Here is a 123,291-nt window from a genome sequence, read left to right on the forward strand (position 1 = left end):
GGGTGTGACAACCAGCACCCAGGCGCTGCTGGGCCGTCACGACCAAGTTGGCCACGTCGTCCAGCCATCGCTGAGCTGGAGACTCAGGGTCATGGACGACGGGTGGGTGACGTAGGAGCGCGCTAGCAGCCTGAAGCGCACCCTGAGGCGTGCTGCCGTCGCCGTAGACGAGGAGGCGACGCTCCCCATCTCGCCGTTCTCCTGCATCACCTGCGACTGGTGATGCCACGGATTTGTCGACCCTCTCAAGCGCCTCCCCCTGCTTAGGGCTTTGGCGCGGAGGAGGTGGGGGAGTACGAGCTCGACGGCGTGGATTCGGCTCCCCGTCGTCGCCGCTCACACTCGGAGAGAGATCGTGCGCTTTTCCTTGCTCGGCCATTAGGCTGAACAAGAAAAACTTGGCGCACACGGAAGAGTCTGAGAGCTCAGAAAACACACACTGAGCCCCCTACCTGGCGCGCCAGATGACGGAGCTCGTGGCTCCTCACCGGGAGACCGCGCGGGCCCCCCTTTGCCGGTTCGGCCGGGGGCTTAGGGTGAGATCTCAAGCTCTCTCTGTTTGTGGAAAGATTGTCTGCTAGCAAGAGAACGCGAGACACCGGCGATGTATACAGGTTCGGGCCGCTGAGAAGCGTAATACCCTACTCCTGTGTTTTGGTGGATCTGTGTATGAAGGAGCTACAAAGTGTGAGCCGACTTCTCCCCCGTTCTAGGCTCTCAATCTCGAAAAGAATCAACCCCTTCTCTATGGGCAAGGTCCTCCTTTTATACTTCAAGGGGATACCACATGCACCCTTCCCTTTCCAAACTGGACTTTTCTTCTCTTTATGGACGGAGATTGGTATGGTCGCTGTCCGAATGACACTTCGATGGGACAGCCCACACCTACCTCCACTCCCGGCGGAGACAGGCGCAACGTGGGATCGTGGCTGCCCGTTGCTGACGCGACCAGCGTCTGACTGGTCATTCTTGTCCACCACGCGTCAGTTTAACAACGTGCATGTTTGCCCTTCTTCGTGTAACACCTTGCCTGTAATGGTTAGGATGAAGCCTGGTATAAATCTGACCAGGGCTAACGTGCCATCTCTAAGAGATAACACGCTAGCTCCGGCTTGAGACGAGTGCCTAGAGGCTTTCGTCTTGACGGGATGGGGCAAGGCGTGCGTCAGACCGCCAGTCGCCACCTAACCCGTGATCTGACCGGTCTGTGACTGGTCACAGACCGGATAAAGGAACGCGCTGTACTGCGTCGCATGCAGCGTGACACGCTTGACCAGACTGCAATAAATGCTGTTAGGTGAGCACAGCTGTGCTCACTTATCCCATATATGTGTCGCAGACTTCCTTAAGGGGTCGGGGTGCCTCGGCCCTCGGGGCCGGGGCAAGCGCAACCCCCCCCCCCCCTCGGGGGAAATCAGGAGGAGGGCGGACACCTCACCCTCGGGCCCGACGTCCCCGAAGGTGCCAGGCCACGTGGGCAATTGCGTCTGCCTCAAGCCTCTGGTCATGATACTCCCGGTCCCATATCACCGACATATGTATATTATAAAAAATATATACACATATATTAAGTTTATATACGTAGTATACAAAGTTTGTATATGTATGTATACAAAATATGCCAACTTTATATACGTATATATACAAAGTTTATACATGTACATATAAAAATACACATATACAAACTTTGTATATGTATATGTACGTATTAAAAAATAAAACAATAAAAAATATACGGAAAGAAAAGTAAAAAAAGAAACCGTGCGGCAAAAAAACAAACAAAAAAACCGCGGAAAGAAAAAAACAAAAAAAACTAAAAGAGAGGAAACCGTGCGGAATTGTGGGAAAAAAAGAAGAAAAACCGTGCGCTGTGCCGCCGCCCGCGCGCCCCCTCTCCGCATGCGACACGCGTCCAGTCGCGCAGGGGAGGGGGCGCGCGACTGTTCGCCCATTCGCAATCTCGTTGGGCTTCCACATCAAAGATTCCCTGCCAGATTCCCTGCCACGTATGCTCCGCCCGCTACCAAGTGAAGAACGCGGAGCCAAACAAAGCACCCTCGTTAGTGTGTCGGAGCTTTGCGTTATCTCTGAGGCTATGTGTGTGTCAGATGAGAAGGAAGGAAGGGAAGATGGCGACGGTCGAGCTGCTATGCTGCCGAGACGCCGTATTCGGGCTGCCACCGACGATGTGCCGCCACCGCTGCCGAGATGTCACCTCCGTCCAAGGCCAGAGCCGACGGATATGGCGAGAGCTCAGCGGCGCCATCGTTTGGTACGGGAGCTTCATCCGCAACTCCGAGGTCGGTCCGTCGTTGACAAGCTCGATGCGCCGCTTTAAATCGTAACCATTCATTCTCCCTTTTCCATTTAATACTAACCCTTCATTCATTTCCAAATCACAACCCCACCCCCCATTTCCCATTATCTAAACACACCCTAAATTAAGTGCCAGATTTGTCTGCATAATAAAAATAAATAAAATCTTGCTAAGAAAAAGAGGCCAAGTTGCAATTTTGTCCGATTATCAGTTCAATGTAAATGCGTGAATAGATATTAACAGTGAGGGGGCTAATCGCATGAGAGCACATAATAGACCCTTCTCAATCACTAAGTAGATATTAACGGAAATATGTCTTTTTTTTAAAGTAGTAGAGAGATAGGAAATTTTATACTAACTCCGTGCATCACCATAACTAAGTTCAAAAAAACAAATCATATTAATATTTTTTTAAAAAAATTAGCTAATATTTAATTAATCATACACCAATAATCCATTTCGTTTTGTGTACGAGGAAAAGCAAATTCCAATTGCTCATCTAAACACACCCATGGAGCAAGTTTAATAGTAGAGCTAAATGCTGGCTATAAGCCCATATATAAAAGCTAACATTGTAATATATGAACTATAATATTTTCTCTATAGTTTTTCTCTTTTCTTTTTTCTCACTTTTATACTCTCTATTTTGCTTTGTCCTATTTTTCAGCAACTACTTATATGCCCGTGCATTATAATTATTTTATTCAGTTTGAAATTCTTAGGAATGGACTATTATACGGAAATTTTGTAGGAAAATTAGTATGAGGTCTTACCTCATGTTTTCTGGTCTTGAATTCCTAGGTTTTTCGGTGTGATTATCAAACAACATTTTTGAAACTTTTCTATGTTTCTAAATTTCATAAAAATCCAATAAACATGGCATCTATTTTAACGTTTTTTTTCTTTTCCGGGTATTGACGATTCTGCATTTCCAAGAGCCTTGCTCCCTTCGTCCCATAAAAAACTAACCTAGTAGTGAATATAAAAAATCAACCTAGTAATAGATATGACACATCTAGTATAACGAATCTGAATATATATCTGTCCAGATTTTTTTTTTACGGAGGGAGTATGTTTCATCAGTCATCACCATCACTAAGAGCATCTCCAACAGCCTCTCCAATTTTGACTCTCCAAATGTCTATTTGGCCAACTCTCCATCTAATTTGGCAAGTCAAACTCTTGTTTACTCGAACAGCCTCTCCATCTATCATTTCCATTACAAGTCAATGACAAATAAAACCCATATGTCAGCCTCAACATACCTTCTTCCATCTTTTTTTTCCCCACCCATGGCCATATTACATCTCCCTTCTCCCTCCAGTACTACTTCCCCTTCCCCACTGGCGCACCTATCTCGGTGCGGCGACGGCGGACGGCAACGGCGACGACGACTTGCGTGCCGACGGGCGGAGGCGGGGCGACGGGCAGTGCCTCAGCGAGCGGCGGGGCGAGCTGAGGCGGGGCGACGACTGCGGCGACCGGCGGGGCAGGCGAAGGCGAGCGAAGGCCGGCGGCTGTGGCGAGCAAAGGCCACGGCGGGGCGGGCGGAGGCGGGGCGACGGCCACGGCGAGCGAATGCCGCGGTTGCGACGAGCGGAGGCGCCGGGCTGCGGCGGGCCGGGCGGAGGCTGCGCGACGGCTGCAGCGAGCGAAGGCCGCGGCTGCGGCGAACGACGGGGTGGGCGGAGGGCGACGGCTGCGCGACGGGGCAGGCGCCGTCTAAGCCTCCCGTAGCGGCGAGCGGCGGTGGGACGGCGCGCGGCGGAGGCGGCGCAGAGGGCGGCGGCGGCGGCCTGGGGGCGACGGCGGCCGGCGCGGCGGCGGTCTGGGGGCGGCGGCTTGGGGGCGGGAGAAAATTGACATTGTGCCATTCTCAAAAGTGGGTTTCGTCCAAATGCCACGCTGGGAGTGGGCTTTATTAAAATGCCATTTTCAATCGAAGACTACACGCTATAATGCCCGAACGGACAAAAATACCCCTGTTACTACCTTCTTCCACCTCTGACAAGGGATGCCGAGCCGGCTCGCCTCTGCCACGCCCACCTCATCCGCCTCTACCTCCGCTCCCCTTCCTCCCCGACAACCCCCGCCTCGTCCGCCTCCATCTCCGCACCACTTCCTCCCCGCCTCGACCGTCCCCAACCGACGACCCCGTGGTCACGCTCCACGCCATCCGCGCCACCGACGCCGACGTCGGCGGTCTCTGTCTTTCATGCCAACCCGCCGTCCTAGCCACTCCCGTTCTTCCAGGCGGCGGAGGCGCACCCGCACGGCGGAGTCGTTGGTGGGCATGGCCATGGCGAAGGGGCGGCGCGGTGGTCATCGGAGGTGCAGGCGACGGCGGCGGTGGCCGGGACGGGTGCGGGGGCTCGCGGAGGGCGGGGCTGGGATGGTGGCGGATGGGAGGGGGCACGGGGAGGGGAGCCATGGGAGGGGTCCCCGCAGGGCCTGTGGCCTGTGGTTCTCCATGGAGGAGAGCTCGCGCGAAGGCAGATGGTGGCCGCCGGCGAGAGCTGATGGTGATGGAGGGAGGAAGAAGATGAGAGGAGGGTAATTTGGTCCGAGATAGTATTTTAGCGTGTAACCATGTGTTGAAAGTGGCATTTTAACGAAGCCCACTTCCAGCATGGCATTTGGGCGAAACCCACTTTTTGAGGATGGCACAATGTCAATTTTCTCCGGGTGAGAGAGGAGAGAGATGGTGGGGCCCACATTTGGCTATTCTGATTGGATGGCTAAATTTGGGGGGAGGAGTTTGGGCAGGCATTTAACTTGGCCATTTGAGTAGAGAGTCTGTTGGACTGCTATTTTGTGCTGAAGTTGTTAAAATTTAACTTGTAGAGTTTGACGGAGAACTGTTGGAGATGCTCTAACATATTCCTCCGGTTCCTAATTGCCTATCACGCACGCCCCAATGCGGCGATTCTGTCACGTTCCGCTCTGCCGGCGAGTGGCCGCCGCTTCCCACGGCGGCCACCCCCACCAGCCGCCGCTCCCGCCGCCGGAGTGGATCGAGCCGTACACCGACCTCTCGGACCCCCGCCCGTACGCCGCCTCCTCCGCCTCCTCGTCCCCCACCCCGTCGCCGTGGCTCGCCCGCGTCGTCTCCCTCATCCTCCGCTCCCCTCCCGCCACGCTCGCCGCCGACCTCCGTGCCTTCTGCGCGACCTTCCTCCTCCGCCTCTCCCCGGCCTTCGTCGCCGCCGCGCTCCGCTCGCCGCACCTCCTCCCCAACCCGCTCCCCTCGCTCCACTTCTACCGCTCCCTCCCCAGCGCCGTCGCCGCCGACCTCCTCTCCCACCCGCACCATCTCGTGAGCTGCTACGTCTCGCTGCTCCGCTCCTTCGCCCACTCCTCCTCCTCCTCCTCCAGGGAGGCCACCCCCGACGCCGCCGCCGCGGCGGCGCACGCGCGGCAGCTCGTCGCCGAGCTGCGCGCGCACGGGGACACCGCCTTGCGGCACCTCACGCCGTCGTCTTCGGCGTCTCTGATCCGCAGCCTCGCGGCTCTCGGCCTCGCCGAGGAGCTCCTGTGGGCGTGGAAGGCCATGCGCCTCGCAGGCGTCGAGCCTTCCAGGCTGATCTACAACTGCCTTCTCGACGGCCTCGTTAACGCTGGCCTTCTTGATACCGCCGTCAACGTGTTCGACGCAATGTCCACGGAGGATCAAGTGCGTCCTGACGTGGTCTCCTACAACATTCTCATCAAGGGGTACTGCCGCGCCGGGAGGGCGCATGATGCGATGGCGCGGCTCAGCGAGATGCAGGAACAGGCGAAGCTCACACCGGACAAGGTGACGTACCTTACACTGATGCAGTGCCATTACAGTGAAGGCACGTTTCCGGTGTGCATTGGTTTGTTCCAAGAAATGGAGGAGAGGGGAATGGGGAACGACATACCACAACATGCTTATGTTTTGGTGATTGGAGCACTCTGCAAGGATGGGAAGCCATTCGAGGGAATGGCTGTGTTTGAAAGGATGCTGAAGCGAGGTTGCGCAGCCAATGCAGCTATATACACTGCACTCATTGACTCGATGGGTAAATTTGGAAGAGAGAAGGAGGCAATGGCACTCTTTGAGAGGATGAAAGATAGTGGGCTTAAGCTCGACTCAGTCACATATGGAGTGATCGTTAACTGCTTGTGCCGCTTTGGTAAACTAGATGAGGCAGTTGCATGCTTCAGAAGTTGTCAAGAGAAGGGGATTGCAGTGAATGCCATCTTCTATACAAGTTTGATAGATGGTTTTGGAAAAGCTGGAATGGTCGACCAATCAAAGGAGCTATTTGAGGAGATGATTGCTAAAGGTTTTGTGCCTGATTCATACTGCTACAATGTGCTGATTGATGGATTAGCCAAATCAGGAAGAATGGATGATGCATGTGCCTTGTATAAACGGATGGAAGATGATGGCTGTGATCAAACAGTGTATACTTATACCATTCTCATTGATGGTTTGTTCAAGGAACACAAGAATGAAGAGGCACTGAAGTTTTGGGACGCGATGATCGACAAGGGAATTACTCCCACAGCTGCAGCTTTCAGGACCCTTGCCAGTGGGCTCTGTCTTTCTGGTAAATTCAGCCGGGCATGCAGGATATTGGATGAACTTGCTCCAATGGGGGTGATTCCAGAGACGGCCCATGAGGATATGATCAATGTGCTGTGTAAGGCTGGCAGATTCAAGCAGGCCTGCAAATTAGCAGATGGCATTGTACAGAAAGGACGTGAAATACCTGGGAGAGTTCGTACGATGATGATCAATGCACTTCGAAAAGCAGGAAATACTGATCTGGCTGTCAAACTAGTGCACAGTAAGATAGGCATTGGATATGAAAGATCTGGCAGCATCAAAAGAAGAGTGAAGTTTCAGACCCTGTTTCAGTGAGTTGCAGATGATTGTTCTTGAAAGTGAGAAGACATTCAGAGTTACTGATGAATTTTTACATGCTTTTCCCCCCACAGAAATTGGGAAAAGTCCTCACATCTGAAACAAGGTTTGAGTAGAGATGCCATCGACAACCCCTATCTATTGCATTGATGTGCAGGAGAAAGAATCTCCTGCTACAAATATTTTTGAAAGTCTCGCAGATTTCAGGGTTCAAGAAGATTGAAACATGCTAATTTTGAACAACTAAACGAAATGCTATTACCCTTGTTTACTTAGAGCAATGTTCCACCTGCAACCAGAGAAAAAGAAAGTTAGTCCATGAGTATCCCAGAACATGAGAAGTCAAAGCATAGATGTCATCTAAGGAAAAGAAAATAACTCACTCCAAGAAAGTTAGTCATAAGGATCCCAGAATATGGGAAGTCAAAGCACGATAGATGACACCTAAGTATAGAATAACTCAGTCCCTGGATATTCTGCAACTTATATGAGGTATGACCTTTGAGTAATGCTTGAGACACGAAAGAATACAGTTCATGTATTTGCTGGAGATTAAGCACAATAGAGCGTGAAAACACATCAATAATAATATTAGCATGTCAGAGCAAACAATTGCTTTTCAGTTTTGTTCATAACTTCATATGAGGAACTAAAGTTGCTCCAATCTCTTGTATTTCTCTTCTATTATATCATGAAGGTGCATAGTTAGGATTAACCATTCCTTTCAGGGTGAAACACACTTATCAAAGGTTGTTTCTAAGATCATTTAGCGACTCTTTTTGCACCCTTGTATCAAGTGCCATCAGAGGATTTTTAGTCTGGGAAAAGGTGACTCTTCACATAAGGGCCACAGGATCATCCCCCTTGGTGACTCTTTGAGTTTGACAATGACATCACTCAGTAATCTGATGTCACGTCAAAGTATCGTCCTATTTCTAGTACTGGGGAGAAGAAAAGATGAACTCTTTTTTGTTCTCCCACCACAGTTTTTTTGCTCTCCTGCCATGGGTGAAATGTTGGCCGCCATAATCCCTGGGAGAGGAGGGGCCTCTCCCGCTCTGGTCATTTGGGGCCTCTGGGAGAACAGGAAAAAGAAAGCAAAACTGAGAGGAGATGGTGAAGAAACTAGGTGAAACTTGCCATCCATTACTTTTGTTACTTAATAATAATGTATGTTCTAATAATTTGATTCGCTATATATACTTTCAGCAGTGTTTGTGTTTTTCTTTTGGATTGGCTTAATCATGTGTCATTCTGACAATTGCCTACATGATGCCCTATTTTCTAAGTTATGCAACACGTGTAAGGATTATATTGAATATAATTGAGCTTGCACAGAGCATCATATGTGAACCTTTGGTTGCATACAATCAAAGATTGAACTGAGTAAAGTGTTGCTGAGTTGGAATACATTTCTGATATCTCTGGGACAATAAAATGAAAGATACCATGGAGAATTCCATATGAAACATCACTAAGTACAGTTCTTTGAATACATTGCACCACAAATAGAATGCCTATATGTTCTTGGTTGGAAGCACTAAAATTTAAAGACATCAGGACTTAAGTCCTGGTGCATAAGACTCATCCCCATGACTCCATCATTTCAATGTGAACAGCTAACTGATGTTTTTTTTATCGCGAAGAAACATCTAACCGATTAGCTAATGTTAACATATGCAATCAAAAGTTGTCTATAATCTGTGTTAGAAAAATAAATGTCGAGGGTCCTTTGGAATTTTACGTGACAATATTAATTAAAGGGAATTCGTATGAAAATAATGAAATTCCTCAGATATTTGTTAATTTGTCCCACGAGAAGCCTTACGAAGAATCTCCGTTACAAATCAACTTGTTCAAAGGTAAAATGGTCAAAAAGCGCCTAGTATAGTATAGGATGTATAATCAAGTAATCTTCTTTTTTTTTCGGGAGTATAATCAAGTAATCAACCAAAACAAATCAACTTGTTCAAGGTAAAATGACTAAAAAAACCCCTAGTCGAGTGGGGTGTATAATATACCAATACAAATCAACTTGTTCAGGGTAATGATGACAAAAAAATTCCTGATCGAGTGGGATGTATAATCTCGATCTAGATCCATATTGATAAATGTGTGGTATCAATTATTTTAAAACCTAAAAAGATGGTATGGATTGGCGATTGAGAAAAATACGACTGAGGGCCTGTTTAGATCATCCAAAATAACAAAAGTTTTACCGCTTTAAATCACTTTTTAGTAAAATGGATCTAAACACTAATAGCAAAAAGCAGACAAGTTGACATTTGTCATTTGAGAGTTAATAGTAGCAAATTTGGCCAAAAAGCATTGGACCCGCGTATGAGAGAGGCAGCAGCAATTAATAGCAAAATTTTACCATGCATTTAAACACCAACTTGTAAAATTATAATACCAAATCTTTTGCCACCAAACTTTAAAAAAAAAAATTACCGTAGCAAATTGATCTAAACAGGCTTTGAGTTTGACTCCGTTTTACATCCAATGACTTTTTGATAATCCCAAAAGTAAATGAAACGGAAGAGGTACAAATGTACAATGTGCATGTGTTTTGTAGGAGGACAAAGACGACGTAAAGGTCGGTCATACGCCTTCTGTTCTCTTTGGGCGAGTAGCGAGGGCCCACGGGACAGCCTCTCATTCTCGATCCGGTCGCTTTTAAGCCGGACCGACCGACCGGTCGGCCGGCCGTCGCGCTCGCGGCCACTGCCGCCCTGCCCTGGCCCCGCCGCTCCATGCGTTCCTTGGCGTGTCTCTCCTCTCCTCCAAAAAACCAAAAAAACGCCCAAACCGACACGTTTCGTCTTTGGTTGTCTTTCCGATCGCCGTAGCGTGCGGGCAGCTTAAGATACAGATATAATACTACATATTCAAATATAATAAATTTAGATAGAAGTTTGTTTAAATTTATTGTACTAGAATATGTCATATTTATATCTGGTTTATGTTTATTTTTTTGCAACCTGTTGATTGTTTACTGCTACCACATCACTATAGTCATCAGTATCATCATTCGTTAACTGTTTTCTAGTGCGACGTGATGTGTGATTAGGGGAGCATTTAATTAATTCTGATAATATATATTACGACCGTGCATGAACGCAACGCATGCGGATATAGAGTATTAGGGTGACCGGGCAAGATGGAAGTTTAATTGTCCTTTTTCATTTGTCAGTGGCGTGGTTGCTAGTGATATTCTATGCTGGTTTGAGGATTTGCCTGTCCGTGCTTTGATACTAATCTGACCATGAATGAAGCCTGCCTTATCTGTACTGTATGCTAAGGACATGTCCCTGTCCCAATTTTCTTTGCACGGCGATGCAGTGGTTGAGAACACATTGCGATAGCCGATAAGGCATTTATTAGCTGGTTGATAAAATATCCAGTTTGTTAGAAATGTATGTACTCCCTTTGGTTACATACTTTTGACGTTTAGAGTGTATAAGAAAAAAAAATTCTTACGTTTAGAACAATGGCACAATCACCAAAACAGATCTTAACTATAATTTTCTATTATTAATAATAAAATCTTTGATCTTAACCTTGTCTAAAATGTTAAGAACTACGGAACTGGAGGAAGTGATTTTTTTAAAAAAAACTCAACATAAATCCTGCAAGGTACAACTGAAATTGTGCAGCTGTAGCCTAGGTAAAAATAAAAAAAGAAAAGAGAAAACCATACACTCCATTGTGCATCTATAACAAATTATATTATAATCGGATAATTCGATCCCTGCCTAAAGGAAAAAAAAAATCTTTCACGTAGGGATAGTGAACGAGGTCCATGCTTGTCTGCATATATGATATTTCAATCCCTATACCTGAAAACAATGGTGACACCTGAAAACAATGGTGACATGGTAGTTATAATGGCTATGTGATGTTGATAATGAATCAGTGGAGGAACCAAAAAAGGCAGTGAACTTGCATGGGCTGCATATGTATTCTGAGTGAAGATAAATTAATAAAAAAGAATATTTATTTGCCTTTTAAAGTTGGCGGATTCTCTTATTTGCCCTCCTAAATAGCACTTCATTTATATCCTTCATTCTCAGCTTTTGTCTTTTATTTATTGGCTCTTTCTGTTAGTTCTCTGTCATCATTAGGAGATGGGTGGAAAGATGATTTTACCATAGTGTATTACTTTTGTATGTTCCAAGAAACTTGTTGATAATTATAAATAAATTACAAATTATTTTCACACTAAAGGTTAATATACATTATTGTAAAAGAAGTTATAAACGAATATACCATATCACTTTTTAAAAGTTGAATTAAAATATTTAAATAAAATCAATGGTCAAAGTTTATAGGGTTAATTAGTTTAAATGTGTTCATTTTACGCATCCAAAAATATCACTTATCTATGATTGGATGGAATATTAAAACATACTCTCTCCGTTTCTTAATAGATGACGCTGTTGACTTTTAGAACTCATCTTTGACCATTTATCTTGTTTAAACATTTTATACATTTTATATAAATATATAAGATATAAATCATGCTTACAATACTTTAAGTGATAAAACATCTCACAATAAAATAAATTATAATTACGTAAATTTTTTAAATAAGATGATTGATAAAAAGTCAACGGCGTCATCTTTCAAAAAAAAAAACAGAGGTAGTAGCATATGCATATGCCATTTAATATTTTCGTGTGGTATGTGACTACAGGGAGTACAAACTTAGTATTCATTTTAATGTTTCATGCCATATAAAAAATCAAAGAATGTTGCATTACGATATATTTAAATAATATATTCAATTGTTGGAGCATTAGAGTGTGATGATAGCAAAATGAGAGAATCGATCAAGTTCGAAGGGCAAACACTTATTTTCTCGTATAATAAACTTGACTCTTTGTTTAGTGCTGTAGGGAAATCCATAAAAAAATAATTTGTATCATCGGTGGGATACTGGGATTGTATCGACATTATATGGTACATAATCATGTTTTAATCTTACATAATCAGGTTTTATAGCAAGTAAGACGTTGGATATTATAGGGTGGCGTACTACATTGCATAAATAACAAAGCTCTTCTGTAATAGTACTCCCTCCGTCTCTAAATATTTAACGCCATTAATCTTTTAAAAAATATGTTTGACTGTTCGTCTTATTTAAAAAATTTAAGTAATTATTAATTCTTTTCCTATCAGTTGATTGATTGTTAAATATACTTTTATGTATACGTATAGTTTTACATATTTCAAAAAAGTTTTTAAATAAGACGAACGGTTAAATATGTTTAAAAAAGTCAACAACATTAAATATTAAATATTTAAGTACAGAGAGAGTATTATTATCTTGCCGTAATAATAGATTTTCTGCTATATACCACAAACAAACAAACAAATGGCAACATACATATAGTAGAAAGAACGAAAAAAAAAGAAGCATATAGAAGCTGCCGGTAGTATTTCACTTCCCCTTCCGTTCCGTCTTCCCCCCTCCCCTCCCCCTCCAAGTCGCCAGCGGCCGAACCCACCCAACCCGACCCGACGACGGAGCGCACACGCACCCCGACACGCCGGGTGCCCGGGTGGCTGCCCGCGAACACGTCACCGTCGCGGCGTTACTTCACACCGCCCTCGCTTTTATTTTTTCACATTAAAACCCCCCCCCCCCCCCCTCCTCTCTCTCTCTCTCCTCCTCCTCCCCCTTCACTCCACCTACTCTTCTCTTCCCCCCTCCTCCCCGGCGACCACCACCTCGCCGCCGCCGGCGTACGATTGCCTCCCCTCCCTCGTATCCCCCTCTCCCTCCCCCCCTCGGGGTGCGGGCATGGCGTCGCCGGCCGTCGCGTCCCCGAGCCGGACCCCCAGCAGGGGCCCCCCCGCCGCCGCCGCCGACACCACCGCGCCCTCCCCGGCTTCCCCGCCGCGGCGGCTCGCTTCGGCGCCGCCCGCGGTGGACGCGTCATCGCCGGAGTCCGCGCGGTCCGGGGAGCTCGCCGCCACGCCAGACCCCTCGGTGGGTGGGTCGGTTGCTTCCCGTGTCGGGGATTGCTGCCGGAATATCGCCTCGATTTTGGGTTTGGGTTTGGTTCTACGCTTCTACTACTGGTTGGTGGGGGTTTCTGACGCGGTGTGGGTTTGTTTGGTTCGTTGATGCAGAGCCCGTTGCTCGCGAGCAGGAGCGAGGAGTACAGGCTTTTGTTTCGCCTGCCACCCGACGAGGTAAAATTTTGATTTGATCGCTGCTTCTCGCTTCATCTATTCGATCGATCTGATCCTCGACGACCCTGGATTGACATACTTTTGTTGCGGGGAATTTTGAGTGCTCCAGTGGTTGAGCTGGGTGTTCGATTCGGTGAACTTTGACTTTTTGTGCCGTGGTCATTTTTCCTTGACAAATCGCATCATGACTTGTTCATTGCTTGTACTTGCTTTGGAACATGGCGCATCATGACAAATCGAGCCATTTTCTATTGAATAGTGGCATCAGGTTGTGGCGATTCGGTTCTGTCTATTGAATGTGTGGCGGAGTTGATGGTTGAACTGTGACTAAATTTTGTGGAAGCTTGCCGAAATTGTGGGATTTTGTAGCCAGCTTGTAGTTTCATGAACTTCTTTTTATGACTTCATTTGGTTGATGATAAATGAATTTGAGTGACTCTAATTGTGGGTCGACCTAGCATGCCATATCAAGATAATATGCCAAGTTCATTTTTTTATTGAACAGTAATTTGATGAACTATTATATCACTTATGATTATCCCTGATGGTAGTATTTGTGCATTGCAGGTTCTTGTGCAAGATTTTAATTGTGCGCTCCAAGAAAATATTCTTCTTCAGGTAGTTCTTATATGACATCATTCAGTGCTACTTCTTGTAACTTAAGTCTTGATTCGTAACACAGGTTTTCTAGACAATAAAAGTAGAGAATCACCTATGGCTTAAAAAGAATCTTTCCAAAATATGCAAAATTTAAACATCTATTTTACTTGTATCGTGACCCTGTGAATATTGACAAGCTGCTGGCATTTATGTTGACACTTTTGGCCAAAATACCTATTAACTCATACTTGTTACAAATACAACAATACATACTTCCCTTTTTGCCTGCATTTTATTATTCCACCCCATTGAGCACAGCAGCATCTAGAAAATTCTTTTGTGCATTGCTTGCCTGCAGAACTAAAGGACAGGGTTACCAAAGGCAACTTGTCACATTTTTAGAAATAAAATGATAACCTGGTTGTTCATACTGTGTTCACAGCTGTCAATCACTCACGAACAGAGTCAATTTGAGGTCAAGCACACATAAATCACCTATACCAAAGTTGATTTCGATATAATACACATGGCAAGTGTTGGCCCTGCAGTTTCGAGGGTAGATTCACTGTTTGGATTTGCTTTGTATTGATTTAAGACATGTGCACCACCAATTCTAATTCAAGTTTATGCCTTTGATGTAGAGAAGCATGTGCAAAGACATATGGAAAGGCTTAACACTAAGATCTAATCCATATTTTTCATAATACAATAATAGTGTAGATTGATTTCTAATCTAGGCACCGAACAAGTTTAGATGAATGTATCTAACTTGTTGCAATTAAGGGTGCTACTGTCCATCATCCTTGCTGTCTTGCAAATGACACTCCTTCTTTCATTACTTAGTTTCAGAGTTCAAACTACTGCATTATTAGACAATCTGGTTTCACTACTGTCCTTAGCCAGTGCTTTGCACCTAAAAAATCCATTGTTTGACCTGTGCAAATGATAGAGCTTGGTTATATTATTTTGCAGGGTAAATAAAAAAATAGGCTTTAGTTTCAGGCCTTCAACACTATCTACGATTTTCAGATTCTAACAAATATACATTATTCTGCAGGGTCATATGTATTTATTTCTACACCATATATGCTTCTACTCTAACATTTTTGGATATGAGACCAAGGTAATGAATGATCAGAAGGCAATCATCATATATGCTCCTTTAGCTTGTTCAGTCGCACTTGCACTTTAAGAAGTGTATTACCGAACATTTTTTTTTCGGATACACATTATTATCGAGGCATAGTGGATTCTGGTTGATGTCATATCTTCTGTGTTGTGTTGTATTGTTTGACACATTCTGTTGCAATAAATTGAGCTGAAGAAATGTTGTCCTTAAAATAGTTGCTCCTTTTTTTGGAACTGTGTTATCTAAATTGAAGTTTTCTTGCCTTGATATTTTGCGTTGCTGATGGACCATCATAAATGGCATTCTACTCTGTTATGCTTTGTCTTCATATAGTTTCTGTAGTAGGTTAAACACTTAGCATATGGAAGGCCACATGTCCATCAAAACCCTGTTACTCTGTTTGAAGCATGAGCTAGTGGTTGTTCCCACTAGTAATTTCCATTTTCTCTGTGCTGATTGTAATTAATGCCTAAATGTTGGCTTCCTGCAAGTGGAACATTGTTTATTAGCTGACTTGGTGAGCTAAATTGAACTGGAAATGAAGGATTGCTCTCCAACAAAATTGTTTTAATTATTGCTTTTGTCCTAATTGGCTGACCAATAAAGTTAATTTTGCTGCTACAATATGATTATCATCTGATTAATTTCATTAATTTGTCTGCAATAGTTTTATGCTGCTATTTCTCATTAAATATTTTATAGCGGCATATGTACAAAAATGTTATACTGATGCGTTGCTCGTACTGCTATAAAAGATTATTGACTACAACTCTCTTCTACTTTCATCTTTCCTTTTTTTTTCAGAAAACTATTCCGTTGCAGGAAGTGACTGATGTACGTAAAGCAAAAACAGCTGCTATTTTTCATAATGCCATCGAAATTATTGCCGGTACAAAAAGGGTGAGGAACCTATCACTGTCTTGATTCCTTATGTGGTTATGCCAGATCTATCTCACTCAAGGTGCATTGCTTGCAGCACTTCTTTGGATCTTTCTTGTCACGCGATGAAGCTTTTCGCATTATAGTAGAGGGCTGGGAACAGCATGTCAGTGATGCTAGATTGCTCCTTGAACGCCAGGTTATGAAGCATCTATAGTAACTTCTATTTGTTGACATTGAGTGCAGTGCAAGAGTTATCAATAAGCTCATATCTGAAAAGTTGTTTGTATTTGCTCTTCTACTGCACTATAGGATGCAAAGTCAGGAAACAGCAGTGATGAAAATGGTTATGTTTTGTTGGAAGGAGCAAAGGAAACTAAACAAGATGATGATTCATCACCATTAGACAGGTAGCTTTTGCCTTGAACAAAATTCTCTCCTTGATTAAGTTCCATCAAATGGACTTTTCTGTTTTTCTGTTGATTGTTTATGAATGTTGATTTGAGCTTGTTGGACTGTAGATCTGTTAATGGTACAGCTGTCACAAGTGGTAGTAATGATAGTGGTGACTCGGACGTCAATATTTCCAAGAGATCTTCAGAAGTGCTAGAAAATGAAAGTGAAGACAAATGTACTGCTGCTACTGCACTTAATCCATTCATCTTGGGGCCATTTGATGATGAAGCTCCTAATGGTTTGTTCGAATCATCCTTTTCTTTATCCCTTATGTTATCACAAATTATATTGCTGGGCTTGTCTTACATGATTGTTTTAATAATTGTTCATTGCACCTTTTATTTTCTGCAGTTCCCGAACCCTTTGCGTTGATCACCGAGTCAAAGTTTCAGGTTAGCTAGATTTAAATTTACTTTCGAGCGCTATTAAGTACTAATAATTAATAACAGAACATCACAATACAAATTCTTAATTAGCAGGTGCCTGTGGAGGTTCTCTTTAATATGTTACTGTCAGATAGTTCTTTTGGTTTTTTGGATGATTTCCACAAAAAATGTGGTGACAAAGGTTAGTTTTTGTTTAGTGTTACGCTTTTCAATCAGCACTTTCCGGTCAATAATATATTTTAGTGGGACCTAAGATGAGCTGCTGCAGAATTCCGTTGTTCCCCTTGGCGTTTAGATGAACAGGGAGGACTTATAAGGGATGTTTCATTCTTGCATCCAATTAAAATTTATCTTGGTATGTCAAGAGCTTTCTGCTACCATTTCTGAATGTAATAGTTTTCATCGAGTATGTCACGTGCTTTTATTTGTATTATCCTTTTGTAACATCTATTTTGTTTCTTCTATATTGTGCTTAGGTGCAAAATTTGGGTCTTGCCAGGAGGTTCAGAAACTTCGTGTGTACAAAAACAGGTTAGGTTCTTCCTCTATTTTTGCACGGTTACACCTAGTAATGGAGTTTTCTGAAAATGTTGAGGATTTTGAAGTCATTGAGATGCACTAACATTTGTTTCATTTTCGCCCTTTGTTGGTCACACTCAACTTGTTGGTGGATCATATCTGAGCCTCATAGCAAAATAATCGTGTGTGTTCTTATTTCTCATTTATATGTTAGCTTGATTAGCCATACCTTTATGGTTTATTGCAGTAAATGGCAATGTAAATGCCCAACCTTGGTGACTGTGTGCTAAAAGAAATTATATGTTCTCTGAAGAATAATTGATGCTAAACTCTCCTGATGTTTAATTTTCTTGTTTACCTTTTCAAAGGCATCTCATGATTCAGACATCTCAGCAAATTGGTGATGCGCCATATGGGGACCATTTTACTGTTGAGGTGAGGAACTCGGTTGTCAGTATTGGTTCATCTTGCTTGAAATCCACTTTCCCCAACAAACTACTGTTGACTGGATGTATTTGGGATTTTAAATCATATAGCACTACTAAACTTCAACTGGAAATATGGTACTTTGTATGGTGGCTTTTCTTTGTGGATGAGTATATGATCTGCTCTCCAAAATATTATTACTTCTTTTCAGACAATCATTCCTGTTATATCCATAGATGGATGGTTTAAATTCTCTAGAACTGGTTGTTCTCCTTATTTTCATATAAACTGGTTGTTCCCAACTAAGGGTCAATTTGTGGTGGGTTTGAATCAAAATTAAGCAAAATAAAAGCACAAATGTGCGCCTAGATCAAAATAATCAAACATCAGAAGTTACAGATTTAACGTAAAAGCTTGACCATATGAGAACTAGGCACGGGTTTTGTGACCAGCACTGCCATGGAAATGAATTCCAGCTTCCTTACATTTTACAATGGGAACATATCACTTTTTTTTATGAAACCATAAGATGATGTTGTAGAGATACTGAAATGATGTTTCTACTGTTCCTTATTCTTCAAACAGGGGATCTGGGATGTTGAACAAGACAGCCTGGATGAAAGCAGTTGCTACCTCAGGGTATATATTAATGTAGCCTTCTCAAAGAAAACCATATTTAGAGGTGATACACCCCATATATCCTGATTCCTGAACGCTCCAGCAGTTTGAGACGTTTAAATTCTTTATAGTGGCATTTTTAAATGTATATATGCAGATTTAGTGAACAACCATATTTTGCTTAGTTCTGACTCAAATTCATTCCATATTTAGAATTTTACTTATTTGTGTTATTTCTGAGCTATTCTTGCATGTCTGGGGGCAGTGTTATTTGTTTATTTCTACCCCCTTAAAAGATCAGTTTGTTTCATCTACCACAACTTAACTTGCTGCTGCTTTTTCATTTTTTAAATATCAAAATTACAGGGAAGATTGATCAATCAACAAAAGATGAATGCCGTGATGTTTTTGGGCTATGGGTCAAGCTCGTATGTGTTTTCTCATCACAGAACATTATTACTACAAAGCTATTTACAATTTGAATCTTAAGTGATCCTCCCTGTCATGTTTTTTAGGGTCATGATCTTTTGAAGCAGGATAGCAGCTGTCATTCGAGAGGTCTGTTAATTGAATGTCCACTTCACTGCATCAGTCCTTTGCTCTTTCCCTACAGTTCTAACTTGTTTGATCCAAATTACGTCCTCATTTGCATGAAATATTCGAAACTCTGAAACAGTAAATTGATCATTTTCTCTGTCCATTCTTTCAGGACCTTCCAGCTCAACTAATGTTGATGATCCATCAGGGACTACTCTCAGTAGTGAGAATCCTTTGGAAAACACAGATCCAGGCTCGAGTTCTGCACCTGATGAACCTGTTGTGAGAAGCATCGTTCCTTCTATTCATGATCACCAACAAAGTATAGTATGGGATTCCATAATATCCACATCACAAGAACTTTGGCGTTCACTCTTGTCATATATACAGTCAAGTCAGCTCGGGCCGGTGTTAGCACTGACACTGGTAGCCATCATCGTTCTATTGCAGGCAAGTACCTTTACCTATTTGATTACATACATATTATAGTTTAGATTCCCTGGTCCAAATGCTGTTAGTCTTGCTAGTTACTGCAGAACTCAATAGCCCGAACAAAAAAAGGTTTGAAATTAAAACAAAGTAGACTAATTCACAATATCCTTTGTTATCTTCTACCAAACTCATTTGGCGCTGTACATCTATTGCAGGTAACCATCATAGTTCTACTACTCAGATCCCCCAAGGTGTATATGGTTAACCAAGAGACCTCCCCAAGCGGCTTCTCCTATAGCAAAGAGAGCATAGAGTGGGTACAGAAGAGATTAAACCTATTAGGCGAGGAGATGCGGATGGCGGAGAGTCACCTGGAGATGATGCAACATGAGTTTGCCTGGCTCAAGTCTCATCTGGAAAGGCTGCAGAGACTGAGGAGCAGCAGCTCATGAGTCATGGACCCGGCAAATAGTGAGTACTTTACACAAAGCTGAGGGCAAAGTACGTACCTTAGTTTGGTTATTTCTTGTTGTTCGTTGTATTTAATAGTACAGTGATATTGCAAGCAATATCGATCCTGTGGGTGTGGATATGTTACGATCGAGGGCACACGTACGATACAGTGATAGACTGGTAGAGTGCACCATCATGGTGGTGTAGTAAGTAAATACATGATGAAACTACAGAACGTTGTGGAAAAATGTCCACTTGCAACGACAATGTATGCGGTAAACTTGCAAAGGTATAGATTCAGAATCTGTGAAAGTGGAAGATGTACATTTTACCTATCCTAGGACATTTGACCGGTAATCATTGGCTTTCTACCTTTATGTTATGTAATATTATGAAACAATCCATAATTATCCGAATGCATTTGCTGCAACATTGCGGCTGAGGTAAAATTTACCCTTTTTCGCAAAAACAAAAAAAAAGGTTAAAATTCGTCGAAGGTGCTGTGAATTTTTGAAGGTCTTAATGGCGAGCTTTATTAATATCATTCGGTAATTACATCGTCCAATAGTCCGCTTAAAATGAAGATAGGGGTTCATTGACATATGTTTGGTTGGGCTTTTTAACCTGCTTTTGCAAAAGTCAGAAACCAACCAAAGAGTCTAAAAGCCACAGCTACTTTTGCCCAAAGCTAGTTTTTGACGTAGTACAAATCAAAAGCACCTCTACCCCTATTTTTGGAGGAGAAAATTACCCACCTATACCATTATGAAAAAACGGTTCGCTAATCTATTCGTCTCCTCTCGCTTCTCACACGGGCGCAACAGTGGGGATCAAGCGGCGCTTCCCGGCGCCGTGGGCCGCCCCTGCCCTCCGGCCGGCTGGCCGCCGCCCTCCCCGCCCGACGCCGGCGCCGCCCCTTTTCCTCCCCGCCCGACGCCGACCCCGTCTAACGCCGCGCCGCCTCGATAAGCCGCCGCCGCCGCCCAGTCGCTCCGTCTCGGCACGCTCGCCCGCGAGTTCCCGCTCTCCACGCGGAGGAGCACGAGGCCGGCGGCGCGGCAAACGGCAAGGAGTACGCGAACGGTGCCAGCGACGAGCGGCGTTCCCCTGGCTTCCTGTGTCAAGACTCAAGAGAAAGAGAAAAATACCTGTGTGCATGACATGCGGGGTCTACTCGTTAGGAAGAAGCTTTTCCAAAAGCCATAGCTTTTGGCTTTCTCACAGCTACTTTTGCAAAGCTACTTTTTAAAAAGTCATAGCCCAGAGTTGCTTTATTAAAAACCATAGCCTAACCAAACACAACTGTTACTCCCTCCTTCCAAAAGTACCAGTCGTATTACGTTTGCACTGAGACCAAGGAACCCCTCCGATGCATTTAACCATCGCTGCATCTGCATGGATTTAGGGGGAAGCGACGCTTCGCTTGATTCGCGATACGTGCGTGCGCAACCGTCCATGCCCGCGCGCGAGCGCAACCGTTCGCGTCCTCCCTCGCCCGTCGCGCGCGTCCGTGCGTGCTCGCCCTCGCCAGCAGCCAAAATTGCGTGGAGCCTTCCCTCCCTCTCCCACTCGAACGAAATTGCATGCATGCAAATTGGATCCGCTATTTGCCATCATGCTCATCGTCGGCCTCGGCGGAATCCGGTGCCCAGCTCACGCAGTGCCCGAGCCTTTCTTCCATCCTTCCTATTGATCACTGCAGTGGATCGCTGCAAGCAGAGGCCATGTAGTGGATAGAACGACACAGGATGGATCGATCAATGGCAGCTGCATCAAGCTTTGCTTAAAAACAAAGAGGTGTAGCTGCAGTGCAAATAGGCAACGGATGGATTTGCATGCATGCATGTTTAACAAATCCATGCATGCATGTTTATACGCCAAATACGAACTGATCAACAGAAACTTCCAAAACTTTTGGAAGGAGGGAGTATTTTTAATAAAACAGTTTGTTATTATTGTAATTTTCACCTCTCTTCTCTCTCCTTTTATCCACCTATACTCTGTTTTCAATCTTGGTTCTGTTTTCAATCTTGGTTCTTGTGTAGAGATGATTTTTTTCATGAGAAATGGTTTCTTCATCTTTTTACCTCTCTCCTAATTAACTCTTAAGCCACATCAGATTTTTACTTATGCGGCAATATATTAAATGCTATAGACACTAGATGATGTTGTGGGTTGTGATGGCATATAAGTAGATGATACAAGTTGCGACCAAACAATTGCAGTTTTGTGATATTTTATTTCAAACACAAACATAAACAGAAACAGTGTCCTTTGTTTTTTCTGCCACGTGAGGTAGAAGTCGGTATTACTTTTTTTTTTTTACGAGGCAGAGAAATCCGTATTGGCTGCCGAGGAAGACCACAACCGAGCTGCTAAGGTCGTTTACGATGGAATATGTCTAAGTTTTAGGCTTAACAAGACAACTCATATTTACGATAAATTATTTTTATAATAATAACTAGACAATGATACAGGGATCCATAAAAACGTTTATGATAATTTTGTTAATTTTAAAATATGCAAGCTCAGTTTTCGATCATGAAAAGATATGCTCGTGTGTTCATACGGGCACAAACCATCACTATTCATGTGCACAGTGCTTGCTTTTCTGTGTGCGGCCAAATCTTAATAGTGATTAGATGACGCAATTGTGAACCTACGTGATTATAACCCTACATTGACAATAACTCAAGGACCACTCGTGACCATTAATTCCAGGCCACTCAGACCATATGTTTAGTGTTGCAAATAGACGTAGATGGATAACCTAGAAGATTCTAGTGTACATAAAGCGATTTTTGTTTTAGAAATAATACATTTTTAATAAAAAATTGTACAAATAAAGTTCGATCATTCAAAATCATAAGTTTAACATCCTATCGAACAACTATTCTTCGATAGATGACCCATCAAACAACGGTTGTTGGATAGAGGTTGTTTGACGAGACGGTAGGATTTTTTTGCAATTCTTTATGATGCATGTGTGTACGTGTGTGCATGGGCTAATGTGCATGAGGTACCTATAGAACGTTGAATGTTCGAGAGGCCTCCTGCGTGCGTGCATGCATGCCTGCACCTTTTACTATTTTTTTCTCGGACCAATGATCTTATCAAACAATTATGGTCCGAACCAATGTTATTCGATAGGCTATCTGATATATATCCTGTCACACTTCAGTTGTTTGATATGATGCTAAACTTATAATTTTATCTGGTATACCTATATTTTTTTCATTTTTCCATTAAAATCGTATTATTTCTAAAAAAATGTTGACATATAGCTATAAAGTGGTAACGGTGATGAGCAGTGAATTTATCTCACTAATTGACATGTGGGACCATAGAGATTGTTAAATTTGGTACCAACTACTCCTAACGTAAGGTGACATTTAGGAGCCACTAAACAATAGTCCACCCATTAGGCATTAGCTATGGAGGATGGGATAAATTATATTCAACCTGCTCCTTACAACGCATTGATATTTAGCTAGTACTCCCCCGTTTCACAATGTAAATTATTCTAACATTTTTCACATTCATATTGATGTTAATGAATCTAGATAAATATACAGGAAATGCTAGAATGATTTACATTGTGAAACGGAGGAAGTATGATTTATAATTGTAAGGATAAGGCTGCAATGGTAAAAATACACCCCTTCCTTTCCTTTTTATTTTAACCAGTGTAATTTTATCTTTGGCCAATAAAAACTTTTAAATTATTATGTTTTGATAAATGAAAGTACTATAATTATATTTTGCAAGAAAAATACATGAAAATATGACATATTTTCAAAAAAAAAATTAAAAAGGATAAGATGTCAAAGTTTGTACACGAGATTAGTATATATTTGGTTCTACGCGGTGTGAAATATGTTTATAAATAAACAATCGGATTTGTTAGAAAACTTTCACAAGATTTTTACCCTCGAAACTTTTAGATTTGTGGCCATTGGATCGCCTTGAGATTTGTATATGAAGCGAAAAATGATAGAAATAAATTTTCACACATGTCAACATTAGATTCCATTGCTAGTTACCCAAACCATAGTTGAATGCAAGTTTTATATAACTTATATTGTAGTTTCAATACAATTATAGTGCAGTTACAATTATAATTCAATTATAGTTACATCTGAATCTTTTATACTCAAAAAAAATTTATAGTAGTTTTTTAGATACTCCCATAAACATTTTTATTTGTCAAAGTTACTACTCCCTCTGTCCTACTCACTAAGACGCGCACGTTTTAAGAGTCAACTTTTAAATATTTGACCAATAAATAGTTTATATATTATTAATTTAATTTTATTTGATAAAAATAGTGTTATTGGATTGTCATTTAAATTTATTTTCCTATAATTATGATTTTATTTCTACAAACATTATAGCATATGAGAAATTTAAAATCAAATATTAGTTTTGAAGACTTTATCAAGTTTGACCGTACCTTAGTGAGTGAGACAGTGAGACAGAGGGAGTACCAACTAAAGCCTTGTTCAGTTTAGAGGGGCTTGAATGTGAATAATTCTATACCATGGGAAGTACGCAAACTGATCCTACGAGTTACTCACGCTCTTATAAATGAAGTTCGCTCGATATCTCTTTGGTCAAGTCTCATTCCAATTAAGCTTTAGCTTCACAGGCTCACAGCTACACTCTTTTTGGCTATTGTTGCAATGGCAGTCGTCGCCGTCGCCGTCGTCATCGCGCTCCTCGCCGCCTTCCTGACGCCGCTGGCCGTGTACCTGGCGAGGAGGGCGTCGCCGCCGCCGCCGCCGCGGCGCAACCTGCCGCCGGGCTCCCTCGGCCTGCCGCTCATCGGGCAGAGCCTTTCCCTGCTGCGCGCCATGCGGCGCAACACCGCCGACCGGTGGCTGCAGGACAGGATCGACAGGTACGGCCCGGTGTCCAAGCTGTCGCTGTTCGGCGCGCCGACGGTGCTCGTCGCCGGCCCGGCGGCGAACAAGGTGGTGTTCCACCACGAGGCGCTGGCGCCCAAGCAGCCCCGGAGCCTGGCGGCGATCATCGGGAGGAGGAACATACTGGAGCTCGTCGGCGACGACCACCGGCGCGTCCGCGGCGCCATCCTGCAGTTCCTCAGGCCGGACATGGTGCGGCGGTACGTCGGCAAGATCGACAGCGAGGTGAGGCGCCACCTCGCCGCCAGGTGGGCCGGCCGCCGCACCGTCGCCGTGTTCCCGCTGATGAAGACGCTGGCGTTCGACGTCATCGCCACCCTGCTGTTCGGCCTCGACCGCGGCGCCATCCGGGAGCAGCTCGCCGACGCGTTCGACGGCATGCACGAGGGCTTGTGGACGGTGCCGGTGGACCTGCCGTTCACCCCGTTCCGCAGAGGCCTCATGGCGAGCGCGAGGGCTCGCCGGCTGGTCGAGGCGACCGTGAGAGAGAAGGCGGCGAAGCTGGAGCACGGCGAGTCTTCCCCATCCGACGATCTCATCAGCTGCCTCCTCAGCCTCCGAGACGGCGGCCGGCAGCTGCTCACCGAGGAGGAGATCGTCGACAACTCCGTGCTCGCCCTCGTTGCCGGCCACGACACCTCCGCCGTCCTCCTCACCTTCATGCTCCGCCACCTCGCCAACGACCCGGCCACCCTCGCCGCCATGGCCCAAGGCAAGTAGTAGTAGCACTAACTTTCCTCTCCTCTCGCCCAAGAAACCCAACTCTCCCCTCCCCTGACGAACACTCAGAGCATGAGGAGATCGCCAGGGGCAAGCGAGACGGCGAGGCGCTGACATGCGAGGACGTTGCCAAGATGAAGCTGTCGTGGCGCGTCGCGCAGGAGACGCTGCGCATGGTGCCTCCGGTGTTGGGCAGCTTCAGGAGAGCGCCCGTCGACGTCGAGTTCGAGGGCTACACGATCCCGAGAGGGTGGCAGATCTTCTGGTCGCCGAGCGTGACGCACATGGATCCGGCCATCTTCCACGAGCCGACCAAGTTCGAGCCGTCGCGGTTCGACGGCGCGGCGGCGGCGGCGGCGTACTCGTTCGTGCCGTTCGGCGGCGGGCCGCGGATCTGCCCCGGGATGGAGCTCGCGAGGGTGGAGACGCTGGTGACGGCGCACTACCTGGTGAGGCATTTCAGGTGGAAGCTCTGCCTCGGGGAGGAGAAGAACACGTTTCTCAGGGACCCGATGCCGACGCCGCACGACGGCCTCCCCGTCGAGCTCGACCACATCGCTCCTCTCTGCTAAGCCGCACCATCCGTTATCACGCTTCCTCTTCCTCCGTATCTGTTATGGTGCTTCCCCCAAGTTTTTTTTTCTTTTTTTTTCAGATTTAGTTATAGTATAATTACGACGCTTCCCGCAAGTTTTCTTAATATAACTATAATATAATTGAGATGTAAATGTATTATAGTTGTACTGTAACTGCATTGTAACTTATAGCAAAACTGTACAAATTTGTTTCTAGAAATTTTTCTTTCTTTCATGTACACTTAAACGATGCGATGGCCACAAATCCGAAAATTTGGACGGCAAAAAACTTGCGAAAGCTTTCTAGCAGTTCCATTTAAAAAAAAGCTCTATTCTATATGAAAGTTTATTGAAAGAATTAAAAATAATTAAATTATATATATATATTTATCATAACTAATACTCGATATTTTTTCTTGTTTCGCGTGTCACCCAAAATCCCCCTGAAGGAACTTAGCTGGCTGGGTTTAATTGGTGACGCCAACACGTTGAGCCCAACCTCGTGCATATCAGCGTCTGGCCCGCCACGAGATGTTGCCCCCACAAAGTTTAAGTTTATACGTTTCCTATTACCATGCGCTAAAATATCTATGACTCTACAGGGATAAGCCTATTTTACAACCCTCTCAACTCTTAGCTTTGTCCAAAAGTAAATTTTACTACAAAACACCCAAAATAAGTGTAATTTATTAGTAGACATTAAAAAACGTGTCACGGCTAAAATATATTTTAAAATATTGGTAAAATCTCTCCTTTGAAACTCTGCGCTCTTGTTGCATGTGTTCCGCTACTCTCGTAGTTTTCGTTTCGGCCTCCACCACTGCTGGCTGCTCCGTGACGTTGGACATGTCCTACCACAGCCATCACCGTCATTCCCTCCCCGGAGCGCCGACGTATAAACCCTCCTCCCTCCTTTGTTGCTCAGTCTTTATAGAGGAAGAAGAGGAAGGAGAGAAAAGATAGAGAAAAAGAAGAGGGTGACCCCTGACATGTGGGGTCTACTAATTTTTTGAAATATTTTTATAAGTAGCATCTTATATGGCTTCCAATTGTACTAAATCTGACTTTAATGGTTATATGTTTCGGGTATTCATAATTTGGAGCGTATAATATCTGGTTTTGAAGTTGGAGAATGTATTTTAGATAAAGCAAAGAGTTGAGCAGTAGATAGTCCTTAAACATCATTAGTATATGGGGTTACGTTCAATTTATATATTGATTCATTCGTATCAATTGCAAAATTTTGGTAATGTCTTTTCTCACATTATTGCAAATGTTTGTCTAACAATAGTTAGAAAATGCTAGCATTGAAATTTGTATCCACTATCCAATACAGTAGTTACATTGAAGCGAGAGAGTGAGTGTGGGAGAAAGCTGCAGTTGCGCCACTGTTCAGACAACAGCTTTGGCTCTGTCATGGCGACGGTGCCGCCGCCGCCGCCGACGGCTCGAGCAGGCCACAGTCGAAGTTGGTGTGCTCGAGGAAGGGGCCGAGCCTGACCAGCCTCGGGATCACCACGCCGTCGCGCGCCGCGCACACCGCCGGGTTCCCCCACTGCACCAGCGCGCCGACGAGCCCCGCCCTCGCCGTCAGCGGGAACACCCGCCCCCACCGCTCTCGCTCGTACGCCCGCATAGCCTCGCCGTACGAGCTCGCCTCGCCGCCCTCGCTCGCGGCGGCGGTGGCGAGGCGGCGCGCCAGGACGACGGCGTCCTCGAGCGCGCAACAGGCGCCCTGGCCGAGGTTGGGCGTCATGGGGTGCCACGCGTCTCCGGCCAGCACCACGCCGCCCCTCGACGCCGGTGGGGCAAGGACCGGCCACAGCCACCGGTCCACCAGCGGCGTCCTCACCACGGCGTCGTCCGGGGTGTCGCGCATCACGGCGAGGAGGTCCTCCGGCCACCCGCGGACGAGCTCCAGCGCCTCCCTCTTGAGCGCCGCCGGGTCCGTGATCTTTGGCCCTAAGTTAGTAGAGTCAAAGATTATTCAAACACATCAGCTACGAAAAATGCTAAGATTTCAAGCAAGAATAACTAACAAATTTAGAGAGTGCTATACAACATTGAACAGTTTTTTTCTTAAAAAAAACTTTCAAATGTAAAATTTCACTTGTTTCCCTTGTTAATCTGTTTGGTCGTAAATGCGCGATGTTTAGGATAACATTTGGTTAAACTTTTGAAACTTGAATCCTAAGTCAATGATGTTAATCGATTTTATATCAAAATAAGTTCATAAAATCTAATAATTAATTTCATGAAACTCCTAGGAGTCTTCCGGCTAACTTCACAAGGTGGTGGGCTAGATGATCTGGATTCGAAGCCTTGCCCTTTCTAATTATTTGATATTAGTTCTTCCCTAACATTCGTGTTTTAATTTCATGGTATTATGATAATACTTTCGAAAGCAAATCTACATATGATATTTATTTGTTTTTATAAACTAAGCAAATTTCGCGAACCTGGGCTTGGTCGATTGAAGCAGATGAACCAGTAGACACGGGTGGGTGAGACGGGGACGAAACCGGCGCGCATGCCGCGGCCGTAGATGTAGTTCACCTTCGCCTCGAACGGCTGCCCGCCGTCGCCGTCGTAGCGCGCGAGCCCGCGGAACGCCATGTGGCCGACGTACCTCGGCTCGGAGAAGCCCATCCACCGCGCGATCGGCGAGTTCACGCCGTCGCAGCCGACCACCACCTTGGCGACGATCCGCCTCCCGTCCTCGAGCTCCAGCTCGGTGGCGCCGCCGGGCCCCTGCTGCTGCCCGGCGACGGCGACGCGCCGCACCTTCGACGAGAAGGAGATGGCGCCCGGCGGCAGCTTGGACGCCAGCGCCTCGAGGAGCGCGCGCCGCTCCACCGCGCGGACCTCCTGACCCGGGGCCTCCTCCTCGAAGGAGAACTCGCGGAGGACGCCGCCCGCCGCCGACGCCGGAGACGACGCCGACCGCATCTTCATCCTGCGGCCGGTCAGCTGGAACGTCACCAACGGAGCTCAGAACGCGACGGGAGAAGCTCGGAGATCATCCATGGAGATACAGGGGAGGGAGCGAGAGAGACGTACCCTTGGATGCGGAGGTGCTTGGCGCGGAGCTCGTCGGCGACGCCGATGGCGTCGAGCACGCGCCACCCGTTCTTGAAAAGCGTCAGCGACGTGCCCCCGGCGCGCAGCGACGCGCCCTGCTCAAGCACGGTGGCGCCCACGCCGAGCCGGCGCAGCGAGGCTGCCGTGGCGAGGCCCGCCACGCCGGCGCCCACGATGACGATCTCCACCTCCTCCTTCCTCCGGGCACCGCCGCCCTCAGACCGCGGCGACACGGCGACATTGCCGCGGCGGCGCCGTCGGGGATGCAGGTAGCAGCTGAGCGCGTGAGAGGAGGTGGTGGCGAGCGCCATGGCGATGGCAGCCGGAAGCGTTTCTTGGACACGACACGAGATGGAGAGCTGGGCGCCATGCGCGGACAGTGTGGTGGTGGTTTTTGTGCGATGGATGGTTTGGAGAGGTGGACGATCGGGAGCCACACTTACCTTGAAGATGATGCACAGGACACGTCCGCACCTGGTTGAGAGTCACTCACCAAAGCAGACAGTGTGAGTGGATTCTCGTTGTTTACATATGGTTATAAAAAAAATTAAGAATATATATTAACATTTAATATATCACTATACAAACATGTGTAAGTTTAAATTCAACTTCTACATCTTGCAACGATTAATTGTTTTTTCGTTGCAAGATGTAGAAATTGATTTTGAGCTTGTATGTTTGTGTAATAATATATCACATGTTAATACATCTTCTCAATTTTTTTTAAATTTTTTTCGTAACAATTTTAGTGACATGCAAATAAGAGAAAACATCCCCTCAATGCATCAAAATAATTTCCCACAGAAAAAGTTTTCAAATTTATTTCGAAAGTTTTAAGAATGGTTCTGTTTTATGTTTTTTTAATTGAAAAAACAATCCTGCTAGACAGGCTGAAACTCTCCTGTCATTTCAGAAACTTCACGACTAGAAATTCTTCAGGAAACTTGTGAATCAACTCATCAATGCCAATCAGAGTACCAGACTTCATTTGCAATATTCATTTTCTCCCCAATTCTAAGCAAAATCATCTGTACATTTGAATAGATAAGGTTCTCATGTAAGAATCAGCTGTGTTATTTTGCCATTTTAAACTTGAAGCATTCAACATTATCTATACTCCTTTTAAAAGAGAACAATGCTGGTGATAATGAACCTACCAACAGCTCACCAAGTTTTTATTTATTTATTTATCACCTACTCTATCATGTTGTTATAAAATAATCCCTCTATATATAGGATTCTATCATATTTCATCTCCACATCTCTACATGACAAAATTGTGCTAAAAATCTTACTGTTAATTTGTTTTAATACATAGCAAAGCACGGGTATTTGGTTAGTTCTAGTAAATTTTCCAACAAAGTCCAGAACAGCAGGTTGCTTGCAAATCTAAGAGCTTTATGTGCCACAAGAAAATCAGGCAACACCATCTGCTTATCTTGGATGAACCTAGGGAAAGAGCATGATTAAGATATTACGACATTTATAAGCAAAAACTGACTGCTAGTATTATTTTCCCATCACATCCAATCCAGAAACTTAAAAAGCCATATAAGTTCAGGCAACATATAACTGTGATTGTATCACAGCAGAATTATAATGGTGACTCAGGAGGCAGCCAGATGACAACTCTGAAACAAAACTCAAATATTTAACGAGAACTAGCCACCAAGAGGTGATCGATTATAGGCGCGAAGCTCTAAGACTCATAGATCCAAGGGTGAAGGTTGCTCCTCCACTCAGCTAAACCTTCAGGGAACCAGAGAGCGATCTCCTTCTTCCCGTTGTCCACGGAGTCGCTCCCATGGATGACATTCCTACACAAGAAACAACAGCTTGAGCTTAGGCATCGATAAGCAGGAAGCATTATGATTTTTATTTTCAAAAACAAAAGCTAGAATTGAACATAGTTTAACATAATCCAAGTAGTTATTATGTCTAAATACACTAACATCGTAACATATAGAAAAGATGAACATCATAATGCATGCAAAAGTTTTTGTAAATCATATCACAGCACATTCACTATCTGATACCTTCTGACTGGTAAAAAACAGAGGTTCACACATTTATATAGATCAAAATAAAAGCCACTTAACCACCCATTTTCAAACAAAATCATCGTTTGATGCTAGCAGCAAAACAAATAAAGAACCATCCATCGCTCAGGATCCTTACATGATTAAAAGGATCACAAGAACTGACTGAAAATTCAAGCAATAATGAGCTGATGACCAAGACAGACAAGAATGACTCACCTGCCAACTTCCACGGCATAGTCAGCACGGATGGTGCCGGGGGCTGCCTCCCAGGGCCTGGTGGCCCCAATGATCCTGCGGCCAGTGGCAACAACATCCTTCCCTTCCCAAACCATCGCAACGACGGGGCCAGAGATGATGTACTCCACCAACCCAGGGAAGAAGGGCTTGTCGGAAAGGTCGGCATAGTGCTGCTGTGCAAAGGACCTCTCCACATTCATGAACTTCATCCCTGGATCATTGCAGTTCAAAAAGTAATTCGTAAGCACCATCATCCCTCAACCGAATATTACCTCCGTTCCAAAATAAAAAGCATTTATACTTGTTTTTCAGAATGAATCTCAAGATCGAGATTCATTGTGAATAACACGCATAAATGCTTATAGTTTGGAATGGAGGAAGTATATTTCTTAAACAGGGGAAGTTAAATGAAATTAAGTTTTTGGATGATGTTTTGCGTGCATTTCGAATAATTCTCATAAAAATGGGCTTCACAGTTGTTATAATCGCCACATCAACCAATACATGGCTACACAGTTGTTATAAACAGGGGAAGTTAAATGAAAGTCCTTTACTTCTGTTCTTTGTTGCTGTTCCTTAAGACAGCTGTTTTTGTTGTTCTGTAATGCTTTATAAAACATTTTGGTTTCCACTAAAGTACAACAACTTTTAATAAGGAACAAAAAATGGAAAAGAGCACGTTAAATGCATGCCAAAGATATTAGTTGAACTCTATTGCAAGTACAAATGATGTTTTCTTTTCAGAAAGATATTTCCATGATTACAAGTACAAATAGTAGACTACATCTTTGAGGCTTTGACGATCTCTGCTATAATAATAAATAAGTTGCCCATGTCATGTAATGCAAAATTAGACTTGACAACGAATCAGTTGATATACTAAATTGAATATTACTGTGTCAGTCTGTTGTCCCCAGTTAAAAATGGCCAATCATCAACATATAAATTATATAAAAAAATCTTGCTTTTGAATCATGTATTAAACCCATCAAATTCTCCATGTCACAACTCACAACCCCAACCTACCCATATGAAACAGAGTATTATGATATCGTCAGCCTCTGCTTTTCATAATATGTGTTGAAAAAAACGGGTAGGTCAACCCAAAATTAGATCAATAAAAATACAAAAGAAAGTTATGAAAAATGAATCCATACGATCAAATCGAGAGGGGAAAAGGATCAGCCATACCCCTCAGGTAGAATCCTTTCTTCTCGAACCTGCTGATGATGTCTCCAATCTGCAGAACAGAAAATCAAAATTCCCCATTAAAAACCACGCAAAACGGTACAAAAAGTTACCAAAACAACTCAAAATCTCACAAACAAACACCAATCAACTACGCTATTTAACCGATCCGAAACCGCAAAATTCCTCTCGAAAATCGATGGCCAAAACGACAAGAAGAACATTAAAAGAAAAAAAGAAGTCAGATTACCAGGCCTCTCTGGACGCCGTCAGGCTTGATCATGATGAAGGACTGCTCCATCTCTCCAAAGAACCGATCTGATCGAACAAACCGATCAACGAGAAAAAAGAAAAAAAAAAGCAGAAGCGGAGGCGATGAGGAGGATGCGGAGAGGAGAGGAGTGGAGGCGAGGCGGAGTGGGTCGTGAAAGAGACGGGGTGGTTAATTATATATCTGGTGTGATGTGCTGAGGTGCCGTGCGCCGATTGGAATCATCCTGGAAATATTCGCCACATGGAAACGCACCGCTGCGGCTTCTTTTTGGGCCGTCGGTTTGGCTGTTTTTCACTTTTGTTTGTTTTTGTTTTTCTTTTCTTTACATTACAGGTGGCGATTTTGGTTTTGGTTTGCGAGATTTGGCCGCGATTTGCGTGAATCGGAATCAGGCCGTGGTTTTGCAGCAGAAACGTCGGGCTGATGAGAGACTGAAACGTGTGTGCAGAGGAAGAGTGCAGTGACAGTAGAAGTTCACGCACGAGTTTCTTGTAGGGCAGACTGGGCAGTATAGGAGTACATAGCGGGGTAGTTTTGGTAATTTAGTCTTTTTTTTTCTTAAATATCTTTTACATGTGGGCCTCTAATAAAATACTCCATCCAATCATGATCATATACGACGTTTAGGACAGAAAAATATAACAACATTTAAGTCAATTTTGGTTCTCCTAAACATCATATATATTCTAGACCGTCGGTAGCATTTTAGAGATAGAGATGTTTATGGCACATTGGCACCGTGTCACATAATTTGAGGCTATGTAGGCAACCGCGTATAATGGTCTCACAAAATATCCTACATCGACGTCCAAATTATACAACACCATGCTGTATGCACATCACATTGAATATCACGGCCCCATATTGTAGGTCCAGTTTCTAGAAAACGTTTTATTGCAGGTTTATTTTTTTAAAAAAAATGGACCAAATTATATACAAAGCTCATTTTATACCACTAGGCACTAGCGTACAAGGATCATCGCAAAAACAAGAGGCAATGATCACATAACCCGTACTCAATCCATCCCATAAAGTACATAGCTAGAAGTTGATATTTTTTTTACAAGACGGAGGATGTACGTTGCATGAGGGATGTGACTGAGTCTCCCATAGCTGGTTATTTTGTGGGCCGAGCCAGATTCCCCAAAGAGAAGGCCCGGTTCGTTTCTTGGTTGGCCCTTGTGGCCCAAGAACAGCCTGGTAATGTAACAAGACGTTTGCTCTAACCACACCATGTCCACGGGAAAAGTACATCGATATGTACAGCATGTACAGTTAATATGAGGAACTTTCACCAGCGTTGCTGTATATATGGTCCCAATTCTGAGACTGAGCTTGAAATCATGTGTCCCCTGCAGGTTCAAGCAGTGAAAAGTCATAGAGATTTGTACTTCTCGATAAGATGCGACGCGTGCAGGCGAGACGTGGGTGTGATGGTGCACCCCAGGTTCCGGAGGTACGATATCTGCACCAAAGGATGAGCAAAGTGTTTGAATGATAATCCATTCAGGTGGGAATAGCATATAAAGCGAAGGAAACCAGTAAAACTATTTTCTGCCAAAAAAAAAACTATGGGCTTTCTATTGTCAATAACGGGCACCATAATGGCAATGTGATTGTCAGATGAACCAGCTAGTCAAAGTAGGTAAAGATATGAGAGCATTGGCAAAGATAACTGACCTGCTTAGGTGTAGGTTCTGAGGAACCCATGGAGTTCTCTATCCTCTGCTTTTGGAAATGTTCCTGGAAGATCACAAACATGTGAGAATCTTGGGGACAGGTGTCCATCATGTAGATGCCTTGTTAATATTAAAAAGAAAAGAAATTCTAAGTTAATTCATAACAGATCGTAATTCAGGAACTTGCCTGTCTCTCTCTCATCAAATGGCTCCGCTTGTCGATAGGAATCTGTTCCCACTTGATAACCTAAGAGTTCACAATATGAAATTAATAATTTATTAAAGTTCTCAAAAAAATAATTTATTAAAGAGAATCAACGCTCAAGGTCAAGAGACTGCCAAAATTTTCATCGTTTTAGCTTAACTCACATATTGTGCATAACCAAACGCTTCATCACCACTTAAGAATGATTTCAGCTTGCACAATACATCCTGGAAAAAAAGAACTCACATGTTAATATGTCAGGGTAAAATCTCCTGAATGAGAAATAACAATTTGTATGATCAAAATATCACTGATTACCTATGTATAACACTGACTACGAACAAGATGATATAAAGAACATCAATATAATAAACAATCATGAAATAAAAGATGTGACAGAAAGGGAGATAGTGGAATCAATGGAACAAAGCAACCAACCTTGCGCTTGTATCCTTTACCTCGTAAACGTTCATCAATAACAAAACCAATCTGAAAAGGCAAGCATAGATAGACTGAACATGAAATGTACAGTAGCAATGCAATACCAATGACTGTTTCAGAACTAACATGTCTCAGATCCTGACTCCTAGCAAAAATAATACAGCAACAGACATGGCATAAATGTAATTTGCTGATACTACCGACTTCATTCAGTCCGCCAGTGAGCTGCTGACCATATTTTCCTTGTACAAAAAAAAAAAACTACTTCTCCTTATAGGAACGAATCAATGGCATATGGCATCCATCCAATGTAAAATGAAATATTCAGTACCTTATCAAGCAGCCTTTTTGGATTTTGAAATGCCTGTTTCTTCGCCCATTGATGAAATATATGTGAAATTATTGCTCTATCCTCAATTTCAAACCTGCAAAAAGAGAAGAACGAATTTGTTTTGGTCAGGGGAGAAACAAAATACAGCAAATGACATAACATAAAATAGCAAGTGTTTGTTATAGATGCAAATTATCTGTTCTTTAAATACATTGTGCAGGAAAAATAACTGCTTGCACAAAAACAACTCACAAGGGAAATAGATCATATCACGCTGATTTACCTCTTCAAGAAATCATTAGCAAGACATGGCTGATCCATTTCTGGGAAAGGTGAAGTTTCATTCCGTACCACCATAGGCCTTTCAACTGATGTATCTCCTTCAGGTTGATCAAATGGAATGTTCACCGGCTGTTCAGGAGTTCTTCTCACAGTTCCCTCACCCTTCACATTATTGAAAAGAGAAAATTATGTTAAGCTACTATTGCTATAATAGATTATATTACTCATATAAATGACTTTCTAGATTGATATATAGCTGTATACCATCTAAAATTTACAATTTTTTAAAATGCTCCAAGCAGATTGTATGGTGGAATACACAACAATATGGGATAGAGATACCATTCTTCAGGTCTCGATACCATTCAAAACAGGATCTCAAAATAGTGCTCACCTGTACCTCAAGAAGGTGAGCAGGAATCTCCCTGAGGAAGCGTGAAGGTTGCAGCAGCTAGACGCCAGTAATAGTTTAAGTCAGTGAAATCTAGATACTTTATAAGGATGAATACAATATAAAATCACCTGCCTGGCGATTAGAGTCAACCGTGACATGTAAGATGTACAGTTTCTTTCGAGCTCGTGTCATTGCAACATAGAATAGCCTTCTCTCCTCCTGTAATTACAACCAAGTTGCAGAATACATACAGAAAACCACCTCAGGGAAAGAAAAAAAATTTGAACAAACCTCCAGTGTGCTTCCAGCTTCTTTCACAGTGCCATTGTACTCATGCAACAAAGGAATTTCTGAATCATTTGCCTGAGCAAAAGGACTGAAGTGAACAAAAGCAAGAAAATACTCCTTTGGAAAAATTAACGTAGTTGCATAATATCAGAATAAAACAAACACATGAACCAAAATATGTTACCCATCCATAAATTTTGCAGTGTTTAGACTCTCCATTACAAATCAAAGAAAAACAAAGGCATATAACAAGACCAGTCCTCTATGATGGCACTCATGTTGTCACAGGCAAGAATAGTACAAAGTTACTCTGAATCAAGTCAATATTTCAAATTCCTCATAATTCATTATCCACAGCTCTATATATCATAACCTTTCTGAATTTTAATGTATGTCTACCATATACCATTCCCAGCTTGCACATTTTTTTATCGTCACAACATAAAACAGCATACTTCTGATAAAAAATGAGAAAACATTACGGCTAAATTCTATGATTTTATAACACATAGAAAGATGAACAAACCGTAAATTCCCTACTGATTAAAGTACAATACCTGCACGATAAACACAACATCCCACTCTAAACCTTTTGACTGCGAATCATAGAAGGGAATATACATCTTTTAGTGTCAGAATTGCCAAATGGCACAAATAAATTTATTGCAGTTAAGGGAATAAAGAACCTGGTGGATAGTTGTTAATGTGATAGAGTTTTTATTTTCCTCCTTTCGTGATCTGAAGTTTTCAGTTTCTCTCAAAGAGATATAATCAATAAAGGCTTTAAGTGTAGAAGCACAGCCTTTCTCCTCAGTCTTGCTTGTATCCACTGAACTAGAAAAATGTGTTGATAAGAAGTCAGACACATCATCCATTAAAAACTGAAGGACCTGCAGTTTGATTTAGGATAAGTTAACACCACCTCTCTGTATACAAAATGTATGTCAAATATAAACCATCCAAACAAAAAATGTTCAAAATCCAAAAAAGAAAGTTCATAAAGAGACCTCATATGAGTCTAACAAACCAAATCAAATATCGGTAATATCAACAACAATTAGCGTACTTGGGTTTGATATATATTGCAACGCCCAATCAGAACAAAAAAGAACTTTGGTGGAATATAGCTCCCCCGCCCCCCGACCTCTCCTATCCTCTTATGTCATGTTAGGGTGCATTTTATTCTTAAGTATTCCCTACTGAAAACCTTAGGTGGAGCTGCACATGCAAACCAAACACCTCGTGCAAGTTGCTGCAGACGAAGATTATGATTTCCATCTACATGTACTGGTTCTTAATACATACCAAAGCAACCATTTTAATTATCGCCAAAACACCGAGTCAAGTAATAGGGGACAGGAAGTTATAAACATAATCAACAAGGAGTCCAAACAATATGGGAAACTAAGCTAGAATTAACTATTCATAACCTTGTGTAACACACTATTGTTTCATCAATAAAATTGGTGATGGTATGGTAAATTAGACATAGTCCATGGTTTTAAGTCCTGGAAATAGACAATTGACATTGAGTGTCCAACCATGGTGATTGACAAAAAAAAAAGCAATTTTAAGTCATTTTTATCAAGAATAAGTGTCTTCCGATGGATGCTTCTGACTGACCCAAAGCAGCAGGCTACTACAGTACAAATATGTAAATATAAATGCATCTTTGTATCCTTCAAGCTCTGTTGCCATAATTTCTTCAAGTTCTGAATGCTTGAGACAGTATAATCCAAAATTGATTCTTGGTGCATTCAAAGTTTAGTCTTTCTCGAGGATCAATGTGCAAAACACTAAGAGCATCAAAGGTGTATGAACTGTACTTACTGATCTGATGTCATTATCTTCATTTAATAATTTACCCCCATCAGCATCAACAATCGCACGCTTTTCAAGTAGGTATTTCTGTCAAAAAATGATAAAGTAGCTGTAATTAAAGAAATTGAACAGAATCAAGCACAGTGATATTAAACGTTTAATGAAGCTCAGTACTAGTAAACCTAACAGACTCAATAAGTTTGAATGTGCATCACTATTTTGATCCAAAATACGTAAAATATAGCATATCTTTGTAGTTTGTACTGCAAAAGTGCATTAGGGCCTAAAGCATGGCTTTGTAGCTTTTCTTGCCATGAACCATACAACAGAATACTGCTTAGATGGTCATCAGGGATATTAATACTTTTTATGACCACAACATGCTAATAGGACCTCAAGAAGTCATGATGCACATACAAATGTATGGCGCCGATAAATTGTTGATTTATTTTCTAGGATGAAACAAAATACCTTGAAGTGAACCAGAGAACAGTGAATAGTGCAGCACTTGCACCATAAGAAAAAAAAATGGCGCGTTTCTAAATCTACTTCTAACAGATCATACATGAAGGCAAAGCTCATTAAATACAACTGCAACAAATTAATTGAACCTGAGGTAGCATATCTCCAGCAGAAGAAATGACCACTGAAACTGATTGTTCCTGTATCACAAAGAAGTAATAAATTGTAGCTCTTGAGGTTCAATGAGAGATACAGAAAATTGTAAAAGTAATACTATATCATTGCTCAATTGATCGTACAAAAAGCATAGCTTACCAAATATATTTATTGAATTGATGACACAAGATAGCTCAAGGCTATTAGCAACTCATTTTGGAAAGCAAAAAATTGTACCAGTGATGTATTGTCAGTAGGTTGTGGGTGATATGCAGAAATTAGAATCCTATTTACTAGTTAATGACTAACTACCAGTGCAGAAAACAGAAATGGTATGATTGATGTATACTAGGGGATGAGTCAATAGTCATACACAGAAATTAGAATCCTATTTTCTGTTGACAGACAAGGTAAACGAGATCAAAGTTTCATAAATTTATTATCTTAACACTTTTGTCTATGTATGTGAGTATTGCACCCTTTCCAAAGATGGTATTTGTGATAATATTATTCCTAAACATTATTGTATATATCAAATAAATTAAAAGTTTGAAACATGTTCATTAGTTTGCAGAAATACAGATATAATGGCCAGACCATTTGTCATACCCTTTCAACAAGTTTTGATAGGCTATCCAAGGCTGATAAAACCTTTCTTCCTTGAGTAATCTGGGCCCTACAACCAACAGAATGGGACACTCAGCATAGCATCACATTATATTTGCACCATGAGCATTGGAAGATAGCAATAAAGAACCCTGCAGAAACAAAAAATAAACATGGACTGTAGAACGGTAAGTAAACACGGAAGATAACAACCTTTTGAAGGTACCAGAGACCTTTGCACTGAAGATGTCAGTAGCAGCCGATATGAAGCTACACTTTCTAGCCAATGAAATCTTTTCAATATGATGTATAATCTGGGAATTACGATAATTTATTAAATATAAGCAAATGTAATGTAACAAATACAAAAAATAGAATATAATCAGGTAAAACTGAACCTTCTTTTTTTCTTCCTTGTCACCAGGAAGAATGGCCTTGAAGGCTTGATGCCATGGGGCATCATCATCACAGCCTGGTAATGTAGTTTTAAGTATGGCCATAATTGCTTTGATAACCTGAAATAGTTACATGGTAAAGCACTTAAATTGTTGCACTTACAGAACTAACAGCATGAAGAGGGTTGTTACTTTCTACCAAGTTCCAAGTAATTGTAAACAATGAGTAAAATAATCAGAATGCTCCTTTTGTTCACAAGGCAAACATGTATTTTTGCTAAACCCTAAAAGAAATAATGTCAAGAAGCTCAGTCCACATGTTATGTTATGGGCATTGGCCAGGCCCTGAAACAGTTTAGGCATTATAAATAAGGAATAGGTCAAATAAAGATAGGAGATTATCTAGTTAGGAAAGTGGCGAGGTTTGTAAACAAGAGATAGAGATGGATTGGTTCATACAATATTAGAGATTAGCTCCTTAGATGTCAAGTCAGTCCTGAGTCCTACCTATATATAAAGGGACCACATGTACTCCATTATGAATCAATCAATATATAAATTCTTAAGTTAGCTCTAAGCCTCAAAGCCTCTCTTAACTCAGCAAGGAGAAGCCTTGCTGGCACTATTAGAGGGTGAGTTATCCCTCAGTCTTTTGACCCTTACCCTATCCGGTCCATAATACCACCTTTTTTTTCTCGAACGTGCAAGAGAGCTGTGCATCATTATATTAAGAAGATAGGGGAGTGAGTCTAGAAAGACTCGTACAGGCCCTTAAGGGCCAGGGTTAAACACAACGAAGAAAAAACTAGAAAAGAAGGAAACTACGATCAGCAACCAAACAAACTTTATGGTCAAAAACTAATAAGACCCTTGGCCCCCACAATACACCATATAATAACACAGAACATTCCCAAAATAATTTGGTGAAAAAAACAAAATCAGCCTGCATGGTTGGTTTCTTGAATAATTATAGATGATAGTGCACTTGTGTTTACCAAATCAATGCTTCATATCATATACACAGAAAAATTATGGTCAGCAACAACTAAAGTATTAATTTGAAAAGGTACCAGTAATTTTCATGTTTTAAAATGTTAATAGAACCAAGGATTATAAATTGATAATTTGGCAGTAAGAAAGCAACTCAAGAAATCACAAGAAATTGCTAGTCCGCGATAATATTGGGAGTAAAAATTAATCCAAGCACCTTTTTCCTGTAGAAAGCCACACCATGAATATTAAAAGGAATTTTTCTGTTGCGGAATGACGCCTGGAATGCTTTGCCAGTGATCTGTGTACAGGTAACTTAGACCATAAACACAACCAAAAAATATGGTTCAGCAATAAGTGGAAGATTTCTCAACCTGTCTGCGATATAGGACAGCAATTTTGCCAAAATGACATCCTTCAACTGAACTAGATGTGGTTTCAATAATCTTGTCAATAACAAATGCACATTGTGAATCTTCACTGTGGCACTCCTTAACAATGATCTATACAAAATGATGGATAGAATAAGTAACTGGAATGATGCAAGAAGAAGCAATATGTGGCATCTTTAAGGACACCTTATTCCCAGAGGGATTGTCGGTCTCAGCAAGTTTGTGGCTTTGCCGTTTAGTGTTGTTGTGAATTAAAGCTGTTGCTGCTTCAACAATTGCCCGTGTAGAGCGATAGTTCTTGCTCAATCTGACCTAAACTCATCAGCACGAAAACACAATTAACAGACATCAAGCTGAGAATCAAGATTGTGCATCAAAGACAAAGTGCATGTTAGGAAACTCCTACAGAGATGCCGTAATTACCTCTTTGTGATTTGGAAAATCTCTACGAAATGAATCAAAGCCAGAGACATCAGCACCATTGAAACTGAAGATGGACTGAAAATGAGAAGAATAGAATGAAAATAAATTCATATTGCATCTGAAAACACTAGTAAATAAACAGATATCACAAGTTCAAATTATAGGATGATGGATGAACCATAATTTGTGCACCTGATCTTCGTCACCAACAATAGTTATGCGGTTGTGGGATGCTAGTGTCTTTAAAAGATAATATTGCATAGCACTTGTATCCTGAAACTCATCAACTACTATTGCCTGCCATGTATTTCGGCACTCGTCGTATACTGCATGAGAGATATCATATCACAATCATATTATTTAAAAATTTATCACAATAGATAATATTGTGAGATCAGGACTGAAATTACCTTCAGGAAACTTTGTGAGAAGGGTTATCGATGAATTAATAAAATCATGGTAATCAAGAGCATTACAAGACCTTAATATTTCATTGTAGTGCCGAAGAATTGAAGCCTATTCAAAAAAGTGAGAGGTAACGAAGGTCAATAGTTAGACATATAAGAATACAGGGGGTTATACTAAAAGGACAGCTTACTCCTGTCAAATCCCCCTTCTTTTCATACTCCTCGGGAGTCCTACCAGAAGCTTTTGCCTGTAAAGGAGGATGCTAAATTTAGGGAAAAGATAAAATCAAACTACCCATAAGGTCAACTTGATACAGCAACAGCTTGTAATAGTTTTTCAGGGACATTACCAGTTTGGCACAATTTCCACATATACAAAGTTTTGATCTAACACATTATATTGCTCTAGACATTTTAATATTTTTTTTTTGAATACGCAAGAGAAGTGCATATCATTTCATTAAGAGAAGGAGAGAATAGGAAGGGAGCAATGCCCAAAAACCCGATTGGAAACAGGCTGAAACCTTCACAACACACGCAAAAACCTCACCTCCCCAGTGTTATCGACCTATAAAGGAACTCCTTAAGCCTAGATGCCCTGGCTAGCAAGCACATGCCTCAAACCATGAAGAGTGTGTTTGTAATATGAAGTTCATGCACCATATACAGTGTAAGACAGGACTACCATTCTAAACATGCATTGAGTATCCTACTGGCCTACATTCAGAATTAACATGATCCAGAATTTAGCATAACATACTAGCTATAATTCTGAGGTAGATGCAACTAGGACTAATGCTTCTTTCTCATATGAACCGAGAGCTTCACACAATTTCCTGGTTCTACCGTTAGTTGTATTCATTGATATCATATTTATTATTGTCTACAAGTTCTGGTATCTTTGTTCAGACCTAGCCTGGAGATAGCTTTAGTCCAGTCTATTGCAAAGAATCTTGGCAATGTTCTTTTCTATAATTAGCACAACTTTTAACATTATACTGAGAATTTGAATTAAATCATGTGTTATGTATTTATGAGGTACGTGGAGTTGTCGATTACTGTCTGTAGCTTTAAATCCCCTAAGCCCAGCATCTAGGAAGAACCTTAAATCATTTCCTTTATGCGTTCTACATTCTGCTGTGATATGTAACAGTAAGGTGGAACTAGCATATCCAATCTAGAGAGAATCTAGCATTCCACACACACTTTAGGTAGATGCAACAGTGCACCTCACTTTACAGGATGCATACAATATAACATGTACCCAGTTCCTTTCAGAAGCTCCCTATGCACCAAAATAGAGAAGGGAATAAAAACAAAAATGCTTAAATGATGAATTCTTCAAAAGTAGAAGGCACCTGTGTAACAAACTTCTGCCATTTCTTAGCTTTGTCCTTGAAAGAATTTTTAATATCTCCATCGCAATTCTTATTTGCATCTCCTAGACCATTATTTTTGTCACTTTCCAATAGACGCTCTGCCTCAATAACAGCCCTCCTCTGCTGCCCATTTCCATAGATTATGAATTCAGATGTGCGGCCTAGCCTTTAAAGGATTTATTAGAACATCAGAATCATACAATAAAACAATAAATAAGATAAGATTCCAATCATCTAAAATGATTCCTACACTTGCTAAGATGTAGGAAATAAGAGCGCACTGAAAGCAGGGAAAATGTGCTCATCATACTAGCAAATATGATACACCATAACAAATTGTCAGTCGGTGAATTTAGAGACATTAAACTACAATTGAAGATGATGACTGCTTTGATGTACTAAATCAGATTAAGCAGGGAAAATGTGCTCATCCTACTAGCAAATATGATACACCATAACAAATTGTCAGTCAGTGAATTTAGAAACATTAAACTACAATTGAAGATGATGACTGATTTGATGTACTAAATCAGATTGTGCTGGTATCTCTATGTAATGGGTATTTTAATGCATTTCTGACTTTTATCACAATGAATAGCGTGATCATAAAAATCATAAGTTAAAATAGAAAACAAGAATTTATTTTCAGCTTCATTCTTTTCCAGGCTGCATCTTATTCAGATATTACTTTCTCAGAACCAAATGGTCTACAACACTAAGTTCATTGATATGCACTTCAAAGATAAATGTGCAAGTGTAGTATGCTGAGCAGAAGCATGTCGATATCCATTGTTGCATTGTATTTTAAGTATTATCCACCAACAGAAAAGACATACTTTTCAGCATGGGTCCTGCAAAGCTGCAAGCAGAATGAGTGAAATGTGCTTATTACAATCTCCTTGGCAACTGCCTTCCCCACCACTGTCCCAATTCGATCCCGCATTTCAGAAGCAGCAGCAGTTGTGAATGTCATAGCAAGAATGTTTGATGGTGGAAATTCCTAATCATCAGGCAAGGAGATATGTGAATATGTGAGCTTCAAGAAAAAAAAAATCCATACAATTTCACTCTGATTATATCAACCAGTGAACCTTACCTCTTTGAGCAGTGTGAGCACCCGACCAACCATTGTTGATGTCTTGAATCATGCCAATTATGGGAAGGAAATTTTCAGTATATACACCAGCATGGAATTTAATATGGCATGACAGGACCTTTGATATGTTCAATAAAGCTCAAATAGACATTATTTTTTAGTACAATTAACTTTTTTCAATCACAACAAAGTTTATGGAATCTGCAATATTGTTATGTGTGACCGATATGAAAAATACGATAAAATGGATGGCACTTGCACCGTTTAACGTTTGAAAGGATATAATCTACGGAATATATTTGGCTTGAATGGTCAGATGGATTTCATTCAGAAACAATCATTAACTGTATCAGCTACAAGAACAAAAGCTACAAAATTAATGCATATCGATAAATGACTATTATTTTTATTAGTCAAACAGGCTAAATCATGCATGATGTTGGTCTAAAAGGACCTGAGCATCTGACGAAATTGGTCTCAGTTGGTTTCACATCGAAGCTGGGGCCAATAATTTATGACAGCGGTTAACTCAACAACATATGTCCATAATACTGAAGATTAAGACATTGAAACAAAACACACTGGTTATATATGCAATTCGCAGAGAAAGGATGTTTGTACATACCTTTCCACTTCCTGGACCAGCAACTATCATTAGTGGAATAGTCACATCACTACATGCAGCTTCCCTCTGCCTGTCATTCAGGGACTGCAAATATTCGTAGTACTTCTTTGGAACACACCCTTCATTTTCCTCAATTTCTAGTTCCGTTTCCTGTGGCTCCTCCTGGCCCTTGGTAGCATCACCCTGATGGATAGCATCAAGATCCTCCAAGAATGCATCGACAAGCTAAATATTCCCCAAGAGAAAAGGAATTAAACACATTTTTCTTGATTCCAAAGCAAACCTAGTAATTCAATTTTTAGTTTCCCAGTTCACCTTCCGAGAATGAGGAAACATGAATTAGCCACCACCGAACAACTGTTCATCATTTATTTGTCGAAAGTTAAGAAATGAAGCAAATAAGCCATACCTCTCCTTCCCGCTCTTCATGGCAAATTACTGAGGGAACTGAAGGACCATCGCTATTTTTTCCGTCCATATCCTCCTGGCACTTGGCAGAAGAGCCTGTATGGTGCACCTCCTCAGTAATGTCACTGATGTTCCAGAATGCATCCTCAAACTGCCGCCCAAGCAAACAAAACATCCTAAGTTCCTTTAGCCACTTGACACCTAACAACTAACATGATAATGTCTTAAAAAATATGCACTTCATACACAACGGCATTTCAAGGGGAAAAAAACAGGTCGGCATTCATTTGCCCAACTTTTCTTATCGAAGTGCAACAAAAAGAAAATTTCCAATACTTCACAGACCATCCTAATTCTCTTCTAATTTCAAAGAATATATCACACTCTCCTATCAGTGTTAGGGATGAGGAAAACCACAATTAGACTCTCAAAGTTGAGTGAGCCAGATTGCTCCAACCAATAACTATTCATCAGGACCTTACAGAGTTTTCCACCGTTTGACATACCTCTCCACCCCCTGTGGCAATTGAAATGGCCGGTGGAAGTGAATCATCACCAAACCACAGTTCACAGATTTCTTCTTCATCCGCATCCTCCATTTCTTCCTGGCTCGTGGCTAAAGGCTGAGCATCACCCTCCTCACCAATGGCATTCTCCTCCTTCCGGAATGCATCTCCAGACTGGATTCCCCACAAAGAAAGAACAATCAAAATTAGTTCCCTATTAAAAGTAGCCACTTCAGGATCTGGTACAGCACATTTCATTTCTGATATATCGAAATGGCGGAAGTTTTGCTTTCCTAGTTCAAAAAGAAAAAAAATCGCCAGTATACAGTTGAACTGCCAGCAGTCACAGATTCATAATAATATCACACTGATAAACTAATTCTGCCCCCCAAATCCTTCTCGATCCTAAAGCAATCCCATTTCATGAAACAACAAGTTTCAGAATCCCTTAGGCCTCGCCACTTCCCTCCCAATTACAAGATTCCTAAATCCACAAATGCGCCCTTAGATCCCTAAACCCCAGTTTAGAATGAAACGAGAGAGCAGCAAAAAAAAAAATACCACTCCGCTCTCCGGTTCGGAGGGGATCGATGGCGGCGCTTCGCCGGCCTCCTTATCCTTCCTGGCCGAGGACCGCTCGTGCTCCTCGCAAATGGCGTCCACCTCCCGCAGGAACGCCTCGTCCATGCCTTCGTCGTCGTCGAGAAGGAACCTGCAGGAGGGCCTGGGCGCCTTCGGGGCGGGGGTGCTGTACCCGTACCCGCATCCTCCCCCTCCGGATCCCCGCTGCCGCAGGGCGTTGCCGGTGACGTCGGCGAGCGGGCGGCGCGGCGGCGGGCACGGGGGCTGCGGAGGGGGCGGGGATGGGGGAGGGCGCTTGCGGGGGAGGAGGGAGGAGGAGCCGCCGGGGTGGAGGGGGAGAGGGGAGGCGTTCTCCTTCCAGCGCGACATTGCCCCCCAGCGACCGCCGCGGCGATCGACGGCGGTGCGGCGAGGGTTTGGGGGGGTTTTTTGGGTGGAGGTTGGTGCGTGTGGGCGGGAGGAGAAAATGGGGGCTTCGCTGAAATGCCATCCTACAATTGGGATTCGCCCAAATACCACTTTCAACTGAGCCCAACCCGCTGAAATGCCATCCCAAATCATTTTCATCAAAAATAAAAGATTTTACTCTATTTTTCACATGATTTGACGAAATTACCCCTCAGTCAATTTCATCGTTAGAAATAAATCGGCTGGGAAAGCGAGACGCATAGGGTTAGGGTTTCCGTCCGCCACGCCGATCTGGGCGCCGCCGCGCGACCTCCCTAGCGCCGCCGCGCCGCCCTACCCTTCCCTCCCCTCGCGCCACCGCCTCCCCTAGCGACGACGCGGCGCGCCTCCCCTCGCGCCGCCGCGCCGCGTTGCGGCCGTCCCGTGGCGCCGACCTCTCCCTCGCGCCGCCACGCCGCGTTGCGGCCGTCCCTGGCGCCGACGAGGTCTCCCCGACGAGGTCTCCCCGAGCGCCGCGTCTCGGCCGGCGCCCTCCCCTCGCGCCGACGCTCGACCGGCGCCCTCCCCTAGCGCTGCCGCTCGGCCGGCGGCCTCCCCTCACGCCACCCTGCGCTCGGCCGTACTGCGGCCCCTCTCCACGTCGGTGTGTCGCCGTCCCGGATCTACTTGCAGGAGTGATGCAGATGGATTGCAGTTGGCATGAGCTCATCACCGGGTAGTTCCTAGGATGTAAAGGTCCTTTTTTCATATGTTCATCACATCCTGTGTACATGGTACTCTATATCCTCTAAATCGAATGAACCAGGGGTATTTTGGTCATCAAAGTTGTGAGAAAAGAGAGAAAATGATTTTGATTTACTACACAGGAAGAGAATGGCATTTCAGCGGGTTGGGCTCAGTTGAAAGTGGTATTTGGGCGAATCCCAATTGTAGGATGGCATTTCAGCGAAGCCCTGTTTTGAGGATGGTATAATCCCCATTTTCTCGGGCGGGAGGGGAGGGAGGGCTTCGCCGAAGCGTTGTGTTTTTCAAACGAAGGAAAAAATAGACCGATTTACGAAAAAGGAAAATTTATGTGTGTCGGTATTTTTTTAAGAAGAAATACTCAGCGTGTTTTCTTGAAACAATACACCCCTTATTACTACACTATTAATCAAGGGCATCTCTCTTTGTTTGTAAAAAAAAAGTGCATCTCTTTTCTCTTCAACCTCAATGATAAAAAAACCAAATTTTGATATGCCTCCTCCCCCGCTGCAATGACAACGGATTCGTTGTCATGTATAGAAAACGAATATACCAAAATGATAATCCGTTTTCTAAAAAGTGTACCTCAATGATAATCCGTTTTCTAAAAAGTGTACCTCTAAATATTTACTAGGCTGCAATGACAACCAAAATTTGTTGCATATCAAAATTTATTATATTATATCATATCGGGTAGAAGGGTGTTATAGTATGTAATGGAGGGAGTACGTTTCGATCAATACTCCCTCCGTCCCATAAAAAACCAACCTAGTACTGGATGTGACACATTCTAGTACTACGAATCTGAACATACATTTGTCATGTGTCACATCCCGTCCTATATTCACTTTTTTTGACGGAAGGAGTATGTACCAACCAGTTGCGTGAATTACAATTGATGGGCTTTTAACTTTCTTTCGTATAATATAAGGGATATAATATCCAATATGTTGCTACAAGAATTTAAGCGTAAGAGGATATGGGGGATGTGCACATTGAGAATGTTAAAAGGTTAATATTGAGAGTGTTGAAAAATATGAACAAAGTTATTGAACTGATAAAAACACGTTTTTAGTATGCATCCATGCAAAAGAACGGTACAACATATAAGTGAATTCTGCATGTGGACATCACCTCAACCGATACCACTCTGAATAGGAGTCACTTTTCACCAGTTTCAACAGTTAGATGATTCTTTATACCTTGTTTCATAGTTAAGCGATATGAATCAGATCCGATTTATATTTACTTTAAGAGAACTAGCCTAGAGCTCGTAAAACTAGAATATTAGAGAAGGACCTAATATCAAATAATTAGGAGGGGTGAGGCTTTGAACCCAAGTCGTCTAGCCCACCACCTTGTGGAGCTAGTCGGAAGACCCCTGGGCATTTCTCAAGCTAGCCTAGAGCTCGTACGTTACAACGGAAAACAAACTGAAATTCTTACTTATTATTAAATCAATTAATAAACACTTATTTAGTCTAAGTAATGTTATGATTATTCTTATTGAACAAATAAGTTATTTTGAATTTTGGGGGAGTCAATAGTGATATAGGAGAAAACTTGTTGAAAAATGATGTAATAGTATAGATTGTGGTCATTAGATATCAGCTGTAAGGGTGATGTGGAAGAACACCACCCCTACTATTAACATTTTAAGTACTCTATATGTTTCATATTATAAGGTGTTTTGATTTTTTTTCCAAGTTAAACTTTTATATGTTTGACTGAGTTTATAAAAAAAGTAGAAGTATTTTAAACACCAAATTAGTTTCATGAAATATAGTATGAAATATATTTTGATAATATGTGTTGTTTTGTGATGAAATGATACTCGATAAAATTAGTCAAATGTAAAGAAGTTTAAATAGAAAAAAAAATTGTCAAAATGACTTACTCCCTCGTCCCTCCGTCCTAAAATATAAATATTTTTAGCTATGAATATCAGATTTATAGCTAAAAATACTTATATTTTAAGACGGATGGAGTAACTTATAATACGGAGAGAGTAGTATAGATTAAATTGGACTTTTTTTTCGATTTTGCTATATCTCACTCGAAAGATTTTTTCTTATCTCTTACTCGATTTTCTCACTCAAATTTACAGTGCATTTTCTTATAAGTTACAATGTAATTTATGGAACTTACACTGTAAATTTTGTAAGTTACATTGTAATTTTTGAATCTTCGCATGTAAATTTTAAATTTTGTATTGGATTTGGTCTTTTTCTTAAGGATATGGTAATTTAGTGTCCATTATGGTGTTTCTTAATTGTTTTTTGTTTTTTATTATATCTATCGGATTTTAATTCAAAGATTAAAAATCTGTGTGATACAATCATAAAAATCTTTCGAGAGATGTATAGGTACTCTTTTTTTTTTTTCTGACGGCGGAGAGGCGAGGCAATGGGGTGGTCTTTAACGGATGGGTTGAAAATGGGTTGGGCTTTAACGGACGGCCCACATGTCATCTGGTCCATCAGAACCAGCGACGCGGAGAGACTGGAGAACTAGGGCTCCGCCTCCCTATAAGGAGCGTTGCCACTAGTGGAGACCCGAGTCCCGACCACGACGTCCGCCGCGGTCGCTGCCACTGCACTGCACTGCACTCTACCCCGGCGAGCACCACGACCGGCGGCGAGAGATGCAGATCTTCGTGAGGACGCTGGACGAGTGCATCACGCTGGAGGTCGAGGGCAGCGACACCATCGGCGACGTCAAGGTCAAGATCCACGACAAGAACGGTATATAATTGATTAACTCGCTTAGCTGAGCTCCTCCCCTTCGCCCTGCTCGTCGGTGGCCGGCAAAGCCAACTGCATTTCCTCTCGCGCTTATCGGAATAGTCCAGCTCCGCCTTTTCTTTAACCGTCCCGATTCGAGGATTTCAGGGTATGAAAATCATAGCTTTCCTTTCTCTTAAAAAAAAAATTATCCGATTGGGTAGTGAACGATCGATAAGGTTATTGGATTAGTTTGCTTCCACTTGTGTTTCTTCAGAGCAAGAATTGTATGGGGGGATTGGTGTATTTCTTGCCAAATCGCTGGACATTCCAATTTGATTACCATTTACCAGTTTGTACCATGAATTTGGGGGTTAATTTGGTTTGAGTTGTACGGCAGGCATCCCGGCGGACGACCAGCGGCTGATGCACGCCGGGAGGCAGCTGGATGATCGACGGACGCTGGCCGACTACGGCATCCAGACGGAGCACACGCTTCGCCTCGCCATTCGTCTCCGCCGCCGCGGCCAACCTCCTCACACTCGCGCTCAAGCACAATGAGAAGAAGATGATCTGTCGCAGGTACGTCCTTTAATTTGCGCATTTCCATCCAAAAACCCAATTAGGGCAAGTACAATAATCTACTATTAGCCTGTCCACCTCAGCGTGATTTGACGTGGAGGCGCGCTATGCGAGGAGAAGGGTGTGAGCCGGCGCTTGCATGAGCGCCCGTTTTGCACAGGCTACCATGCAATCAGTGGGACCCACATGGCCTAAGCGCAGCATGCATATGGCCCGGTATGCTTGATGGGCCAGGCAAAACCAATTTCATTGGTTGGCCAAGCCTGGATTGTTGAGCCTTGTAGAGACTATTATTGTATACATCAACTGTAAAACAAGTTCTAAATGAGTTGGATAAGAATTAGAGTAAGCAATCGGCTCTTCTATTGCCCTTGCCCTTAGGGGAGTCACTCTCCTTGATTTGAGAATCTGCGGCGGCCCCATTGTTTCGTTTTTTCGGGGAATAATCCAAACGGCATATTTACAAATTAAAAATAATTTGTGAACAAAATTTTTATAAATGTGTTCTTACCGATCTAAAAGTTAAGCTTGGAAAATAAGCTTGATAAAAAAAACTTCAAAATCAACTTCAAATTTAAGATTGAAAATTCAAATTTTGGTTGATAAGTATAAGTATAAGCGAAAAGATGGGGCCGTAGTTCGCCGCGTGCAAACGAAAGTAGCAGCTTTTGGTTGCAAATTAACTAATTTCTTGGTTGCAGATTTGCGGTGGTATGAAATGCGAAATAGAGCTTACTTGGTGCATCACCTTTTCAGCTGAGGCGTAAGAAAAAGCTAGTACTCCTTAGTAAATAGGTACTCTCTCCGTTTCTCTCCGTTTCAGGTTATAAGACGTTTTGACTTTCGTTCAAGTCAAACTGCTTCAAATTTGATTAAGTTTATTGATAAATATAGTAATATTTATAATACCAAATTAGTTTCATTAAATCAATAATTGAATATATTTTCATAATAAATTTATCTTTGGTTGAAAATATTATTATTTTATTCTACAAACTTAATCAAATTTGAAACAGTTTGACTTTGACCAAAGTTAAAATATCTTGTAACCTAAAACGGAAAAGTGGGATGGAGAAGTGAACAAAACGTATTGATTCCACCATTCTTTGATAGGTACTCCAGATGAACCGTGGGGATGGAAAAGCGAACGAAACGGTTCATCAGTTTTTTTTTTTGAGATGTCTTAGCATCATAGAACTGCAGTTATTATCACATCGAAGTTTTAACTTCAGCCCTAGCTATTAGTTTAATGTTTTCCTGTTGGATTACGAACTTTGAATCTTTGATCACCCTTTTTCTCCATGCTAATGGTAGTTTTGAAGAAGCATGGCTGTGACATGCTCAAGAAACCACTGCTGAAAGTTACTTTCTTGGGGATGAACTTTTATCACTCTCTATGAATATATACGTCGTGATGGTTCGGATGGAAATGCTAGTTACTGGTGAACATTGCAATGTGTTCTCTGGCGATCTAGCCTCACCCATCATATTTGTTCTTCTCTTTTCACCATCTATTGCAACTGTTTTTGGCATGCTCTGTGTTATTGGATGGCTGTGGATGTACAATTGGCCAGATTGATGGCTATCATCAGGCCATGCTGTTCTCGTCTCTTTACAAAGTAGGAGCTGATGCCTTCTGATTCTGGATCCCTGATGTTATATGTGTGCACGCGTTGTGGCTTGCTAGGAAGGCAAAGCAGGTCCTCCGACCGCTGCCCAGTGTTTTGCTGATATCCTGCTGGATGCTGATGTCTCACGGAGATTTTTCGACAAACTATTTACATTTGCAATAAACTTTCAGCAAATTTCACGGATTCCAATCAAATTTGGACCCGCCAAATGCACTCGGAGATCGTGGTAGAGAGAGAATCAGGGGCAGATCTACCCATTAGGCAGGGTGGGTCGACCGTCCCAGCTATGACATATGTTGCCTCACACCCCCCAAGAAGCCCAGACCATCTTAGAGTCCCCCTCCGCGGCTAGCATTGCCGCATTGGACACTTGCTGTGGCTAGCGCCGACAAGGAGGTGGCACCTCTCTAGTGGTGCTCGTCGGAGACGGGAGACCCAGATGTGGGAGATTAGGCCATTCACAGCACCTCATTTGCGTTACCTCGTATGCCACATAGGATAGATACACAACGAATCCACACATCTTACAGTGCAGGGTACTACGGGTGATCCCAAAACAACTACCCCAACCTATTCTCTCTTCCACTTTCCCCTTTCTCTCCTTTCCCCTTTCCCTCTCCTACTTTCACTCCCACCCACCCGACACAGCCGGAGCGCGCGGCGGCACAGGTCGCCGTCGTCGCCACCGACGCGGCGTCGTCGTCGTCGCCCACGGCGGCGCGCGTCGTCCCCGCGAATCTCTCGGCGGCAATGAGAAAGCGGAGCGAGGAGGACGGCGGTGGCGCGAATCTGGAGCGGCGGCGTGGGAGGACAACGGCGGCGGCGCGAGAGGACCACGGCGGCGGCGCGGATTCTGGAGTGGAGCGGCGTGCGCGTCCTCGTGCTCGTGCTCGTGGTCGTCGTCCTCGGAGCGGTCATGGCGGGCGGCGGTGGCGCATCCTCGCCCCGCCCTCCTCACCGACGGCGCTCTCCTCACCGCCTGCCCCAACGCCGAGTGGCGGCGGCATCCTCGGGACCTGGCGAAGAAGCGGCGGCGGCGCGGATCCCAAACATGGAAGCTGGAATCAAGGACCTGAACGATCCTGGAGACCAAGCCACCGGCGACGCCACCGCGCGCGCAGCGATCACTGCGTCGCTGAGAGCCATCGCCGTCACCTCCGGTCTCTCCACGCGCCCCGACTTCGCCGCCAATCTCTTCCCCGCCTACTCCTCCGCCGGGCGCCCAGTCCTTGCCGCCGCGGAGCTCCGAGCTCGGCCCCCTACCTAGCTATAGGCTGCAGGAGCCTCCGTCCACGCGGGGATTCCACTTCAAGTTCGTCATCCTGGAGGGTGCTGGTTCCCTCGCGGTGGCGTCGTCGCTGGTCTTCATGTACGCCAGGCACCGCAGCGTCCGCGACGCGCCGTGAGGCTGTTCGACGAAATGCCCGAGAGGCTGTTGAATGTGATACCAACAGTTTGTTTTCCATAATTTCTTCTTGTTAAGGTTTGGGCAGACTACGATTAGGTCAACCAGCACATTGTTATTTAACCGAACACTTAATCGGTGAAAATTCATCAGATGCAAATGCATTAATCATCATGTACGGAAAGAGTGGAAATTATGATCTTGCACCGAAAATATTTGGTTCGGTCAAAACAAAAACATATGTTGTCACACTCACAACTTTGGTACTGTATGACCAGAAGCTCACTGAAGGTATTTTAAACCCAACTCAGCAATTTTGGTCACTGTCATTTCAGCTTCTGCAAATTAAGCCCAATAGCCTCACTTTTCTTGCCATTCTGTCTGCTTGTTGCGATGAAGGACTTGTTGATGAGGGTTGATGAGGGTAAGAAGTTGTTCACTAGAATGGAGGAATACTCCCTTGAGCCTAACCTGAAGCACTATGCCTGTATGGTGAATCGGCTAGGGAGAGCATCTTCAAGGGGCAGAAGATATGATCTCTATAATGCCAATAGAACCTGATGGTGAAATATGGGGAACTGAACTTGGTGCATGCAAAATGCATGACAATTTTGAAACTTGCAATTGTAGAACAAGTTCTTTTATTGTAAATAAGTTCATGCTTTTGCTTTTGGTACTCCCTCCGTTTCAGGTTACAAGATGCTTTGACTTTTGACTTTGGTTAAAGTCAAACTGTTTTAAGTTTAATCAAATTTATAGAAAAAAATAGTAATATCTTTGACCCAAGATAAATTTCTTATAAAAATATATTTCATCATTAGTTTAATAAAAACTAATTTGGTATATTACTATATTTGTTTATAAACTTAGTCAAATTTGAAACATTTTGATTTTGACCAAAGCTAAAACATCCTGGGCATGCTATGGTTATTATGTGATTTCTCTTGTGAGCAAGTGGCATTTCAGCGGTTTAGAATCGGTTGTACCAGGATGTGAAATATGTGTGATCAAGTGGGGTGATCAGTATGTCAGAGTGATCCCTGAAAATCAACAGAACGATAACTCAACAGACATGGTCTGAAATAAAACCGCAGATGGTCTGAAATTTCAACAAGTAGCACAGATTCCTACATCAGATTCACAAGCACAAATCACAGTTTCATAAATATGTTCTCACAGATTCATCAACACATTGACACAAATTTTCAGCAATAACTAAGAGATTCTTAAATATCTCACAATCACACATCTCTCCAGGCTAGCAACATCGGGCGACCACATGGCCTCATTCTCAGCCCAAATTTTACCATTCATCGATACAACACACATTAAACTGAAGGTTTAGTTTTATGTCTAGCCAACATCATACAGTGCATTTCCACTAGCAACATCACTTCAGGGCTATGGCAACATGCACACGGCATCATTTACTCACAGCATACAACCCCAAGCTGCATCCCGTAGATCAGCAGCAACAACTGGAACCCAGGGCATCACAAAGCAACATCACCCAATAATAGCACCACATCCACTTGACCTGCACATGTAAAAAAAAAAGTTTTAGCATCATTCACAAAAGCATTTTTGTAAGAGGCAATCAGATGAACTCCACACCTGCATGCTGTGACTTTCTCACCCTCAACTAGCACAGGCCATCCAAAAGATGTTGGTGCCCCATAATGATTAATGACAAAATGACCAGCACTTGGGTGATCAACCAAACCACCAAAGTTGATCACAAAATGTGTTCATGTTGCTAGCCGCAAGGAATAATATGATTCACATATTAGACAACACGACCCATGTATATAGTTCACAGACCATCCAAAAGGAAGAACTAACTTACTAGGGAGAAGTCAAGCTAGATGAGAACCTATCCACTCCTCCACAAATCTGATCAGAGAGGAGTGCAACAGCCCTGATATGCACATCCTTAGCCCATGGCTCCATTTTAGGAGTGTAACAGCCTGATATGCGCTTCCTTAGCCCATGGCTCCATTTTTTATGTGTCTACCTGTAACATTTGTGCAAACATGTCCATAGCCTTGCTCTTGTGGAGCAGCTGATGAGGTAATTCTTGGGCAGTACCAGGTTCCTTATATGAACTGAAAACAAAAATCGAAAGACATGTCTACCTGCTAAATTAGAAGGTCATTGTTCAGTTTCAATTTTAACCAAATAAACTAAGAATGCTTACACATATTAGCCATCATGTACTGATTGGAAAAATGCATTTGCATCCTGTAATCAGGCATTTTGCAGATACTTTGATTCCTGTAATTACTAGCCACCGGTACAAGCTGACAATGACCCTTTACAGTTACAGGGATAATTCGGGCCTGTTTGGCACAGCTCCAGTTTCAGCTCCATCAAAACTGGGAGTGGAGTTAGGTGGAGCTCTTTCACAAAATGTGCTAGAGTTGTGGAGCTGGGTTTAGGTAGCTCCACAACTCCACTCCAGACTCAACTCCTGGAGTTAATTTTAGGAGTTGGAGCTGTACCAAACAGGCCCTTCCATTGATCTGCGCCTGAAGCTGCTCTTTGTGCATATCCTTGAGCACCTGCCTCTTGCTTTTTGCCCAGGACTACCTTTGTGTGATCCGCAGGTGCTTCGGCTTCCATGCCAAAGGTTCATCTAGGACACAGTATACCAAGTAATTACTAAAAACATCCATGGGCTCGACATCAGTTAAAAGGATACTATGAAGTAGAAGAAATTATATGTTTTGTTTGTATTTCCATGATCTCTGTGTCACTAATGAGAACAAGGCTGCTAATATAGAATAATTTAATCAAGATGGAAAACTGTATATGTACAATTTTAAAAGGTACATATAGTTACATGGTTGAAGAAAAAACAATATAACATTGTCATGTGATTACCCTTTTTATATCCTGTTTCATATTTTTGTGTCTACACTTCTGATATTTGTTCTTTTAGTATGTATACCAAACCATGTTTTTTGTTTTGGTGCTGTACAGGACAGGTTCAATTATTTGGTTTTCCTATTAGTCCTGCACAATGTTTCACAGCACATTGGTGTGGGCAATTTTGGTAGCCTTGCCTTCTAATCTTTCTCTGGAGTAGGAGTACTGTTGCAGCTTGAGTAATAGTTGAACAATGTTTTTTCTGACATCTTGTGAGCTAGGGATCATATTTAATAGACAAACAATATTAAAGGTTTAATAAGTACTAAGTACCTCAAGGTACCAAAAATTTTAGTGTAAAATTTAGATACCTTAAGGTGCTTTCTTCTCTATGCTAATAGGTTGAATCATCAATCAAACATTCAAAAGTAACATGTTGCATTGCATTGCATACCTTATTTTGCTTGATTACTGTCTTTCCTGTTGCCGCTTGCCCAGATGGCCGGACCGCCAGATGCTCACAAGCCAGGGGCAGCCTGCCAGGGATACAGCCCCTCATGGAAGCACAGGCACTGCAGCATGTTGATCATATTAGAATTGCCAATGTACAGAATTGCCCCCCTGGGACTCACCCCTCGTCTCTCCTCAGCTGCCCAAGAAGACTTAGCAGTAGTGCAGAATATCATCCAACAACTGGAGCTCTCAGATGGTATGGATCAGCGGATCTACTCCCCAAATGGCCATTCAGAGATCTTGTCCTCCAGCTCCCTATATCAATTCCTTTCCTCCTCCGATCTACCTAACTGTGCCAACTGGGATTTCATCTGGAACAATGCAGCTCCGCCAAGAGTGCAGTTCTTCACCTGGCTCATGGGAAAAAACAGGCTGCCCACATGTGCAAACCTCTACAAGAAAACAATATTGTCAACTGCTACATGCGAGCTGTGCCTCTGCTAGGATGAAGACGAAGATCACCTCTTCTTACACTGTCCTTTTGCTTCAACTTTCTGGTCTGCGGTCCGAATTCAACCAAATATCCCCTCAGCACAACTCTTATTTCAGCTCAAGCCGCCTCCGATAATCCCAATGGTAGAATTCAAGTGCTTCTACCTCCTTTGCTTTTGGTGTTTGTGGAATCACCGGCACGATGTGGTATTCAGAAAAGAACCCCCCTCCCTCCAGCGGATCCTTCGCCGATGTATTCAAGATGCGTCCCTCTGGTCAGAACGAATGAAAAGCGATGTATGTCCCATAGTTTCACAGTGGAAGCGTTGCTTCGCTTCTGCCCTTTCATCCCTGTAACTGCTTTTATTCTTCTTACTCCCATGTAACTTTAACAATCCCTTTCAATGAAAATTCAGGTGGGGAAACTCTCCCCCCTGGTGAAAATTAAAAAAAAAAAGAAGGATGGGGCGCTACTAAGTAAACCAGACTAGAGGAAGTCAGTTTCTTTCAATGATACAGGCAAACAGTAAACCAGTTCTTTACAAAGCACATGATTTTTGAAACACATCAGGTCATCTATCTGAACATTTCTGAAGATTACAACATCCGTATGCACATTCTCATAGCCATAAAGATTTTTCACTGCACATGTATCAAACAATTCAAGAGAACAGATGACTGGACAGATTGATTATGAAGCTAAGAACCTTTGAAAAGAGAGTGTGTGTCATACTGTCCTGTGCACCGTGAAACATGAAAACTAACAACAGTAAAGCTTATATTATAAACTTAAGCATAATCTAGAGAAGTGGATCGAAATTAAGCAAAAACGAGTCGGCTATAACCTACTGCATTTGCTACCTTTCAATCCCATCTATGTGATTTCATCGAAAATCCACCATAATCAACTTAAACTTCCTGTAATTTCAGCCATAAAGGTCAGAACTTTCTAAGGCTGTACAAAATTTAATAATTCATACATTTCCTGACTATGTGATTCCCAGTTACCCCCTCAAATTGAATACAGCAAGCACACCCGAGACGAGGGTTTACGATTCGCGAACCTGTTGTCACTTCTAGGCCTGATGCCTCTGGAGCGTCGGTTGCTGTTGAACGCGATTCCGGCGATGCACATTGCACGCGCCTCCAGTCTTGGCCGTCATCCGGCCGCCGACCGCCCTCCATCTTCGGCATCATCCGACCACTCCTGCCCGCCGCCACGACGGCGAGCAATGGCGTGGTGGAGAGCGGGATCTCAGGCGGCGCCGCTGTTGAGGACGGAAGAAGGCAGGAGACTCCGGCGAGGGAACGAGGGATCAAATCAATGTAGCTGGCGGCGGGAGGGGTCTTTACTCGTAAAACCTAGTCAAATACCCCATCTGACTAAAATCCCAGCTGGCTGCCTCTCAATTCAGTGCAACTAACAGCTCCCATCTCGAAGAAAATTACAAGTGACTCAAGGACCTATTTGTTTCAGATTAAGATTATTATAATCTAAATTATAAAATTAGATTATTATAAACTGTATTATAATAAGACAATATAAAATAAGCTGCTAGCTATTTGTTTCTCTATATTATTATCTGTTTGTTAGTTGTTAGCCACCCAATAATCTAAAAAAGCACCTTTATAGTAATCTAGCTTATAGATTATAATAATCTAAAGCTATCTGTTTGTTTCAGTTTACTCCTAATAATCTAGATTATAATAATCCTAAGTTGAATCAAACAGTACCCTAGTCCTTCCTATATCAAAAAGACTTCGCTCCCTATCTGACGCGTGTATAACACCAATCTCAATGCAAGTACTTCATCTCCTTCGTCTGGCCAAATTTTCCTCTCTCCTCTTCTACGAGGTTGCCGCCAAAGCTCCACGGGGGACTGTCCGCCATGAATCCCTCTTCTTACGATTAATGGATCATTGGGCTATACATCTTGGATTGCATTTGATTCGATTTGATTTGAAGGGGAATCAATCTGGGCATTTGATTCGATTCGATTTGGGCCATGAAGTTCGCTGACGAGGGACGGTTCTTGAACGGCATAACCTGCTTATCAACAACCAGAAGCCCAAAAGCCAAGGCCACTGAGTTGGCTTGTACACCGGCCGGCGGCCGTGCTTTCCATCTCAAAGCACAGCAATTAATTGGCTGGTTCAATCTTATGCCATGGACATGATCAATTGCAAGAACTAAGAGCTGGATCTGCTGGAAATCGAGGACGACACTGTGGCGCACAAGATTGATTCCCACAGAACTTCCACAGCCACGTGCAATGTGCTTATCTAAGCCGACTGCGCGGCGCGTTGGGGTTGCCTGTGCATCGCCCCGGCCAGAGCACGCCGGCTTGCCGCTGTTCCCTGGCTTAGCAGCCAAGAGCGAGAAATTTAGCCTGAGAGTCTGAGACGAAAGGAGTCGGAGGTTGGCTGCTTGTGTTATACACGTGTCATATAGAGAAGCAAAGTCTTTCTAATCTCGGAAGGACCTAGGTCCTACCTAATTTTCTTCCATCTCGTCTTGTACCGTTGGACCTGAGATATCCAAAATGCAAAAGCTTTGAAAGTTTGAGTCCATATTCCACGAGTTACCTACCATAGTGATACCGATAGTGATAACTGATATCTCCCGCTGATAAGTCCAGGTACCTTCACTCGATTACTTCTTTCTGACATGGATCACTGATATGCTGGGCGGGCCCAGATGATCCAATACGTCAGAGACCTACACTAAAGGAGGGAAAGTAAGTGAGAGAAACTCACCTTCAATGCACAAAAACCTAAAGCCAGGCTAAAAAACCCAAAGCTAAGGTTTTCTCCCAATATAAGCCACAATTCGGTGCTCTTCTTCACTTTCTTCACTGGAGACGATTCTGCGATCCCATCGGCTCCTACAACTTCCTCAAGTCAGGTATGGCATCAACATTGTGATCTTCTCTTACGCCTCGCGCTGCCGCCTCCGCTGAGCCGATCGGGCGCCATTCCCGTAGTAGCTCTGTTGTTATTATGGGACAGGCTATAAGGGTTGGGATATTTTGCGCCTCGATCCGTGTCAAGTGGGAGGCCATTATCTTCCTCGTCATCCTGGAGTTTGGCTTCCGAAACTGGCACCGCAGGCCAACGCCTCTGCTTGATCACGGCAGAGACAACGGAAACAACCTCCTCCTCCTCCTCCTCCTTGGTGTTATTGTCGAGGTAAACTTAGCTTTCCCTCCTTATTCTTGGCACCAAATGCATAGCCCCCAATCCAAACTGATGCCTAATTTCATGTTACTTCTCCAGATCTGAGACCCTCTATTATCATAGCAATATAAGACAAAGCTCTGTTGTTCGAATACTTCTTTCTCAACAAGCTGCAGGAAATATCCTGATCATCAGCATCGTAGATCCTCCACACCCACTTATAAGTAATGCCTCATTAGTGTTGATGATGCCCAAACATCCAAATTCCTTATCCTTAGGTCATCATAACATGTCATCTGCAATGAGAAATTACCCCTTTATCAGACCTCCTTGTTTAGCTTTATCCATCATATAAGCAAGACAATCTGCAGCCAAATCAAACAACAGCAGGAATTAGCACCCCCATTTCAAACCCCTATTATCCCCCCGCCTCCCTCTCGCTGATGTTGATACAAAAGTTCCCCTGCTGATAGTTTTCATTACCCATTATCTCACTCTTCTAGCAAATCTTTTCCTGCACAGTGGTTCCTCCACATTAATCATCTCCATGTCCATGAACTCAGTGTGCTTCTTTTGATTTCCTAAACATCTGGGTTGCATTCCGACAGATAGTTCGGGGGGTGTTGCTCCAGCGAGGCAGGAAACCCGTGGCATTTGCCAGCGCAATCTATACTAGGTCCATTTCGCGGAATACATCCCGATTGGTGTTGGAGCAGCCCATCGTTCCAGTGACGCAGCAGGAGAGGTGCGAAGCTTATCTGGGCCGGCCCATGGGGCAGACAGCGCCAGGTATCGCCATTGCAGTATGCCTGTTAGCCTGTATACTCCCTCCCTTTCTTTCTTTTTTTTCTTTTTCTTTTGTCTCTTCCGTCTTTAACATCAGCACGTACTACTTAAGTTGCTCTCATCAAGTCAGTTTTTCTTTCCAAATCTATATTACCTCCTTTCCAAAATATAGTAATGTAGAATCAGATGTAACATATGCTAATTCAAATGAACAAAAACAAACTGTAAAATAGGATAACAGATAACCCATTTCGCTTTTTTTTTTGGGCTGGCACGATATCACCCCTTAAAGGAATAAGTTCATTTAACTTGTCAACGAATCCGATTTTCGTCCCTCAACCTGAAAACCAGACACAACGAGTCTCTCAACTATCAAAACCAGTGCAGATTAGGTCCCTCGGCGGTTTTGGCTGACGTGGCGCCTACGTGGCTAATTTGACTCGGTCTTCATCTGACGTGGCATTGACGTGGCGCTTATGTGGCAATTCAATTCGAAAAAATAATAAAACCAGTGGGACCCACATGTCAGTCTCACATAGAAAATAATAAAAAATGTGGGACCCACGTGGGACCCGCATGTCAGTCTCACACATAAAATAATAAAAAAAAATAGTGGGACCCACGTGGGCCCCACATGTCAGTCCAACTCACCCTCCTCTCTCCCCATCTCCCCTCTTCATCTATCTCTCCTCTCCTCTCTCCCGGCGACGGAGAGGCAGCGGCACGCGGTGGCCGGCTGCCGGCGGGAGAGGAGGGAGCGGCACAGCCAGGCGCGGCGTACGGAGGCAGTTTGGCGCGGCGACGTGGCACCGGCAATGAAGGGGAGGAAGGCGAAGGGAGCTCCATGGGCGGCGGTGGGTTTGGGGAAGGGCTGGCGGCGGCGGGGAGCTCGGTGGTGGCGGGGATGGAGGTGAGATCAGCGCGGGGTGGAACGGAGAGGTCGGCGCGGCGTCAACAGCATCGGCCGGGCGCGGTGGCTCGGCAGTGCGCGGCCAGGAAGTGGCGTATGGGGGAGGAATCGGGGGCGGCGCCGGGCAGAGGAGGGAGGGAAGGGGAGCTTCACGGGGCGGCGGTGGATTGGGAAGGCCGGCGCAGCGGTGGATTGGATTGACATGAGGGCGGGGGCCGCGATGGTGAGGTGCGCCGCCCTTCTCCCCGCCTGCCGCTGCTCGTCGGTCGTCCTCCCCATTGGCCGCCGCCTATCTCGGCGCCCCTTCTCCCCGTCGGTCGCTGCCAGTCCTCGTGCCCATTCTCCCCGCCGGTCGCCGCCTGTCCCGGAGCGCCATATCCCCATCGGCTGCCGGCGCCGCCCCTTCTCCCCGCTAGTCGCCCGCCCGTCTTCCCGCCGCCCGTTGGCAGAGAAGAGAGAGGAGAGATGAAGAGAGGGGAGATGGGGAGAGAGAGGAGGAAAAAGAAGAGGGTGAGTTGGACTGACATGCGGGGCCCACGTGGGTCCCATATTTTTTTATTATTTTCTATGTGAGACTGACATGTGGGTCCCACTGGTTTTATTATTTTTTCAAATTGAATTGCTACATAAGCGCCACGTCAATGCCACGTTAGATTAAGACCCGAGTTAAATTAGCTACGTGGGCGCCACGTCAGCCAAAACCGCCGAGAGACCTAATCTGCACTGGTTTTGATAGTTGAGGGACTCGTTGTGTCTGGTTTTCAGGTTGAGGGACGAAAATCGGATTCGTTGACAAGTTAAGGGACCTCAAATGAACTTATTCCCCCCTTAAATACTGACCCATTTTGCTTTCTTGTGGGCTGGCATGATGTCATGGCGTGCAGGTACATGCGCTCCTGTGGACACGGAGCGGAGCAGATGGGAAGGCAACATCCATGCGTGGCCTTGGCCCACTGCGTTGTTGTTCTCTAAAAATAAATGCGTGTGGCCGAACACATTCCGACTCGATTTTGCTATATATTTGTCGACAAATTTTTCCCCCAAAATTTGACAGATGTAATTACAGTACAATCGTAGTGTAATTACACTGTAACTTGCATGTAGTTACACTGTAACTATAGTGTAACTTGTATGTAACTTTCAAAAATCTCTCCGTTACATGTTATTTCGGTAAAATGGAGGTCGTGGGAACAAATTCTTTCACATATGTGTGTGCTATGATTTGTTTTCTTCCTCACCAAAACAAATCTTGTAATAGATCCAACGATTCAAAATTATGTGAAACTTACATATAAGTTACACTGTAGTTACATGCAAGTTACAGTGTAATTACATATAAGTTACAGTGTAATTACACTACGATTGTACTATAATTACATCTGTCAAATTTTTGGGGAAAAATTTGTCGACAAATGTATAGGTAGTCCCTTCCGACTGGATTGGGAGTCGCGGGGGCAGCAGCCTGCCGGCCCAGTGAGGTCGAACAGCTGGGGGAGTTGTCTGCGGCCCATGAAGCAGACGACGAGCGGTGAGTGAGACACTCGCACTGCACATATTGCATGAAAAGTCCATCCCCTCCCCCCCCTCCTCCCGCGTGGGGTGTGCACTTTTAATTTTGAAATCGGACACCCAATCTTCTAAACTTTACAATCCATTCATATTTTCATATTACCCCTAAAGTGATATTTTTGGATGGTTGTTTTGCGTAGATGTTTAAATAAGCGGTTTTGATAGCTAATATAACATATTATATTACATGTCGTTAATTTCTAGACCTCAGGTTATACTCTATAGTAATGCTATAATAGTATTATTATGTTGGTACTTAGTAAGTGAAATACTGAGAGAAAAAAAGATTGTTAGAGGATATATTTAACTGAAGATTTCAACATATATTTCAATGTGTATACCACATAGTCAAGCCCATGCAACATACTTCCTCTATAAAAAAAAGATTAACTCCTGAAGATGAGTATGGACAATTATCTAAGTTCATTATCAGAAATTGGTTTTTTCTATAATGGAGGGTGTATATGCAAATTAGATGAAAACCACCATAACGGGTTATATGAACAGTATTGTAAATTTTAGTTGTTAGATGAACTTTCAACCAAAGTTTAGCGGGGTGACATGGACTTTTTCATATAATCTAATACTCCCCCTGTTTCATAACATAATACTTTCTAGCATTACCCATATTCATATAAATGTTAATAAATCTAGACATATATATATATATATATATATATATATATATATGTTTAGATTCATCACTCTCTATCTCTCTATCTATCTATCTATCTATCTGTCTGTCTGTTATATTTTTAAAACAGCCTTGAAAGGAGGCAACACGTTCACTGTAGAGGCTAGAAATTCCAACATTAATCGGAGAAAAAGAAAAAAAAATACACGCCATTAGATTATAGTGGGTCCAAATTATAACGGTCGAGATGTTTCTTGACAGATATAGAAAGATATATCTTGCTCTTTGTTTCCGACTCTAGTTGTCATACCGAAGCAAATAGATTGTTATTAATACCACTGGTCATATGCCAGCCAAAAAAAGAGCTTTATTAAGGTACGTTCCGGCCGGTCAACGACTATTGGCTGGCAAAAAAAAACCACCCATCGTCCGGTAATCCATAAAACACAGCTCTTAATCTTTAAGGATGCATATGACTAAAACTATTAAAAAAATCCATATAAATTAGTAGTAATATAATTTAAAAATAACTGAAATTCAAAAATTAGAATAAGTAATATTGAAAGAGAAGTCCATATAAGACCCAATACGAGATCAATTAAAATTCAAAATAAAAAATAAAATAAAATAAAAAGAGTTCAAGTAGGAATACAATTTTGAAACAACTGAAGTTGGAAAAAGAATAAAAAATATTAAAAGAATAGTGCATATAGAACACAATACGAGATTAATTAAAATTCAAAATAAAAATAAAATAAATTTTGAAATTAGAAAAAGAAAAATAGAATTTCAACTAGGAATACAATGTATAAATAACTAAAATTTGTAATAACAAAGACTATTGAAAGAAGGGACCATCTAGAACCCATGATGAGATTAATTAAAATTATGAAAATTTAAAAATAATAATAAGAGTTTAAGTAGGAATATAATTTATAAATAAAATACATCGGAATGAAAAATATGAAATTTTCAAACTCAACGATGATAAATGACAATAAAGATGGGAGAAGCCATAAGCCTGTAAAGAAGTAAAGTGATGACGGTTGAAGGGGCATCTAAAAACTATTAACAAAACCCTAAAGAGAATTCAATGATGATTAAAAAGATGGATGACGGACAGGCAGTTAAGAAGCACGATCTCGGCGGTTGGCGAGACATCTAAAAAGTAAAAAGTAAACCCCAATGATAATCATATTCAATTTTAAAATCACAATGGCAATAAAGAGGGGAAGCAACAGGCGAGCCGTAGAGGAGTACAGTGGTAAAGCCGTCACCACTGACGGTTTGGCGGGACTTCTAGAAAGTAAAAAATGAACACAAATGACAATTATGTTTGATTTTTGAAATTCCGATGACAATAAAGAGAAAGTAGCGAACGGGCCGTAGAGTAGTATAGTGGTAGCGTTTGATGGGACTTATAAGCAACATGTCTGAAAAAGAGTAGAGTGGTGACAGTTGATGGGGCATCTAAAAACTATTAAAAAAACCCCCAAATAGAATTTCAACGACGATTAAAAGCAGGAATGATGGACAACATGGTCGCAACGGTTGGCGGGACTTCTAAAAATTAAAAAAAAAAAAACCCCAATGGTAATCATGTTCAATTTTAAAATCTCAATGACAATAAAGAGGGGAGGCAATGAGCGAGCCATATAGGAGTACAGCGACAAAGCCGCTGACGGTTTGGCGGGACTTCTAGAAATTAAAAAAAAATGAACTCAAACGATAATTGTGTTCAACTTTTAAAATCCCGATGATAATAAAGAGATGAGACAGCGAACGGGCCATGGAGGAGTACAGTAACAGCGTTTGACGGGACTTCTAAGCAACATGCCTGTAAATGAGTAGAGTGATGACGGTTGATGGGACATCTAAAAACAATTAATAAAAACCCTTAGTAGAATTCCAATGACGATTAATTTTTACTCAACCTTATCCTCTACGATTAATTTTTTTATCGTAGAGGAGTATAGTGGCAGCGTTTGACATGACTTCTAGGAAAATTATAAAGACGAAATCCAACAAGAAAATAAACTCTAAAAACTATAAGATCCTACTTTTAAAGGTTCTAAGGAGAATGAATAGAAAGTGGTAGATCGAACAAGCAAATAAATAAGGAGATGACAGAAGTAAGGGGTAGCAACTGGTGTAACTTTTAAAAACTATAAAATTAAAAACACGGGGATGATAAAGTTTAGTCTTTCAAAGTTTTAAGACAACGAGATAGCTATTTAATAAATTTTTAAGTAAAATTATATTAAAAATATATAATTTTGTACGGGTGCTAGCCGTGCAATTGCGCGGGCCACCCAGCTAGATAACATCTATATGAATGTGGACAATGCTATATATGAATGTGGACAATGCTAGAAAGACTTATATTATGAAATGGAGGAAGTATTTACTATTCTATCGGATGGCACTGTAATCACCTCTCTCATAGGCTTTTTGATTTGTTCGTGCTAAGGGAATTACTATTATTGTTTCTTGTGCTGCCATGCATGCATGGTGATGGCGTGCAGATACCTGTGCGATTGTGGCCTGCACCGTGGCCCTGGAGGGGATGCACCGGAAGGTGTACGAGGAGTCCAACGGCGTTGGGACGTTCCCTGTCGCTTGGCAGGCCGCGGGGAGTTGGAACGAGCAGCTGCGGCTCGCGTGCGAGCGCAAAGGCGTCTGGAAGGCGCGCGAGGGAGCCAATGTGGGCGATGTGCTAATCAAGATTCAGGAGCTTGCGGGCGTGGTGACCAGTGTCCCCGGATTGTTGATGCCACTGCTCAGTTGGGAGAAGCACAGCGCCGGGCTTACCCGGGAGCGCGTGGCTGAGCTCATAGACCTCGGCCCCTGCATTGGGAGACTGTGGGTTTGTCCCTGGTACCATTACTTCGATACCGATAATGGCTGGGTTTATCTTGGGTGCGGCCGGGACAAACTTGATAGGGACGATAGCAAAGAGCGCTACAGAAATCAGGTGGGCTCGCACGCTGTCGTCTGCTTCGCATATCGATTCTGCGAAAATGGTGAGATGCATGTGCTCGTGTTGGACAACCATGATGATGACGGCCCACAACGGTGGATCGACGTTGAAGAGCTGGATGCGATCTTCACCCTGACCGTGGAGTGCCTAACCAACGGAGGCGCTTCTCCCCCAAGGAGGTGAATTTTCCTTCGGGACACACACATATATCAAATACTATATATCAAAGATTTCTTTATCAAATATATGGTCTGACTAGAGTTGTTCTCCTGGTTGGTTCCTGGCAGGCAGCTCGCCGCCTAAGGAAGCATCGCCAGCCGCAAGCTTCCGAAATCGAACCAAACATGCCCTCCGAGTTCGAGTTGGACTTTAAAACCTTATGTCTCATAAAACATATGAGGCCTCGAGACGATTGTATAACCTCCCTGCTTCTTCCGGCCGTAGCATGAAGCATCTTGAGCTCCTGCTTCTCTTGTCTCCAAATAACTACTAGGGAAAATTCACCGTGTATCCCTAAAAAATTGTCCAATCTCTCATGTATTTTTCTCATTTTCTTCAATACTCCTGAATTTATCCTTTTCATAACCTTCTCGTTAGTTGACCGTTAAATTCTTAAAAAAGAGAGTTGTCCTTTTGTATGAAGAAACACATAAATTTATAGAGTATATCATTGAAATATAGAAATTTGTTGTACGGAACTTATATATTTACTAGCAAAATACCCATGCTTTGATATGGGTAAAATAATAATAATAATATATCATATATAGAATATAGCTTTTATCAAATATGATAGTATTATTTATTTTCTTGTTTTTATGTATGATATCCACTTGATTCAAATAAATATTAAACTATTATATAATATAAAAAAATTATGGACTAGCTAATTTATAAAATTGTAAAAGTAGTACCGAGGATGGCAGAACCACCAAAGACCGATAAGGCTAAGGAGGCCGAGGCCACCCTCTGCTCCGCCACATCCATCGCGCCACTTCACAAACAAGCACCATCACTCCTCTTTCTCTCTGCTTCCCTCGATTCCGTGAACCGAAGGAATTCCTCAACGGAGGGAAGGCGAACATGAAGCGTGGTGAGGGCGGCCTGCGCCGCGACGTGTTGGGTGAAGGGGAGCGCCGCATCATCAGCGAAGAGCTAGTCATGGTGGCTGGTAAGGTTCTTGACGTGCTCACAGTTGCGTAAGAAAGGAGACGACAAGGAGGCGTTGTGGTCGATGTAGGGGAAAGGGGAAGCGAGGACCGCTGTAACCCTAAGCAACCGCCGGCTGCGGCATGACCGTGGTGGCGCGAGCTCGCTGGAGTCACTGGATCGGGGGTGTACAAGAAAGGGAGCGAGGACGTCAGGGCGATGAATGCTAAGCACCATGTCGATTTGCATAATTATATAGGGAGCCAATTTGCACTGGTTTTAAAGATGTGTAGCAAGAGACGAAAGATTTAAAGATGTGAGAGATGTCATACCTGGTTTTACGGTGAGGGGAGACGATTCAACGTGGAGCAAGAGATGAAAGAATGCAAAATATACTGCGTGGGGTTTACATGGCGCTTGGCCAAGTTGAATCCGACCACTCCACTTGGAAGAAGTTGGAACCGAGTCGAGAGCAAATTAAAGCGTGGCCTGCAGGAGCAGAGCGCGGCCGCTGGACTGCGACATGGCGTGGCGGAAACTGATATGCGCTACCCTGCCGCTCTCTACTCTACCCAGACTAAACTGTCCGTGGGGAACAACAGCAACATAGCCTACGCTAATGCGGCGGGGCACACGCTTGAGTGCGAACTCGAGTTCGTTCTCGTGCAAGAAACTAAGGCAGTGGCTGGGAGTCTAGATAACCAGAACAGCGAGGAAGAAGGGCAGCGGTGCCTCACCGACGGTGGCAGTGCCGCGGCGGCCGGAAGTAGAATTAATGTGGGCCGGCGATGGAACATCTTCGGACGGCTCTGTGGATAACGAACAATGGTGGGTTAGCGCACTGGACAAGAACAGAAGAACTAGCTGAGGGGAGCGGGGGAGGAAAGCTCACCAGGGCCTCCCTGCAGGTGGCGTGGCGAGAACTCGATCGGCCTATATGCGTTCGCTTCAACGCCCATTCTGTCAGGAGAGTAAGGCAAGGGATTCAGACAGCACACACGGTGCTGGACTGCTGGGAGGGTGAGCAGCTATTGGTAGAGCCGTAGACTCGTAGAGGTTGCGAACCCTGCGACGAATGGTCGACGGTGGGTGTGCAGGATCAGGCGGCCGGCGATGCAAGATAGCACCAACACCAAACTGTCAACTTCCTCCAGAACCAGATAGCCAGTTAGCCACAGGGTGGTTGACAGTACTTCCTCCAGAAGTAGATAGCCACAGTATTTCCTCCAGAACCAGATAGCATTCTCGTTTCGTGTAAAATGGTTAATCCGGAAGTGGTTATGGTTAGAGGAATAAACCCTTATAAGTTAGTTTTACTCTTGCTAAACTAGCAAGTTGGTACTAAACATGCGCACCCAACTCTCATGGGCCACACATGCCTCATCTTAATTGTGTCAGGATGTTACCGTGGCCCAACCGGCAAGGTGTGCTTTTTCAAACTAATAAACTGTGTGTTTTGTGTGAAATTTTTTTAATAAAAAATGCTTTAAAAATCAAATAAATTTATTTTTCAATTTTTTAATGATCAATATTTAATTAATCATATGTTAATTGTGTTTCTAGTTTTACGTGTAGCTAATCATCCAAATTCAATAGCCCAAAAGAACATAGCGTAATTTCTCATTTTGCATAGCAGGACTTTGTCGTTACTTGGTGATTGCTGAAGGTTACGAATTTGCTATATTGGAAAATACCATCATTACAATTCGTGAAATTTGTCACGTGTCAATGGAAGTTTGCAAAATTCCAACCATAACATTGCCCTAAAAAAAATGTTTGCACCTCCATCTAAACGTAGAAATTGTCGAAATTACCTTTTTTTTTTCACATTCTCCTTTCTCTCTCTGCAGTTCTTCTCCGACGTGGACAGCTACACCTTCTTGGACGTACGCCACCTAGACCCCGCCACCGCTCGCTGGCCTCTGTTCGGGGTCAATATCTATACGCGGAGGGAGATGGCCAAGTTTTTCCACGCCAAGAGCAGGTTCCACAAGAGTCAAGACCATGGAATTCCACTGTAGGGAAAGTTTATTGATCGCTCGAGGGATATCCTCTTATTTATACATATATCTAAATAGTTATAAACAAATTTAAAATAAATTGACAAGATAGATAAGGATGAAATATATCACTTCACAAACATGCAAGTTAGAATTTAATTTCTACAAGTTGTAAAAAAAACAAATATAATTGCGAATGTACTATAACTATTTTTAGTTAATTTGTTCTTTTTATTGCAACTAGTAGAAATTAAATTTGGCCTTGTATTTTTTAGAGTAATATACACTACAACGGTCATCCACATCTCAATCAGGCGGCAAACCCCATATGTGTCGGGTATGGCGCCCGTCACGACGTAAAGGTTACTGATGTGAGAAGTTATCTCTATTGAGCATACAGCCGTCACGGATGAAGTTATCTCAATCGGGCCCCAACTAAAGCCTGTCATCGATAGCTTTGACCCAGACGACCAGTCAAATAAGGGCTCGTCACGGATGACCTTATTTCAATTGGGCCTCAATTAATGCCCGTCACGGATGACCACAATCTCAAACGGGCTTTAGTTGAGGCCCGTTACGGATGAGTCATCCGTGACGGGTTTAAGTTAAAGCCCGTCACCGATGAGTATTTCCTCCCAAAAAATAAATTCTGTTTTTTCGCTAGCCTCAGGCCTTTACTAGCCATGCCCGTTGTAAAATGAAGAAACAAATATATTTCACAATATCCCAGCATCCCCAATCATATACAATCATTCACATACACATATGCTATTCACATATTTCATATATCCATTATTCACATATTTCACACATCCATTGGAATACACATCCATTATTCACATATTTCACAATAACATCTTCAAGTGCTAAGCATCAAAACCTGCAAAACAGAGTTGTAAATTAGAACAAATTTCTAACTGGCGAAGGAAGAGGTTGAGGCGGCGGGCGTGCTCGGGGACAGCGGGGGACGGCGTGGAGGAGGTTAGTGGAGGACGGCGGCCGGCTCGAGGACGGCGTGGAGGAGGTCGGTGGAGGACGACGGCCGGCTTTGGGATGGCGTGGAGGAGGTTGGTGTAGGACGGCGGGCTTGGGCATGGCAGTGGACGTCGATGCGACGGCGGCAAGGACAGCGTGGAGGAGGTCGACACCGGCTGATGTGGGCTCGGGGACGGCGCCAGGCTCGGTGGATGACAACGCTGGGCTCCCAGACAGCGGCGGCAGCACGAGGGCTCGGGGACGGCAGCTGACAGCGGCGACGCTAGGACGTGCAGTTAGAAAAATTTTTGATCTAGATATGAGCAAAAGTGAAACCCTAGTCAAAGCATTATCTCAATCGGGGTAATTTATACTGTGCAATAAATATCTGTAACGGTCTAATAGTTATCTCAATCGGGCCTCAAGTTGGAGCCCGTCACAGATGACATTCATCTGTGACGGGCCTAATAGTTATCTCAATCGGGTCTCAAGTTGGAGTCCGTCACGGATGATGGATATCGGTGACGGGTTTCTGTTAGGGCCCGACAAAAATATCATCGGTTATCTTTATCGGGCTTCAAGTTGGGCTCGTCACCGATAGGTGTCATCCGTGACGGGCTCGATTTTTATGCACATCTAACATGTCAGTGTGAGTATATCTTTGCCGGCCTCTTTTTGGGCCCGTTTGATGACTTCGTTGTGACGGCCCGCAAAATCTAGGCATGTGAGGGGCCGTCTATGAGAGGATCTGTAATAGTGATATTTCGTACTAATCTATATTGTTAAATTTTTTTAAAAAATTATAATTATATTTAGATGATATGTAAACAATAAGTGGACAATCCCTTTAAGGGATGAAAATCTATATCTGCATATGTTTTTTTTAGAGAAGGGTATTTTTACCCGGCCTGGATATATACGGCCATTGAAATAGGGAACTTAGCCCCGCAAACAACCCAATCTGAAATTCGCTACTATAGAGATTTGAACTCAAGACCTTGAAGTACTATATATACGGCCATTGAAATAGGGAACTTAGCCCCGTAAACAATCCAATCTGAAATTCGTTCCTATGAAGATTTGAACTCTAAGACCTTGAAGTACTACTCAGGTCACTGCAACCACTAGGCTACGTGCCCTTTCGTATATTTGCATATGTGTGGGATAGAGAAAAAGAAAAAGGCTAAAGAAAACTAGAAAAAGAAAAAGGAAAAGCGCGCGGCGTGTGTTTCTCGCGCGTATGCACGAATTCGAGCTCGACGGGGCTTCTCCGGCATCTCATGGCTTGGATAAGGATTGTGAATGGATGGCGAAGGTCAGAGCAGCAAGCCAGCAACAGCGTCAGTACAGCAAATCGGAAGGCTAAGAACACGCTAATTTACCGTTATACTGTACCAGAACCGTAGCGGGACTTTATCATAAAAAAAGGCCGGCACTTGATGACCTTTGTCGTTACATACATTTCCTTTATTAGAAAAAAATGGCTATTTTAATCTTATTATCGTTATATGTTTAGTTAAAATGAAATTCATTATAAAAATTCGTTTTGATATATAACTTTTTAGAAAATTATGAACTGCAATTAAGAGTCCGATCATCTCAAGTTAGTATTTAAGTTTTTTTAAAGATATTTCTTATACGACTTCTTCTGTATTTCAAAAGCGAACAAACTTAAAACTAACTCAAATACGGATATGGATATGTATTTCTAGAAACGAACGAACTTAAAAATAAACCGACTCATACATAAATGACGTACCAAATTATTGGTAAAAATATCTTCAATTTTTATAATAGTAGAGATACAGAGTACTCACGCACTCCCACCTACACTTACCATGTGGATGCAAACACGTACCCCTCCGTAAAAAAAAATAATCAAATCATACGTGTCCAGATTCGTAGCTAAAGTTTATCATTTTTTGGACAAAGTAATACATTTTATTTCGAAGAAACTTGATAGATTTTTGAAGTGGACGAACCATTATTATAGACACCTCGCTATCAAGGTTATATCATCTAGCACGAAATAAAAATGCTGTTAAATCCTAAAATAAATCTAGCAAAATATGAGTGTTGTGTCACATTAACAACTTAAATATCTTACTCGTTCCGTTTCAAAATACAAGAGAATTTTAGTACTGTAAATTTGAACATGATATTTTAGTACTATAAATCTGGATATGATCGTATTAGTAATATGATAAATATATGTATTTTTGAACTTCAATATAGTCTTCGAGATGCTAATTTAACCAATAATATATATAAAACTAAGATTTTTTTAAATAAAAAGAGTTACATATTATGATAACTAGAAAAATGCATGTGCGTTGCAACGGGTGATTGTTATTTTAATCTTATTATTGTTATTGTCGGTGACATGGGACCGGGAGTATCATGACTTAGAGACTTGAGGCAGACATGATCACCCACGTGGTCTAACCCCCTCGGGGGGGGGGGGGGGGGTCGGGCCCGAGGGTGATACGGCCGCCCTTCTCTTTGTCTCCCCGAGGGGTCGGACCGCTCCCGTCTCGGCCCCGAGGGCCGAGGCGCCCCGACCCCTTGTGGGTTTTGCGCCGCGTATATGGGGTAGGTGAGCATAGCGGGGCTCACCTAACCACATTTATTGCGGTTTGGACGAGCGCGTCACGCCGCATGTAACGCAGTGCAGCGCACTCGTTTATCCGGTCTGTGACCAGTCACAGACCGATCAGATCGTGGGTTAGGTGGCGACAGGCGGTCTGACGTACGCCTCGCCCCATCCCGTCAGGATGAGAGCCTCCAAGCACTCATCCCTAGCCGGAGCCGGCGTGTTAGCTCCTGGAGATGGCACGTTGGTCCCGGTCAGATATATACCAGGCTTCATCCTAACCATTACAAGCAAGACATTGTATGAAGAGGGGCGAACATGCAGATTGATAAACTGACGCGTGGTGGACAAGAATGACCGATTTGTGACCGGTCTGACATTGGTCATGTCGTCAGCAGACAGCCATGTTCCCACGTCGCGCCTGCTTCCGGCGGAAGTGGAGGTAGGTATGGGCCGTCCCATCAGAAGGTCATTCAGACGGCAACCATACAAGTCTCCGTCTGTTTATGAAAATATAGGATAAGTCCCCACAAAAAAGAGAGAGATGGTGCATGTGGTATCCCCTTGAGGTATAAAAGGAGGACCTTGCCCACTTAGAAGGGGGATATTTTTTGGGGGGGGGGATCCAGAACGATCAGAGAGGGAGAGAGTAAGAGCTCTCTGGTTCTCCAGCTCTTTTGTAGCTTCTTCATACATAGATCCACCAAAACACAGGAGTAGGGTATTACGCTTCTCAGCGGCCCGAACCTGTATACATCGCCCGTGTCTTGTGTGTTTCCATTCTCGCGAACCTTCCACACACCGAGAGCTTAGAATCTCACCCAGGGCCCCCGGCCGAACCGGCAAAGGGGGGCCTGCGCGGTCTCCCGGTGAGGAGCCCCACGCTCCGTCATCTGGCGCGCCAGGTAGGGGGTTCTGCGTGTGTTCTTCTAAGCTCTCGCACTCTTTCGTGTGCGCCAAGCTTTTCCTGTTCAGCCCAATGGCCGAACAAGCAAAGGCGCACAGCCTCTCTCCGAGTGTTAGCGGTGACGACGGGGAGCCGAACCCACGCCGTCGAGCTCGTACTCCACCGCCCCTTCCACGCCAAAGTCCTAGGCGGGAGGAGGCGCTCGAGAGGGTCGAAGGATCCGCGACTTCGACATCCACGGGTGATGGGGAAGGGCGGCGAGATGGGGAGCGTCGCCTCCTCGTCTACGGCGACGGCAGCACGCCCCAGGGCGCGCTCCAAGCTGCGGGCGCGCTCCTACGTCACCCGCCCATTGTCCCTGACCCGGAGTCTCCAGCCCAACGTTGGCTGGACGACGTGGCCAACTTGGTCATGACGGCACGGCAGCGCCTAGGTGCTGGTGGGCGGTCCTCCGCCACCAAGACCTCTGGCGCTGCTACCACCGGCTCCGTGTCGTCAAGGCGGAGGGCGTGGCGAGCGGCGGCTGTTGCTCGCCATTCGGCCGCCACTCCTTCGTCAGCGCCTCCGACCCAGGAAGATCTGCGTGGGGGGCCGGATGCCCGCATCAGTATCGAGCGCCGGCGTAATGGCCGACGTGCTGCCCACGCAACGGAGGGCGCCTCCTCGTCCGGAGTGTCACATCAACACGGACGCGGGGATCAGCCCTCCGTGCCCCCGGTTGGTGGTGTCGGCTGTAGAGCCTTTGTGGCGAGCCTTCGGAACGTCCGTTGGCCCCCAAGGTTCCGGCCCACCATCGCCGAAAAATACGACGGGAGCGTCAACCCCGCCGAGTTTCTCCAGGTCTACACGACCGGGATCGAGGCCGCCGGGGGTGACGACAGGGTCATGGCGAATTTCTTTCCCATGGCCCTGAAGGGACAGGCACGGGGTTGGCTAATGAACTTGCCACCCGCGTCCGTCCACTCTTGGGAGGATTTGTGCCAACAGTTCACCATGAACTTTCAAGGCACATATCCGCGCCCAGGTGAAGAAGCGGACTTACATGCAGTCCAGCGAAGGGATGATGAGTCACTTCGCTCATACATTCAGCGGTTCTGTCAAGTCCGCAACACCATACCATGCATCCCTGCACACGCGGTGATCTACGCGTTCAGGGGGGGTGTGCGGCACAACCGCATGCTCGAAAAGATCGCCTCCAAAGAGCCCCAGACTACCGCGGAGCTTTTTCAGCTCGCGGACCGAGTGACTCGTAAGGAAGAGGCATGGACCTGGAACCCCTCCGGTTCCGGTGTGGCAGCTTCGGCCGCCCCCGGATCCGCTGCTCGGACAGGGCGGCGTGACAGGAGGAGGAAGAAGAGGTCAGCCCATTCCGACGACGAGGGTCATGTCCTCGCCGTCGAGGGCGCTTCGCGGGCCACCCGAAAGGGGAGGCCTGCGAGCGACAAAAAGAAGGAGGCCGGCGCTCCCAGTAGGGAGCGCCCAACCGGCAAGTGGTGCATCGTCCACAACACCTCCCTTCACGACCTCGCGGACTGCCGCGCAGTCAAAAGTTTGGCTGAGCGGACGAGGAAGTGGGAGGAGGAGAGGAGGCAGGAGCGCCGAGAGGGCAAGTCCCCGGCGGTTCCTTCCGGCAATCGGCGAAGTGAGGCCAAGCAGAAGGCCCCCGCCGAGGACATCGATGACGGCGATGATGACCTAGGTTTCCAAGAGCCTGGGGCCACCATTGCCACTGTCGATGGGGGAGCGTGTGCTCACGTTTCTCGCCGGAGCCTCAAGGCCATGAAGCGAGAGCTTCTGGCCGCGACCCCTACTCATGAGGCGACGCGCCGGGCGCGGTGGTCGGAGGTTGCCCTCACCTTTGACCAGACCGACCACCCACCGTGCGTTGCCCGGGGAGGATAGATCGCAATGGTGGTTTCCCCCACTGTTTGCAACGTGAAGCTGGGGCGTGTCCTCATTGATGGGGGAGCAGCCCTCAACATCCTTTCCCCCACAGCCCTTGACGCTATCAAGGCCCCGGGGATGGTGCTCCGGCCGTCCCAGCCGATTATCGGTGTGACGTCGGGTCACACTTGGCCGCTAGGTCATATCGACCTCCCGGTCACCTTCGGTGGATCCGCCAACTTCCGCACGGAGCGGGTGAACTTTGATGTGGCGGACCTCAGTCTGCCCTACAACGCTGTCCTAGGGAGGCCCGCGTTGGTGAAGTTCATGGCGGCGGTCCATTACGCCTACCTCCAGATGAAGATGCCGGGCCCCGGTGGCCCCATCTCTGTCCATGGCGACCTCAAAGTCGCGCTCGCTTGTATGGAGCAGCGCGCGGACCACCTCGCCGCTGCGTCCAAGCCCGAGGGTGGCGACGAGAGGCTTGGCACCTCCGTCCCCGCCGTCCCGAGGCAGCGGATAGTCACGTGCGACGAGGTCCCGGTCAAGGAGGTTGCTGATGCGAACCCGCTAGGGTTTGTGGCCCGATCTTTCGATGAGAGGTAAGGGATAACTCGATTAGATGAAGACGACGTTCACGGCCCGACTACAACTGTCCAAAGACGCTGCGCCTTAGCAACCGATACACCGTCTCCAATGGTCGCCGCGAACTTGTGGTGCGCGTCAACCCGGCCACGAGGGCACTCGTCCTGCAAGCAATCGAAGAACAAGCAAGAACAAGTAGGACAAGCACTGAAATTGCTAGATAAAGATGAAAGTTTCACTATCAAACTCAATATGGTGGGGTTCCGATTACAGGCAGACGGGCGGTTTAGCCAACACGCGCGCTGCGAGCTGGTAGCAAGAAGCTATCTCTATCATCAAAACCCGTCTGTTCTTGGCGACGACTAGAGGTATAAAAAGAGGGGAAGAACTACCATAGGGTCGTGCTCCAACCCTAGGACGCGCCCCTAATGGGCCCAACTTGGATACACAGCCCATTGGGCCAAAAGAGGTGACGCAACACCATGGACAGAAAATAGTCGGGAGTAAAATGACAATTGCGGCCGCTCCAGAACAGATATGGACATGTGGCTGGATCCATTTGAAAGTAGACTTGATAAGCTTTCCATGAAGTACTTGCACGCCCAAATCGGAGTTCGCATGAAGTCGTGGCGGCCGTCAGAAGTTGGCGCTGCCCTGCAGTCCGAATCCACCCCGCGCGAATCCTCTTCCCTTTGGATCATCTCCATCGTTCCTGAGTAAAACACGAGTGCACGCGTCTCCGGGGTATAAAGACGAGGAATATGAACTCAAGAAAGAACTCACCTGATAATTTAGTTGACGTGCACGAGCGCGGGTAATAGGACCATCATGCTGTACATGGGGGACGTGGATGTATCGATGGTGTTGATGTCCTCATCAGTTGCCCTGGGCGACGGCCCGTCCAAGACCACACGAATCGGTGGTCTTCTGGATGGCAAATAGAAAGACGCGCTCGTCTCTTTCCTGCGGGCAAACGCTGACGTCTTCGCATGGAGACCGGCGGATATGCCCGGGGTCCCCAGGGAGGTGATTGAGCACCGTCTCGCCGTGCGGTCGGGCGCAAGGCCGGTCCGGCAGAAAGTACGGCGGCAGGCCCCGGAACGTCAAGCCTTCATCCGCGAGGAGGTGGCGCGACTTCTGGAGGCCGGATTCATCCGCGAGGTCATCCATCCGGAGTGGCTGGCGAACCCGGTGGTCGTTCCCAAGGCGAACGGCAAGCTTCGGATGTGCATCGACTACACCGACCTTAACAAGGCATGTCCTAAGGACCCTTACCCCCTGCCTCGCATAGATCAGATTGTCGACTCCACAGCGGGGTGCGACCTTTTGTGTTTTCTAGATGCATACTCTGGTTACCATCAGATTTGCATGGCTAGGGAGGATGAGGAAAAAACTGCGTTCATTACCCCCATAGGAACTTATTGTTATACGACAATGCCCTTCGGGTTAAAGAATGCAGGTCCTACTTTTCAACGTACTACTTGAATTTCTTTGGGTAGCCAAATAGGACGTAATGTTGAGGCTTATGTCGATGACTTGGTTGTAAAGACGCGCAACCAAGAGACCTTACTCTCGGATCTAGCGGAAACTTTTGAGAGTCTCCGCTCCGCCCGCATAAAACTGAACCCCGATAAGTGCGTGTTCGGTGTACCTGCGGGCAAGCTTCTCGGGTTTTTGGTCTCTGCCCGAGGCATCGAGGCCAACCCCGAGAAGATACGAGCTATAGAGCGGATGCGCCCCCCCAGCAAGCTTAGGGATGTGCAATGCGTCACCGGTTGCAAGGCCGCCCTAAGTCGGTTCATATCGAGGCTGGGAGATAAGGCGCTACCCTTATTTAAGCTTCTCAAACGCTCCGGGCCGTTTACTTGGACGGAGGAAGCTGAACGTGCCCTCACTCAGTTGAAGGCGTATCTCAGCTCTCCCCCAGTTCTGGTCGCCCCGGAGCCAAATGAACCTTTGCTACTCTACTTAGCGGCGACCCCGCAAGTGGTTAGTACGGCGTTGGTTGTGGAGCGCGATGAGGACAATCCTCATTCCGCGCACCCCCACCCTGTGCTGGCTTGGCCCGGGAGAGAGCAGGGAGGAGAGGCCCTCGAGCCGAACGGTGGCCCAAGGCCCCCGACGACCGGAGCAGGCCCTCTGCCCGCTTGTCAGGCGGTGCCAGGTGCCCCCGACCCCCAGGATGGCCCGAGGGCCACTGCGGGAAGGCCGCACCTATCGCCCTCTGACCCCGAGGCTAACCCTGTGCCGACTCGACCCGGGAGAGAGCAGGGAGAAGAGGCCCCCGAGCCGAACGGTGGCCTAAGGCCCCTGACGACCGGAGTTGGCCCTTTGCCCGCTTGTCCGACGACGCCAGGAGCCCCCGACCCCCAGGACGGCCCCGAGGCCACTGTGGGAAGGCTGCCCCTGTCGTCCTCCGACCCCGAGGTCGTCGGCACAGAAGACGAGTGCACCCCGCGAGGCCGCTTGGACAAAGAGCGCCCCAGGGATGTGGCCCCTAGCGAAGAGGATCGGCCCCACCGAAAGGTGCAGCGGCCCGTCTACTTTGTTAGTGAGGCCCTCCGGGACGCCAAGACCCGATACCCTCAGGCCCAGAAGATGCTTTACGCTATTCTGATGGCTTCGAGGAAACTGCGCCATTATTTCCAGGCGCATCGGGTCACGGTGGTTACGTCTTACCCCCTCGGCCAAATCTTGCATAATCGAGAGGGTACTGGACGGGTGGTGAAATGGACAATCGAACTTTCTGAGTTTGATTTGCACTTTGAACCACGCCACGCTATCAAGAGCCAGGCCCTCGCCGATTTTGTGGCAGAGTGGACCCCAGCTCCCGAGCCCGTCTCAGTCCACGAGGCCAGCTCGGGCCCCTCGCAGCTGCCTCACACCGCCCACTGGGTGATGCAGTTCGACGGCTCCCTGTCTCTTCAGGGCGCCGGTGCGGGGGTCACGTTGACCTCGCCGAGCGGAGACGTCCTCAGATATTTGGTTCGCCTTGACTTTTGGGCGACCAATAATATGGCAGAGTACGAGGGACTCCTTGCGGGACTCAGGGTGGCAGCTGGACTGGGGATCCGCCGCCTCCTGGTGTTAGGCGACTCCCAGCTGGTCGTTAACCATGTCTGTAAGGAGTACCGGTGCTCTGACCCGCAGATGGACGCTTACGTGCGCCAAGTATGGCGTATGGAGCGCCATTTTGACGGGATAGAGCTTCGGCACGTGCCCAGACGGGATAACACGGTTGCTGACGAACTCTCACGGCTCGCTTTCTCGCGAGCCCAGACCCCACCTGGCGCCTTTGAAGAAAGGCTTGCCCAGCCGTCGGCGCGACCCGACCCCTTAGGGGAGACGGACGCGCCTGACAGGCCCCCGAGGCCCGTCGGAGTCCAGGCCTCGGGACCCGAGGGGAGTGCTCCCAGCTCCCTTAGATTGATTGCTTGGATCGCTGAGATCCAAGCATACCTCACAGATAAGACTCTACCCGAGGACTGCGAAGGGAGTGAACGCGTCCAGCGCATCTCCAAACACTACGTGCTGGTAGAAGGGACCCTCTATCGGCGCGCGGCTAACGGAATCCTCCTGAAGTGCATTCCTCGGGAACAAGGCGTCGAGCTTCTTGCCGATATCCATGAAGGCGAATGCGGAGCCCACTCCGCCTCGCGCACCTTGGTTGGCAAAGCCTTTCGTCAAGGTTTCTATTGGCCAACAGCTCTCAATGATGCGGTCGACCTGGTCCGGCAATGCAGAGCGTGTCAATTCCACGCCAAGCAAATCCATCAGCCGGCCCAGGCCCTGTAGATCATACCACTTTCATGGCCATTTGCTGTCTAGGGGCTCGATATCCTGGGACCGTTTAGGCGGGCCCCGGGCGGGTTTGAGTATCTGTATGTCGCGATCGACAAGTTCACTAAGTGGCCCGAGGCTTATCCGGTCGTCAAGATCGATAAGCACTCCGCACTTAAATTCATTAAGGGCATCACAGCCCGGTTTGGAGTGCCTAACCGTATTATTACGGATAACGGCACCCAATTCACTAGTAAACTTTTCGGCGATTACTGCGAAGACATGGGCATCAAGCTCTGCTTCGCCTCACCTGCCCACCCCAGAAGCAACGGCCAAGTGGAGCGCGCCAATGCGGAAATCCTCAGAGGCCTTAAAACCAAGACCTTCAACATCCTCAAGAAGCACGGCGATTCGTGGATCGAGGAGTTGCCAGCGGTGCTCTGGGCGAACCGAACCATGCCAAGCCGAGCAACCGGGGAAACGCCTTTCTTCCTCGTCTACGGCGCGGAAGCGGTTCTCCCATCCGAGCTCACCCTGAGGTCCCCTCGGGCCACCATGTACTGCGAGGCTGATCAAGATCAGCTTCGCAGAGATGACCTCGACTACTTGGAAGAGTGAAGGCGGCGCGCGGCCCTCCGAGCCGCGCGCTACCAGCAGAGCCTGCGGCGCTACCATCAGCGCCACGTCCGGGCCCGATCACTCTGCGTCGACGACCTCGTCCTACGCCGCGTCCAAACGCGTGCTGGATTGAGCAAGCTCTCACCAATGTGGGAGGGTCCGTATCGAGTGATCGGCGTCCCCCGGCCGGGCTCCGTTCGGCTGGCCACGGGCGACGGCACAGAGCTGCCTAACCCGTGGAACATCGAACACCTTCGTCGCTTCTACCCCTAAAGGGGGATCGGGTGTCAGGTTTCGGGCTCGGGCCAACCCCGCACCCCCCTCGGGCGTGCAGGGTTGGCCGGGGGCTACCACATATGCATATTCTTATTTCTCTTATATCTGTATTTCAATAAAAGCATTTTCGATTTCCTAAAGGCTGTATCTGTGCTGTTGTTTCCTTTTGAAGGATCTTGACTTGAAATAGGTCACTCGTGTTCAATCCTGCCCTCGGGGGCTCGGGTCGGCTAAAATCGCCAAACGGGGCCCAGAACCGAGCCGTGCCCCGGGGCGTAGTGAACTCCGGGGGGGAATCGGCAAAAACCCACAATCGGGTCACCCATAACCCTCGGTCACCACGCTCCCGGCCTGGCCAGTCTCGACATGTGGATCTCCCCAGGCACTAGCCCCGACCCGAGCCATTTGAGGACTAGGACCTGGGCACGAGCCCTTGTTCAAAGCCAAGACACAAAAGGACCGCGGCACAGACATCCTCGTCTCATACACACAACAAATAGAATTGACACAAAAAATTTCCTCTTTATTTGATTGCAGATTAAATTAGTCTATACAAGAAGGGGGCCCGAAGGCCTCGGAAGAAGAAAAGAAGAAACTATTTAAAGATTGGCGGGGGCCTGGGGGCTCACTCCGATGCACTCGGGTCGCCAGCCTCGTCGCCACTGTCGCCCACTCCGCCGTCATCGTCCTCCTCGTCGGAGTTGAGGGCGAACGCGAGCCGAGGGGCCGAACCCTCGAAGCTGTGGACGATATGGTCGGCGGCGTCCCGGACCTGCGCGCGCGCGCCGTCCTCGGTCCCGGGAGGGAACTCGTCCAGCGCCGTCCATGGGGAGAAGTCGGGATCCCTGGCTTGGTAACTCGCCAGTACGAGCTCCACCGCTCCTCGGGCGAGGTCCCTCGAGGATGACTTAATCGTCCTCTCGAGCTCCTCGGGGAGCCGTTGGAGAGTCCCGGCTATCTTCGAGAGGCGCTGGGTGAGGCCCCCCTGGTTGGCGGCGTACTTCGCAGTCCGCCCGCCCCAGAGGCCCGCTTGCCGGCCGGCGCGGTCTAGACGGGAGACGGCGTCCCGAAGCATGCCGGGCCCTACCTCGCCTGCCAAGCGGAGGGCCTCGACCTCCCCGGCGGACGAGTCTAGCGCGCCCTGCAGATCGGCGATGGTGTGTTCGGCAGCTGCGAGGCGGGCGGTTAAGTCGCTTTCGCCCGCGGCCGCCCCGCTGCTGCGCGCCCTCGCGTCCAACTCCTTCTCCCGCGCCTCGAGCTCAGCGGCCCGCTGGTTCAGCGCGGCCCTCTCGGCGCGGGCACCTTCCAGATTATGGCGCGCCTGCTCCTCCCGCGCTGCCTCGCGGAGGGACAGGCTGTCCGCCAGCCGTTGCGCCGCGGCCTCGGCCTCCTCGAGAGCTCGCTCCCGCTCGGTGAGCGCGTCCTCGCGGAGGCGGAGCGCGGACTCCTCTTCGGCGCAGGCGGCCTCGTGCGCAGTCAGCGTTGCCTCCCGGATGGCAACGGCGGCCTCGCGATCCGCCAGGTCCCTCTCCACGGCGCAGGCACGCTCTTCCAGCGCCATGGCACGGGCCTCAAGGGCTTCTTCGCGCCGCCGGGATGCCACCTCGGTCTCCGCTGCCCGCCGTTCTCGGGCAGCGGCAGCGTCAAGGACCCCCCGGGCGGCGTCGAGCTTCTTCCCTAGCTCCGCCTCCCAGCTCCCGTATTGAAGGCGGAGGGTGTCCTGCGCCTCGTTCATCACGGTGGTGGCGATGAGGGCAGCCCCCCGCTCCTCCTCCACCTCCTTGGCGATCTCCCCCAGCACCTTCCGACGGGTTTCGAGCTCTGAGACGTGCCGGCGGTGTGCCTTGCGGCCCACCTCCACCATGGCCTCCACCGAGCGTCGCCCCTCTTCGACACGCGCCCATGCGGCGTCGAGCTCCGCCCGCTCTGCTTGCAGGGCCTCCACCTGGGCACTTAACCCGTCCAACACCGTGGTGTTTGCGACGGCCAAGGCCTGCAGAAGGGGTTCTGCGCTCAGTGGAGCAACGGAAGGCGTGGGGAAGAGCCGCCTCGAAGAGGATGCCGCGCGGCTTGGCCCGCCGATGGACGTGCCGGACTCGGGGATGTCCCCCGGACCTGGTTTGTCCTGAGCGTCGCACGAGGGAGTGGGCCCAAGCGATGCGCCCGCGGCCTCGTCGTGAGTTGCCTCGGAAGTCGTCGTCGCCTCGGCCTGGCGAAGTCTGGCCTCCTCCCGAGCGGCTTCTTCAGCTTGGCGAGCTCGGACGGCCACCTGGGCAGCTTCCTCGGCTTCTCGAAGGCGATCTGCGGCCTCTTGCCGGTCAGTTTCACGGGTCGCCTCGGAGGATGTCGTCGCCTCGGCCTGGCGGAGTCCGGCCTCCTCCCGAGCGGCTTCCTCGGTCTGGCGAGCCCGGGCGGCCTCCCGAGCGGCCTCCTCGGCTTCCCGAAGGCGATCCGCGGCTTCTCGCCGGTCAGATTCCCGCCTCCGGGCCTTTGTGGTCGCCGGGTCCTCGGCCTCAGACTGGCCGGACTTGGAATGGCGGGAGGGACGCGACGGGATCTCGCTGAAACAGAAGAAAGACCAGAAGACAAACAAGATGGATGAGTGAAAACTCGCGTTGAGGGAATGAATACGGCCACGATGGGCGTGGGACGAACCTGCGAGGGGGTCGGTTAAACGACCACCTTGGAGGGGAAATAAGGTTTCCCCGGGATGGTTCTGTCCCCCCCATCTTGCGGAGCCGTTTCTTCTTCCGCTCCCCCTCGGGCTGCGACGTCGGCGTGGCCCCCTCCGGGCGCCTGCTGCTGGCACGCGCCGCCCCGCCCCCTCGGCGAGGAGATGGGGGAGGGGTTCCTTCCTGCTTCCTCTTCCCCCGGGCATCGGCAGGGCGGCCGCTCCCCAGGCCCCCGTCGCGGGGCCCAGAAGCACGACCCCCTCCCGGGGTAGATTGTTCCCCCCTGCGGCTCCCGCCCGCGCCATCGTGGCCTCGAGGAGCCCGCTCCTCCGACGCCCCGACCGCCTGCATGATGGTCAGGATGGAGGCGCGGTCTGGATCGCTGCAGAGGGGGAGGACTCCTTGAGGAATGAGGGATGCCTCCACGGAGCTGAGATTCAGCACCCGTTGGACCACTATCTTGAAGTCCTCAGGAGCCCAGTCCCATTTGACCCCCTGGTGGGTCCTCATGTAGTCTTCGGACCCGGTGTACTCCCAGGCGCCCCGGGCGCGCTGCTGGAGCGGCGCAATCCGGCGACGAAGGTAGTCGCCGTACACCATGGCCCCTGTGAGCCCCTGGGATCGCAGGCCCGCCAAGCGGTCGAGAACGGCGTCATAGCCATCTCCCAGATCTACCGGCGCCCGCCAGCTGGAGGCCTGCGCTGGAGGCTGGCTCGGAAGTCGGAGGCGCGCTTTGTCGGCGAGGGGGGTGTAGAACCAGTCGCTCTTCCAGTCATCCCACTTCTTGCGGAGGACGCAGGGAATGTAGCGGTTCAGCACCGGCCCCCGCGGCTGGAAGTAGCAACCACCAACCACCGACGGCGGCGACACCGGCTGTACGGTGAAGAACCACCGGAACAGCCGAAGGGATGGGCGCACCCCGATGAACATCTCGCACAGGTGCGTGAAGATGGCCAATGTCATTACCGCGTTGGGGGTGAGGTGCGCCATCTGGAGATCGTAAAACTCCAGAACATCCATGAAGAAAGAAGAAAATGGCGGAACCAGCCCTGCCATTGCAAAAGGGAGGAAGAAGACGGACCGCCCCGGGTAGCGTGGCGCTGGGCATCCCTCGCCCAGCGAGACTATCTCCCGGCCGGTGGCAGATTCCGGCATGAAGCGGCGCGGCAGCCCGGCCTGTCTCTCGCTCACGATGCGGGAAGGCGGCAGCACGCTACCGTCAAGCGGAGCGGAGCCCCGTGCCATGATGCCGGAAGAAGAGATGTTTGAGAGCGAGCGCGTGTGGCGAAGGTAGGGCACAAGAAACAAGGAGTTAGGGCGCAAGCGGCGAAGACAAGGGGAATAATGGCGAGAGGAAGGAAGCAAATCTCTTCCTCGGCGACTTTATACCCTTGCCAACGCTGTGCCCGGCTCCTCGTTTCTCGCGCCCACTATCTTGCCCCCTCGTTTCTCGCGCCCACGCTTCCACTAATCCTATTCGCCCGTTTGCGGTGCATGAGGTGGATAAGCGGCTGTGGCAGTCGAGATGGAACATCTCGTGCGCGCATTAATTACGCTCGCCGACCGAAGCGCCATCACCATATCTCCAGGAAAAACGAACCGGCTTGTCCCGATTTTTAGACCGGCCCCACCTGTCACCAGGCCTTAGGAAGTGGCGTCACGCCCGACCGCTTCCCTCGAGGAGGGCGATCGCCCTGGCATAACGCCGGGGGCTACTGTCGGTGACATGGGACCGGGAGTATCATGACTTAGAGACTTGAGGCAGACATGATCACCCACGTGGCCTAACCCCCTCGGGGGGGGGGGGGGGGTCGGGCCCGAGGGTGATACGGCCGCCCTTCTCTTTGTCTCCCCGAGAGGTCGGACCGCTCCCGTCTCGGCCCCGAGGGCCGAGGCGCCCCGACCACTTGTGGGTTTTGCGCCGCGTATATGGGGTAGGTGAGCATAGCGGGGCTCACCTAACCATATTTATTGCGGTTTGGACGAGCGCGTCACGCCGCATGTAACGCAGTGCAGCGCACTCGTTTATCCGGTCTGTGACCAGTCACAGACCGATCAGATCGTGGGTTAGGTGGCGACAGGCGGTCTGACGCACGCCTCGCCCCATCCCGTCAGGATGAGAGCCTCCAAGCACTCGTCCCTAGCCGGAGCCGGCGTGTTAGCTCCTGGAGATGGCACGTTGGTCCCGGTCAGATATATACCAGGCTTCATCCTAACCATTACAAGCAAGACATTGTATGAAGAGGGGCGAACATGCAGATTGATAAACTGACGCGTGGTGGACAAGAATGACCGATTTGTGACCGGTCTGACACTGGTCATGTCGTCAGCAGACAGCCATGTTCCCACGTCGCGCCTGCTTCCGGCGGAAGTGGAGGTAGGTATGGGCCGTCCCATCAGAAGGTCATTCGGACGGCAACCATACAAGTCTCCGTCTGTTTATGAAAAGATAGGATAAGTCCCCACAAAAAAGAGAGAGATGGTGCATGTGGTATCCCCTTGAGGTATAAAAGGAGGACCTTGCCCACTTAGAAGGGGGATTGATTTTTTTGGGGGGGGGGTCCAGAACGATCAGAGAGGGAGAGAGTAAGAGCTCTCTGGTTCTCCAGCTCTTTTGTAGCTTCTTCATACATAGATCCACCAAAACACAGGAGTAGGGTATTACGCTTCTCAGCGGCCCGAACCTGTATACATCGCCCGTGTCTTGTGTGTTTCCATTCTCGCGAACCTTCTACATACCGAGAGCTTAGAATCTCACCCAGGGCCCCCGGCCGAACCGGCAAAGGGGGGCCTGCGCGGTCTCCCGGTGAGGAGCCCCACGCTCCGTCAGTTATACAGTTTAATTAAGGTGAAATTCACTGTGTGAATTTGCTTGGATATATATATTTTTTAGAAAGTCATAATTAAGCTGTAATTAGGAGTCCGATCATGTCAAGTTAGCATGCAAGTTTTTTTTTAAAAAAAGACTTCTTACATGACTCCTTCTGTGTTTCCAAAAGCGACCGAACTTAAAAACTAACTCAAATATGTAAATGTATTTCCAAAAGTGAACGAAGTTAAAAACCGACTCATACACGAATGACGTACGAATGTACCGGCAAAAACATCTTCAATTTTATAATAGTAGAGATTTGTTTAATGATAAATTTAGTAACTTTAATTTTACATGATTAAGCTTTTTTCTAATTAATAGTCAAAGTTAAAAATATTTGGCTTAATACTATATTAAAAATGCTTATATTTTAGAACGGGCAGAGTATATTTCATTCAACAAAAATTTCTTTAGGACGGATGGAGCAGTAAATACTCAGCCCTACTGGATAAGATATGCTCAGTCGCTGTCGTTGGTATACAAGGCAGAGGGCCAGGTTAAGCACAATTGCACTAATGTCCCATTCCAATTATTTCAGTAAGGTGTCCCATCAAAAAAAGAATATTTCAGTACGTGTTTTTAATAGAAAAGGCGTCTCCTCGTAAGCACCCGGAAATTCTGCTCGTGGAAATAGGCGCTGCTCGTGGAAAGGCCTCACTTTCACAGTAGTAATAAAAATGAACCAGCAATTCCGTAATAAAAATTCTGATGGCGTCACTTTCGCCGTCCCGGCCAGAAAATACGAAGTAAAAAAGAACCAGTGATTTAAGCGCGTCGATCGATCGACGAGGGACTATGTATTTACCGACTTACTGAGAATTCCAGGCATCACTGATCAACCGTACTAACAATAAGCCATAGCTAGTGATCGATCGATGGCCGGCGTCGTAGAAACCGCCGACGAAGCTACCCAAGCACCAGCTGTTGCTTCCATAAGTACCGCAGCAGCATATGCACGGCCGGTGGGCACACTGCTTGATCCGAAGCTGTTCATGGCTGCTCGCCGCGGTGACATCAACGGGCTTAAGGAACTTCTTAGGCCAGACGACGACGACGACGACGACGACGACGAGGTAGTCATCGTGGACGTCGACCCTGTGCCTGCTGCTCCCTCCTCCTCCTCGGCCTCGGGGTCGTCGCATCATCAGCTCCAACAACTTGATGATCATGGGGTGACCAGCAACGAGGGTGACTCCCTACTCCATGTGGTCGCCACCCGCAGCGGCGGCGGCGACGGCGACCGGTTCGTCGCCTGCGCCAACACGATCTACTAACACGGCAGCAGCAACGGCGCCCTCCTCGCCGCGCGCAACCACAAGGGCGACACGCCCCTGCACTGCGCCGCCCGCGCTGGGGGTGCCCGCATGGTCGCCTGCCTCGTCGCTCTCAAGACGGCTGAGGTGGTGGCCGCGCCCGCGGGAGACGGGCCAGGTGTGGAGGAGTTCCTCAGGATGCGGAACCAGTGCGGGGAGACCGCGCTGCACCAGGCGGTCCGCGCTGCCTGCACGGCCTGCATAGACGAGCTGCTGCTGGTGGATCCGATGCTGGCCACCGTTCCACAGGAGGGGGAGGGTGGCGCTTCCCCCTTCTACCTGGCATTTTCACTGGGTAAACTGGATATCGCACGCCATCTGTTGGACAAAACTAATGGCCAGTTGTCCTACTCTGGACTCGACGGACAAAACGTGTTGCATGCGGCTATTTCTCGTGGTCAAGGTACGTGAAAATGATACTAAGGGCCTGTATAAATCTTCTGGCAAAATTTTTCACCCTGCCACTTCGAATGTTTGGACGCATGTATAGAGTATTAAATATAAACGAAAAAAATAACTAATTATGCATATTGCGTATAAATTGCGAGACAAATCTTTTAAGCCTAACTAGCATGATGGCCCGCGCAGATTGCGCGGCTAACATCATTATATTTTCTCTCATATAATAGCATATATATTTTTTTATTATATTATTAAAATATATTATAATGACAATATAATTTTAAATTTTACAATAACTTTACGAAACTACTAATGTATAATATTCATATTATATTTTATATACGTATTAGTTATTAATTATTTTTAATATCAAATTTTAGTTATTTGTAAATTATATATATTTCTATATGGACTCTAGACTTGTCTTTTAATATATTTTTTAATTCTGAATTTTTATTATTTCTAATTGTATTTCTATGTGGACTCTAAACTCATCTTTCAATATTCTTTAATTTTTAATTTCAAATTTTATTTACTTCTAAATTGTATTCCTATATTGACTTTAAACTCTTCTTCCTATGTTTTTCTTAATTTCGAATTTTAGTTATTTGTTAATTGTATTTTTATACGGCTAAACACTACTTTTCATTTTATTATGTTTCTTCTAAATTTTACCTAGTTTTAAATTTCTATATAGACTCTATACTCTACTTCTAATATTCCTTATTTTTTAATTCTTAATTTCTATTTTTTTTCTTAATTGTATTTCTATATGGACTCTATACTCTACTTCTAATTTTCCTTATTTTTAATTCCGAATTTCTATTACTTCCTAATTGTATTTCTATATGAACTATATACTCTAATTCTAATATTTTTTATTTTTAATTCCAAATTTCAGGTATTTTCTAATTGTATTTCTATATGGACTCTAGTCTCCTCTTCTAATATTCCTTATTTTTTAATTCCGAATTTCAACTATTTCTAAATTGTATTTCTATATGGACTCTAGACTCCTCTTCTAATATTTCTTATTTTTTAATTCTGAATTTCAGCTATTTCAAAATTGTATTTCTATATGGACTCTGCTTTTTTATATGGACTCTATACTCTACTTCTAATATTCCTTATTTTTAATTCCGAATTTCAGTTATTTCCTAATTGTATTTCTATTGGACTCTAGTCTCCTCTTCTAATATTCCTTATTTTTTAATTCCGAATTTCAACTATTTCCTAATTGTATTTCTATATGGACTCTAGTATCCTCTTCTAATATTCCTTATTTTTTAATTCCGAATTTCAGCTATTTCTAAATTGTATTTCTATATGGACTCTACCTTTTCTTTTTCTCCGATTAATTTGAGAATTTATAGGCTATGAGAGCGAACGTGGAGGCTCCTTTTTCTATTCCTTTAATAATATAATAGATTGCTCCATGATTCGACAATGTGGTGCTACAGTAAACATTTGCTAATGACAGATTAATTAGGCTTAATAAATTCATCTCGCAGTTTATATGCGAAATCTGTAATTTGTTTTGTTATAGTCTATGTTTAATACTTCAAATATGTGTCCATATATTTGATGTGACACGTTAAAATTTTTCACCCCTGATCTAAACACAGCCTAACACTACGCTAGATCGGCTCACATGTGATGGGTCAAAAGTACTTGTCACGGATGGCCTCATCTTTAATGGATTAATAAGGCCATAATAGGTGAGGCCATCGGCCGAGGCCTGTCATATTTATTTGGTTACCTGTGATGGGCCAAAATTTACACCTGACTGAGGTCTACCTTTGCCGGGTGCAAATTCTGGCCCTTTATCGGTATAAATTTCAGCCCAACACAAGTAACCATATACATGTGATGGGTCTCACTATTTTAGCCAATGATTGCAATTTCGGTTGAAGTTGGTCAAAGTTTATTTAAATTCAGTTAAAATTTCGGTCAAAAAAGTGCAAAAAAATCCCGAAATTTTGGTCCTACCGAAATCACCAAAATTTCTGCCGGAATCAAAAGTGTAAACCTTGTGTTCTAACCTGTCAAAGGTGAGTTTAACTCATCTCTGATGGGCTCAAACACTGACCCGTTAGAGGTGTTGGAACCCTATATATACCCTTACCGTCAATTGCTTTCCATCTCAATCCTGCACACTTTTCACTTTTCGGGTGGTAAGGTAGGAGGCGAATTTTTGCTGGATGCATGCATCTTATTTTGCGGGCTAATTAAGAGTGATCGAGATTATCACAATTAATTAAATACAAACTGCAACTGCATATATACATAATACATGCATGCAGCGCTGCCTGTGCTTTTGGAGTGGCTGAAGGACGTGACGGTGGACGTGCAACAAGGCGACCGTGCTATCAGGGTGCCTCTTGTATCGCATCTGGCGCAGCAAAGGGACCATCAGACGGGGAGCACGCCTCTTCACCTGGCTGCATCGCTGGAAGGGTGGCCATACGTGGGCATTCTTTCTAAATGGTTCCCAGATGTTTGGCCGCGGCCGAAATCAGCAGTCGCGCTGCTGCTAGAAGCCAACACATGTGCAGCGTATCAACCGGACGCTGAAGGATTATACCCCATACATGTGGCTGCCTTGGCTGACAGCCTCGACGTAGTCAGGACCATGCTGCAGAAATGCCCGGACTGCGCCACTTTGCGAGATGCCAAAGGGAGGACGTTCCTCCATTCCGCGGTTGAGGCGGAGGGATACAGAGTAGTTGAATATGTCTGCCGCCGAATGCCAAAAGAATTTTCGTCCGTTCTGAACATGCAGGATAACAATGGGGACACCGCCCTACACCGAGCTGTCCATCTAGGGAATCTGCCGGTTTTTAACTGCCTAACTCGGAATCCGCATGTACATCTGAACATACCGAACAAGTATGAGTTGACGCCTCTTGATCTTTCATGGATTACAGTCCCTTCATCGTTTTATTATGATTCGGTAAGTTACTAGTGCTATTGTTCTTATTTCAAGAGGCAGTTCCCTCCACCCAAACTTTATAAGTTATCCCTCCATCCAAAAGTTTAATACCTATTTCATTTTACCATCAAAACTAAAGAGTAATTAACTCATCCACTACGTAACAAAACCATTAAATTATACACAAACAAATAAGTAATAAGATGGTTTCTCGGATTCTGGTCAACAATTTAATTTAGGGACTATCTATACAACATTCAACTGAAAATTAGCCTAAAAATCTATCAAATGTAACTGTAACATAATTACAATGTAATTTTCATAATTACACTATATTTATACTATAATTACATATGTAATTTTTATAATTACACTATATTTGTACTATAATTACATATGTAACTTGCATGTAACTCACGTGTAATTATAGTATAAGTAAGATATAAGTTCAAGCTAGATCATAAAAATATAGTAGCCCAATGGGGCAGTCACGCCTTCATCCCATGAGGTCAAAGATCGACCCCTAAATATGGTTTTGTTTTTCTTCCTAAAAGCACATATCTTGATGCGTATTAAACTGTTATAGCATGAATCTAGGACACATTCAACGGTTTAGAAAGTGAAAGATTTAGCCATAAAAAATCTGTCAACAAATATTTAGCAATTCCATTTAATTTAGTATATAGAGATTACAAATACGGTTTAAACTTTTGGAAAAACCAAAAGGTGAAATAGATTTTAGACTTTTGAATGGAGGGAGTAATATTTTTATACAAGATCATTGCTTAAATGATACTAGTATATTAACTGTTCATTCTCGCAGAATCCAAGGGGTCTCATACAATTATCATTGCAATTTGTGGGAGCTCCATGCGGTGCAAGTCGACCGGACCTCTTATCCCAAAAACACATCCCAAAGATAGACAACGGCAAGGTCTCGGCGCATCTAACAAATGCATCGCAAATGCTGGGCATTGTGTCCGTACTTGTCGCGACCGTGACATTCGCGTCAGCATTCACGTTGCCCGGAGGTTACCAAACCGGGTCGGATAACGCGGCAGGCACACCACTGCTTGCTGGGAGCTATGCCTTTGACGCCTTCATTTTATCTGACACGCTGGCATTCATTTGCTCGTGTATGGCGACCTTCAGCCTGATCTTCGCTGGGGTCCCTGCAATGGACATCTCTATACGCTGCAGGTACTTCGAAATTTCTGCCCTCTTGCTGCGGAGTTCGGGAAGAAGCTTTGTGGTCGCCTTCGCGTTGGGGCTATACCTGGTGCTGGCTCCAGTTGCTCACACGATCGCGACTGCGGTCTGTGTGATTATCTTTGTGTCTTCGCTCTACGGGAATTCGGAAGCCTGGCAGATCCTTCGTGTCGCAGACATGGCCCGTGCTAGATTGGGAACTCGAATGCATGTAGCATGGACTTTAGGACTCACGTTCTATAACGTCTTTGTTAATTTGTTTTTGAACTTCTGGTCCTTCATTATAATCTTTGGCCTCCCAGCAGTAATTCGGAAGGTTCATGCAAGGGAGTAGTTTTCGCTACCTTTCCATTTCCTTCGTTAGCATTCGGTTAAAACTAAATCTCCATGTGATCAATTAGCAAGGGACGCATGGGCTATATACATGTATGTAATCATCCCATGTACAAGATTCATGCCCCTTCATGGGCTATATATATGTATGTAATCATCCCACACTACTGAAAAAATTATCTTTGTTGGTTCACTCAAAAATCACATTAGTCCTGGTTTGAGTAAAAACCAGGATTAAAAATATCTTTAGTCCCGGTTTGAAAACACACAGGTATTTTTTGATCATTACTCCAGGTTAGTAACACCAACCGGAACTAAATATTACTTTTACTCCTAGTTCAAAAACATATCAGAGCCCTGTTATTTTTAGTCCCGGTTGGTGTCCATCTTTAGTCCCGATTGTTTATACCAACCGGGTCTAAAGTTAAAAAAAGTTGCGAAAATCCTTGCACCGAGCCACGCGCGCTGCCTCGTCCTTATCCCCTCCTCTTCTCCTCCTCCCCTCTCATTTTCTCGATCTCCTCCACCTCCTCCCCCTCCCCCTCTCCTCCCCCTTCCCCTCTCCTCCCCTCTCCCCTCCCTCCTCTGACGATGACGACGGCGACAGCGGGTGGCGGCCCGGCGGCGCACGATGCGGTAGGCGGGCGGCAGAGGTCGGGTCGCCAAAGCGGCAGCAGCACACGGCCGACGGCCTACCCTCCGCCAGATCCGGTGGGAGGGGAGGCCGGGTGGCGGCGGACGGGCGAAGGCGGCCTGGCGGAGACGGCCGGGCGGCGGAGGCCGAGAGGCGGCACACGGCCGGACGGCGTGTTTTGTGAAAATTTTATTTTTGGAATGATTTGTAATTTTTGTTGTAGATTATTTTAGATTTTGGGATGATTTTGTGAATGACTCGTGGATGTGGATGATTTTGTGGATGGGCTAAGAACTGTGGATGATTTGTTGTGCATGATTTGGTGATGATTTGTGTGGTTTGGGGATGATTTGTGGGGATGAGGGTGACAATAAATGCAAGAAGCAAAAAAAAATAAAGGAAAGAAAAAAGCCTAACCAACCGGACTAAAATGGGACTAAAAATCCATTGAGTATCTTTAGTCCCGGATTGGTCGTCCCGGTTTACAACCTGGGACTAAAAGGGGTTATAAACCGAGACTAAAGAGCCCTTCCCCAGTAATGCCATGTACAAGTGAAAAGTAAATACAAGAATCATTCATCTCTAGAGTTCTTTACTTCTAACATGTTATCACGCACGTTAGTTGTTCCACTTAACGATAGAAGGCCAAGAATACGTTCTTCGTCAACAGGAGATTGGTCGATTTCTTCCAAGGTAAGAACATGAATCAATTTCATTCTTCTACCTTTGCCATCGGCATCGAGTGGCTCTTCCCCAAAACCTTTCGCAAGATGCCGCAATGGTGTTGCCATGCCATGGTCACTGCTAAAAAAAATACTCATTGGTGCTGGCTCCAAAGGTCTTATAGGTGCCAGATTTGGAACCGGCACCTATACCACCGTTGCCGCCACCTTCACCACCACACGCGTGCGACGTGAAGTAGGCGGGTGCCAGGGGAGGAGGGGCCACCGCCGCCGGCACGCGGAGGAGAAGGGGGGAGGAGGGGTGGCGGATGGAGAGGACGGTGGAGAGGAGGAGACCAGTGTGAGAGAGATGGAGAGGAGGCAGTCTCGAAAATATAAGGACGGAGAGGAAGGATGATGGCCTATTTTTTTTAATAGGTGCCGGTACCTATAGTTATATTATAGGTGTTGGTTTTTTTAAAAGTCCAACACCTGTAGTATTGGTACCTGTTTTTCTCTAAAATTGATACCTGTAATGTAAGTGTAGGTGTCGATTCTTCTAAAAAACCGACACATGTAGTATTGGTACCAGTTTTTTCCCTAAAACTGACACCTATGTGTTTAAAGGTGCCGGTTCTATATTTTTTTCATTGTGGCAGAGGTGAGAAAAGGGGTATAGGTATCGGTTTTAAATAAACTGGTACCTATGGGCCAGTCGTAGTAGTGGGTCTTTGGTCCGATATTGCACGGAGAAATTTGGTGCCGCCCATGCTTGCATCTTCGTTGGCAACCCCGACGGCACCGGCCTTGCTAGCTCCGGCAGCATCGGCGCCACCACCACAGCCGACCCATTTTGACTGGCCACGGCAAAGGCGCTGGCCATCCACTCAAATGATGGCATCACCTTACAGGGGGAGGATTTTTTTTTGAACTTTTTTATTTTTAAATTATAAAAACAGACCATTCTAAAACTTATTACAGAATCTAAACCTTTGGCCATATCAACTAGTCTGGCGTGGCAAAACAATACTGACACCCCACACATAGCGAGCATAATAATTTTGTCCTACTACACTAGCGAGAATAGTGTGACCAAATAACGTTGCCACGCCAGCCAGACCGACGTGACCAAATAACGCTGCCATACTAGCCAGACCAATGTGATAGTATTATTTTACCACGCCAATCTAACTGGTGTAGCCAAAAGGTTCATATCTTGAAAATAAGTTTTGAAAGAGTTTGTTTTAAAATTAAAAATTTAAAAAGTTCAAAAAATAAAATAAAAATTTGAGGGAGAGAACGGCCGCCTGCCGAACCCCACTCCATTCTCTCCACCGCGTGGTGCCGGACCAGACCCCCCTCCCCCGGGTGTGATTGGTCGGTGACCAGCCGCGCGGGGCTGCACCCGCACGGTCAGTTTTGCCCGCCTTAGTCCATTAGTATAACTACTGCTGCTACAAATACTACAACTACTACTAATACTACCACATTACCACTACCAGTAATAGTAGTAATAGTAGTTCTATTAATACTAGTACTACTACTATAATTATATATATATATATATATATATATATATATATATATATATATATATATATATATATATATATATATATATATATATATATATATATATATATATATATATATATATATATATATATATATATATATATATATGCGCGCGCGCAAAGTTTATATACTACGTATTAAAAAATTTAAAATACTAAAAAATATATCATGTATACAAACTTTGTATATACATATACAAACTTTATACACACGCATATAAAGTTTGTATATGAGCATATAAAGTTTATATACATGTATGTATATAAAGTTTGTATCCACACGTATAAAAAACCAAAAAACCAAAAAAAAAGAAAAAGAAAACCAGAGAAAACTATTTTTTTTAAAAAGAAAACCAACCAAAAAAACCCACCCACGTGGGCTTCCCACGCGCGAGCGACTGCCCCCCCTCTCCGCGTGCCACGCGTCCATCCACGCAGGGGGAGGGGCGCGCGCCGCGTGCCACGCGTCTATCCACGCAGGGGAAGGGCGCGCGGATATCCACTTTTTAGCGGATCTGCCCCCAAACCACGACATATGTCCTACTTCCCTGCCCACTTCTACATGGATGTGCAGCCACTGGGGGATGGGGATGAAAGCGATGGAGTATGTGTAGCTGTGGCTGATGGCAGAATCGCGGTATCCCTCCTACGTCGTGGCCCCGGGCCAATGCTCCTCCCTCCTCGCGCAATGTGTCCACGCCCCGCCCGTCTCTTGACAAAGTGAAAAGGTGGACTCTGAAGAAAATGGCAGAACAGTTTCAGAGCTTCAAGGGAGATCTGTACCAGAAATATATCCTGAAGGGGCAGACACCGAACTTCGACACATTCCCAAAGCTAAGGGATCACTGGGACGAGTTCGTTGCATATAAGACAGGTGAACAAGGGCAGGCGATGATGGAAAGAAACAAAGAAAATGCTACCAAGAAGAAGTACCATCACCACTTGGGGTCAGGCGGCTATAGCGTCACGATGCCGAAGTGGGAGGAGATAGAGGCTAGCTTGCTTGAGAGGGGTATCGAACCGGCCACCGCTAATTGGCCGGAATGATCGAAGTTCTGGTACTATGCTCACGGTGGAACGCTCAACCCAGCTGATGGCTCCCTGATCTTCGGCGATCAGATACGCGAGGCTGCGCGTTGACTAACAGACGTAGTGGAAGCCTCTTCTCAGGGCACGTTCCGACCGGACAGAGAGAAGGACGAGCTGTTACTCGCCCTGCAGACTCCAGAGCATCCAGGACGAACACGAGGGAAAGGAGTGATTCCTTGGAAGATTGGGTTCAAGGAGGACATCCACACGTATAGGAGTTGGATGAGGAGCAAGAGAGATACCGAGGCGAAGATTGCAGATTTTGAGTTCAGGGTATCGAGCTACGAGCTCAGCATGCAAGAGGAGGTGGCAAGGAAGGTTGATGAATGTCACGCCCAGAAATTCCCGAATAGAATTCCAAGCAGAATGTGCATTAAAATCCCCGTCCAGGACCGGCCGGGGTACACAAACGACAATGTTGACATTCAGATCCACGTCTTACAAATATCATAAAAGTCTTACATAAATGCAGCGGAAAGAAAGAAAGACAACAGGAGCTAAGCCTTGACTAGAACTGCAGCGGGAACACCACTCCACAGGCATCCTCGACGGCACGGGCAAAGCCTATTCCTCGGAGAAACCTTCATCTGACACATACTCGTACTCTGGGGTTGGGAAAAGTAGAGCAAGACTGAGTACTACCCACTGTACTCAGCAAGTCATACCGGAATAGAGGCATGATGCAGGGAATCATCAAAGAAGAGCTAAAGTGGATCATTTGCATAAAGCGAGCATTTATAAACAGAAGTTGAAAGATTAAACAGTTGTAATAATTAATTAGTATTAACTATCCACTGTCCAACGCTATCCCACGTTGCAACAGGCCCAACCATCCACCTAAACTATCCAAATTCTAAAGATTACACTAGGGTGATACTAATCACGGTGAATCTGGTTGACCGCCCATAACCGCGGGCACGGCTATTCGAATAGTTTTACTCTGATCAGAGGTGTACAACTGTACCCACAAGACACAGCCCCACAACACGTTTCCATGCGCCGACATGCCACCACGACATATCGGAAAGAGGCCGTGACAGGACCCTTCGCATAACCCCCTCTAGCCAAGCACACCACACCTCAGGTTTCACCCCCGTCCCCAGCGGGCAACGGGCAGTCCCCTCTCGTGCCTAGGTGAATCCGGAAGCGACAGAGGCCGTCGCAGGGCCCGCCCCGCTCCATCACGCCCACCCTTGCCTGGATGCGTTGACTAGAGGAGAGCTACACTACAAGCCCAGCCGTTGCCCACGCTGGCTTGTGGTAAGTACGATAAGTTCTTCCAGGGCATCCCGCGAACAGGTCCTTAATTGCCATGGGTGCGACCAGCAAAACCATGCACCCACAACCCACCATGTGATTTATTTTAATTAACCAACACCAAAGCGGTGTCACTAATCCAACAAAACCATTAGAACCAACAGTCTAAACATTAATAGGATTTTCCCCATTGTGCACTAGTTGAACTAAGCATGGCTAAGCAATCCCTGGTCCAATCTCTAGTCATGTTATAACCCCAAGCTGACAAAGGGACAAGGTACAACAATAACATGGCTAAGACAATAGGTAAACATCCCATAGTAACATTATAAAACAATGCAATATTTGAAAGGAAACAATAGAGCATTTGCAATATAGGATCAACATGTTCAAGTGACAAGCATGACTTGCCTTGCTCTGCTGCTGGAGGAACCTCGGCGACTATTTCGAAGTACACCGGAGCGTCGGAGGAACCGGAATCTAGCGACATACAAGGCAAACATTGCAAACAGGCTATAAGACTACTGAAACAGGGAACAAAACCATTTTTAATGGATTCTACACATTTTTCTTGATTTACTGAGACTTGAATGGGCTTAAACGGAGCTCGGATGAATTAGTTATGAATTTTAGAAGATTCACTGTGTTTATTACTATACAAGAAAAACCTTAAATCATTTATTGCGCAATAAATCCCAGGGCTGACATCAGCACGGAGGGGGCGCGGCGCCGGCAAGCGGGCCCCACCGGTCAGCGGCTCAGGGGGAGCGGTTCACCGTGGACTGGGACCACGCGGGTGGTCCACCGCCGGTCCACGGGACCGACGGCCCAGATCGCCCTCGGGCCGATCGGACGGGCGGCGATAGAGGCGGCCGCCGGGCTTGGCTCGGCATCAAAGCCGACCGGCCGGCCATGGCTAGCGGCGACGGCGCGCGCGCGAACGCGTTGCCGGCGACGGCAACCGGCGGCAGAGGCGACGGCGCAAAAGCGACGCGAAAGCGGCGGCAGCGGACGGCGGCAACGACCAAAGGCGACGGCGAGCGCGGGCGGCGGCGACGCACGGGGAATCGGGGAAGTAAAGGAAAGGGGAGGGAGTTCCTCACCGAAGGGGACGGCGGCGACCGGCGACGAGGAGCGACGGAGGGAAGTCGACACGCGGCCGACGGCGACCGGGACGACCTAAAGAACGAAAAGAAAGAGATTAGAGAGGAAGAGAGGGGCCATAGGAGGCGGGAATACTGGCCGAAGGCGGCGGACATGGCAACCCTTACCGTCGCACGACGGGAACGGCTCTCCGGCGACGGACCTCGACGAAGGAGGGGTGGACGGGGTGGATCTTGGCCACGCGAACCCGACGGCGGCGACGGCGCGGTGCGGCGGCGAGCCTAGCGGCGGCTAGCGGCGGCCGGAGTAGCGGAAACGGCGGCGGCGGGTGGTTGCACGGCGCGGGAGCGATGGGGAGCACGAGGGAGTTCGGCGAGAAAGGGAAAAAGCGAGAGGGAGCGACGGGGAAGCTTAAATAGGGGAGGGGAGGGCCGGACGTGGCCGGGAGAGGCGGGATTTCGCCGGCCAACGTGGGGAAGTGGGGGAGGAGAGAGATGCGGGATTCGAAAATCGAATCCCGGCCATCTCGGGCGCGGGCGCGGGCGGGAGAGAGAGGGGAGTGGGCGCGGGGGACGCGGCGCACGCGCGGGCGTGGTCGACGTGGCCCGGAGGAGGCGGAGGCGTGGCGGCGGTTGCGGGCGCGGCGGTTGCGGGCGCGGCGCCGGCTGGAGGAGGGAGACGGGCCCGACAGGTGGGCCCCACCTGTCGGCGACCCCGAGAGAGGAGGGAGGCGGGACGGCCTGGATGGGCCTCGGCCTGCGGCCGGCCCAACAGGGAGGAGGGGGAGGAAAGGAGAGAATGGGCCAGCGGCCCATTCGAAAAAAAAGGAGGAAAAAGGGAGGAAAAAGAGAAAGAAAAAGGAAAAAGGATTTTCCCTGGAATTAAAATATTGCTTGCTCAATTTTAATTGGTTAAAATTATTTCTAGAGCTCTGAAAATTCCACTAAAAATCCTGTTAGTGAATTTCGACATGTAGAACTCAAGCAAAATTCTACATGCCAAATCCGATTATTATTTGCATTACTTTCTTAGGGTTTTCTCTTGATTTGCACCTGCATTTTCTTGGGGGGTCGTTTATAAATTAAATTTTTGGCTTGGGAGGAAAACTTCGGGGTGTGACAATGAACGCATGGCCGCACATCGGTCCAATGATCCCCAGCCGACCATTCCTCCTGCAATGGTGAGCCCATCAGGAAATCGTAGCAGCTGCGCCTCAACGGGGCAAGTAGGATCACAGAGCATGGACGCCATGCAAACCCAGGACGAAACCACCTGCCCCGTTGATGACATCACTCAGCGGACACCATGTGAGCTGCATATCCCCTTCAAGAACTTATCAATAAAGGTAAACTCGTAGTTTATAGATTTTAGATTTGGCCATTCCGCTAGTTGCTGCTTATATATGTTGATTACTAATAAATAACCTCTCACCACATGAAGGTGGCGTCGGGCATGGCCATCTCAACGGACCCTTCAGGTACTTACCACTACAGGCCGATTCCAGCAGGATACTCCAAGGTCGAAGTTGAGTTGGTCGAAGGCGCGTACGAGGACCTCGAGCTGGATTACCCTGGAGGAGACGGTGAGACGCATCTACAAGACACAAGCCACGCCATTATTCTATGGCGCAAGCGGTACATCATCCTCCCTGGGCGACAAGCGGCGTCTCGTGCACTATCTCCTCCGGCTCCGCCATCTCCTCCTCAGGCTCCTACACCGTCTCCTCCTCATGCTCCAGCACCGTCTCCACCTCAGGCTCCTGCACCGACTCCTCCTCAGGCTCCTGCACCGACTCCTCCGCAAGCTCCTCTTCCGGCACCTTCTAAGTCAAGGGCCCCCCAAGCTCCACCACCTGCCCCCACAAGGGCAACGAAGAAGGCGAAAATTGACGCCGCCAAGAACAAGGACCCAGGGTACGATTGCACGCAAGAGGAGCTTGACGCTTACGTGGCATCAGAAGTCAGGAGACAATTCAAGCCTCGAAGTCCAGAAAAGAAGATTCCTATAGACCCGAGTGTCAAGAACTTCTTCAGGGGTATGTCTACACCTGCCAAGGAGGCCATAAAGCTATTGGACTATGAGCGAACACTCAAGAAAGCATCTTCTGGAAAGTCCAAACCAGTCCCTCAGCTTGGAGAGCAACCAAACTAGGAGATCGAGCCGTTGGTGACCGGTGAAGATTTTGGAATACAAGACTTTATTAATGACACCGGGCTAACTACGGATCAATTGCTAGGAGACGCACCAATCGAAAAGGCGGAAGTGAAATACATGTACGAACTCGGTAAACCGCTTGTCAAGCCTGAGCTGTTGCAGTCCCTACCCACACAAATGTACAAGTTCCATCAGCTGTATATGGAGATGAGCGCCACCGGTAGAGAGATGATCGGAGCGAGGATCAGGGACACGGACTTCTTGCAAGGAGATGACATTCTCTGGATCAATTTCAAGGGAATCTACGAACTATACCAGCTGGACGCCCTCGACGTCTCTATTATGAGTTGCTGGATTTTGTAAGTATATTGTTCGGTTAGACTTCTTACTACATCTCCTTTAATTAATTAGGTCCTTCTATATAAGTAGACTATATATAATATATACTCCCTTTTATCGTTGTAGAATGGAGATTCAAAGGGCCCGATGGCGGGGGTTTTCGATACTGGATTCATTGACCCCCGGAAAGTAAACGTCGCAATGCTCGACCAATATCCGCAAGCCACAGAGGACAATCTCGTCCATCTCCTGAAGGCGCAGCATTACAAGACGTTCATACTGTTGCCGTACAACACAGAGTTAGTTTAATTTTACTGTCTTCCTATACCAAATTTCATTCCCGTACGAACATGCTAAGTGTTTCATATGTAATGCATCCCACGCACATTGCAGATTCCACTGGGTGCTTTTACTCTTCGACTTGGAGGCCTGCACCGTCAACGTATATGACTCAATGGATAAAAAAGAGTCTACGTTTGATAAGGTTTTCGAACTTATAGACAGGTACTGTCATAAGTTCCTATGTTAATTAAGAATCTTGTTATAGTTAATTGCTACTACGAATCATAGCTTTAAACTCCATATAGGGCTTGGTATCGGTTCCGTCATTTGGTCCGCGGCAAATGGAGAGAAAGACTTAGGCGGAAGTTCAAATTTCCTGTGATTACACATGCTCTACATTTATATTTCTCCGATTCAAATACATACAAGTGTATATTAATTAGATCTCTCGTCATTTATTTATAGTGCGTAAAGCAAAAGCAGGGAACTAACTTGTGCGGCTACTACGTGTGCGAGTATTGCCACTGCCTTGCAGACCAAATCATCACCACAAGAGAGCTCGATGTACGTACAAATAAATTCAAAATTTCATTACGTATCGATTTGTTGTTTAATTACTAATCAATTTCATACATTCATATAGTTTATTCGCATGAGGGATAACCTGATCACACACAAGGAATTTATCGCGGTGGTTCAAGAACAACTTATGGGATTCATCAACGAACAAATCCTTGATCCCAAGGGTGAATTCTACTACGACGGAAACACAATTCATAGGTCCTTAGCTTCTGAGATAGCGACTACTACTACGTCGAAATCGTAGCTAGCTAGGACATATAATGAATTATAATTAATACATGACTATGTTTCTATATGCATGTGTACACATTTTCTATAATGTAAATATATATTTTAGTCATATATATATATATATGCATTTGCATAACATATATATGTATAAATACATATATATTATGCATGTACATATGTATTGAAACATATATAAATATAATATAATATATATATACATATATATGTATTGAAACATATATATATATATGTATGGTTTATATATATATATATAAACCATGCAGCAACAGGGCCATGCAAACAAAAAAAAGTTAGCTCGATCTAACACCAACCGGTACTAAAGATGGCTCAGTCGGGCACTGGATGATCGCCGGACACTGGTCGATTACGACATCCAGGAGTCCACGCTCCACCTCGCCGTCCGCCTCCGCGGCGGCAGCCGCGGCCACTATCCCTGCCTCGCTCCCGGCCTCCTCGCCCTCGCGCGCAAGTACATCGAGATGAAGATGATCTGCCGCAAGTATGCACACGCTTCCGATCCGATCGATCCAAAACTCAAGTGGGGTTAATTTTGGGAGTACCCCTGGTTAATTTGAACATGCATCTATCTAGTTCGCTCCGTTCAAACAAGACGCAGTAGCTTTGTGTTGCAAATTAAGTAAACTTTGTCTTTGCATGATTGCATCAACGGTATGAAATGCGAAAGGAAGGAATCTCAATTGGTGTGCATCTCAGCTTTCTGATGATTTTGATTCACAGCCGCCTTGTTTGCATAGTTAATTAGTTTCTTGATTAGTTGGGTGGATTCTTGATGGGCATAAATGATGAATTAATTAGACGTGTACAGTTACATTATTATTGAGCTAGAAGCCTATAACCCTTTTGCGGCAAATGTATTATCTGTCTGTCCTTTTAATCAACTTGTTTAACTGTTTGCCTCTATGAGTTTTGAAAGTTTTGTCATTTGCTAGCCATTTACTTAAGCTTGCTTTACTGCTTAACTTAGCAAATCAGTCATAATGGACTAAAATCTTTAGGCACAAACTTCTGACTTTGCCATTCATGGATGTGCTGTCTCTTTCTTTCCCTGAAGAAGCTAGATAAGTTGTTCCGCTACTAACATTTTCTTTTCTTGCAGGTGCTATGCACGCCTTCCCCCCAGGTCTACAAACTGCCGCAAGAAGAAGTGTGGTCACAGCAACAAGGTGAGCCTTGTTATCAAGCTATCGAAGTGTTCTTTGTGTGGGCTTTCGCTGATTGTCTTATTGGCCATGGCCGTCTTAACTGTATCCATATTCTTGGCTTGAGTCATCAGTAATCCTGGCAGCATCCATGCATGTTCTTAATTAGCAGCATTTCAACCAATGTCTTAATTTATGCTTGTTTCAGAACTGTCATTGCTTGGTATCTATAAATATTCTTATTAAGCCATTTAGGCATCAATACTTGCACTTTGACATTATGTTGTGTTTTTCACAGTTTTGAACAGTCTGTATATAGTAAGTGTACACTTGGATTCACTAGGTAGATGATAGTGGATTTAAGGTGACAAACATGAATTCCTTCATTCTTTGATCTGATGTATTTTACAACATTCCTGTTTTCTTTTTCAGCTAAGGCGTAAGAAAAAGTTAAAGGACTACTGAACCATGGGAATGGAAAAGCGAACGAAACGATGATATATATACAGCTGCTGTCAGTTGAATACTTGAATGGGATGTCTTTAAGTCTTAACATGATAGAACTACCGCTGCGGTTAGTTGAATGAGATGTCTTAGCATGATGGAACTGCTGTTATTAGTATCATACTGGAGTTTAACTTCAGCCCTAGCTAGTTTAACATTTCCTGCTGGGTTATGAACCTTGATTACCCGTTTCCATATGCTAATGGTGGTTTAATTTTGAAGCATGGCAGTTACATGCTCCAGAAACCCCGGCTGAAAGTTGCTGAACTTTTTTTTTATCACACTATGGATATTACTGCATCGTGATGGTTCGGATAGAAATGCTAGTTGCAGATGAACATTGCAAATATTAATCTTCTGGATGCAATGTTCCCTAGCTGTCTACTGTGTATCGACTAGAAGTGATTTTTGAGAAGATACCGAGAGGTGCGTAAAATTTGATATATTTTGGTACCACTAATAGAAGGTATCAAATCTACGCTAAATTAAAAAAATTAATATCTTTTTATGTGAATGAATTTTAGTATATTTTATATTTCGTCGTAGGTTGTTTATGAGTAATTCAGGACGAAGGAAGTAGGTAAGTGTGTATTTAGTTCGCGAAAAGAAAATTGTTGGGTGTCACATCGGACGTTTGACCGGATGTCGGAAGGGGTTTTCGGACATGAACGAAAAAACTAATTTCATAACTCGCCTGGAAATTACCGTGAGATGAATTTATTAAGCCTAATTAATCCATCCTTAGCAGATGTGGGTTACCGTAGCACTTATGGCTAATCATGGACTAATTAGTCTCAAAAGATTTGTCTCGCGATTTTCATACATAATTAGTTTTTTATCTATATTTAATACTCCATATATGTGTCAAAGATTCGATGTGACGTTTTTGGAAAAAAAATTGGGAACTAAACAAGGACAAGCATCACACGTTTTTGAAAATTTTTTTTGGAACTAAACAAGGACGAGCATCACCAACAGTCTACCTATCTTATTCCCAAAACTGATTTGGAGGGATTTTAGCCAAAAAAAAAACAGCTTCAACGGATCCCCTACTATCCTACCCGAGTTTTAGAGTTCCCTTCTCCCGATTCCTTGTTCAGTTTGTATACGGACACTAAAGTTGCTCCCAATCTCGCCCTCCCGCCTCTCTCCTCCCGTTCCCACGCGTGGGAGATAGCGATCTTTCTGAGCGTGAAAGAAAAAAAACGGAATTTTCTCCTCCCGTTCCTGCGCGTGGGAGATAGCGATCTTTCGGCGCATGAAAGAAAAAAAATGGAATTTTCCGTTGGTAGTTTAACAGAAGGGCCCACTTTTAAGTTTTGGGGATTGAATTTAGACTATCTGTTAGAGGAGGAGTTTTTTCACTTTCTATTCTTCTATCTACTTTATAGTTCAACAAATGCTTTCACTCATTCTTTCATTCATCACTCAACTATTCAAATCATCTGGTGAAAATCCAACGGTCCAAATAGATCACTAGCCTCCCACCTCCATCGAACGCGTCATCGCGCTGCCCCTAATCGCCTCCCTCAATCCCGCGCCGCATCCTCCTCCCTTCCTCTCTCTCTCTCGCCTATCGCCTCGCCTCCCCCAGACGCCGCCGCCACCGTCGCCTCCCCCAGACGCTGTCGCCTCGCCTCGCCCGCCCTATCGAGCCCACCCCCTCCCTTCCTCACTCTCGCGCCTCGCCGGGGGGCGGGACTGGCATCCTCACCGGCAATGGCGATGGCTACTCGGCCGCCTTCTCCTGGTGAACAGTGGGGGCCCACCTCGCGTTTAGGAAGCCCGTGGTGGTGCTGGTGGTGGTACCATCGGCAGGCCCTGGAAGCGTTGTAGAAGCGGTGGTCGCTTGCCATGCCTCCGGCCGAGCTCCACGGCGGTGCCCATCATCCCTTCAATCGTGCCCACTCTCCAGCATCAAAGCTCCATCATCGCCCCCATCCTCGCCGCGTTCTCCGCATCTTTTGCTAGACGCGGCATGCTCTCCACGAATCCACCAATGGCATGCCTTGCCTCACTGGCTCACTTCTGAGTCATCGTCCTGACTATGCCGGCTTTGCCCTCCATCTTGTTGAGATTTTACAGGTTGGTTGGCGACCTTGGACCTTGGTCATTTCTTTTCTTGATTCTTCCCTCATGTTACATGTATATGTGGTTATTCATGCTTTCTGCACAACTTTTCTTGATTCTTCTATCATGTTACATGTATCTGTGGTTATTCATGCTTTCTGCAGTCTGCAGATCTCTGATATCCAAATACGATATGTCCGCTTCCCACGATACTACCAAATGTTGCTAATAGTGATCAGATTTACATAGTATGTTATGCCTGGAAATAAATAGAGAATGCACTGATCAACTTAAATTCCCGGTTTTTTGTTACAGAAAATATCTTCTTCATTTGAATGGAGATGTGACCCTGTATGCTCTTGCTTCATGCTAGCAGTGCATGGCATGCATTTGACATTTTTTTTAAAGCGGGCAATTAATATATGGATCCTCTAATCTTTAGTAATTTTATTGGTTTCTTTTCGAGAATAAAAGAGATTGGGCACACTCCAGGACTGATTCACGCACATACGGATTTATGTGGTTGTCTGTCCTCGTAATGGTAATTCTGTGCATTGCACTATCGCAGTTCTTCTTTTTCGAAGCCTTTTCTAGGTTTCCGTTATCAAAAGATATCTAATTTGCAGAATATATACTAGGTGGTGGAGATTTTATTTCCTTCAGGACATAGATGTTGCAAGCTATTGCAAAAGCTTATGCCTCTAAACAATCATATTCTTGCAGAGTGGAAATTTAATCTGGGGGTAAATCTTGCATATTTCTTTGTTTCAGCAGCAGTTATTACGCTCACATTTTTTCTAGCAATGTTGGTTCCATGTGCACAACTTACTATTAACTTTCAATGTGACAGTTTTAACATATTCGATGGCGCTGAACGTAACATCCCAAATCATGAATTGCTGGTGGCCAGGTGAAGCCACCTAATGGTTCTCAAATCTTAGTTGTGATGTGGCGGTGATGAGCAAGCTTGGACAAGAGCCCAAATAAGATATGACTTAAAGTGGTGCAAGTTAATCAGGACAGCAAAGACGCTTAGTCTTATGAAGAAATGTCACATATACAGGAAAGGATGAGATTGGCCAAAATGTTTTTTTAGTCTTCTGATTTGCAGATGCTTGATTGGAGTTATCCTGCTCCTGCCACAAACAGGAAATGGTAAGAACTAAGTAGAGTGTATACTCACATGCATATATATCATTGAGTTGGGTGATTCTAAATTAATATTTGGCACATTGTAGAAAATATTGGTTTCAAGCTATTTTTTTTATCAAGCATACATGACCTAAAAGGCATATGGTTTCTATCGTAACGGTTGATAACTCCATATTGATCTGTTCTTTAGAAATTCATGAAATAGACATTTGCATGACATCTGGAATGGTTATCTTCTTTGTTGAATGTTCTTTCAAGAACTTGCACCTTTTTGTTTAATCTTGTAAATTTGATGTGTAATTGAGCTTGTAGGGTGAGAGAATCAAGTGTGATTGAGCAGATCTATACTCTATGTACTGAGATTGTGTAGAGTAAAGACGATGTAGTATTTCCTTTTATAATACAATTTGTCACGCTTCATTTATTTTTCTTATGGAGCACATGTTGATTTCAATCATTGGAATTTGTTCTACCCTTTTGGTATGAAATTTCTCTTACTGATTAAATGATCTTGGTATGAAATTTCCCTTTTGGTATGGAATTTGTTATACCTGTCCTGATGTGATGTCCACTGCTAGAGTCCTACTATTTAGCAGAAAATCAGTGAGATAATTGATAGTCCCCCTTGACCATAATGGTGTATCAAATCTGTTCTGGGACAAGGTAGGCAACATGGCATCAAGCCACTCCAAAGGACAAAATGTTGCTTTGTGACAAGTGAATAATACAGCCACTTTCTGGTATCGAGTCTAGGTTGCCCATTTTTTATTTTTCTTGATTTTTTTTCATGTTCTTAAAAAAATGCTTCAACAGAAGGATCATTTGAGATTAAGAAATGATCCTTTGAAGATTTTTGTTTTTTTGCTGTTAAAGCCTCATCATATATCTTGCTAATTATGCTATATGAGCAATCATACAATCAATTATTTATGCAAAGATGATTAAGTGGAACATTCAAGATTCAAAGTGGTATATAATCAAGTATTCTTGCTGCCATTGCAAGTATATTAATTAGATCACTGCTGGCAATTGGATGTTGAAAATGCAATAAAAATGTTGAGGCATGGAGATTTATGGTATTTGACATTATGGCCCATTTGTTTTATTGGTCAATGGCATGTGTCTTGCCCATCAGCACTGTAAATTTGTAGGTTGCGAAACCAATAAACTAATTAGTTGGGCTATTTTATTAGTTACTGAAGTGTGGAAAATGAACTGCAGATCACTTTTTTTTTTCAGGAGAGCTGAACATCATTTTATAGATAAGCATAAATCTTTTTTATGAAACAACACTGAACTATTTTATGTTATGTGCAAGTGCAACCCCCACAAAGTGATTTTTTTTTAAAAAAATATTTTGGTTCCAATATATTAGGTTTAATTTGTATGTTGATCATAACGTGCATCGGTGTGCAGAGGCTATACTGCTCAAAATGGATTTTCTTATCTTCCAAAGAAGCGCTTAAGCTCAAAATGATAAGTCGGTGAAGTGCATATTGTGTTGTTCAAGAAACCTGGAGCGTTTGATCTGCATATGTAGCTGTTGAGCTCTTTTTTTTTTGTCGAACCTATTGAGCGCATATTTCACTCTAAATGGTTTTGGGAACTCATATGTGTGGCATGACTGTTCTGTTATTTCCTTCAATTAAGCCTAGCAAGTACATGATTAAAAAGATTGTTCATATTATTCACTGCATATTTATTTCATCAATTCTTTTGTGCTGTTTCTCCTCAGGAGAGAATGAGTTGGTGTAGATGCTTCTTTCCCTTGTCATTATGTTTTCTTCCCTGAATTCTTTTATCTGCTCTTCCATTTCATGCCATGTTGATATCATCCCCATGTGATATGGTGACAATGTTTTCAGTATTCTGCCATTCACTTGTTAAGATCTAGAAGATTAAGGTATTTTTCGAATATCTATTCATTGGTTGCCTTGTCCCTTGAACCTCATAGATGGGAATCATTATCAATCTATCATCCTAAATATAAACTACTCCTTACTGCGCATGATAGCCATTCTATTTTGAGTTTTATAGAGCCATGATACAATGTCTGTAAGAGATAAGCGACGGATACACCACCGCCGCCATCTGTCAAGGCCTTGAGAGGCCGAGAATATTCTCTCTCGGTATTACGAACCAGCTCAGAAACATACTCTATAATGTCCATTCAAAAACATACTCTGTAATTTCAGAGAGGAGTAAGTGCCAATATAGTGGTTTTAATTAACATCCAAACAATATAGATAGAATGCGAGCATGTGATACTTCTTTGTTTATAACAATTTTGTGTATCAATCTTTTTTGCGAATTTATCTCATTCTAGACTTGGCAAAATATGTTTTCTTTCTTACGGTTGTTCGATATATATCATTAAACATTGCCGTAGCGTTAGCACGAGCGGATTACTAGTTTTCAGTTTAGAAAAAAATATTTTTTTAGAGAGAGATAATAGATAATCTGTTGCTGATGCTCTAAATATTGAAGGAGTCTAACGAGTCTGACGGGCGACGGTCGACGGCCCAGCTCCGTTTCATTCGGTGGAGTCTTCGCCGTTTGGCGATAGACGGCTGGGCCCTCTCCGGCTCTCCGCCAACCTCGCTTCTCCCCGCGATGCGACCCCGAATCCCGCCGCCGGCCGGGGCTCTTGCTCCGCTCCCCCCTCGACCAGGGGCCTCCTCTTACCTTCCGAGGCCGTCTGCATCCCATCAGATCCCGACCTCCCGTGCTCCGCCTGCCGACGCCGGCCAGAGTGCTCCAGGAGCAAACCAACCAGAGGCCAGAGCCACTGGCCTGCCAGGGAATGGTAATACGCCGGCTCCGGCCTGAGAAGCGCATCCTGTTGATGAAGAAGAAGAAGAATAGGAAGAATACAAGGCAGGTAGTATGGGTATTGTCCCATCTTAAATTTTATATTCAGCCTGCAACCTAGCATTTTGATCTGTTTCGCCTCCAAATGAGACGATTATCAGCAGTGGTAGGTAGAGGATTATTGTATTACTTGTGGGAAAACCATAATATTAATGTATGCTACTGTTGGTACTGGGGAGTGAGAACTCGCCCAGTTGGAACTGCCCACGATTTCGGCTTCGTTTCATGACAAGAGTAATCAAATTGACCAAATGCAGGCCTTCCAGGAATTTGAAGATGCAGATATAGTTGACCTTCACACGGACGACCTTGCAACCGCTTCTACCTACCTGAAATATGATTGATGATAGTAGTTTCTTCCTCAGCTGCACTTCTTCCACCTCCTCCAATCTGCACTTGTGCAGCCTGTGACGCCTGAGAATACATCAAGTGAGGCTCCATTTCGTAACTGCTCGTCGCTCGTCCGTGCAGGAGCCTATTAACCTACAGGTACCAAAATCGAATTTCTTGTCAGTTCTAATTTCCTCCTCTATTTCTACTTTACTTTTGCCAAAACATGATATAGTAGAGTGCCCGACATGGGATGCGTAGGAAACGCTCATTCTTGAAGTTGAACCGATTTTGAAACTTAAAAGGGGACTGTTGCTATTTGAAGACCCTATTATACATAGCATAGCGACAACCTTCTCCAAACTTGTTACTAACAGACTAGCCTCTTAATTCTATTCAGAAATAGCATATCAAGATCATAGAAAGGAGAAGATAAAAAAACGAAGTCCCTTTTTTTACATCAGGAACCTTTCTAGTGTTCCATTGGCATCCCCATCACTCCGCCAAAAAGAACTTTATCAAATACTAGTTCCTTGCAGCTAGCAGTATAGAGCACTAGTACGTTATGAGTAACTATAATAAAATTGTCATCCTCCAAACTGTCACCCTTCAATTATTATCGTTGATTCAGTTTTCTGGCAGATTCAAGTTCCACTAGCCCCATTCCTGTGATGATTGATCAGATTTTGCACCTCCCTCTGCGTATAATTGGTTATTTCCTTCATCTTAATGGCCAATGTAGTTGGTGTTAGGGATCGTTCTTACACCTTTTTCCAAAAGCAAGAAAATTTGGTTTTAAAAAAACATGGAAAATATTTGCCATGCACATACATATAACATAGGGAGAAGAATAAAAGGGGTAAAATCCTAAAACATAGGCCAACTGGGTGAGCAATGTTTATGCATATAAAGCCTTCATTCTTTCATATAAAATATTTTTCTAGATCTGTACTGCTATAAATAATATTTATCATATATATTTATGTGACAACTGCTAAAATTAGCTCTGTCTTGCCACATTTGTTTCTTCAAATTAAAATTGTCTCATCTTCTATTCGCAATAAAACTAACCAGAAATTTTACACATGACTTCCTCAGAAATCAGAAAAGTATTCCATGTTTTCTTTTTTTTTGGCTTTGCACATTATAAACTACAGAAAAAAGATATATAGTGATTTCAGTAATGCACCATCTTCATGAATTTGCAGGCACAATATAACTATATCTTCTGTTCACTCTTATGGGAGATTGGTATGAACAATTTTCACAATCTTTTAAGGATGCTGCTAAGGAAATGTTGGCAAAAACAGATATTGATCCAAACGTTAAGTGCTTCACAAGAAAGCAGATGAAGCGCATTTCAAACAACTACAGAACTATCCTTGGGAAAGGGGGCTTTTCTGTGGTGTACAAGGGTAGGCTCAATGATGGCCGTGCAGTGGCAGTCAAAAAATATAATTGGAAAACACAGAAAAAGGAGTTCACAAAAGAGGTAATCATACAGTCTCAGTTTAGCCATAAGAACATTGTTAGGCTATTGGGGTGTTGTGTTGAGGCAGATGCTCCAATGTTGGTCACTGAGTTTGTCCCCAATGGTAACCTTTCCAACCTTCTGCACAGCAACAGTAGCCAGTTTCCTGTTTCATTAGGGACACGCTTACAGATTGCACTGGATGTAGCAGAAGCACTTGTATATATGCATTCCTCCCAAAATCATCCAATCCTTCATGGAGATGTCAAGCCTTCAAACATTCTTCTGGGTGACAAGGATGTGGCAAAACTCTGTGACTTTGGAATATCAAGGCTGTTATGTATGGATAGTGACGAATACACGGGATTTGTTATAGGAAGTAGAGGCTATGTAGATCCTGTGTTCTGCCAGACTGGGCGGTTAAGTCTAAAAAGCGATGTCTACAGTTTTGGGGTTGTTCTTTTAGAACTCATCACCAAAAAGAAAGGAATTGATGACAAGAAAGTGTGCCTTGCAGAAACTTTTGCTCGCATCAGTAGAAAAGGTAATGGACACGAACTATTTGACATGGACGTTGTAACAAATGAGAATATGGAGTTTCTTCAAGGAATTGGCAGGCTTGCACTTGAATGTATAAAGTTTGAAGTAGAGGAGCGGCCAGAAATGAAAGAAGTTTTAGAGCGCCTTTGGAGTCTCAAAAGATCCCGAGATAGGAGAATCCGTGAGATGCAGGTTATGGTACGGAGCGAGATTGAAGTACTTTGGAGAAGATGTGGCTTTGGTAGGTTTATGATCTCGAAAGAGAGAATGGACGATATGACATACTACTTCAAAACTGTTCTCAAGGAATGTGCATCAGGCAAGGCTTACATAGGGAGATTTTGCAACGCACAACTGCTGGTAATAAAGATGTCGATTTCAGTTTTAGATCAATGGAAAAACATAGTCTGGAACGAATTGAATGTCCAATCTAGAATTAAGCACTGGAATGACGCCAAGCTTCTCGGTTACTGCTTAGATCTTTGGGAAGGTCTAGTGCTTGTATACGAGTATGGTGCGATGAGCTTGTATGATGTTCTTTTTCATGATGCAAGGAAGGTATCTCCCTTCATTTGTGGCCTGCGCCTGAAGATTGCGGTTGGCGCTGCAGAGGGCCTTGCTCACTTGCACTCACTTGGCATTGTGCATGGCAATGTCAGCACTGTCAATATATTGCTGGATGATCTTTCGGTACTCAAAGTGATTAGCCGCAATTACCCAGTAAAGATTGCAGGCTATGGAACATCAGGGCTCCCTGACATTGACAAGGCACAGCACACAGGATTCTTCATGGAGGATTCGCTTGTAACCAGTCATGGGAAGGAGCATGACGTATACTGTTTCGGTCTTGTTCTCCTAACGCTCTTCACATGGAAGAAGGTGTCACTGCAAGAGGCGGATACCGTGTTTGAGCAGCTCTGGGACATTGGACCGCCACATGATGTGAATTCCGAGCCTGAGAAACCTGGGCAACAGCTCAAGGAAGCCATCCTTAGATGCCGTCATCTTGAGGAGGTTAAGAGCCTGGTTTCACGGTGTCTGACGTCCGAGGTGACGAAGAGACCATCCATGGTGGAAGTAGCAAAACATCTCAAGAACATAAATGATTTACATGATAGCACAGCTTGCCATGAGCTGGCGATTTATCAATCTCGAATGCTTTCGGGCTAGGCTAGGCTGCAAGTAGCAGTCGTACATGGTTCTTCTTTGAGTAAATTAAGGTGCCGTAGTAGATGCTATAATGCAAGCGCCAAGCAACATATTACATATGTGTATTTTATATCCCGACAAAGAAAAAAAGACATGTGTATTGCATATATTTTGTAACAGCAACGGATGTTTGTCATGTTGATTCTCGTGGCGCTGCTGCCATATAATGTTGATTGACAGATCCTTGGGGAACCAACGGATGAACTAATGGACCTCTCGGCATCCTTTGCCAATGACTCTTGCTTCTTCTGAGGTTTGGTGGCTCTTTCTTGTTTCTAATTCTTATTCAGTGCATTTGCCTACATCTGGCCCTTTGGCCTTTCTTTCTTGTGGCCGATTTTGCTCGATCTTTATTTTTTGTGTAACAGAAGAAATTTACTACGGCTCATTTGCTCCAGTGCATGCAGGTCCTTGTGGCCCTTTGGATGGTACTGTTTCTTGTATTTATGTATTTGTGAAAATTTCCAGTTTTAACCTCTCTTGTGGCCTTGTGGGCTCCAGGTGGAAGTGTGTCTGGGGTAAAAAAATCTTTTGAAAGGTTTTGCCTTAAAAGAGTTTCCAAAGTTCATTTCCATATGTGGAGGGATGATGGTCCTGATTGTAAATTTGTAATTATACACATAATAATTTGCTATCCTTACGATGACACCATTGCTAGGGCCGGTCCTGACATTTTGGAGGCCCTAGGCGAACTGCGAACTTACACTATGAGCCCTTAAGAAATTAATGATTTTTTTTACTTCTAATATATATACTCTATATAAAGCACATTGATTTATCATAGAGTGACACAGATAAACATTTCTAACATGATAAATTATAAATAAAGCAGTTTGCAAATTGCAACAGAGCAATTTATTCTCGATAGATAATATCGATAGTATAATTGACAACTAAAAAAACACCATAGAAATAAATTAATATGAATACCTTAATAGGAGACCACAAATATCTCATGTCCCTTATAAAAAAAAAAGAGCTTCTTCACACATTTTTTGAAGCGAAATCATCGATGACACAATGCTACATATAGCCAAGCCATTCAAACTTTCCTGTGACATAGTTGACCAAAAATTGATATTCTCGTTTTCTTTTGTTTTTTTTCTAAACACCCAACAAATATTTCCTAGGTAACATTATTATAACACCTGAAATAGTGAAATTGCAAAGTAAATTATATAACAATAACTATGAATTGAAATGATAGAGGCATAGCCGTATAGAGCCAGTTGGGCAGTTGGTTCTTGCACTGGTGGAGAAAGGGGCTTTACTCCCGGTTGGGGACCCCCTGTAGTCCCGGTTATACAACCGGGACTACGAATCCGGGACTAAAGATGGGTATCTTTACTCCCGGGTGAAATCTTTTTTCTTAAATCGATTTGCTCCCTAAATATCCCCGATCACATTCCCAAATCATCCCCAAATCAAAGTAGCATCACAGATCTAAAAAGAAATACATCACATATTGAAAAGAAATGCATCACAGATCATAATACATCACATCACAGAATCTTAAACAAAAAATACATCACAAATCCTAAAAGAAATACATCACAACTCCCAGATCAGATCCAATATCACGTACATCACAGATCAAATCCAATGAATCACAAATTCAAAAAAAAAAATCGGCAACAGAGAGGATGGCGCTGCCGGCCTCCCGGCCACCGTCCTCGCGAGCTCGCCCGGCCGACCGCCGCGCCCGCCCGCCCGGCAGGCCGCCGCGCCCGCCCGCACGGCGGCGGCCTGCCCGCCCGGCTGCCGCACCCGTCCGCCCGCCTGCCGCACCCAGACGGCCGGCCGCCGCCGCTCCCGCCGGGCGCCGCTGCTCCCGCCCGGCCGTCGCAACCACTCGCTCGGCCGCCGCTCAAAGAGGGGAAGGGGAGGAACGGGAGGGGAAAGGGGAGAGGAAGGGGATGAAGGGGGAGAGGAAGGGATGGAGGAGTAATGAGAGGGGAGGAGATCGAGAGGAGTGCGCAATAATATCTGAGTTGGTGGCGCGTTCGGGGTACTCTTTACTCTCGGTTGGTATAAACAACCGGGACTAAAGATCATGTTTAGTCCCGGTTGTTTATACCAACCGGGAGTAAAAATAATTGATATAAACAATTATTTTGGCGGCGCGCGGATAATATCTGGCGCGTGGTTCGGGGTACTCTTTACTCCCGGTTGGTATAAACAACCGGGACTAAAGATCTATTTTTAGTCCCGGTTGTTTATACCAACCGGGAGTAAAAATAATTGGGGTCTGTCTTGAACCCCATGACTTATTGAACCGGGATTAAAAATGATCTAACACCAACCGGGACTAAAGATCAAAAAGTACCCCTCAACTTTTAAACCGGGACTAAAGATGCTTTTTAGTCCCGGTTTTTATTAGAACCGGGACTATTGTGGAATTTGGCTGACCGACCAAAGATGGTTTCTCCACCAGTATTGGTTGACTTCTAGTTCTGCGACATACCTTCAGTTCAGGAGCGCCTGAGAGGAGAGGCGATGACGATCAGTCGATCACAGGAATCAAAATCAGGCGGGCGGCAGGCAGCCAGGCACCACCGCACCCACCATGGGCCACCAGCCACCAGGCAGGCAAGCAGCCATGCCGCCTCCTTAGGCGGGTCGGCGATGGCAATCAGCTGATTAGGCGCACTGGCGCTAGAGCCTAGAGGTGGCAACTGCGGCATGGCGCACTCTCGGCTTTCGCGGTCGCGGATTAGGGCATTGGCGATTCGGCGACGAACCGACACGGCTCGATCTTGGGTCTCGCGAGTCATGGTGTGGACGACAGACAAAGCGACGCGCCTCTGGCTCCTGCTGATGATCGATCGCACGCGCGACTGGGTTACTAGGCTACGGCTGGGCTAGGAGAAAGGAGGGGGGGGTACTCCATCCTCTTTAGCCGATGTCGTATGTCGACATCTGCGCGACGACGAGGATGACCTGGAGCCATCAGCGGCGCGGATTGGGGCTGCGGTGGTGCGGAGCGTCGGCGATGTATGGAGCAGGCAGGATGAGACGACGGCAGGGGGCGGCGGTCGAGGGGGGCGCGGGTATAGGGGAAGGCTCTATGAGGGAGGAGGGGGAGTCGGTGGCGGCGGGTGACGGATTGGGGTGGCGCCGTTTTTTTTTGTTGCGGAGGAATCGTGTGCGCTTTTTTTTCGGAAGAGGAGTTCGTCGCTCTCAACGTGTCGATGTACGTCGCATGTCTACCTTGGCTTCACCATCACCACGTAGTAGAGATAACTGTGCCATGTGTAATTGTATTGTAAACATATGAAATTTCCGGTGTATTAAATTAGAGCCCACAGCTGTTCATTATTTTCTGATGAAATTACACCCGTACTGGGCCGAGTCGCGCATCCCCCGAGTCCCGAGTCGCGGTCGCGCATCGCCTCTACGCGAGGGTGCAAAGACAGAAGGAGGGATGACTGAGGCAGCGGCGGTGGCAGTGGTGCCGGCTGCCTCCTCTCTCGCGACTAGGGCGCCAGGCGGAGGTTTGGGCGGCGCCGGCTGGAGGTTTGGACGGCTGAGGGCTCACGGCGGCACTTGGCAGTGGGAGCGGCTCCCCACAGCCACGGAGGCGCACGGCGGCGCCGCATAGAAGATCTGGTGCAAGGTAACCCAAACCCTAGACTCTCTCCCTCAAACCCTAGACATCTCAAATCTGGTTCATTTTTTGGGATTGATTGCCTGGATGCTGGTTAAAATTTCCGATATCTGTGTCTATTATTGCTTGATTTTTTCTGTATACTTCAACCACATTATCACTGTACTTGCCAACTTAGATTTCTAGAAAGATTTGGTCAGCAAAATTTAGTACCAACTTAGATTGGATACTTGTACTATCGATCCATAGATATAGTTTACATGAGATGTACACCAAACCAACTTGTGAAACAACAAAGAAAACCAACTGTAACATCGAGGAAAAAAATACTATTCAACACCTTTGAGACGACAGAGGGTGAGGTGCACACCTTTAATAAGGCAATGCACCTCATGTGTAAGCCTGCCAGTGGGGCGGGTTTGATTTGGTGAAATGGGCTGGATGCTGATTTGGATGGTAGTGGTTGGATTAATTTTGAATTGGAGCGGGTTGGCCTGTGAAGAATTGTGGTTTGGACTGGAGTGGATGCGGGATGGCCTGTGAGGACAATCCATGGACTCAGCCCATGGGTTAGCCAGTGCACCTGTGCACTGCGTGCCGCCACGCGCGGCGCAGAGCGCTGTCACCGCCGAGCGCCACCACCGCTGAGCACCGTTCACCGCCACCGCCGAGCGCCGTCACCGCCGTTCGCCGCCACCATCGCCGGACTCACTCCCCGGTCTGCGAGGAGGCAGCCGAGAGGAAGGTCGTTTTAGGCCTCGTCAAGAAGAGGGATCGGGCAGGCACAGTCGCTTGGCATCCCGCTCTCCACCCTCGACGACCACCTGCGCATCGACCTCGCCATCGACAGCGCTGAGGTTTTGACCTTTTCTTTCACTTCTTTTTGATTAATTCAGTTCCATGCTGATTGTTTGTCCTGCAATCCCTTCTACCTTTGCTAACTTCCCTCGCGAGAAAAAAAAAGTTGTAGCTTTATGGAGAAAGTAGGACAAAAAAAAAGAAAACTTATATGGTTGTGGCTAAGGAACTTAAATTGGCAGCTCATGCAGGAGGTCACGTTCCAGATTATGAAGGAGAGAACAGTCTTAGTTGTCAGTTCTTGATTATGCTGTTAGTGGCATGAACTTCAGTGGTAGTCAACCATGCAAAAAATTTGCCCCCATTGTACTCCTGGATGGTTGGAGGACAATCTGTCTTTTTTTTTTTTGTCATGCAGATTAGCTAGTAGCATTCGAGAGGGTCTATCTTTGTCATTTTCTTTTTCTGCTGTGTAGATTTGCATCTGAAAAGTGGATAATTTAGCAATATGTCTCTCTGTTGTAAAGGGGTGGATAGGAACTAGTACCAAGTAAATAATTTAATATGATGCTTTAATTGTAATGATAAATCCAGCAAGATTATACCATGATTTGCAAATATTAATCATTCCCATCTGTAATATATGTCATTAGTAAAAGGAAACTTAGGCGTATGTTGGTCCAAAGTGTCATATATTGATAACTAGAGCTTTATGTTGGATCTGAATGACTATCTCCTAAATCATTGCCAGGTCTGGTAGTATGAGTGTTAATTTCATATATGCAAAGAACCATATTGCCAGAAGCAAAATTGTTCCCGCCAACACTCCGACCACATAAAAATTCATGAAGTATTTTTGTGGAACAGTAAACTTCTGCAGATTGGAAAAGATCAATTCGAGATTATCAGAAAAATACAGAAGTTGAATATGAGATGAACTACACCATTAGGGATCCTCAATTTTCTGGAATGGTATCTTAGCATGGATGAAATATTTTATCATCAGCTCTTCAGTTTTTTTTAGGATCAAACATGAAATTTTCCACGGGTTGTTTCCTAACTGTTGCTACCTATTTCTAACTTCACAATCAACTAGTGGACAAGATTCACAAAATATGGTTTATGAGATGGCTGGTTCCTGATTTTCTAGTTGATGATAACATTAATCCACAATATTTACACTGTGCTTTTTGAAGACCATCTATCATGATAAGCTTTTGCTCAAAATGTTCCCTCACTTTTGCTATTTTACATGTTTGAGATTTGTGAAGACAATTCATGGCTAGAGCTATTAGCAGATGAAGTTTCAGAATTATGCATAGACATGCTTACATTTACTACTTGTGCTAAAAACTAGTGAAATGATAAGCACAATGCAACCATGACAATATCATGTAGTACAGTATAAACAGAGATAAGTGTGAAAAGTAATAAGATTAGTGATAATCAACAGAGTTAATAGACCAAATGGTGTAGATGAACTTGCATAATAATCCAAATATCCAGTAATAGCTTTGATAATCCAATAATCAACAGAGATTTGAATTATTTATATTTTTATTAGCAACTTTCAAACTGTAAGTGTTGATTTTAGTCGAATTGTGATGCTATGAGATATAATCTATTATATTATTAAAGGAATAGAAAAAGGAGCCTCCACGTTCGCTCTCATAGCCTAGAAATTCTCACATTAGTCGGAGAAAAAGAAAAACAGAGTCCATATAGAAATACAATTTAGAAATAGCTAAATTCGGAATTAAAAAATAAGGAATATTAAAAGAGGAGACTAGAGTCCATATAGAAATACAATTTAGAAATAGTTGAAATTCGGAATTAAAAAATAAGGAATATTAGAAGAGGAGACTAGAGTCCATATAGAAATACAATTAGAAAATAACTGAAATTCAGAATTAAAAATAAGGAATATTAGAAGTAGAGTATAAAAATAAGGAATATTAGAAGTAGAGTATAGAGTTCATATAGAAATACAATTAGGAAATAATAGAAATTTAGAATTAAAAATAAGGAATATTAGAAGAGGAGACTAGAGTCCATATAGAAATACAATTTAGAAATAGTTGAAATTCGAAATTAAAAATAAGGAATATTAGAAGAGGAGATTAGAGTCCATATAGAAATACAATTAGGAAATAACTGAAATTCGGAATTAAAAATAAGGAATATAAGAAGTAGAGTATAGAATCCATATAGAAATACAATTAGGAAATAATAGAAATTCGGAATTAAAAATAAGGAATATTAGAAGTAGAGTATAGAGTCCATATAGAAATACAATTTGGAAATAATTGAAATTCGGAATTAAAAATAAGGAATATTAGAATTAGAGTATAGAGTCCATATAGAAATACAATTTAGAAATAATAGAAATTTAGAATTAAAAATAAGGAATATTAAAAGTAGAGTATAGAGTTTATATAGAAATATAATTAGGAAATAGTTGAAATTCGGAATTAAAAATAAGGAATATTAGGAGTAGAGTATAGAGTCCATATAGGAATTTAAAACTAACTAAAATTCGGAATAAACATAATAAAATTAAAAGTAGAGTTTAGAGTCCGTATAAAAATACAATTTACAAATAACTAAAATTTGAAATTAAGAAAAACATGGGAAGAAGAGTTTAAAGTCAATATAGGAATACAATTTAGAAGTAACTAAAATTCAAAATTAAAAATTAAAGAATATTGAAAGATGAGTTTAGAGTCCACATAGAAATATAATTAGAAATAATAAAAATTTAGAAATAAAAATAAATAATATTGGAAAAAGAGCCTAGAGTCTATATAGAAATACAATTTACAGAAAATTCGAAATTAAAAAAAAATTAAAGACGAGTCTAGAGTCCATATAGGAATATATATAATTTACAAATAACTAAAATTTGATATTAAAAATAATTAATAAATAACACGTATATAAAATACAATATCAATATTACACATTGGTAGTATTGGTAGTTTTGTAATGTTATTGTGAAATTTAAAGTTATGTTGTCAATTTAATATATTTT

General features: G+C 45.0%; 9 protein-coding genes and 3 long non-coding RNA genes across 29 annotated transcripts; 7 read left to right on the forward strand and 5 right to left on the reverse strand.

Moving 5' to 3' along the window:
* Window positions 1-5,222: 5,222 nt before the first annotated feature.
* LOC9268686 (pentatricopeptide repeat-containing protein At1g03560, mitochondrial) lies at window positions 5,223-8,564 on the forward strand. The gene has a single exon (XM_015789484.3). The coding sequence runs from the start codon at window positions 5,235-5,237 to the stop codon at window positions 7,206-7,208; it is 1,974 nt and encodes a 657-aa protein (XP_015644970.1). The 5' UTR covers window positions 5,223-5,234; the 3' UTR covers window positions 7,209-8,564.
* Window positions 8,565-12,698: 4,134 nt separating this feature from the next.
* On the forward strand, window positions 12,699-20,159 carry LOC4343272 (protein VASCULAR ASSOCIATED DEATH 1, chloroplastic). Of its 2 annotated transcripts, none has more exons than XM_015792137.3 (18): window positions 12,699-13,206; window positions 13,350-13,412; window positions 13,980-14,030; window positions 15,070-15,135; window positions 15,946-16,041; window positions 16,118-16,219; window positions 16,333-16,430; window positions 16,542-16,714; window positions 16,828-16,868; window positions 16,953-17,043; window positions 17,131-17,217; window positions 17,339-17,393; window positions 17,750-17,816; window positions 18,393-18,489; window positions 18,792-18,853; window positions 18,941-18,983; window positions 19,135-19,412; window positions 19,610-20,159. In XM_015792137.3, the coding sequence occupies exons 1-18, from the start codon at window positions 13,018-13,020 to the stop codon at window positions 19,844-19,846; spliced, it is 1,896 nt and encodes a 631-aa protein (XP_015647623.1). In that variant the 5' UTR covers window positions 12,699-13,017; the 3' UTR covers window positions 19,847-20,159. The 2 variants fall into 2 exon arrangements, with proteins under 2 accessions (XP_015647623.1, XP_015647624.1); XM_015792138.3 differs by having other exon boundaries at window positions 12,872-13,206; window positions 16,956-17,043.
* Window positions 20,160-24,464: 4,305 nt separating this feature from the next.
* On the forward strand, window positions 24,465-26,287 carry LOC4343273 (cytochrome P450 716B1). The gene is made up of 2 exons (XM_015790609.3): window positions 24,465-25,484; window positions 25,562-26,287. Exons 1-2 carry the CDS (start codon window positions 24,530-24,532, stop codon window positions 26,062-26,064), a joined length of 1,458 nt encoding a protein of 485 aa, XP_015646095.1. The 5' UTR covers window positions 24,465-24,529; the 3' UTR covers window positions 26,065-26,287.
* A 1,021-nt stretch (window positions 26,288-27,308) lies between these two features.
* Window positions 27,309-29,621, reverse strand: LOC4343274 (monooxygenase 2). Of its 2 annotated transcripts, none has more exons than XM_015791653.3 (3): window positions 29,128-29,621; window positions 28,527-29,023; window positions 27,309-28,029 (listed from the first exon to the last, which is right to left on the reverse strand). In XM_015791653.3, exons 1-3 carry the CDS (start codon window positions 29,457-29,459, stop codon window positions 27,482-27,484), a joined length of 1,377 nt encoding a protein of 458 aa, XP_015647139.1. In that variant the 5' UTR covers window positions 29,460-29,621; the 3' UTR covers window positions 27,309-27,481. The 2 variants fall into 2 exon arrangements, with proteins under 2 accessions (XP_015647139.1, XP_015647140.1); XM_015791654.3 differs by having other exon boundaries at window positions 28,527-29,037; window positions 29,128-29,549.
* Window positions 29,622-30,525: 904 nt separating this feature from the next.
* On the reverse strand, window positions 30,526-33,034 carry LOC4343275 (nucleoside diphosphate kinase 1-like). The gene is made up of 4 exons (NM_001403060.1): window positions 32,866-33,034; window positions 32,619-32,667; window positions 31,407-31,638; window positions 30,526-30,965 (listed from the first exon to the last, which is right to left on the reverse strand). Exons 1-4 carry the CDS (start codon window positions 32,914-32,916, stop codon window positions 30,848-30,850), a joined length of 450 nt encoding a protein of 149 aa, NP_001389989.1. The 5' UTR covers window positions 32,917-33,034; the 3' UTR covers window positions 30,526-30,847.
* An 853-nt stretch (window positions 33,035-33,887) lies between these two features.
* LOC4343276 (ATP-dependent DNA helicase SRS2-like protein At4g25120) lies at window positions 33,888-47,192 on the reverse strand. 12 transcript variants are annotated; one of them, XR_010742647.1, is made up of 32 exons: window positions 46,737-47,192; window positions 46,176-46,349; window positions 45,671-45,877; window positions 45,262-45,486; window positions 44,637-44,678; window positions 44,377-44,540; window positions 43,520-43,706; window positions 42,353-42,409; window positions 42,165-42,270; window positions 41,947-42,080; window positions 41,755-41,829; window positions 41,518-41,643; window positions 41,314-41,442; window positions 41,157-41,240; window positions 39,953-40,069; window positions 39,768-39,868; window positions 39,558-39,624; window positions 38,942-38,992; window positions 38,340-38,417; window positions 37,196-37,399; window positions 37,067-37,105; window positions 36,513-36,584; window positions 36,354-36,440; window positions 36,222-36,278; window positions 35,829-35,989; window positions 35,546-35,639; window positions 35,341-35,456; window positions 35,212-35,262; window positions 34,938-35,000; window positions 34,756-34,815; window positions 34,570-34,632; window positions 33,888-34,354 (listed from the first exon to the last, which is right to left on the reverse strand). XR_010742647.1 is itself a non-coding variant. In XM_015791758.3 (32 exons), exons 1-32 carry the CDS (start codon window positions 47,124-47,126, stop codon window positions 34,265-34,267), a joined length of 3,633 nt encoding a protein of 1,210 aa, XP_015647244.1. In that variant the 5' UTR covers window positions 47,127-47,192; the 3' UTR covers window positions 33,888-34,264. The 12 variants fall into 12 exon arrangements, 7 of the variants coding, with proteins under 7 accessions (XP_015647244.1, XP_015647243.1, XP_015647246.1 ...); XM_015791758.3 differs by having other exon boundaries at window positions 35,341-35,475; window positions 45,671-45,820; XM_015791757.3 differs by having other exon boundaries at window positions 35,341-35,475; window positions 36,228-36,278.
* Window positions 47,193-50,553: 3,361 nt separating this feature from the next.
* LOC107277317 (ubiquitin-ribosomal protein eL40 fusion protein) lies at window positions 50,554-106,458 on the forward strand. The gene is made up of 5 exons (XM_066312692.1): window positions 50,554-50,653; window positions 51,033-51,072; window positions 104,880-105,047; window positions 105,666-105,732; window positions 106,141-106,458. Exons 1-5 carry the CDS (start codon window positions 50,554-50,556, stop codon window positions 106,171-106,173), a joined length of 408 nt encoding a protein of 135 aa, XP_066168789.1. The 3' UTR covers window positions 106,174-106,458.
* Window positions 53,430-54,926, forward strand: LOC107281778 (uncharacterized). The gene is made up of 2 exons (XR_001547712.3): window positions 53,430-54,541; window positions 54,650-54,926. It is a non-coding gene; the product is annotated as an uncharacterized lncRNA (long non-coding RNA).
* On the reverse strand, window positions 55,388-58,300 carry LOC4343278 (uncharacterized). Its single transcript, XR_001547711.3, has 5 exons — window positions 57,573-58,300; window positions 56,448-56,885; window positions 56,097-56,355; window positions 55,865-56,006; window positions 55,388-55,787 (listed from the first exon to the last, which is right to left on the reverse strand). It is a non-coding gene; the product is annotated as an uncharacterized lncRNA (long non-coding RNA).
* LOC136357285 (uncharacterized) lies at window positions 69,645-70,387 on the reverse strand. Its single transcript, XR_010742517.1, has 2 exons — window positions 70,161-70,387; window positions 69,645-70,077 (listed from the first exon to the last, which is right to left on the reverse strand). It is a non-coding gene; the product is annotated as an uncharacterized lncRNA (long non-coding RNA).
* On the forward strand, window positions 89,062-94,738 carry LOC112939655 (protein ACCELERATED CELL DEATH 6). The gene is made up of 3 exons (XM_026027047.2): window positions 89,062-90,146; window positions 92,449-93,098; window positions 93,901-94,738. Exons 1-3 carry the CDS (start codon window positions 89,795-89,797, stop codon window positions 94,618-94,620), a joined length of 1,722 nt encoding a protein of 573 aa, XP_025882832.2. The 5' UTR covers window positions 89,062-89,794; the 3' UTR covers window positions 94,621-94,738.
* A 1,289-nt stretch (window positions 106,459-107,747) lies between the features above and the next one.
* LOC9269906 (uncharacterized) lies at window positions 107,748-116,063 on the forward strand. 5 transcript variants are annotated; one of them, XR_010742755.1, is made up of 7 exons: window positions 107,912-108,297; window positions 108,757-108,823; window positions 108,921-109,025; window positions 109,133-109,437; window positions 111,922-112,315; window positions 112,563-112,794; window positions 113,844-116,063. XR_010742755.1 is itself a non-coding variant. In XM_066312737.1 (2 exons), exon 2 carries the CDS (start codon window positions 113,876-113,878, stop codon window positions 115,814-115,816), a length of 1,941 nt encoding a protein of 646 aa, XP_066168834.1. In that variant the 5' UTR covers window positions 112,563-112,794; window positions 113,844-113,875; the 3' UTR covers window positions 115,817-116,063. The 5 variants fall into 5 exon arrangements, 1 of the variants encoding a protein (XP_066168834.1); XR_010742757.1 differs by lacking the exons at window positions 111,922-112,315; window positions 112,563-112,794; window positions 113,844-116,063 and having other exon boundaries at window positions 107,748-108,297; window positions 108,598-108,823; window positions 109,133-109,891; XR_010742758.1 differs by lacking the exons at window positions 111,922-112,315; window positions 112,563-112,794; window positions 113,844-116,063 and having other exon boundaries at window positions 107,777-108,297; window positions 108,909-109,025; window positions 109,133-109,891.
* Window positions 116,064-123,291: the final 7,228 nt, after the last annotated feature.

Source organism: Oryza sativa, chromosome 7 (genome assembly GCF_034140825.1).
Source record: "Oryza sativa Japonica Group chromosome 7, ASM3414082v1".
Classification (NCBI taxonomy): Eukaryota; Viridiplantae; Streptophyta; class Magnoliopsida; order Poales; family Poaceae; genus Oryza; species Oryza sativa.

Excerpts from the sequence above, each read along its gene's own strand:
- LOC9268686 (XM_015789484.3), top strand. The coding sequence starts at position 5,235 with ATGCGGCGATTCTGTCACGTTCCGCTCTGCCGGCGAGTGGCCGCCGCT.
- LOC4343272 (XM_015792137.3), top strand. The coding sequence starts at position 13,018 with ATGGCGTCGCCGGCCGTCGCGTCCCCGAGCCGGACCCCCAGCAGGGGC. Across the intron at positions 13,413-13,979 it reads TTCGCCTGCCACCCGACGAG|GTTCTTGTGCAAGATTTTAA; the intron begins GTAAAATTTTGA and ends TGTGCATTGCAG. Across the intron at positions 19,413-19,609 it reads CCATCATCGTTCTATTGCAG|GTAACCATCATAGTTCTACT; the intron begins GCAAGTACCTTT and ends CATCTATTGCAG.
- LOC4343273 (XM_015790609.3), top strand. The coding sequence starts at position 24,530 with ATGGCAGTCGTCGCCGTCGCCGTCGTCATCGCGCTCCTCGCCGCCTTC. Across the intron at positions 25,485-25,561 it reads CCTCGCCGCCATGGCCCAAG|AGCATGAGGAGATCGCCAGG; the intron begins GCAAGTAGTAGT and ends ACGAACACTCAG.
- LOC4343274 (XM_015791653.3), bottom strand. The coding sequence starts at position 29,459 with ATGGCGCTCGCCACCACCTCCTCTCACGCGCTCAGCTGCTACCTGCAT. Across the intron at positions 29,024-29,127 it reads AAGCACCTCCGCATCCAAGG|GATGAAGATGCGGTCGGCGT; the intron begins GTACGTCTCTCT and ends GACCGGCCGCAG. Across the intron at positions 28,030-28,526 it reads CTTCAATCGACCAAGCCCAG|GGCCAAAGATCACGGACCCG; the intron begins GTTCGCGAAATT and ends CTACTAACTTAG.
- LOC4343275 (NM_001403060.1), bottom strand. The coding sequence starts at position 32,916 with ATGGAGCAGTCCTTCATCATGATCAAGCCTGACGGCGTCCAGAGAGGC. Across the intron at positions 32,668-32,865 it reads ACGGCGTCCAGAGAGGCCTG|ATTGGAGACATCATCAGCAG; the intron begins GTAATCTGACTT and ends TCTGTTCTGCAG. Across the intron at positions 31,639-32,618 it reads GAAAGGATTCTACCTGAGGG|GGATGAAGTTCATGAATGTG; the intron begins GTATGGCTGATC and ends GCAATGATCCAG.
- LOC4343276 (XM_015791756.3), bottom strand. The coding sequence starts at position 47,126 with ATGTCGCGCTGGAAGGAGAACGCCTCCCCTCTCCCCCTCCACCCCGGC. Across the intron at positions 42,271-42,352 it reads AGAAGGGGGATTTGACAGGA|GCTTCAATTCTTCGGCACTA; the intron begins GTAAGCTGTCCT and ends TTTTTTGAATAG. Across the intron at positions 39,869-39,952 it reads ACAAGGAAGAAAAAAAGAAG|ATTATACATCATATTGAAAA; the intron begins GTTCAGTTTTAC and ends CGTAATTCCCAG.
- LOC107277317 (XM_066312692.1), top strand. The coding sequence starts at position 50,554 with ATGCAGATCTTCGTGAGGACGCTGGACGAGTGCATCACGCTGGAGGTC. Across the intron at positions 50,654-51,032 it reads CAAGATCCACGACAAGAACG|GCATCCCGGCGGACGACCAG; the intron begins GTATATAATTGA and ends GTTGTACGGCAG. Across the intron at positions 105,048-105,665 it reads ATGAAGATGATCTGCCGCAA|GTGCTATGCACGCCTTCCCC; the intron begins GTATGCACACGC and ends CTTTTCTTGCAG.
- LOC112939655 (XM_026027047.2), top strand. The coding sequence starts at position 89,795 with ATGGTCGCCTGCCTCGTCGCTCTCAAGACGGCTGAGGTGGTGGCCGCG. Across the intron at positions 90,147-92,448 it reads GGCTATTTCTCGTGGTCAAG|CGCTGCCTGTGCTTTTGGAG; the intron begins GTACGTGAAAAT and ends ACATGCATGCAG. Across the intron at positions 93,099-93,900 it reads CATCGTTTTATTATGATTCG|AATCCAAGGGGTCTCATACA; the intron begins GTAAGTTACTAG and ends TCATTCTCGCAG.
- LOC9269906 (XM_066312737.1), top strand. The coding sequence starts at position 113,876 with ATGGGAGATTGGTATGAACAATTTTCACAATCTTTTAAGGATGCTGCT.